This window comes from Candoia aspera, chromosome 16, assembly GCF_035149785.1.
Source record: "Candoia aspera isolate rCanAsp1 chromosome 16, rCanAsp1.hap2, whole genome shotgun sequence".
In the NCBI taxonomy this organism is placed as follows: domain Eukaryota; kingdom Metazoa; phylum Chordata; class Lepidosauria; order Squamata; family Boidae; genus Candoia; species Candoia aspera.
Window position 1 is genome coordinate 1,509,034 of NC_086168.1, and position 139,174 is coordinate 1,648,207.

At 49.5% G+C, this 139,174-nt stretch overlaps 5 protein-coding genes, 2 long non-coding RNA genes and 2 other non-coding genes across 15 annotated transcripts; 6 read left to right on the forward strand and 3 right to left on the reverse strand.

The window, feature by feature from the left end:
* Window positions 1–1,527: 1,527 nt before the first annotated feature.
* Window positions 1,528–4,124, reverse strand: PIERCE1 (piercer of microtubule wall 1). Its single transcript, XM_063316429.1, has 3 exons — window positions 3,973–4,124; window positions 3,246–3,324; window positions 1,528–2,019 (listed from the first exon to the last, which is right to left on the reverse strand). Exons 1-3 carry the CDS (start codon window positions 4,122–4,124, stop codon window positions 1,831–1,833), a joined length of 420 nt encoding a protein of 139 aa, XP_063172499.1. The 3' UTR covers window positions 1,528–1,830.
* Window positions 4,125–14,022: 9,898 nt separating this feature from the next.
* Window positions 14,023–18,603, forward strand: MRPS2 (mitochondrial ribosomal protein S2). 2 transcript variants are annotated; one of them, XM_063316242.1, is made up of 4 exons: window positions 14,023–14,079; window positions 14,723–14,827; window positions 15,048–15,177; window positions 16,822–18,603. In XM_063316242.1, exons 1-4 carry the CDS (start codon window positions 14,049–14,051, stop codon window positions 17,414–17,416), a joined length of 861 nt encoding a protein of 286 aa, XP_063172312.1. In that variant the 5' UTR covers window positions 14,023–14,048; the 3' UTR covers window positions 17,417–18,603. The 2 variants fall into 2 exon arrangements, with proteins under 2 accessions (XP_063172312.1, XP_063172311.1); XM_063316241.1 differs by having other exon boundaries at window positions 14,028–14,079; window positions 14,720–14,827.
* Window positions 18,604–21,844: 3,241 nt separating this feature from the next.
* On the forward strand, window positions 21,845–23,338 carry LOC134506196 (uncharacterized). The gene is made up of 3 exons (XR_010068780.1): window positions 21,845–21,945; window positions 22,386–22,533; window positions 22,739–23,338. It is a non-coding gene; the product is annotated as an uncharacterized LOC134506196 (long non-coding RNA).
* Window positions 21,970–22,094, forward strand: LOC134506379 (small nucleolar RNA SNORA17). The gene has a single exon (XR_010068800.1). It is a non-coding gene; the product is annotated as a small nucleolar RNA SNORA17 (small nucleolar RNA).
* LOC134506378 (small nucleolar RNA SNORA17) lies at window positions 22,837–22,968 on the forward strand. Its single transcript, XR_010068799.1, has one exon. It is a non-coding gene; the product is annotated as a small nucleolar RNA SNORA17 (small nucleolar RNA).
* LOC134506198 (uncharacterized) lies at window positions 23,336–26,922 on the forward strand. 2 transcript variants are annotated; one of them, XR_010068782.1, is made up of 2 exons: window positions 23,336–23,345; window positions 26,477–26,922. It is a non-coding gene; the product is annotated as an uncharacterized LOC134506198 (long non-coding RNA). The 2 variants fall into 2 exon arrangements; XR_010068783.1 differs by lacking the exon at window positions 23,336–23,345 and adding an exon at window positions 24,929–25,030.
* Window positions 26,923–27,992: 1,070 nt separating this feature from the next.
* DIPK1B (divergent protein kinase domain 1B) lies at window positions 27,993–47,655 on the reverse strand. Of its 2 annotated transcripts, XM_063316230.1 has the most exons (5): window positions 47,184–47,655; window positions 40,248–40,382; window positions 32,325–32,432; window positions 31,599–31,775; window positions 27,993–28,912 (listed from the first exon to the last, which is right to left on the reverse strand). In XM_063316230.1, the coding sequence occupies exons 1-5, from the start codon at window positions 47,244–47,246 to the stop codon at window positions 28,100–28,102; spliced, it is 1,296 nt and encodes a 431-aa protein (XP_063172300.1). In that variant the 5' UTR covers window positions 47,247–47,655; the 3' UTR covers window positions 27,993–28,099. The 2 variants fall into 2 exon arrangements, with proteins under 2 accessions (XP_063172300.1, XP_063172301.1); XM_063316231.1 differs by lacking the exon at window positions 32,325–32,432 and having other exon boundaries at window positions 27,994–28,912; window positions 47,184–47,654.
* A 14,314-nt stretch (window positions 47,656–61,969) lies between these two features.
* AGPAT2 (1-acylglycerol-3-phosphate O-acyltransferase 2) lies at window positions 61,970–83,795 on the forward strand. The gene is made up of 6 exons (XM_063316259.1): window positions 61,970–62,293; window positions 71,767–71,900; window positions 73,293–73,468; window positions 78,777–78,872; window positions 81,765–81,837; window positions 82,489–83,795. The coding sequence occupies exons 1-6, from the start codon at window positions 62,097–62,099 to the stop codon at window positions 82,653–82,655; spliced, it is 843 nt and encodes a 280-aa protein (XP_063172329.1). The 5' UTR covers window positions 61,970–62,096; the 3' UTR covers window positions 82,656–83,795.
* A 5,650-nt stretch (window positions 83,796–89,445) lies between these two features.
* On the reverse strand, window positions 89,446–99,336 carry EGFL7 (EGF like domain multiple 7). 4 transcript variants are annotated; one of them, XM_063316239.1, is made up of 7 exons: window positions 99,076–99,336; window positions 98,136–98,258; window positions 97,070–97,185; window positions 96,467–96,565; window positions 94,641–94,796; window positions 90,942–91,009; window positions 89,446–89,688 (listed from the first exon to the last, which is right to left on the reverse strand). In XM_063316239.1, the coding sequence occupies exons 1-7, from the start codon at window positions 99,153–99,155 to the stop codon at window positions 89,461–89,463; spliced, it is 870 nt and encodes a 289-aa protein (XP_063172309.1). In that variant the 5' UTR covers window positions 99,156–99,336; the 3' UTR covers window positions 89,446–89,460. The 4 variants fall into 4 exon arrangements, with proteins under 4 accessions (XP_063172309.1, XP_063172308.1, XP_063172306.1 ...); XM_063316238.1 differs by having other exon boundaries at window positions 90,942–91,012; window positions 96,467–96,562; window positions 99,076–99,333; XM_063316236.1 differs by having other exon boundaries at window positions 90,942–91,012; window positions 99,076–99,332.
* Between the last annotated feature and the right edge of the window lie 39,838 nt (window positions 99,337–139,174).

Consider the following 139,174-nt stretch of genomic DNA (forward strand, 5'->3'; position numbering starts at 1 on the left):
AAACATTGCACAGAAATTAGTTTCGCTGGGCCAAGAGCAACCAGGAGATTTCTCGTACAGGGGATGCTTTGGCACCTAAATATAACCTCAGCTCTCATCTATATATCAGAGGGCCCAGGGGACTTTGGGGTTCAGCACATGTGGGAAAATTAGCAGCTTGTTGTGCAAATCAGGCCATCCCATTGAGACATCCAGCTTTTTCCCATGTAATTTAACACAGCAATTTTGCCTCAACTCAGAATTAGAGTTTCACACATTGTTTGATCCCTCCCTCCCTCCCTCCACAGGAAAGCAGCTAATTCCTCACTCACCCAAGACCTGCTTTCGGTCCTGACTGTTGCAATCACAAAACCCTAAGTGAGTCCAAGTCCTGGGGGATGAGCACAATCCCTGTTTAGAGCACACCCAGCTGTGTGTACAGACAGACCATCATCCTTGCACCCACTTCAGTGAGCATGGCAGCAAGCAGAGTTCCTCCCTTTTAGAATATAATGAGTCCCACATCCCGTGATGAGCCTCAGAGGGACCCTGGAAGGACTCTGCCCTCAGCTTCCGTGTTGTGCTCTGTAAATCTTTTTGAAAAGCGGAGCAGAGACTCACTATCACCTTAGCATGCTGATGCGCCCCTGCAAAAGAGATGGCCAGAAAGCCAGAGGTGCCTCATGAAACCTCCAGAAGTTGTTAGGAAAAAAATTAATATTTAAAGAGGAAATTACTAAAAGAAGAAGAATTAAAAGTGTATGTTTAATTCAATTTAAACGTAAATATTGAGGTTGTAGAGCCCTTCAGATGAAAAGGCAAAAAAAGCACTTTGGAGTACATGAGGTGCACACTAAGGATGTGCAACTATTCTGACCCAAAGCAGGAAAGATACTTTGGAGGGGGTGTGGGTGAGGTCTCTGCCTTTTCTTGGGCTCATACAGTAGAAACGTGTATTTGAGTTCTGGGGTGCCAACAGGACGCAACAAGGTGTTCACACCGTGTCACTGCCTCCTAGAGGTAGTGAGTGCCCCCCTGCCCCCCCAAGGAACATTTTCCATTTCAGATCCAAAAGCTGCCCACTGTTCCTTAAAGCAGCTGCCTCTTTTCCTGGGGCCGGGCTGTTGCTGTTGCTGCGCAGGTCATCCACGTGATCCTGGGAGAAGATGCACTTGGCTTAACAAATTGCAGGCAGGGGCCATATGTGCACCCAACAACTCCCAGCATACCCGTCTGGCTTCACATCTGAAGCACTGCACATCCCTAGTAAATGTATTACAGTGTCAAATTCAGATTTTCTCCTTCCCCCGCTCACTTCTTTTTGGACTGCAGGCCCCAGCAGATCACTCAAAGACCAGCACAGCTCTCTGCCCAGTGAAAGCTTCTGCCCTTGCCACAGAATTAGGAAACTGGACATTGTTACAGCCCTGGTTGATCCAGCTCAGCCTTTCTCCCTTGACTAACAGAGCCTGCCTGGACACTTTCAGAGCAGTAGGATCTTTGACAGGCAAAGTAGGTCTTCCCCTAATTTCGAAAACAGGCACCATGGACACGGCAATTCCCAACATTTTTATGGCAGGTAACGTTGCTCTAACGTGGTCATCGTATTAAGAAAGATGCTAAAACCGTTTGCAACCTACAAGCCAGTGTGACCTTATGGAATCCTGTAGGAGCGTTTTGGAGTCTCTCTGGTGCAAGTCCTGTACAGTAGGCACGGCACATACTTGAAAGGAAATTTCCAAGGGAGGGGAACATTGTAAACATTTCTTCATACTGGGGAATCGTTTTTGATCTTCTCATTAGAGCAGTAGAAAGCTAAAGGAGAGAGGGTTGTCTTCTGGTGCCTGCCTCTTACTCGCAAAGGGAGGGTCCTCCAATTCGGTAACTGGGGTGGAAGTTGTGGGTGTCCAAGTAAGTGATGAAGTTGTCAGGGCCAGTCACGTAGCTCTTCTCCATGGCAGTGTTGATCCCAGTGTTCCTGTACATGCCAAACTTGATGAAATGATTGGAGAAGGTGTGTGGACTGACATGGAAGCTGGTCTGCAAAGAGCCAAAAAGAGGAAGACGGCCTTTAGTCATCTGGAAAGAGGCCTGGTTGGAGGATCTGGAGAATCATGAAGCCAGGGATCAGTTCCAGGAGCCATGTGAGGACCAAGTCTACCTCACTGCTGGTGCAAGAGTTCCCAAAGGGGTACAAGAACCAGGAGCGTCTGTCCACATATAATGACCTTGTGTTTGGAGGCTGCTCAGGTGCCAACCTAAGAGAACCTCGATGGGGCAGTGAAGGGCTTGGCCTCAGACCAGGAGACCCAGGCGCAAATCCCCCCTCAGCCACATGAGCTCCCTGGGGGACTTTGGGCCAGCCATCCTCTCTCAGTCCAACTTACCTCACTGGAGACAAAGTGGAGACCACCCTGTAAGAGGACCTACCCCCTTGCAGATGCTTAGAAACAGATGTCAAGGCCTGAACAGGGGATGCAGCCACTTTCAGAGAGTGTCCAGTCAGCCCAGTCAGACAACGTTGTGTCAGAGCCACTCTGAGTTAGTCAAGCGCCATCAAGTTCCTCCTCCTTCTCAAGGCCAAAGCTGAATTCCTCCACACAATGAGGCTAAAAAACAGGCTTCCCAAATCTGGAGCCCTCAAACATGCGGACCCAAACATTCTCAGCCAGCCTGTTTACCGGAGCCTGTTTTGATCCTTTTATGTGTTGGCCCCCAAAATCATGATTGAGACACCCCAATGCATATATGGCTAGCTGGTTCAGATGCTTCTTCAAGGCCATACTGAAGTCCCTTGATATACATTGGTTTCCAAGGTTGGGGAAACTGTCATTCTGAACCCAGGCAAAGCACTTCGCTCTCCCTCCCCTGCCCAATTGCATTAGTAGATTTCTTGCAAAGATCCTAGCGTGTGAAGCCAGACTCCCATCTATAATTTCTATAATATTATATTCTACCTTTCCTATATTCGGAGGGATTGGGTGGGGTGTTCTCCTGACCTTTCCCCCCACAATATAAGAATGTAGGTTCAGCTGAGAGATAATAGCTGAGTTCACAGAAAACACTAGATTAAGCTAAAATAAGACTAAGAAATTTGAGGCGTGCCAAATTGTAGGAACCTGGCCCTAGAACACAACTGCTTGCATTCACATAACATGCCATGCCCAACCAAATACATCAGAAGCTAGTTTATTTCCTCACTGAACGAGTTCATTTACTTCCTGATCGGGAACCAACCACCATAATATTAAGATCTCATTACTGACCGGCATCTCATGAACTGTTGGTGGTTTTCCTCCATAATCCATGTTGGTTGTCCTGAACAATGGATTGCGCTCTTTCACTCTGAAATGACAACAACCAGTCATCCTCAGCCAGATGGTTGATCATGTTAGTGTTTTCCCTCCTTCCCCCTGCTGCTCCTTTTTATTTTGGAACTAAATCATTAACATCCACTTTTTTTTCTTCTTCAGAAAAAGCTTTTCTCACTTGAAGGAACCAGTTTCACAATCAGGTTTGTATTCACACATTACATAAGCCTTCAACAGGCAAACCATGTTAGTGCTATGTCTGAACCTGTGTTCTGTAAGCAGTTTGCAAGCCATTTCCTGTACATCTTGCCCCCCCAACAAAAAAGGTCCAACTTTTCCAGCCTCACTTACTCAAGGAAGACTCAGGTGGCTGCAAGTAGGCTGTCCCCCCCTGCCATAAACTATGGTTTACTAACCACAGTGCCTGGGTTTCCAAATCAGGCTTAGCCAACACCCATCAAGCCCCTCTCTGCTCACGGCAAGGACACTATTCCGTGGCCCATCAGGGCGGCAGCTTTGCGCGCATCAGGGGCTGAACCGGAGCAAAGAATGGCCTCCGCCAGGGAGAGGCATCCGAAAGCCTCACACGGATCTTGCCAGCTGCGCGCTCAACCTGCTTCTCCAAGCCGGTGCTCCAACGGGGCCCGGCGCTTCGTGAGGGCTGGCTGCCCCGCCCACTCACCTGTAACCTCGAAACCATCCCGGGTGGTTGAACCGGGCAGGTAAGTCCTCACTCACTCGGTAGTGGTCGCTGGTTCTCGGGGCCGCGCTCCCTTCGTCCGTCCCGCGCAAGGAGGCGGCTGCTGCCTCCGGCTCGGGCTCTTCCTGGGACATGGAGACGGGCGGGGGGGGGGGCTCCGGGCGCTGCCCCCCTGTGCAGGAGAAGAGAGGACCCCGCGGGAGAGGGCGCCTGGACCTCCCTGGGTGGCCGAGCCTGGCTTTGCCTGGAAACAAAGCCCGGGTTGCTAGGAAACCGCTCGAGGAACCGGGCACCCTTAAAGCAACAGCAACTTCCACGCAGCATCCTTGAACATCCGGGACTGCCCAACTCCCTCCGGAGCCGGGGAGGCAGGCCGAATCCACCCCTCCTCCGAGTTGGCAAAGGGCGCTGCGCCCCCACTCAGCGCATGCTGCAGAATGGCCCCTTTTTCCCCAGGATCCAAGGATACCTCAGATTCCAGGACTAGGTCAGTTCCTTTCTCTTCTTTCTCCTCCTCCTCCTTGCACAAATTGAGGCTCAGAGGCGTTTGCTGTCCCCCCATAGTCTTTCCACAGCCCCCAAGCCTCCCAAAGTTACCTGCAAATTGTAATGTTTAACACGACCAGCAATGATGACATGGAGAGGGAATAACTGCATTAACTGTATTTACTGAAAATAATTCAATTTAAATTGATCAGATTTAGCTCTTCTTGCTCTGCCCTGTTCTGTGTCCTTTGGGTCCCCCAGTGCACCCCTTGAACATGAAGCTTGCACAAGCCCATGTATCACCGAGACCTGGCTGGGCCCTGAAGGGGGGTGGGGTGTGCCACTTTCAGAAATGTGCCCGGCCGGGTTTACGGTATGGCACTAGCTGAGACACCAGGGCAGGGGAGGAGGGGTGGCTGTCGTCATCCAAGAGTCTCCAGTGGCTCCACAAGTAGCCGATTGTGAGCAACACTCCCAACTGTTCTTTGGGTTGGGTTCCCGAGAACAGTTGGGAGCGTTGCTGCTGTACCAGCCTCCCTGCTGGGTAGCAACCTCCCTGCCTGAGCTGCTGGAGACGGTCTCGGGGTTGCCGGCGGAGTTCTCCAGACTTATGGTGTTGGTGGACTTCAACCTGCCATCCCTGAGATGTGCCTCAGAGGCAGCTTGGGAGTTCATGGCTACCATGGCAGCCATGGACCTGTCCCAGATTATTCAGGACTCGACTTGAGACAGTGGCCTCACCCTGGACTTGGTTTTCTTGTCAGAGCAGTGGCAATCTGATCTGAGGGGAGAATTACAGCTGTCCCCTTTGTCATGGTCAGATATCCTGGTGGCCCTGAGTTTCTCTTATGCCGCCCCCTTCTGCAGGGAGGCAGGACCCATTCGATTATTCCACCCCCGGCGACTGATGGACCTGGTGGAGTTTCAGAGGGAGTTGAGGGTTAAACCTGAGGATCTGCTGCATGGTCCAGCAGAGGCCCTGGCTGCAGCCTGGAATAGGGAGGTGGCTGGGGCCTTGGACGGGATCACGCCCATGCAACCTCTCTTGCCCCATCAAACCCGATACTCCCCATGGTTTACGGAGGAGCTGAGGGTTCTGAAGAGAGTTAAGAGACGCCTAGAGCACCACTGGAGGAAGACAAAGACCGAACCTCTCCAAACACTGGTTAGAGCTGCTATTAAGGCCTACCTATTAAGAGCAGCGAAGCATCAACACTTCTCCGCTCTTATTGCATCTGCAGAATGCCACCCAACAGCCCTGCTTAAAATTGCTTGATCCCTTTTGGGAAAGTGACCCACCTACAGGGCTGTGCAGAGTTTTCTGAGCATCTGCAGGATAAAATTACCCAGATCCATTCCAAGTTAGACTCCAAGCGTGAGGCAGGGTCTGTGGAGATACAGGAGGGAGTGTACTTACCTAGTTCTCTGGGAACAGCTTGATCCTGTTGGACCTGAGGAAGTGGACAGGATCCTCTGGACAGTAAATGCCACCACTTGTCATCTAGACCCATGACCCTCCTGGCTGGTGAAAGCAGCTCGGGTGGTGACGTGTGGTTGGGTCCAGGTGATGGTATACATCCTTGGGTGAGGGGGTTTCCTGGCTGCCTTTAAGGAGGCACTGGTGCACCCCCTCCTCAAGAAACCATCGCTGGACCCTACTGTCCTGGACAATTTTCGTCCAGTCTCCCACCACTTTTTGGGGAAAGTGGTTGAGAAAGTGGTGGCACTGGAGCTCCAGAGAGTTCTGGATGAAACGGATTATCTAGACCCCTTCTAGTTAGGTTTCAGGCCCAGATATGGGACAGAAACAGCATTGGTTGCACTTATGGATGATCTCTGGCAGGAGCGGGATGGGGGCAGTGCATCCATCCTGGCTCTTCTTGACCTCTTAGCGGCTTTCGATACCATCGACCATGGTATCCTCTTGGGCCAGCTGAGGGAGTTGGGGGTGGGTGCCGTGGTTCTGCACTGGTTCACCTCCTTCCTCCAGGGCCGGTCCCAATCCGTGGTGATAGGGGGTGAGAGATCTGACCCTTGACCCCTCCATTGTGGGGTGCCGCAGGGTTCGGTTCTCTCTCCACTCCGCTTCAACATCTACACGAAATCACTGGGTGAGATCATCCATCACCACGGGATGAGGTATCATCAATTTGTTGAGGATACTTAATTATACATCTCCATCCCGGGGGAAGTAAGTGATGCTGTGGCTGCCCTTTCCAGGTGCCTGGGGGCTGTGAGTGTCTGGATGGGGAACAACAGGCTTCAGCTGAACCCTGGTAAGACGGAGTGGCTGTGGGTTAATGGCTCCTCTGTATCCAGGAATTTACCATCTTTAGTTCTGGATGGGGTTGCACTGCCACAGACAGACCTGATGTGGAATCTGGGGGTCCTTCTGGACTCATGGCTCCTGCTCAAAGAGGTGGCAGCCGTGGCCAGGAGGGCCTTTGTGCAGCTTCATGTTGTGCACCAGTTACGCCCTTTCCTGGATCGGGAAGCCCTTCGAATGGTCACTCATGCCCTTATTTCCCATATAGACTATTGTAATGAGCTCTACATGGGGCTACCCTTGAAGAGTATCCGGAAGCTACAGCTGGTCCAGAATGCAGCCACACGGGCTATCTTTGGTGCCCCTAGAAGTGTGCATATAACACCTTTGCTCCGTGAGCTGCACTGGATACATTTGCTTCTGGGTCCAATTCAAGGTGTTGGTTGTTACCTTTAAAGCCCTACATGGCATGGGACAAGGCTACCTGAGGGACTGCCTCTTCCCCGTTACATCAACCCATCCCACCCAATCATGCAGAGAGGGCATGTTGTGGACTCCGTAAGAGAATTCCATTTGGTGGGGTCCAGGAGGTGGGCCTTCTCTGGAACATCCTACCCCCAAAGGTGAGGTTAGCCCCATTGCTCCTGGCCTTCCAGAAGAATCTGAAGACCTGGCTCTGCCACCTGGTTTGGGATGGGTAGGGGAGTCATATGGGGATCGTTACCTTGTCGTGGTGCTGGAGCTTGAGCACCTCAATGATGCCATGAGCTAAACCGTGAAGGGCCACCCAAGATGGGAAGGTCATGACAGAGAGGTCAGACTAAATGCGATCCCTGGGGAAGGTAATGGCAACCCACCCCAGTATTCTTGCCGTGAAAACTAAATGGATCAGTACAACCAGAGATATGTCGGTATACCATCGGAAGATGAGACCCCCAGGTCGGAAGATGGTCAAAATGCTACTGGGGAGGAACAGAGGATGAGTTCAACTAGTCCCAGACGTGATGACGCCGCTAGCTCAAAGCTGAAAGGACGGCTACAGCCGACGGTGCCGGTGGTGAACGGCGAATCCGATGTTCTAAGGATCAACACACCGTTGGAACCTGGAATGTAAGATCTATGAGCCAGGGCAAATTGGATGTGGTGATCGGTGAGATGTCAAGATTAAAGATAGACATTCTGGGCGTCAGTGAACTGAACTGGACTGGAATGGGCCACTTCACATCAAATGACCACCAGATCTACTACTGTGGACAAGAGGACCACAGAAGAAATGGAGTAGCCTTCATAATTAATAGTCAAGTGGCTAAAGCAGTGCTTCGATACAATCCAAAAAATGATAGAATGATCTCAATTCGAATCCAGGGCAAGCCATCTAACATCACAGTGATCCAAATATACGCCCCAACCACAGATGCTGAAGAAGCTGAAGTAGAGCAGTTCTATCAGGATCTGCAGCACCTACTGGACAACATGCCTAAAAGAGATGTTATTTTCATCACGGGAGACTGGAATGCTAAGGTGGGCAGTCAAATGACACCTGGAATTACAGGTAAGCATGGCCTGGGAGAACAAAATGAAGCAGGACATAGGCTGATAGAATTTTGCCAAGACAAATCACTCTGCATAACAAACACTTTCTTCTGACAACCTAAGAGATGGCTTTATACATGGACTTCACCAGATGGACAACACCGAAATCAGATTGACTACATCCTTTGCAGCCAAAGGTGGCAGACATCTATACAGTTGGTAAAAACAAGACCTGGAGCTGACTGTAGTTCTGATCACGAACTTCTTATTGCACAATTTAGGATCAGACTCAAGAGATTAGGGAAGACCCACAGATCAGCTAGATATGAGCTCACTAATATTCCTAAGGAATATGCAGTGGAGGTAAAGAACAGATTTAAGGGACTGGACTTGATAGATAGGGTCCCGGAACAACTATGGACAGACGTTCGCAACATTGTTCAGGAGGCGGCAACAAAATACATCCCAAAGAAAGAGAAAACCAAGAAGGCAAAATGGCTGTCTGCTGAGACACTAGAAGTAGCCCAAGAAAGAAGGAAAGCAAAAGGCAACAGTGATAGGGGGAGATATGCCCAATTAAATGCAAAATTCCAGAGGTTAGCCAGAAAAGATAAGGAATTATTTTTAAACAAACAATGCGTGGAAGTGGAAGAAGACAATAGAATAGGAAGGACAAGAGACCTCTTCCAGAAAATTAGAAACATCGGAGGTAAATTCCAGGCAAAAATGGGTATGATCAAAAACAAAGATGGCAAGGACCTAACAGAAGAAGAAGAGATCAAGAAAAGGTGGCAAGAATATACGGAAGACCTGTATAGGAAGGATAACAATATCGGGGATAGCTTTGACGGTGTGGTCAGTGAGCTAGAGCCAGACATCCTGAAGAATGAGGTTGAATGGGCCTTAAGAAGCATTGCTAATAACAAGGCAGCAGGAGACGACAGCATCCCAGCTGAACTGTTCAAAATCTTGCAAGGTAATGCATGCTATATGCCAGCAAATTTGGAAAACACAAGAATGGCCATCAGACTGGAAAAAATCAACTTATATCCCCATACCAAAAAAGGGAAACACTAAAGAATGTTCAAACTATCGAACAGTGGCACTCATTTCACATGCCAGTAAGGTAATGCTCAAGATCCTGCAAGGTAGACTTCAGCAATTCATGGAGCGAGAATTGCCAGATGTACAAGCTGGGTTTAGAAAAGACAGAGGAACTAGGGACCAAATTGCCAATATCCGCTGGATAATGGAAAAGGCCAGGGAGTTTCAGAAAAACATCTATTTCTTATTGACTATTCTGAAGCTTTTGACTGTGTGGACCATAACAAATTGTGGCAGGTTCTTAGCGGTATGGGGATACCAAGTCATCTTGTCTGCCTCCTGAAGAATCTGTATAACGACCAAGCAGCAACAGTAAGAACAGACAGGAACAACGGACTGGTTTAAGATTGGGAAAGGAGTACGGCAGGGCTGTATACTCTCACCCTACCTATTCAACTTGTATGCAGAACACATCATGCGACATGCTGGGCTTGAGGAATCCAAGGCTGGAGTTAAAATCGCTGGAAGAAACATTAACAATCTCAGATATGCAGATGATACCACTTTGATGGCTGAAAGCAAAGAGGAACTGAGGAGCCTTATGATGAAGGTGAAAGAAGAAAGTGCAAAAGCTGGCTTGCAGCTAAACCTCAAAAAAACCAAGATTATGGCAACCAGCTTGATTGATAACTGGCAAATAGAGGGAGAAAATGTAGAAGCAGTGAAAGACTCTGTATTTCTAGGTGCGAAGATTACTACAGATGCTGACTGCAGTCAGGAAATCAGAAGACGCTTAATCCTTGGGAGAAGAGCAATGACCAATCTCAATAAAATAGTTAAGAGCAGAGACATCACTCTGACAACAAAGGTCCGCATAGCTAAAGCAATGGTGTTCCCCGTAGTAACGTATGGCTGCCAGAGCTGGACCATAAGGAAGGCTGAGCGAAGGAAGATCGATGCTTTTGAACTGTGGTGTTGGAGGAAAATTCTGAGAGTGCCTTGGACTGCAAGAAGATCAAACCAGTCCATACTCCAGGAAATAAAGCCAGACTGCTCACTTGAGGGAATGATATTAAAGGCAAAACTGAAGTACTTTGGCCACATAATGAGAAGACACGACACCCTGGAGAAGATGCTGATGCTAGGGAGGGTGGAGGGCAAAAAGAGGGGCCGACCGAGGGCAAGGTGGATGGATGATATTCTAGAGGTGACAGACTCGTCCCTGGGGGAGCTGGGGGTGTTGACGACCGACAGGAAGCTCTGGCGTGGGCTGGTCCCTGAAGTCACGAAGAGTTGGAAGCGACTAAACGAATAAACAACAAAACACTGTAGAGTGTTTGTCACACACAGGGGCTGAGTTAGATCATCTGCCATTTGGATTTTATTTTTATGTATTGCCTACTTGTAATTGTATTTTTATATCGTATTTTTATATATTATTTATTTTGTATGTTTATTTATTGATTACTTTGTTGTAAGCCGCCCAGAGTCCCTCTGGTGGGAGGAGATGGGCGGTGACAAATTTGATAAATAAATAAATAAAAATAAAAAAAACCAGAATTCAAGACTGTGCATCATGTCTCTCCTTTTGGTGGTGGGGAACCCCTTTAAGCTAGCAATCTGAGAGAAAAAAAGAGGCAGCCCATTCTCGCCGATGGTTACCGATGAATGAATCCAGGTCTTTAAAGGCCGAAATATCTCACTTTTCCGAGTCTGCAGCAGGTTTGTGCTCCACGTAGCCCATTCCTGCAGCCATCACCCAGGTTGCCCTAGAAAACAGGCAAGTTCAAAATAAGCTTTTCTTCTGTTAACTAGGACACTAGAGGGTTGGAATCAAGACTGGTTTTACATGTTTTGATTTAACCATATTTGTTGAATAAACTACAATAGGCGAGGTCCACACACAACACTTTACACAGCCCCCCCACCCAAAAAATCCTATGATGTTTCAAGGCAACAATATATTGTATTTTGTTTTTGGCTCAGGGTGTTGCATCATCCTAATAGCTGTGATCTGCAATTATGATCCGTTCTATAGCTCATAGTCAGAACCCCCAAACTGTCATTTATTCAACCATTGCTAACAAACCAGTTCACATGATATATAAATTTAATTTATTTATATTAAATACGTTAATTATATTAAATAATATATTTAATGTATAAATTTTAAAATAATTAATTTATTAAATTTAGGCATCACCTGACTCCAAATGACTCTGGGCAATTCACAGGTATAACAAAGAAAATAAAATATGAAACGTAATTAGCAAAAAACCAAATAAGTAAAAGCAGATAAAAAACAAAATGGTGAATCTGGCCAACAATGGAACTCCAGGTACTGTACTTTTTAAGTTTTTTTTTAATTTAACATTCTTAACATGCACAAGTATCAAAACAATCTTTAAACTTAAAGAAAAAATAATAATAGAAACAAACACATACAAAAATGGAACAACCCCAAATACAAACTAAGAAAGAAAAGAAAAAGAGAAAAAAATCTATATTTTATACTTATACTATACTATATTTTATATTTAGGTTTACTGTAGTAATAAATACATGACTATAATGTAATTAATACAAAATATTATTGTAAAATATCACAGACTGTACCAGAGTAACACACACTGTTCCATCCTTTGATTATGTAGTAGAAAATACGTTCTTTTCCACAAATTAGATCACACATTTCCAACAGCCATTCCTTAACATCTGAAATAATATCACATTTTCATTTCTCAATATGGATCTTTTAGTCACCCCCCATCTAACCATAATTCCTGATAAACAGTCAGATTCCAAAGCTTTGGTATGATGTTCCACATCACACTAACATCTTTCACATTTAAAAAGTTTCCCATAAATCTGCTTACAGTATATACATTAATGCACTATCCCAAAAAGATACCAAATGATCACATGACCATATCATATGGGTCAATGAATCCTGAAATCTTTTACACTTCCAACATAGAAAAGCTGATGTCCCTCCTTAGCACAAGGCCTGGGAGAACAACCTGGTCCCAGTCCCTCAGGAATGTTGTCAGGGTGGAACCTCCCAGATTCTGGAGGGTGGGTGCCACAACAGAAAGGGCATGCCCCCTGCGTCCCTAAAGATGACACTGTTTAATCGAAGGGATCCAAAATGTGCCAACCCTTTGGCTTGTATCAGACACCATGGGAGATTGGTGACCCCTCAAATAACCAGGCCCTATGTCCTGTAGGGATTTATAGGGAATAACCAGCATCTTGAATCGCACCCTGAAGCAAACGGTGCAGCCCGCAGGGCAGTGGTATCACATGGGCATACCAAGCCAAGCCCATCACTGCCCACACTGCTGTGTTCTGGACCACCTGAGACTTCCATGTGAAGGGCAGCCCCACGTAGTGTGTGTTGCCATAAGGGAGCCATGAGGTGAGGGTGCAAGTGGCTGTCTGAAGGGCCAATCCAGGAAGGGGCACAACTGGCACACCAGGTAGAGCTGTGCAAAGGCCTTCTTGGCCATCACTGCCACCTGCTCACCAGGCAGGCGCTGTGAGTCCAGGAAGACCACCCAGGTTGTGCACCGCCCTTGATAGGGCAAGAGTAACCCCACCCAAGGCCAAAGTTGGAATCTCCCCAGAGCTGAGCAGCCCCAACAGCCACAGCCAGCCAGTGTTGGCATGATGGAGTTGGCAAATGGAGTCCTTCCCCATCCAAACTTGCACAGCCACCAGGCACTGGGACAGAACTTTGACAACCTTACTCAGTTGGCTAGGGCTCAAAATATATAATTGGGTATCAAAATAACCCCAAACCTGCAGATGATATCACCCAGCATAGATGTTAAATGTTTAACATATAGATATTAAGTAAGAGAGTGCTGAACTCTTGAGGCATCCCACAAAGGAGGATCCTAGGGAGTGACAACGAAGGCAGGCAAGCAGGCAGGCAACCACTGCAGAGTGGTACCCCCAGTTCCCAGCCCCTGGAACTGATCCAGAAGGCTACTGGGGTCAATAGTATTGAACGCTGCCTAGAGATGAAGATGTGCCACCTCCATCCTGGCTTCACCACAGATCGTCAAGGGAGACCAAGGCTGCCCTCTCCTGAATCCCCGCCTGAAACAGGCTGAGATGATCTGCTTCCTCCAGGGCCCTCAACAGATGCAGTCTGACCACCTTCTTAACGACCTTCCCTAAAAAAAGGGGAAGGTTCGAGATGGGACCATCTGTGGGTCCAAGGCAGCCTCTTGAGAAGGAGGCCGACTGCTGCCCCTTCCAAGGACAGAGGCGCCCCCTCCCGCAAAGAGGCTTCTGCCCCACAGGGAACTCAACCCCCCTCAGCCACACCTGCCTGAGCCCTGGCGGTCTCCCAGGGCTCCCCAGCGAGGAAAGGGGCCAAGACGGGGACAGCCCCCAATCCCAAAGAGAGCCCGCCAGGGAGCCCCCACAGCACACCTGGGCAAAACTGACGCGGCGCCCCCCGGCCCTGCCTCCCAGAAGACCCCAGGGCGGGGGGCAGGGCAGCACGCCTGGGGGGCAACCAGTCCGGGGCTCGAAGACTGCCCGTGCGAGCAGCCTCCGCCTCGGCCGAGCGGCGCCAGGCGAGCTCCGCGGAGGGGCCGCAGCTCGGGGACGCGCGGGCGGAACCAACCCGGCGGGCGCGCCCCCGCCCCGCCCCGCCCCGCCCCGCCCCGCCGGGATCCTGGGGCGCGAAGGAGAGCGAGCTGCGCCTGCGCTCGGCATGGCGGCCTCCAGGCTCCTCTGGCGGACAGGTGGGGCGTGCACCGTCCGGGATACAGCCCCGGCGCGCTCGGTGGAGGCTGCGCCGCGAACCGGGGTGCCGCGTTGGGAACGGGGCTTCGGCCCTTGGCCCGCGGAAGGGGGCTTTCGGCGGCGCGTGCGGGGTGAGCGGCCCCGGCGAGCGGGGGGCGCGCTTTGCACCGCCTGCGCCGCGGCGTGCGCATTGCCCGGCGTGATGGGCGCTGCCGGGTCCGGCCCTCGTCTCTGCTGCTTCGGGGCCGGCTCTTCTTGCGCCCGTTCGCCCGGCCCGCGGGTCCCCTCCTGGCCGCTTTAAGACGCTGGGAACTCCCAGAATTCCCCAGCCAGCACGAAGTCCAGCGTCTTAAGGCGGCCAGGTGGGGACCCGCGGGCCGAGCGTTGTAGTGGGCTGCGGTTTGGCAGACCTCGAGAACCCCTGAGGTTGTGGGGCCTGGAAACCGCGCCATCCCACCCCCACCCCTGCGGATTGCATGTGCCCGCTCTCGCGGCCTTCCCCGCTCTATGCCCTCCAGGTCTGTTGGACTACAGATCCCATCCCCTGTAGCCTGCTTGCTAGGAGTCAAGGCAGGCAGCAGGCAGGCAGGCGCTTTTCTTCGCCCCCTTCACCCCTCACCCTCTTCCTCTCCCCCCCAGCAGCTGTTCTTCGGACCAGCAGGTGTGGGACTGTCATAAGACCTGCTTCTGGCCTTCTGAGATGGCATGGTACCCTCTCTGTCGCAGCAGCGAGCCCACCAGAGGATGGTAAGGCTCTTTGGGGCTGGGGGCTGCAAAAACGTGAGGCTCAGCCCCTTTCAACCTTCCAGAAGAAAAGGAGCAGAGGACCCTGGAGCAAGACGTGGGAGAAGGAAGCTGGAGTGGGGCTGGCATCTGCGTGCTTGTCCATGGGAAAACCGAGGCCTGATTCTCGCGGGCTGCTTCTCTGAGGCCCACCTTGAAGCTGTTGCTTGGTTTTCTCTTCCAGACATCAAGGAGAGACTTCTGTGCGAGCCGTTGAAGCACGCAGACTTTTTCAATCTGCAGGAGCTCTTTTCTGTGCGGGATCTCTTTGACGCTCGAGTCCACCTTGGCCACAAGAAGAGCAGCCGTCACAGGTCAGTTACTCCCCAGGCTCGCAAACTGCTTTGGATAGGACGGAGCAAACTCCCTGGCTAGGTTTACACAAAACGCTCAACCCTCGGCCCGGATTGCCAAAACACAGTTGTCATGTTTAGGTTAGGCCCAAAGAAATAATCTCTATGATGGGCTAATGCAGAGCATGCAAATTTAGTACCTGCATTCCCACAACCGTGGCCCAACCCCATTGTAGCCTAGACTGGCATGTTGTTTGAATCCAGCCTCTGAGTCAGAACTTTAGAACTAAGCATTGCTCACACTGTTTTCTGGCAGCTTTCCTGTGTTTCTAACTAGGATTGTCCTCAGATTTTCCTGAGATTCGGTTTAGGACTTTCAAGATGCAGCAGATGGGCAGATTAGTTTTTCATCCTACCCCCCACCTCTCACTAAGATAAGGTGTAGTTGGATATTTGGGGGTGGGGTCTGAGAAGTTAGTCATCTCATTTAGAGATATTAGTCATCACGGTTAGATGTTAACAAGGTTAGTCTGAAGTTTAGTTATAATTGTGTGAACCTGAGCAACTGGTTAATTCAGTGAAGCACAGTTTGGTTAACTGGGGATTCCTATGCTGAGAGAAACCCTCCCACTGTAGCACAATATGATCTCGTTCGAGGGTGAGATTTGCCAGCTCTTGGGGAAGCATCTTGCCCCCACCCTTTTAGCTCTGCTGACACTCATTTTAAGCTTTATTTTTTTAACTTGAAACAAATAATTTTCTCCCCTGCTCAGACCAAAAACTGCCCAAAGACACTGTTAAAGCCCCAAACCTAGATCTCATCACTCAATATTGCTCTGCCTGTTTGAGTTAAGAGCAGGAAGAATACCTGTGAATGCAACGAAGTTTACCACAAGATGTGGGGCTGGCTACCAGCTGGGCTGCCTTTCAGACAGTCGTGGATGTCCTGGGGATGAAGGGCTTGTAGCCTCGATGGCGGTGGGACTCCCTCTGCGGTCCATCCGCTGGAGACCCGTGGGCTGCCTTGCGCAGATGGCTGGCCACTCACTGTGAGAAGAGGCTGCTGGACCAGATGGGCCAGGGGTCCGATCCAGCATGGCATTGCTTAGGTTCTTGTGTCTGGCTGGTTGACCTGGCCCCTCTGCAAAGGCTGAGCGTTTCTGCTGTGTAAAATAGGAATATGAGATGGTTGTCCTTAATCAGGCTTTGTATTCTGCAGCTGGAGGTGGACTTTGAGGATCTAATAAAACAACCAAAAGTCCTTCCCCCCCTGGGTTACTGTCAGCCCTTTCAGGTTGACCAGACTAGGAAACCAAAGTCATGCATGCTAAGACTACTTTTTATTATAAGGTTACCATAACAGAATCACACAAGTCTGAATCCACTTCCCCCTCCCTCCTTTTGTCTTTGCCAGAACTAGGGCGGGTCTTGCCTGAGATGTTTTTTCAGATTGCATTCCTGCCTCAGACTCAGACTTCTTTTGTCTGACCGTTGTCTTGGTAGCAGCTCTTCCTCCTGTCCCTCGAGGCCAACCCCTTGTCCCACTACATCCCACCTCCTCTTTCACAGGGGAGCATCCCCAAATTGGCCTGCAGCCCTTCTTGCCTAGTTATCTGGCTTGGGGACAGCTTCAGACCCGGGGTTGCTTGCCTGTTTCCTGTACAGATTCATGGTACCGTATCTCTTTGGCTGCCGCCTGGAGCAAGACATCATTGACCTGGACCAGACAGCGAGGCATCTCCAGCTGGCCCTCAATTTCACGGCCCACGTCGCCTTCCGCAAAGGCATCATCCTCTTTGTCAGTCGCCATCGCCAAACTTCCCACCGTGTGGAGACTGTGGCCAAGGAATGCGGGGAGTTTGCCCACACACGCTACTGGCAGGGCGGCTTGCTGACAAATGCCCCCATCCAGTACCAGGCCGGGGTCCGCCTGCCAGACCTCCTCATCTTTCTCAACACTTTCAACAATGTATTTGAGCCTCACGTGGCCATCCGGGATGCAGCCAAGATGAATGTCCCCACAGCGGCCGTGGTGGATACCAACTGCAACCCCTCCCTCATCACCTACCCAATTCCGGGGAATGACGACAGCCCCTTGGCCATTGACCTCTACCTATGGCTCTTCAAGACCACCATCCTGAGAGCCAAGGAGAAGAGGAAGCACCTTGAGGCTTTATTCCAGCTGCAGAAGAAGTCTGCCAGCCCTGCTTCCCCGCCCCAAACCCCAGTAGCTGGGGTGGATGAGGAGAGTGACTCCTAGTGCTAGGACTGGGAATGCTTTCTCAACACTTGAGAATGTGGGGATTTGTAGTCTCTACACACCTGGAGGACTGGACTTCCCAATTCCTAGCCTCTGCTGCAAGGCTGGGGAGCAGAGGTTGCAGAACCCTAATCCCCAGCCTCCCTTCCCATTAATTACACTTTTGGGGGATGCTGGGACTTGTAGTTAATCATCTGGAAGACTAGAGGCTTCCACTCCCTTCTGTTCTATGTTGACACCACTTGTTCATTATTTCCACTTCAGCCTTCCCTACACCTTTGGGTTGCCATTTTTTAATTATAAATGTCGTTGGACGCCGAACTGTACGCGGTGCACAAGAATTGGCAGCTGAAGTGCTGGGGAGAAACCGTCTGGATAGGTATTTTATTTTTCTGGTCTATTGGCTTCCATATCACAACTTGGTAAAAGGAAACTGTCAAAATGCCTGGAACTTCTTTACAGCATGTCAGACTTGGGATTGGAGGAGTCAGTAGGCGCATTGCGACAACTCCTTTTCTGCTAATTCCCTGGAGGGCAATTTTCACCTTAATTTGTTTGTTGAAGCCATGTTTTTCCCAAATTACACGTGTAACTCCAACTGGAGGGATCAGTGCATGTGTTGTGAGCATTTATCCAGCTGCGCTGCACACTTCCGGCTAGCTTGCTCACCTTCTGCAGGAGGGGGGGAGCAGTTGGATTTTTAAGTGTGAAAATGTTACCCCACCTGGAAACTCCTGGTTTGCATCTCTAATGAATCTCATTTATGGCAAGAAATCAATTCCCTGAAATAATCTGATTTCCTAGGAAAGTATTTCTGCTTGTGAGGGATCTCTTTCACTCTGAAGGCAGGAACTGCCATTTTGTCTGTGTGTGTGTCCTGCATTTCTTTATTTTTTTAAAAAAGCTTTACTTTTTAAAGATGTGCACAGCTTCTCTGATGGCAAGAAAAAAAATATGGGTGGTCCTATGACCACTTTTCCTCACCTACAATTTTTTCTTTCCATCTGAGAAGCTGTACATCTTTAAAAAAATAATCATGGAGCAAATTCTGACTGCATTGTGCAGGACATCCAGAGTGTACAAAGGGAGGATGTCAGCGAGTAGCCAAGTCAGACCAGTTTGCATTTCTAAGTTGCCTGTGTTGTACTGTTTTTCAATTCCAAATTAGTAATAAAGTCGAATTTCTACCCAGTACTATGTCTTCATTAATTAGGAGGTGGTTGTTTCTGAGCCCCACACTCCTGGGAAGCTTTTGCCTCATAGTTTCTCTTCCTCCACCAGAGACAAGAGTCATTTTAGCCACGGGGAGACTCAGATTCCAAACCGATGCATGTCCTGGTCTCTGACCTGCGCCAGAGGACTCTGCTCTTCCCAAACAAAGGCCGGAGATGGGGAGGCCAAGCTGCTTTGGGAAACAGCCCCTGGATCTCCATAATAGGGCAGTGCTCTTGTAGGTGCTCGCCCAGTTTCGGGGGGGGGGGGCAGAAGAACGGTGCTCTGCAGCCAGAAAACTGGAAGGGGCCCTTGAGGCCACCAAGCCCAACCAGCTGTTCAGTGTAGGAACCCTTACTAAAGCACCACAGACAGGTGGCTGTTCATCTCCTTGAACACCTGCATGAAAGGGAGCCCCCCACCTTGGGGTCACTAACCTCCTGTTTGGGGTGGGGTGGGGTGCTTAACATTTAACCAGAAGTTGCATTCTTGTAACCAGCTGCCTCTTCTGTGGCCAGAGGATAAGAGAATTGGTCCTGTCTGCCTGCTGCATGACTCCCTTTCTGGAATTTGAACTGGTCTAGTGTATCCATCCTCTGCCATCTTCCCTCACCAAGAAACCTACTCTGTCTCTCCTGCTAAGGCAGAATTCCATGTCACCTTCGCTGCTACCGCCTCCCCCCCCCCCGCACTCATTTCAGTTTCTCTGAATCCTTTTAAACTTGTGCTCAGAACACATCGTAGATAGAAGCTTGAGTCTGAGCTTTGCAGTTGCTAGAGAGAAGTTTCCAGCTGCATTCACACAACACACTTAAGTCAAAATGTGTGCTTCCTTGTGGCTTGGGTTCAGTTTAAACTTGTAAACCATGATTCATGGCTTGGTACTTGGCTTGATCTTCCCAGCCTTCTGCCAGCTGTTACCTTATGCCTTTGCAATCCAGGCATCTGTTCCAAACTCCTTGTTTGGCAAGGCACTAGCTCTGTAGTTTTGCAGCCCACCATGGCAGGAGAATGCCTTGATCAATGTTCTTGGACATAAAGAAGGGGAGAACAGCCCTATGCCTGGCTCTCCACAGCTCCACCACCAGGAAAATGCAGAGTCTTTGATTCTAGAATGGAAGGTACCCTGAAGAGCATCTACCTCAACCCCTGCTCAGAGCTGGAAGCTACTAAGGTACTAAGTACCTTTCATTATCTCAAGGCTGTGTCAGGGGACAAGGGGGGATGCTGGCTGTATCAGGACACGATTGCATTGTGCTTAAGTGCGAGGACAGGGCCATAAAATGTATGTAAGTGGAAAGGACCTAGGTCATCTAATCCACCCCCTGTTCAGAGCATAAGTGCTAAACTAAGAGGTGGCCACCCACCTGTTTCTCTGATCAAGCGCTCTTGCCATCAGGAAATTCCTACATACTCAGCTGGAATCTCCTTTTTGAAAAGGTTGGGCCTTGTCCTGCCCTGAGTTTCAAGAACAACCAACCCAACCTCCTTTCTCCAGTGACTCTTGTAAAGCCTTGTATGCCACTTCCCTTTTTCCCCTTACTCATCCTGAAGCCCTCCAGCTTCTCTGCATCCCTTTCAAAAAGCAACACCACTTCAGCACCTGGTGGGAACCTTTCTAGTGCATACAGCCTTTCTCTGCTGCTTTCTAGGACAGCACCTTGTCCAAGCTGTGTCAAGCATGCAATGCCCCAGATGTTGCAGAACTATAGCCCCCAGCAGCCCCACCTAAGAGGGCCAATAAGGAGTGGTGCTGGGAGTTGTAGTTCAGCAAAGCCTGAGTTTTCCAGCCCAGAACTGGTGTCTGTCCAAGATACCTAGGATGACAATTCCCAAGATATGCTGGATTTTAGTCTCAACACAGATCAGGAATGAAGCCGGGGAAGAACTCCCAGAATTCCTCAGCCAGCATGCTTTATACAGTATTTCTTTCCCTCTGTGATTTCCCCAACATGGTAAGTTAAAAAAAAAAAAGGGGCCGGCGAAAGAGGAGGCTTTTTGCTCCTCGAGCCTTTCCGTCGAGCCTCCGCGCCCACTCCCAGTGGCTCCTCCCACTTCCCCTCTCTATATAAGCCGGCGGCAGCGCGTGAGTTCGGCCATTTGTAGCTGGGTCGTGGTTTTTCATTGCTGCTTCCCCTCCTGGTCGTGGAAAGAGTTGCCGGCGAGGGCGCCTTTGGTCTTATTAATTCCTTCCCCTCTCGCTGCGAAGTATGTCGGAGGTGCCTTTAATGCGCCTCGTCGCTTGGGGGGCGGTCGTCCTCAGCCGGCTGGGGATGATGGGGCGCCAACACGGGCTGAAGCGACGGGCGCAGCTGCCGGTCTCGGCCTCCTCCCTCTCAAGCAGGCACCCGTGCGGGAGGGGCCTTCCCGCCGCCGCCCCCCAGCGGGGTCTTGCCGAGCGGGGCTCGCACGGGGCCCTCCCCGGTCCAAGCTCAGCCTCCGGCGTGAGCGTCCATCCGGGGGAGCAGAGAGCGGGGCGGGGGTCTTCCCTCCCCCGGGGCGGCGCGTTCGCGGCCGCTCGCCCCTCTCGTTTCCTCTGCCAGCAGCGCAGGGTCCTGCGGGCGGCCGTTTCGGGGGAGCCGTCCTTTGAGTGCCGCAATCCTGCGTGCACCTGAGAGGGGCGAGAAGGGAAATCCTTCCCTGCCAGCAGCGCGCTGGGAATGGCGGGGCTCGCAACCGGGGCTTGTGGGCTGCCCGCCTGGAGGTGGGCCTCGCTACAGCCCTTTTCTGCAAGGGAGGCAGGCTTTGGAGATGGCCTGGCCTGCGTTCGAAAGGAGGCTTCTCTGACGGTGGGCCAGAGCTATGGGAAAAGCGTCCTGTGCCCGCCTGCAGCCCGTTGCATAATTCAGCTCAAGGGTGTGCCGCCGAAGCCTCCTTTGTTCCCTGGTCTCTTCGTTTCCATCCTGTTTCTGCTTTGCTTCTGTCAAACTTCCTGATGAAGTCCTCCTTCCTGGTGCAGTTAAGCTTCAGAGTTAGAACCCATCAGACAGACATGGAAGTTTTTATGTGGGGATCAGTTAGTTGGACTTGCCATGCAGTGCCTTTGCTCTTGCAAGTAAATCCTTAAATACTTCAGTCTCCACCCACTGCACATACAGATTCAGAAGATCTCCTAGGAGAAGGAGACCATTTTACCATATATTACGATGGTTTAATCCTGTGTTTGAGCCATCACCACAATTGTAGGTATGGTGGGTGTGAGTAGCTGGTTTGGACTCTTCCTCACCATTGGTTTTTTTTTTTTTCCTGGTTCTTTTGTCAAATTGGAACTAAGTTGCCGCCATGGGTCCAGGAGGAGGTTCCCCCCTTGAGCTGAGGTGAGTCTGACTTTCTGGGAGACCCTTGCCCCAGCAGGTGCAGCTGTTGTGCTGTGTTTGTGTCATCAGGTGGCAAAGAGAAGCTGGCTGTGTCTAAGCTCAGTCTTCTGTGGCCTGTGAGCACCCAGAATGAATTGTTGCCCAACAAGCAACCATCTGGTCCCTTCTCTTTTTCCTGGTTGGCTGGCACATAGCATTACAATTCTTACAAACTAAAGCATTAAGCAAATGAAGCGGGAACTAGAGAGAATGGTCATGTCCATTTGGATCAGCTGCCCTCCAAAGCCATCAAGGGAATGGACTGGTGCTTGTTAACTTGGAAAGGGTAGTCTGGAGGGTGGGGGGCAGGGATGGTTTAGGAACAGCATTGCGTGCCATGCCTTGGGTTTGGGGTGCTTTGGAGTGCATGGAGTGCATTCAGCTAGATCTTTGGATTGCAGAAATTACCAGCAAGGGAAGAGACCACCACAGCAAAGCCTCGCCAGTGCTTGGTTAGGCTGACCCACAGGATGGGACTTCTGGAGCTTCGTGACAACATGAGAGCCTTAAAAGAGGAGAGGCAGTGTCACAGCAACCTGTGAATGTAAAGTGAGTATCCAGGGGCCTGTCCTGTGCCTCTGCACTGCTGGCTCAGGATGCCTGTCCTGGACCCATTCTCTGGCATGCAGATGGAGCTTAAGACTGTGGGCAGGGATCCTGAAGGGCACCGAGGGAGGTGTCTGGGATGTTTTAAACACAAACACCTCTTTACTGCACAGCAAACGGATGATGCCACTCTTTGCTCACTTCCCAGTTTTCAGGCAGATGGAACAAGGAGACAGCAAGGGGGGCACTGGTAGGTGTCCCTGTTCTCAAAAGCATCCCTGTGGGAGGGAGGCCAGGAGGAGGAGTGCTGCCCCTACAGGCGTTGCAGGCACAGCTACAGTGCTGTGTTTGTGTCAGTAGGTGGCACAGAGAAGCAGGCTAGGTCTACGCTCAGTGCTCTGGTGGGTGGGCACTCAGAATGATTACTAGCCTGACAAAGCTACATGCTTTCTTTCAGTCTCTTTTTGGAGGGGTGTAGGAGCCGATCTCAGATTATGTGATTAAGTCTGGATTGTATGGTGAGAAAGGAGGCAATCATCTTGTCAACTGTGTTTCCAAGGATACCAAGTTCACCATTTTATCAGATGGTCAGGAACATTGCCATTTATGGTATCTTATGGCTCTTGTAACTTTAGAAAAGGCAAGTCAGTCTTAAAGAATATTCATCAAGTTTCTGTTGATCTATATTAGGAACTTTCAAAATTCATATTTTTGTTTTTACTGAATAATTGGAACGATCTTTAGAACCCAAATGAGCTAAACCATTTCATATTTGCAGGAACATGTTGCTGGCCCTTCAACATGTGCTCTGAAAGGTAAGATTGTATTGTCATATTGTAAGAAATTGTTCAAATAAATACTGAAACTACAATAGCTTCACAAAGTTTGTGCAGATAATGCATCCTGGTCTTTCCTTTAATAGAGGGAAGTTTGGGTTAAGCACTTTCCCAAAAGAAACTTTTCAACGTCTTCGTCTGTTGACCTGAAGCCTTTATTCCCTGACTTTCGGTCAGAAATGCTTTCTGGAGGCCATAATGGGTGTTCATGAAATAGAATTTTTTTTAAATTTTGAATCTGGAATTCACTTCCATTAGTTTTCCTGAGCTGTTTTGGGTCAACCTCAGTTCAGCAGATCCAAAACTTGGGACGTTTTGGCTCTTCTGGGTTTTGGGTGAAACAAAATCTGGATGGGGCGAATACAGCAAGAATGGTGTGTGTTGCAAGAGCCTCCTCTCTTCAGCAGCTGCAGTGTTTGTGCCTGCCTGCCCGCTTGATCAATGTATCTTGTGCCTTCTGGCCCTCTTCACAGCTGTGCACACGCACACCCATGCACCCATTCCTCCTGCCTGTCTCCCCACCTGAAGCACCGCTGAGCATTTTGGTCTGCCTAGAAGTATGAGAGGGCCGGTGGGGTGGTTAATTGTTGAACTGGGAGCAGGGATGTTAGTTTCTGGTCCAGCCAGCCAGCCAGGGGCTGACTTGGGGCCATGCACTCACCGCCCAACATATCATGCAGTTGTTATATAAAGGAATTGGAGGGGATGTTATGTCGGCCATGTTGAACTCCCAAAGGAAAGGTAGTATTGACTTAAACAGCCTCGTTTTGTTGCATGCACAGAACAAAACAGTTGGAACGTGCCTGTATCAGTCTGGGCACCAGATGCACAGAAGCAGCTGCTTGTGCGTGGAACAGTTTGCATCCCCCTGGTATGAACCCATTTCCTGCATTCCACACAGCAGAGAGTGCCTGTTAAAACAAAAGAGTGTTGTTGGGGGGAGAAGGGGGCAAAGAAGGCCTTCTGGCCCTTGCCGTGGTCAGCTGTAATGTGGCTGGATATTGTTGGTTATCTTATGATCAGAAAGAATGGAAGCCTTCCAAAGAAGCGGGAAGCAAGTTGTGCCAGTGTCAGGGTAGCCTTACTTCGAATAAGACACGGACTCACTTAAAGGGTCTAAGGATTTCCGAGTTTATTGAAGCAGAATGCATACGGAGAAAAAGACGGGAATGCGGATGTGGTATCCCGTTTATACCCCGGTGGTGGACCTTGTCCTCCACCCCCTATTGTCCCCCAAGCCAGGTCCGGATGGGTGATTAGAGTTGGTATGGGTCTGACGACGGGTGATTCGGGCGATCTCCGATGTTTCCCTTTGTCTCCTTGCCTTCGTCCGGTGCAGGTGCGTCCCCCTGGGTAATGGGTGGGAGTTCCCCCAATCTGTTAATGGTTTCCAGGTCCTGTCCGAGGTGCGCTTCTATTGTCCTGGTGATTTATTTACGGGTTTGGGTGCTTAAGGGATGATGTGTGTGTTTAAAGGATAATGGTTATCCCTTCCTCTTTCCTGATGTGCATGTTCCCCGTTGTGATGCACTTATGCCTTGCAACAGGGAACATGACAGCCAGTCTGTTTTGCCCTGCTTGGCTGCACCTCTTCCCCCCCAAATGTCTTGTGCTCAGGTACAGGTGGCAAATTCTGGGTGGCTTTTTTCAAACTGGGAAGCCAGGTAGGGTTGGGCCTCACTTCGGTTTGGGTGGAAAGACCTGGGAATGTAGGGTTGGCTGAGAAATTGAGGACCCATCCAGAAAGAAGGCACAAGAGTAATCAAGAAATGAGCACACCTGAGTCAGAGGGGCTTTGCAACCCCCAAGAAGAGCACTAACCTGAATCTTGCAAGGGAGAGAAGAGAGCCCGGAAGGCAATGGGCCATCTCGTTCAAGGATTGGGAGCGATACCTAGGACAAGGAGGCGGCCAGTAATGAGCAAGCAAATAGAGGATAGGCCAGGTTGGGAGGTCCCAGAGGTGGAATGGTGTTCTTCCCCTACCATATTCCTTGGAAAGTTTAACTGAGGCTTGCATGGAAATCGTGCTTACCTGTTACATAGGGATTGCTAGCCTGTGGTTTTGTAGCCCCTGAGCCTGGTTCTGAGTCTCAGTGGTATCAGCTATGGGTATTTCCTGTTCTGAGTTGGGAAACGCCACAGGGTTTAAATATGACCCCTGAACTTGCAGTCGAAGAACAATGTGGAGGAAGATGTAGAAAAGCCCAGCACTGCCTATAGGATGGTAACCCCACTGATTTTGCATTGTGGCCTCTCCCTACTGTCTGTGTTAAAAAAAAATTTACAGTAAAGAAACTCTGGAGCATGTTGAACTGAGTCTTTGTGCACAGCTGAGTTTGCATATCACCGAGAGATTGGTTTTGAAGAACAGGGTCATTTAAAATCTTGGTAAAAGCAGGCAAGCTGGATGAGTGTGTTTAAAAAAAAACCAACCCAAATTTAACCTTGACTTTTCAAGAAACTGGTGAATCTTCTAGAGAGCATGCTCAATTTTATTGCGTAAATCGTCTCCTTAATAGCATACCTGCAGTGTTACTTCTAAACTACAAGGGTCTGGTCTTGCAAGTGGGCAAAGATGCAGAAGGGCAATGGGAGATCTACAAGCTGTTTCAGAGCCTCCCTCCCTGCAGGGAATCTGAACCCCGGAATTTCCAGTCCAAAAGCTGAGCAGGACTAGGCTGGAAAAAAAACACCCCAGAGCTTGGCAAGCTTGGCAAACACTGCACTCTTCTGTAATGCCAAGAAAATAATGCAGCACAGTACAGTAAATAGATATCACCAGCAGTCATGCTTAAGCGAAAGGAGATACTGCCTGTACGGTTCGTTTCTACTTCTATATCTCAACATTTGGTCAAATCAAAAATTGCTTATCTCCAGGATCTTTGGCCAACTTTGGGCCAGCCTAGAGAATGTGGGGCTGAAACACAGCTGGTTATGTCAGACTTTTGCCGAGGCCTCGCCACCTTCCAAAATAAGTGATTTTCTCATTCATTAAATGATTTTGAATTGATGAGGGTCAGTTTCCCTAGGCTCTGTTATGGTAAGACCCTCAGGAAGGTTATTGGACAAGCGGTGCTGTGCTTGCAAAAATGCATTAATTTTTTTTTAGATGGAACAGGATTTGAATATGGTAATTAGTTTCAAGATGTGAAACCTACCATTTTCTAGGAAGGATGCTAAAGCTGCACCTTAGGGATGGTCTTTGCATTCCAGCTGGACGCTGCCAGGAACCAATCAGGAAGGGTTGTTCGGTCTCAAGGTTAAGAGCTTGGCCTGGTTCAGACTCTGATCTCGGCCTGTGTCCATCCTTCCCCCTTGTGGAACCAGGACAAGGGCAACCTACTTGAGATTGCATTACAAAAACATTTGCTGCAATTTAAGCTGCCAGGGATTGATAGCTCACATCCTTGAAAGGTGAACCTGCTGTTAATTCCAAACATTGAAAGAAATGTGCCCTGGTTTTCTTGAGGCTAGCGGGAGAGTGAAATAATGCCACAAAGAGCTGCCTTAAAAGTCGAAGCTGCCAATAAAAGCTGAGTGTTCCTATCCCTTCCAGGTCTGCTTTCATTTTTTTTGTCTGTCGTCTTCATATTCTGACAGCAGTTTGAGAGTTGGATTCAGATGCCATTTCAGAAGCCTGGAGAAGTGGCCTTAGGGCTTCTCATGGTTGCAAGTGGCAAAGATGGTAGAATTCCTCCCTCGAAAAAGCAACTTGTACAGCTTCTGGGTTTGGGGAGGGGGACTAGCGCAGACTCAGGTATTGCCCTGTTAGTAGGAGGTCTGCCTGCTTAAGCGTGGGATCTGTCCCAAGTGTTTTTTGAAGAGGGGTGGTTGACTTTTATCTTGGCCAAGCGCGCAGAGCCAGTTATGCTCCCTCACACTTCCTTGGAGGAAACCTGACCACAGGAAAGGAGGTCAGCATGGTCATCTTTAAAAAAAACAAAAAAACTTGTGAAGTCTACCACTATATGCCATTGAGATTTGAAAGCATGGGTCTGCAGTGAGCCTGGAAGCAAAGCCACCAGTTTCCTATTTCCAGTGCAAACGTTGGCTGTTGCTTTGAGCAAGTAGACCCTGTCAGAGAAATGGACGCAGGGACATTTCAGATGATCTCTGTTTGGAGCATGGTGGCAAAGGTGAATGTGCTGGACTGGTACCAATCTCCTGACGCCTATGCCATCGCTAAGGAATCAATGTTTCATTTCATGGCTGGGGAATGATGCGAAGTCAGAACTGCCTGCCCTTGGGCTTCATCAGACATGCTTAACCTGGTTGTTGAATTAATGTTATTTCTGGGCTCATACAATGCATGGAATTTTAGTTTACTAAGGGAACTGAGTTCACAATACTGAGTTCTGCATATTATAAAAATATAGCTGTTGGCACCCAGCCCGGGACTTGGCAGCATATATCTCACAAAATAGTCCAAATCTTTTTTTTTTTTAATTGTCTCCCCCAGCAAAAGAACTGTACCAGCAGCCATGTCATTTAAGCAGAGGACAAAGAGAAACTTTATTTACATCGGAGGGACATTTCTCCCCTCCTTGCCCGAGCAGTTCAACAAAACAAAAAGTCTTTGCTTTTCTTTCTCATCCCTCCCCCTCCCCCTCCCCAAGTTCTCTCCTTACAAAGTTTGCAGAGGCTGCTGCTCACCCAAAGGCCTGGCCCGAGATGAGGTGAAGGGGAGCCACTGTGGCTGGCCTTTGTCCCCTCTCAGGCACCCCAGGTGCCTCTAGGAATATTTGGTATTTGAAATTTTCTTCCACAAGAGGGTCTTGAGGCTGTTCAGTACCAGCGAGTGATGCACTTCCATTTGGCTTGCAAGGCCGCTGAGAGTGGTACATGTTTTCAGCTGTTTCTGCAGCTGCTCCTTCAAGTCGCTTGGGGCCCCGTGCAACAGGTACTCCTGCAGAAGGCCACAGACCTTTGCCAGGTTGGGCTGGACCACGTCGCTCTTGCACTGTTTCATGAGCTTATCGCACGGCGCCACACAGTCCTTCCCATAGGTGCAGTCCATGTTCTGCTCACAGTGACGGCCCTTAAGGAACCCCTGGATGGTCGTCTCCGTGGCCACTGTCCTGAGATCCACCATTTTGAAGTCATATTTGTTGTTGTAGCCCATGTTTGTGAAGCCAGTCTCACAGATGTAGAAGTTGCCGTAGGTCCCGTGGAAGATCTCTTCCACAAATTCCAGAAGTCCAATGGCAATTTTGGCTCGCCGCGGCCAGGCAGGGGAGAACCACTGGCGGATGACTCTGAGGACAACAGAAGGCAACAGTGGCTGCAAAAACGGAGGAACGTCCATGGTGTAGAGGGACGTGTGGTGGATCTTCTCTGTGAGATAGAGATCTCCGCAGTGCCCCAGCAGCCTGGGGGCATGCTCCTTCTTCTGCAGAGAGAAGGTCAGTAGGAAGTCATTCAGCTGGAGAAGGGCCCAGATGGATTTCGCTTCAGCCAGAGAAAGCTTCCCGTCCCGACTGACGTCAGCCATGGCAATAATTTGGTTCACTAAGTTTGTGAGGGACACCTGATCCCCAAGACCAGCCTGTGAAAACAAAGAACAGGCTGCGTCCAACCCAATACATCCTATGCGGACTTAACATACAATGCGACATACAACATGGCAAAGCAGGGATGAACAATGTGGTGGTGGGTACTTTGAACGTGGAGAGCAAGCATCGAGCAGATTCACAACTTGGCCACCACGGGCAACCCTTCTATTTACAAAATGGTTGTAATTGTGAAATGAAGGTGAACTCTCCCCCTGGGTATTCTCGTGCACCACTGTGGGATTTTTGTAGGATCCAGATGATGGCTTTCTTTGCAACAGACAAACTTCCTGTTTCATTCTTTCCATTAAGAATTTCTTTTAAAAACCACATACAGCAAAAACCAGGTGCCCCCCATCTGGACAATTGCAATGCCCTTGAAAAGCATTCAGAAGCTGCAACTGGTCCAGAGTGCAGCAGCACAGGCAGTAGTGGGCACACCTTGGTCTGCCTGTGCCGTGGTGCTGCCGCATGAGCTATGCTGGCTCCCAGTAGGTTTCCAAGTGCAATTCAAGGTGCCAGTTGTCACCTTGAAAGCCCATGGGGCCAGGTTACTTGCAGGGCCTCATCGCAGATGGGTTCTGCCCATCCTACAAAATGCTGGGTGGGCATCCTCCGGGTACCCTTGGTGAAAACTCTTGCCTGGTGGACCTCGGAAGTGTGCCTTCTCTTTCATGGTGCCTGTCTTAAGGAACAGCCTCCCCATGGGATACAGATGGCTCCAGCCCTGTTGGCTTTTCCCCCAGGCACTGGGGCCAGGATGCCAACAGAGCTGGCATGGGTAAGTTTTTATTGGGGTGTCCACCCAGTTTATTGTTTTAGATTGTTGTTTTTAATGTGTTGTGGTTTTACTTTGTTCGCTGCCCAGAGTTCCTTTTGACGGGTGGCTATATAAATTTGTTCAATCAAAAAGAGAAATGTCTGAGGTGCATCAGCCCGAGCCAACACAGCCACCATCAGCTGTGTGGGCTGGCTAGGTGGCTGATGAAGGCGGGAAGTTGGGTCCTGCCTATGATTCCCAGAAGGCCAACAGCTCCTCCATTTTAGGGCAATCTCTGGGTTCAGATGGCAGGCGAGAATCCCAGCCCTGGCCCATCTCTCAGTGCTCCAGATTCTCTCTCCAAACTAATCAGCGGTTCAGAAGCCCGAGAAAATGTGAGGACAGGGTGCCTGTCAGCACCAACCAATGGGCCATGTTTATGCTTACCCCTAAATTCATGTTGAGAAAAGACCATTCCTGTGTTCACCCACATAGCCCCTATTCTGGCTTAACACGTTGCCCTGATTGATAAAATCAGTACTCTCAGAAGTAATTCCACCCTATTTGAGTTTAGTTGGGCATTTTGTGTGAACCTGGCCGGAGGACCACTTTCTCCACCACTGAAGCAGGAAGAGCTGCAGGCGGTATGAGAATGGGACGGGTGACCCAAAGAGGTGGGGTTCCCCCTTGTTGGGTGTGTTCTCACAGAGGTTAGACAGACATCTGTGTCATGTAGGTTCCTGCTTTGGGCAGGGGGTGGGCTGGATGGCCTCAAGGATCTTTTCCAACTTTTTATGATTCTGTAAATACTTCCCACACATGCAAGACATGTTCGCTATTTAGATTAGTTAGAGGTCTCATGTCATCAGAGCTTTTAAATGCTTTGTTAAAGAATAAAATAGACATTTGCAACATACATGCGCACACAGTCTGGTTTTATACAACATGCTTAATCAGGTCAGCTTAAAAACCTAGTAGCTGCATTTTCAAATAAATACTTGCTTAGTTTTAATGTAGGCTACATTTTTAAGCCTTAAGAGCATTGTTAAACTAGCCCTTTTTAAGTTATTTTCTTCAGTTAATTGAACCACAAACTGGGCTAATTCAGTAATCAAGGTAAGTACAGTGTGACATGATCCAAACTATTTTATTCTCTCTATCTCATTTTTTTCAGCTGAAGTCAATGGCACATAAAATTTGAATTTATTTAAGAAACTTATATGGCTGCCCATCCTTTGTACCATAAATTTTGGAGACTCCTAATAACTCTCCCTGACATCCACAATCACTGTGCTCCAGCCTCACCAGATCCCACCCGATCCCTGGGAAAAAGCCAGCTTTGTAAGGACTTCCAGAAGGGTGGGGGCTGATGGACCTCAGGGGGAGGGTGCTCCACAGGACAGGGGCCACTCCTGTGAAGGCAGGCCGCCTAGGTCCCTCTAGATGGCAACCCTTGAGAGGAGGGAGCAGGACTTTGCCCACCTTATCCAGCTGGGTGGAGCAGGCAGAAATCCTCAGGGAGAGATTGTCCCATAGATAACCTGCCCTGTGCCACACAGGGCTTTAAAGGTGACAACCAGCACCTTGAACTGCATAATAAAGTGGCCCCTGGGATTGTTTTTAACTGTTGTCCTGCAGCCTAGGATGAAGGACATGATTCGTTTCATCATTTCAAAGACAGGCATTTAATCTGGAGGTGCCTCCTCCTATGGGGGCCTGGGGCAGTTGCGTTCCCCCTAAAACAGGCCCTCTTTTCAACCCAACACGCTTTTCTGCAGCATCTGTTCACACATTCTGTAGCAAGGTCAGCCTGCCAGATCCAATGCCACAAATGCATGTGCGAATCAGCCCTTGAGAAGTTGTTTGAATGTTTAGGTCTTCTCTTAGGAATGGAGAGAATGCGCTGCTGTAAATGCACTCACTTTCAAGAAATTGAGAAGCATCTCCCGGAATTCATCCATCGATGTTCCCCTTGTTGGTTTGCTGAAGAGAACCATGTCTCTCCTGGGGTCTGCATCTGGGTTGCTGTCGGCCTTCAGGGCTTCTTCAATGCCGCATTTGATCACCACCTCTTTCTCCTTCCAGAGGCCGCTGTAGACCTGCAAGGTGCGACAAAATGGTGGCTGGCCTGAAGTGTGCTGGCTGCCATAACTTGGTAGCCAAAGACTTACTGAAATTCCAGTCTCCTGGCTTCTTCCCACTTGGAGACCAGAGTTGCTTCTGCCCCTCCTAATCCCCACCCTGTCCCACTTCATGTGTAACCTAAGCCAGGGTTAGGCTACACATTCTGACCACGATACCCCTAGGCAACAGCTGCAAACCCTCAATTTTTTTTTTAATGAATGGAATGGCAGTCTTTTTAAGGGCAAGATTTCAGATGAAAGCTTGGAGAAGAGATCATAAAACCTCACAAGATTTTACAGATGGGCCAGGATCCAGTGAATCGCCAGTGGGTTCTCTTACAAATCAAAGACAATAGTATCTTGGTGTAGTGTTCCAAGCCAAACAGGCTATATTTTCTTTGGTTCTCTGAAGTTACTTTTTCTGAAAATCAGGGTTTTTCACTTCCTTCCAGGAGCGGCCCTGCCCATTCTGAAAAAGGAACTTGTCCCTAGCATAAAGCATTCGTGTGGCTCCTCAGGACCTACCTGCTGGGTGGGGGAAGGTGACAAGCAGTGCTCAAACACCAGCGTGTGGTCCTCACAAAGGTCCTTGCATGCTGATCCCGAAATGATCCCTTTGTTATACTGATCGCACTGAAAGAGGAAGAGAAGCATCTCTGCTGTGTGACTGGGATCCATTGTTACTTCCTGTCTTACAAACTTGCTCAGGTTTCAAATATTTTATCTATTTAATGATACTGAGAAACTGCCCCAATCAAAAAAGGATTCTGGACAGTTTTTCACTTGTTAAATAGAGGGCTGGGAGAGATGACAAGCTAAGATAAACCCCAACCTGACCTTTTCTGGCCCTTCCTGTGGATGCCCCTGTAAATAGACAAAAGGGCCACATATCAGGAGAAGCCTGGTAGCCCTTTTCCAGCAGACACAATCTTATTAAAGGGCGTCAGCTTTTGTGAGCTGCAGTTGATCAGATGCATAGAGTGGCTAGCCCAATTTTTCTCAATCATGGCAACTTGAAGAGGTGTGGACTTCCAGAATTCCCTAGCCAATTTTTTAGTACATTTAATTACGGTCTCCAGTCACCCTAAAAAAAAAAAAAATGAGTTCTGGGCGAAAGGTGCTTGTGGTCCAAGGGCTGCCAGTTGAGCACCTCAGCAGTGCCAGGATCTGCCTTACATAGGTGGCCTACACACCGCTTGACTGCAACTCAAGTGGGGCTATTGGTTGGTGGTTCAAGAGGTGGTTAACAAAACTTAAAAGCATTAACTCAGAGTCTTTTTCCTGCTTGAACTGCCCAGCACCACTAGCTCTGATACACATCTTGCAAACTGCCATTATGAATGATGGTAACTTTCCCCCTTCCAGCTGTTATTTTCAGTGGTGTGTATCTCTCTAGAGCCAGTTTGGCGTAGTGGTGAAGGTAGGCTGGAAACCGGCAGGCCGTGAGTTCTAGTCCCACCTCAGGCACAAAGCCAGCTGGGTGACCTTGGGCCAGTCACACACTCAGCCCTAGGAAGGAGGCAATGGCTAACCTCTTCCAAAAAACCTTGCCAAGAAAACTGCAGGGATTGTCCAGGCAGTTTCCGAGAATTGGATATGACTGAACAGATTAAAAAAAAAAATCTCTCTAGCAGATCTCCAGCAGCCAAACCTAAGTTGCTAGCAATTTTTGTTAGCTAAACCAATGTCAGAGTTAATTATTTCAGGCATCTGAAGCCCCTGGAGAGTTGTTATCCACGGTCCTTCTGTATGACCAGCAGTGGGGTCAGAAATGGCCGTCGGTGGCTCAGTGAGCAAACTTGGAAACAGAGCCCGGCCCTGTTTTTGCTGGCAAGGCTCTGGCACAAATTGTTGGCATGAAGTTGCAGGTGGTGCAACCAAAACACATTCAGAAAGAGGATCTGTGGCCTGAATATTGAGGGTAGAAATGACCCCTGCCTGTCAAAACCCGTTCAAAAGTTGTTACTGAACAAAAAGCAAATGAAGTGTGACAATAAAGGAAAAGGATTAAATACACGGGGAGTTAATTGAGTTGACTGTATTTAATGTTAATGCAAGGTCAGTTTAATTTAGATTTACATCAAATTGTTTTTGATGTGGTCTCAACTCCCTTTTTGGCATGTGATCTCCAACAGAGCTGCCACAGCCTGAATAATTGTGGGGCCCAGTTTTGGGGGTGGGCAGGTCATGGCTGGCAGCACCTGAGCCTATGGCTCATCTCCACATGGCAGTGCAGGATTAGACTTGGCCATGTGTGGGGATGGGAGATCACCAGGAATCCCACAGCCCCAGGCTAAAGCAGGGAGTCACAAAAGACCCTCGGAGGTTGATGGTGAACCATCAATGTTTCGTTGCCAAGTACTTCCGGTACCCAGATGCCAGGCGGATTGGGTGGCACGTAGGTCATTATTTGCAGGGGAGACTCGGAGATCCGTCCTCCTGAGCAATATCTTATGGAGGAACCGGCTTAATGCTGGCAGAGGAGCGTCTGCCCAGACAGCACCAGGCCACTTCTCAGCCTTGAGCACGCTTGGGTTGCAGCAGGGCCAGGGGAGAGCCCCACACCAGTCATCAGGAAAAGCCACAAGATTGTTTAACAGTAGCGCCAAGAAAGGGGCACTTTGCTCTAGGCAAGCTTGAGCTGTAGTGAATGCGTGAGTCCCAAAGATGGCATGGAATTCTTTGTTGCAAGGGGCATACATGACACTCTCCTTGGCAACTCTTACCCGAATTTCTCTGCTAGAATCTGCACTGCACATATTGTTCCAGTTTACAAGTCATGGATGCAGAGAGCAAGAGATCCCACCCACCGCCCTCAACCTCCTTTTTGCTCAGGGATTCCAATAAAAAAGCCAGAAAACAAAATATTCCACATGCCGGCAGTCTGCTCAAGCCCACGCTCCAGTATGGGCTCAATGAAGCTTGTTGGGGTTACACAGCAATGGAGCTTTGGGGACTGACATGGGGGATACAGTTGGCATGCTATGTATTCATCATCTCACTCCCTGAAACAGGAAGCATCTTGTGAGGAAGGCATGTCTTGCAGAGGGAACTCCTGCTAAGGTCATAGCTGGAAATCACTCAACGAAAAAGCTTCACAGAGCCAAGGATGAATCAGCTGAGCTTCCTTGCAAATAAGAATGAACGGCTGCATTATCCAGAGGGCACACTCAGAGGAAGGCGAGAGAGGCAAAAGACAGGCAAGCCAGCATTGGCCTACAAGTCCACCTTTGCTGTTCCTCAATTTTTTCCCCTCGCAAAGGGGCTTCTGGTGTTCTCTGTGTTCTCTGAGTGTCTTAAGAATTCAAATGTCGGGGGGGGGGGCGTGTTTGGAGCCAGACATGTTTGCTGGAGGGGCTGCTGCTGTTGCAAATGCTTCTACCCCACTGGTGCCCATACTTCCCAATCTGAAGCTGCTCTCCTGGCATCTTAGTCACTTAGTGGCGTATACATTCAATCAATCTTCCCGTGGGAGCAAGTAGAAAGAGAAAGCTGGGGAGGCTACAATGAAAGGAGAGGGTCCACACATCCACCCTTGGCCCCCTTGCAACTGAGTAAGAGCAAATATACCACCCTCCACCCACTGAAAACCTCTTCTGCTTTAACATAGTCTTTGAAAGCAAATTCACTTTCATTAAGTTGAACAAGAATTAGCAGGGGGAAAAAACCACAGAATTTATCTGCCTGACTTTGGAATACACTGCCACAACAGGAGCTGGATGCCCACCTGTCAGGGATGGCTTATTGGATCTCTGCACTGAGCAGGAGTGTGTGGACTAGATGACCTCTAAGGTCCCTTCCAAACTCTTGAGATGCTACAAATAAGAATGAAAGGTCATTGACCATCTGTGGGAAGAGAAACAAAGGATCAGGGCAAATTGGGATGTTCTTTGGTTAAAATGTTCTTCGGTCATGAGATCAACATCGTTGGAGAAACGTTATGGTTGGAATGGCCAATGGCAAAAGACAACGCCAAAGAACACGCTGGCTGGATGTAATCAAAGCAGACACAGGCTGTCAAAACTCCCCACTCAGATGTTCCCAGAACACCTTATCGGATCACATCCATCTTCATTGAATCCACGTCAGCAGACTGCGAGTTGCCAGCAGAGAGGGGGAGCTGGACTGGAGTGTGAATCATTTTGTTCGGGCTAAATCTTTATTGCCCAAGGTCATCCGGCCACATACCATCCAGGCCATCTGCTGGTGCAAGGTGGAGCACATGCTTTTGCAGGTGGAAAGGGGGGAATTAGAGGCTTTTTGGTTTAAACTAGAACACGCAGGAAAGAGCCCATTCGCAACTTTGAATGTGTATCAGACGCTTCGCTTCATTAAAACAGTTAAAAGAGTGCAAGCCTCTAGACTGTCATTGAGTGAACGCTCAAGCACCTCAGTCATTACACAGGCCAAAATATAAAGCAACTGAAAGAAGCTGTACAAGATTGGAAATCATGGAGAGAGCTGGCTTATGGAATCGCCAAGGGTCGGATATGACTGAATGGATGATTCGATTTGATTCTTTGGTTAAAAGGGGGCAGCTGACGGAAAACCACTTTTCTTTCCTGGAAAGAGATGCAACCAGGCTACGAAAAGGACATAGAGTGGCCTGGCAGGAGGTGGCTCCCTCTGTCTCCTTTGGGCCAGAGGGATGCTTGAATCCAGGCCAGGATGGCAGGATGTTTCTGGGGAGGAAGAGGGACGAGGGGGTTCCAGTGCAAGGACACCCAGCACTCACATTTCCCCCGGTGGACCCTTGGCTGCCTGCCCACCATTCTCCTTCCAGCCTGTTGCAGGAGCACATCACAGTCTTGGCAGGTGGTGGGAACATCCAGCTGTGGCCTTAGAATCTGGTCTGTTTCGGTATTGCATTTGTGTGGCACAGAGCAGGGGTGTTTCATTAAGAGAATAATAAGGGTTGAGTGTGAACTACCCCTTGGCAATTTGGGGACCCTCTTGTAGCTCGGCCTCCACACAGCCTCCTCGGGCTATGCAGAGGGTGGGAAGTCCCCTGGGGCAAAGGTGGGGCTGGCGCACAAGTGTGAGAGGGGCAGCCTCTTCTGTCGTGAGCAGAGGTACGCTTGGCCCCCTCCTTGCATTTCTCAAAGCAGTTGGCTCCAGTCACTTACAAGATGTTGTTCTTCTGTGGATTGTCTTGTTTTTGCTTGGTTGCTGCCCAGGGTCATTAAGGAGGGGGTGGCTTATAAATGTCAATAAATAAATAAACGTTTCCTCCTGTTGCAGCGCCAAGTGATACAAGGCATTTCACAATCAGGAGAGGAAAACAAATCTTGGTTGCTTTTCCAAACCTTGGCAGGTGTTTCTGCTGCTGTGTGAAACTCTCCAAGTTGGGTGCACCCTTATTTAACCATAATTAGATCGGAGCACAGAGAGCTCCGTGTGAGTCACTGGGGATGGGCACCACGAAGGGAGCAGTGTCAGAAATAGGAATGTTCGCTTTAATCTTCAAAAGCACAAAGTGCTCTTTTTGATTGCCTCCCCCCACCACCAGACTTTACCAGGAAAGACACGGAGTTGTCAGAAGAAGCCACAAAAAGGAACTTGATACTTAAAAGCCAGCTAAAGCAGGAATGGCAGGCTGAACAGCAACTGTCATGAAGAACAAGAAGCAGAACCCAAATGCCCACCAAGAGACATGTGCAGCGGCTGGCCAAGCTGGAAAGAGGGCAAGGGAGGAACATCAGGCATTCCCATGTGGGAAGCAGAAGGCAGGCTGAAGGGGGCGGGGGGCCCACAGCCTAAAGGTTGAAAGGGGAGAGGCAGAGCAGAGCAAAGCAGCTGACCCCCCACCCCGGAGGAATCCGCCCCGGAGGAATCCGCCCCCTCGTTTCCGGCTGCTCCCAGCAGCCGGACCAGAGGAGGGACCGGAGGGACACAAGTGATGGGGAGATCCCGGAACGCAGGCCGGAGGCAGCCTTTTCTTAGATTAGGATGATGAGCTTTGCAATGAATCGCCAAACTTTAGATGCTCAATTTTATAACCATTTATTAAACTTTAATTATGGAAAAACTAAAAAAGCCAAGCCTGGTCTGATTTGCGTACTCACGCTTACTCGGAGAACCTGAAGGGGTGGCTTGGAAGGTGCAACCTGGCTCTGCTGAGAAGGGGTGGCATGCAGGGTTGGTAGGACTTTGCATGGCACCTCGGGCCCAAACTAGCCAGGATATGGTGAATATCCTGAGGCTAGAACTGGTAGAGACATCCAGACAATACAATGTGGAGATCAGTTTTCCTGGAGAAGTTAATTCAGCATATATTTAATTTAACTTATTATTTAAATTTTATTTAAAAAATTAAAAGTTTATACTATTAAAAAAAATTAAATATTTCATTCAGCATATATAATTCAGAGTCCCTCTGGTGGGTGAAGATGGGCAGTGACAAATTTGATAGATAAATATGTGAAACCACGGGGTGGGATCATCCACTGGTTTGGGGTTTGGTATCAAGAGTGCACTGATGATGCCCCATTACATCTTTGGACCCCAGGCCAGCTGAGCGAGGCCATGAAAGGCCTGTCCCAGCACCTGGTAGCTGTGCAAGTTTGGATGGGGAGAAACCTCATCTGCCACCTCCATCGTGCCAACACTGGCTGGCTGTGGCTGTTGCAGTGGGGTCCCCTGAGCTGGGTTTTGGGGTTGTAACGGCTTCTCTCTCATGCTAGGTGGCATCATCAGTAGAGGAGATGTGGGCAAGTGGCGCTGACTGGTTGGCAAGGGTAGTATCCTGGCGAGAGAAGGGCTGAGATCTCCCTGCTTTGCGGGGGGGGGGGGATGTGGGGGTGTTAATGTCTTCAGCTCAGTTCCAGGTAGGATTTGTGATCATCCCAGCACAAACCCACAGGGGCAGCTGCACCTGCACCTTGCTTCAGGTCCCTGACCCACCCACCTTTAGTTATCCAGGTTTGCTCACCAAGCAACCATGGCTGGTACTTCCCTCCAGCCACTGCCGCTCTGTTTATAAGCATTCCCCACCAGAATTTTGGCCAAGGCTGCCCCAGATGACACCATGGGTCTGGAGCTCCTTATTTCCCCCCAGTTTGGAATGTACGTTAAGACAGCCAGCAGATTACCGACTTGCCTTCGGCAGAAAAGCAAGCAGAATCACGCCCTGTAGGATTGGGGGATCTGCCACTGAATTTTAGTCGCTGCCAACAGGCACTTAAGAGCCGCCCTGCACTCCTGCCCCAATGCAGCCATGGGACGGCCAACCTCACCTGCTGGGCAGGAACCGGGCCCACTTCAGAGCAGGTGCCTGTGCCTGTGGCCAAGGCCGCTCTGGGAGACGGGGCCTCTTGGGGGGGGGGGGGCGTTATGGGACAAAATGGGTGACTCTTTCCACCCCTTAACCCCCACCCCACATTTCTAACAAATCAGGCCAAATTTTCCCATGCAAAAGGGATGCCCCATTTTACTTCCCCACCACCTCCCCAGCTTAGCCCAGTGAGTCTTGGGCTCTCTATCCATGCTCCCCAGGCCTCAAGGGGGCAAAAACATGAAAGCGCCACCTCCCCCTGGCAGACTTCCATCGGGCATCCCTGACACACCCAGTCGCCTCTCTTGGCTTGTAATCACCCCCAGCAAGCCCTTATTATCTACCTGGAAATACCTGGGTTTGTAAGAAAAGGCACAAAAACGTGGGAAATATTGAGTTCTCCAGAAATCTTAAGTGAGAGGGAAGAAAAGGGGGTGGCAGAGATATCTCTTTCAGGCCCCCAGCGTAACCAGGCCAGGAAGCCTGCAGCCCAGACACTGGGAGCAGGGATCCATTCTGGGAGGCTCCAAGGAGTCACATTTGAGAAATTCTGGAAAATTGAGTGATGAAGTTGGAGCAATCTTTGCTTTCTCTCCCCAACTGTACACAAATGAAAAATGGATAGAGAAGAGAGAGCTTTTTCTTTTCTGCCTGCACAACTGCTAGATCAGGAGGAGGGAACAGGTTGGGCATCAATCACAGACTGAGGAGAAATCACATCCGGTCACCTACCTGGCCAGGCCTGCCTGGGGAGCGAGTGCCCAGCCCAGGACCCCTGCAGCCTGTCTGTGTAATCCCCAAAGAATGGCTATCACCTGGGGGGTCCAGGTGAGCAGAAAAACGTTTTGTAAAACTTTGTGGCAAAAAGTTTCTGAGCTCTTTGGGTTCCCCGCCTTGTGGCCGTATTTGCACAAACATTAACACCTTTTGCTCATAACAGCAGAGGTTCAGAGCCCCAGCCATCACCCCAGCTCCCCTCTGAGCCCCCCCCCCCACAGCACAGTCTCCCTGTCCCCTCCCCTCCCCGCAGGCCAGGGGCCAGGGCAGCCTCTCTCCAGAGTGCCAGACCACGGCTCCCGTTCCTCGCGGCTGATGGATGGGTTGTGCCCATCTGGAAGCTGCCCAGCCCCAGCCCTCCGCCTTTGGGACAAGCCCTTCCAAAGAGAAACACTCACAATGACCATCTGGCAGACGTGTCCCCTGCAGAGCTCAGAGTACGACGAATAATGCATGTAGACCATCCAGCTGCCCACAAAAACGCCCAGCCAGGCAAAGAAGAGGTACTTCACCTTGATGCCAGGAAGACGGCTCTGGGAGGGGGAGGAACAAAGCAAAGGGAGGGGGGGTCAGCACATTCCAGCCACTCCAAGGCACCATCCAGAAGCCACTGGGGGCACACTGGCTGCGAGGGAGGTGGAAGGACCTCAGAGGCTAAGCAGGAGGGGGCCTTGGTCCCTTGGATGGAAGACCACTAAGAAGGCTAAGAAGCACAGTTGAAAAAAGGGAATCACAGCTCGTGAGTTCAGCTTGAGAGCATCTTTGCCTTTGGGTTGCAATGGGATTCCCTGGCTGGATTCACTCAACTTACTAAACCCATGCCAACAACAACACACAACTGCTGCATTCTTTGAATGTGCTGCAGTATTTTGATTCGAAGGGGTGGCTGTTCACACAATAGGCCACATCCATGCTAGTTTCCCATGGCACAAAATGAATCACAAAAAGCCCCCTCTCTTTGCCTAGTCTAGTGTGTTGTGTGAACCCAGCCTTCGCGCCAAACAATTCAGGAATCACAGTGGTTTAATGCCTACCTTTTAACAAATTCATGGTTGATTAAACCATTTTAAATGTAATGTGCATACAAAGCAGGAGCCCCCCCCCCGACAGATATTAACTAAAGAGCAGACAGCGAGTTCCCTCAATAGATCGATACATAAACCAGCCCTCCTGCCCAGCTGTCCATCTGGTGTCTGCCACATCTCCCTCCCCCAAATCACTGGTCCACGGGTCACCAGGATAACCTCTGCAGAGCAGGAGCCACCATCTGCCACAATGAAGATGACACCACGTGGTCTAGTAGTTGAGGCAACGGGCTAGAAACCAGGGGGCTGTGAGTTCCAGTTCTGCCTTGGGCACGAAAGCCAGCTGGGTGACCTTGGCCAGTCCCTCTCTCTCAGCCCAGCCCACCTCACAGGGTAGTGGTTGTGGGGAAAAGAGGAGGAGGAGGGAGTATTAGGGATGTTCCCCACCTTGAATTATTTATAAAATTAATAACGGCAGGATCATACATACATACATATGTAAACCCACTGCAGATTCCATTTGTTGAGGCACTGCAGGTTCCGTGAGGGCAGAAACGGTGTTTTCTTAACCTGCCAGTTGTGACCCCAAACCACTCCATGTTCCTTCACACACCCAGGGGCTGGGTTTACCTAAGCCAGAACAGGGTTTGCTTGTTTATGGCTTCATATGGAAAACAAAGCAGGGCTAGAACTAGCAAATTCAACAATGGGAGACCACCAAGGAACCCCCACAACTGTTGGCTAGACTAGAACTTTAAAAAAATGCAAATTCCACATTCTTGCCAAAGAAAAAATGCACAGAGGTTTTTTTTTTTACCATACCTGTCCATTGGGTCAGCAGGAATCAAGCTTGATTCAAATCAGACTTCAACAAAGTTTGGGTAGCTCCAACTAATCATGGCTTATTCAACAATCCATGATTATGCAAGTCATGGTTTAATAACCTCAACCCAATTCTATTGAAACTCCCTAATCTGTACAACCACTTTACCACACTACTTCTACACTACGCAGTCTCTGGGTCTATGGCCAATAAAAGGGGTTTGCACAATGCAGGGCTAGGCTAGGTTAAAATGGGGTCAGGGAGCATGTGGTCAGGGGAACACAGCCATTGCAACAATTTCATTTGGCTGGTTGAGCAATGCATGTTCTGGGCACATGTCTCTGTAACTTATAAACACAGGCTTAGATACTGAGGAAATGGTTTCAATTTTTGGCAGAATTGGGACTTCCGGTGAGGACATGGCAATCTAGGTGTCCTTGAAGGAGCAGGGACAAGATTACAGCGGATCAGCAGCCAGGGATGGATCCTGGCTGGCGAAATCTCTCTGGAGGTAGGAGAAAGCATGGGATAGCTTACATGTACTCTGTACAGCTGCTCCTTGTGAGTAAACTGCAGGAACTTTTTTTTGGTGGTCAGCTGGTGAATGGAGTGGCTGGGAGTCAAGGGATTCCATCTATCCCCACAGCCATAATGCATTCTATATGGACATAAAGCTCGGCCAAGCCGTATTTCTTAAACCCTTTTGGGATTACTTTTTTACTGCTTCTTAAGTATTAAGAGCCTTTGGAATGGCAAGTTGATGGCATTTATTGGGTGAGTCTCCTTCAATCCTTAAGAAATTTTAAGTGCAACTTTAAAGACTTTAAATTTTGGGGAATAAACATCAAGAGTGTTGTTTTTGGAAAGTGATAAATGGACTAAGGGTACAGATGGACTTGAAATGGGATTTTAAAATTAATTGAATGATTCCCTCCCATGAGAATATGGCCCCTGTTTTGAATTTCTGGAGAAAAAAACATGATAGGATGGACTTTGAAGGTTGGACACTAGAGGGAGCTAAAAGGAAGTAAAGGTTACAATTAAAGGAGAAAAATCTCTCTTTGATTTGCTAACACAGAACAGAGCAAAATACCCTAACATTGAATGTACTGAAGAATATATGTGAACAACGAGCTCAGAAGTTAATTTTAAGAATGGCTGCCATCATAGATAGAAACTGTGTGAATAACATTATGGAAGAGGAGCACACTCTACCAGATAAGATTGAATTAGATCTGAACATGGAGTTAAAAATGACAGGCTGCAAGAATGATCTGGAAAAAGATGGAGTACTTGATGTACAAATGAAACCAGCTGATGTTTTAATAATTAAAAGGGACAACCAACCAACCAGGAGAGTGCCTTGGATAATTTTCCTATATTGGATTTACAAAGGAGACCTGTTAAAAGTTTTGAAAGACTTGATGAGAAGAGACAAAGAAAAAAAGTAAAGGAATCAAGTTCTAGGACATTATTTGAAGATAAAGATTGTTAAAAGGGGAGGAATATAAAGTTGGTTTATTTGATCAAAGTTAAAACAGCTGTTGGTATTTCCTTAATGGATTTTTCCTGACCAGGATTGAACAATGAGGTTTTAAGGATCTGTTTATAGATAAGAGATGGGATATGGGATGAAGAAATTGTTGTATTTTAAGAGAAAGTGATAACTTGTTAAAATTGTTTATATTTCTTGAGATGAAGGGGGAAGTTACTTCTTTATATTTCTTTTTTCTTTTTGTTATATTCCAATTTTTTTCTTTTCTAATCTTCTATATTTTTCTTTTTTGCACTATTTCTTTTTTCTTTGTACTCTTTTATTTTGCAGTTTGTATTAGTTTTTATCTGTTTAATTGTAATTCTTAATAAAAATTATTTGAAAAAAATTCTTGGCAGGAATTGAATCTTTAATATCCTGTGGGTGAAGTTGGATCTCTAACATCCTGTGGGAACTGCCAATTCTCCAGCAAATGACCCTTGAAGGCAGAAGAGGCCAGGTTGTGTCAGCTGAAGAGCCCTCCCAGCAGGCAACAGGCTGATCTGCAGGCTGGGATCGTGAGAACTGCCGTGGACCAAGCACCAAGCGGAGGAAAGCTGGATGGTGTTGGGGGGAGGCATTATTGCCCTCGCTGTGAAATTTTTAAAATTGTTTTGTAATTGCTTAGGGAAAAGCAGAATTAGAAATGTATTAAAATTTAATAGGTAAATATCCTGGAATTCTAGAGGTGGAAGGGGCTGTCAAAGCATAACATTCCTGTCTGGTGCAGGAATCGCCATGAAGGCACGTCTGCGGGGCAGCCCCTTGCGGCTCAGCTGAACACATCCAGGAAAGGGGAGCTGATTTCCCCCTGGGTCACTGGCACCATCATCAGACTGCTCTTACTGTTTGAGGGAAGTTTCTTCTAATGTCCACTTGGAATCTGCCTTTAAATCCAAGTTCTGCATGCTGGATTGTGAGGGACAATGGAACACTTCAGGTAGTTTAAATAGGGTGCCACATGCCTCCTGCAGCCACCTTTTCCAGGACTAAATATACCCATTTCAGAGAACTTTTCACTGCCTTCTCTGAACCTGCTCCAGTCTCTCTGAATCCTCCACAGTGCAGTGCCCAGAACTGTAATATTCAAGATGGGATCTGATTAAAGCAGAATAAGGAGGAACTATTAATTCCCATGACTTGGAAATTATATCTCTGCTGTTGCAGCCTAAAACTGCATTTGATTTTCTCAGAGCCAAACAGCATAGCTGACTCAACAGAGATTTCCCACCATCAAGCCAGAAGGATATTCCCCCTGTGAACACCTGGGCATCTGGGGTTGGTTTTTTAAGCAAAGAATTTTGGATCTGCCTTTCTTGAATTTCATTCTGTTACTTCCAAGCCATTTCTCTAGACCTCTGAAGATTGCTCTGAGCATTATTTCTGTCTACTAGAATATTAATGTGCTCTCTCAATTTTCAGACCATTTTGATGCACATTCCCTCTACCCTGTTGTTCATAAAGGTGCTGGATGTAGTTCAGGAAAAGAAAGCGCCTGTCCCAGCCAAGCTGCATTTTAGGGAAAAGTCCCAGGGTCATTTAAGTGGGCTGCTCGAGATGGCAAGTCGGTTCTTTATTTGCTCACACCGTAGACAGAATCTTGCCAGACTGAAGCCGCTCCACCCAACCTAAGGGGGAATAACCTGGGAATGCTCCAGGGTGGGGCTGTTCTGAACCTCTTCGTCTTCCCACGTTCCATCTCTGGACTGTGTTTTCTCTTATCTTGTTCCCCTCCTTGGAATGTGCTCCCTCCTTCCTGAGAACCGGCAGCGTGACTGAAGCCCATTGCACCAAGGGCCGCCCTCTTGGCCAGCCAGGAAGGCCACCAATGGAAGGAGCAGAACCAGTAGACCTCTTTTGGCAAGGCAGGTCACTCACCATTTCGGTCTCTGCCAGCCGGCCAGAGCACACCCAGCACCCCGGCTGGGCCTTTCCATCACCCTCTTTCACTGCAGCGCTACCCTCCAGCAGGAGCAGGAGAATCCCAGCAAGAGCGCTGGAAGACCAGTTTCCCTCAGGGGTCCCCCAGAGGCGGCCTAGGGGGTTGCGACAGAAGACGTGGGCGGAGAAGGAAAAGCAACAGGGCCCGGCGATCCTCTTGCGCCCCCCAAGATAATTGCTCTGAGCCCCTCTGAAGCCCCCACAGCATTTTGGTCCCGTTCCACTTTGATGCCCACAGAGGGGAAAATAAAATTGGGGCTCTCCAAAAATGCTACAGCTGTCCCAGCCTCTCTCTTGGTAACAGCCATGCACATTCGGTTTCCTTTCTTTCAACAACTGGAGGGGAGCTTTGTGTTTATTAACATTTCCCCACGTCTTCTGGATCCAGGGCAGGTGCCTTGCCCCAAAAGGCTTGGCTTGGACCAGGGCCTCAACTGGGGTCTGTGTCACCAGGGGCAAACATGGATTCCACGCCCATTTTGGCAGCCCCCAGTGCTCGTTTTGGCGCCCCCCCCCCCAGTTGCGGCCCTGGCTTGGGCAGCTGGTTGCGCACCATTAGGCCAAAGATCAAAAAGGAGAGACGACCTCAGAGAAGAGGCAAGACCAGCATTTTAAAAGTGGAGGAGGGTTCCCCCCAAAGAGAGTCTGTGTGGAGGCTTTCAACAGCAGAAACACACAAACAGTGAAAATGACCCTGAGTGTATGTGGAGTGCTTTTCACTCACCAATGAACTACCAGTGTGATTCTTCTCTGAAGGTGGCGATCTAGGTTTCATAAAAACAACAGGGAGGAAAGCAGGGGCAATTTCCAGACAAGCCTGGCAGTTCTTGGTAGGAAGTGCTAAAATTTTCTAGAATTTGTGGGAGGAAAGGATTGCAAAGAATCCAGCTTCCTCCACATTTTGACCCCTGCAAAAAGGAAGCATCAAGGTGTTCCCAGGAACAAATTGCCCTTCTTTGCCAAGCTAAATGCTGAGGGGCTGGACCAAGGCTTGGCTTCTAAACGGTCTCCTGGAAAATCCATTGTGCTGCATGTGGTTTTCCTCTAGAACTTCCTTTCTAGGCTAGTCCTGACACTCATTTCAGAGGATGGACTTTTACAACTCCCTTGTCAGAGTATCTACAACTTCCCCTTCCTGGACACCCAAGAAACAAAATGAAAGTAACAATTAGTTTCATTTGCAACTGATTTATTTTCCACCTAGGCCTGCAAAAATTTATTTGCTTGTTTAATGCAATCTCAACTTTTGGGCCAACTTCAGGCAGCTCTAGAAAAGTACCAAGTGCAAGAAAATGATAAAAATCCATTTGGGAACAATAAATGTTAAAGCTTTTTGCTATCTGCTAGATATATAGCTGCAAAAGGCAAGGCAAGCAGCCTTCACCAGCCCCCTTATGAAGGGGGCGCAGAGGCAGGTTAGAGTCTGTATCAGTTTCGATGGATCAGGAGCAGCTTAGCTCCTAAGGACAAAGATCTGCCTTTGGGGACAGTGGGCTGGATTCACACAACCTACTAAACCCGGGTTACCAGCCCACAATATAATTCATACTCCTACAATCAGCGACGCTCCGACAAATCGTAACGCACGCCCCGATTTCACGGGATGGCCCGGTTCACACCAAGCGCCCAAACGCCTTTGAGCCCAGCCTGGCGGGTCGTGCAAAACCAACCGCGGCGGGGCGGCGACCATCCAGGAGGGCTTAGCGGGCGAGGTGGGTGAAGCAGGCCCCTCCGGCCGGCTCGGGCAAACCGGGCAAGGGCTGGGCGGCTTCGTCCCAGGTGCGACCCGACTCCGGGGGCAGAGAAGCCGCTGCGGTTGGCCCCGCTTCCGAAACCGGCCTGATTCCCCCACCAGGAAGCCGGGGCTGGGAGAGGGCCGGAGGAAGCCCGGCGGCCCCTCCGCCGCGTTTCAAGCGAAGCCCGCCCGCGCGACCCTTCTCCCGCCGCCGCTGCCGGGCAGGGCCCTGCCTGCCCACCCGCCCGCTCACCCGCGGCCGCCGCTGCCGCTCACCTGCAGGCCCTTGGAGAGCGGGCAGAACACCACCAGCTGCACGAGCCTCCGGAGCCGCCGCATGCTGGGCCGGGCCGGGCCGGGCCGGGCCGGCGGGGGTCCTTCCTGGCTCGCTGGCCCAGGCGCTCCGGGGACAGGCTTTCCGCGAGCCCCCCGGTGGAGGGGCGGCGGGGCGGTTGCTCCGGGCGCCCCGGAAGGGAGGCGGCGCCGCGCTCAGGCAAGGATGGAGCCGGCGAGGCGGAGGGAGGCGGGCGAGGGGCGAGGCAGCCCAGGCCTCCCTCCGCCGCCGGCTCCTCGGCGCATCTGCCGCAGCTGCTGCTGCTGCGTGGTCCGCCTTCCTGCTGCTGCTGCTGCTCCTCGCGGCGCGGGTGTCGCAGCGACCGGTTCGGCTGCAAGCTCCCCGGCGGGGCTTCTGCACTCAACCCGGCGACGGCGACCCTTAAAGGGGAGGGACGCCCCCTGCAAGCCGCTTTCTGCCTGACGATGGAAAAGAGGCGGGTGCTGCCCTGCCTCCCTTCCCCGAAAGGAGACCGACCAGCCGCGTGTCCCGAAGCGCCTCGGAGCAGCGACGGTTGCCGGTGAAAATGAAGGCTCGGCGCCTCCGCCGTCCCCGAAGGCCGCCTTCCCCCGCGAAGGACGCCTTTCCTCAACAGGCCGAGCCCCTCCTCTCATCGCCGACCATCTGCCTTTGCGCTTAACCGGGTGGCCCTTCACACGACCTGCTAACACCGTGGGCTGGCTTCTCACCCCGAGTACAAGCGCTCCAACCCCTTTTAACGCGGCTAGTACTGTAGGTTGTGAGAACCTAGCCTTTGCGTGCAGAGAGCCGAGACCGAAATCCAGCATCTCCAGGAAGAAAGCTTTCCACAGCTCTTCCCCCCAACTTCTTACCCATTATTATGGGTTTGTGGGTTCACCATCACACTAATATGTCATTTTGGCTTCACTTTAGAACACTATATGAGTCATGGAGGGCTGTAAGTCATGGTTTATGCTTGGGTGTAATGTGTGAACCCCTCCACGCTGGCTTATTCAATGAATCTTCAACTGAATTCAATTCAAGATTCAATTAAATCTTGGCATACTGATTGGACAATGCATCAAGTTATGGTTAATCATGTTGAAGAAGCAATGGTTACCTGGCACACACCTAATTCTTTTTCTGTATCTCTTCAATGGAGAAGAACGATAGCTCAGCAGCAAAGACCAGCCTGGCAACAGAAAGGCCCTGACCACTAGACCTGCAGACTGGAGCTCACGGGAGTTAATTGTAGGAATCTGAAATACCTAGGACCCCTGGCATAGATAAGGATGAGCATAAGGCACTCTCTGAAATTAACAGGAGGCTTTCGCTACTGATAATCTGCTGCATGAGTCAAGATGAGAAAGCAGAGGCTGCAAGCCAGAGCAGCCCATGAAGGGAACCTCATCCTTCCTTTGAGCTGCCTGAAGAGGGTCCCCACCCCACTAGGAAGATGAGGCCCTCCAAGCTCCAGAGATTGGAAATGGCCATTGAATGGAGGAATTTCATTTACTTGAGTTTTTCTGGCCAGAAAAGGGGGAGCAACTCTTTGGATCCCTTCTTTTTGCAAAGAACGCACATGTGATTTTAAGCTGCAACAATCAAAGCCTAGAATCACAGAAAGTAACGGTGCTTCCCTTTTGTTCCACACTGGTCAGACCCCACTTCAAATCCGGCATCCAGTTCTGCGCAGAGCATTTTGTGAACCTGGAATAGGTTCCAGGAATGCAATGAAGGTGATTAGGAGACTGAAAACTAAGATCTGTGAGCAGATATTGAAGAAGTTGAGTATTTTTAACCTTGAGAAAGATTTCCTGCTTGCCCCAGTGTGACAGGCCTGCAACTAGGGTCTGTGTCACCTGGGGCAAACATGGATTCCGCGCCCATTTTGGCACCTCCCCAGTGCAGCGCCCGGGGCACACGCCCCGCTTGCCCCCCCCCCCCGTTGCTGCCCTGGTGACAATGCCCCATTAACCTTCTTTCAAGGACAGGAATGCACAAAGTTGGGCTCAACCCACCCCCAGCCAACCTCAAAAGCAACCTCCAGTCGTATTTTCTGCTCTGATGGGTTTTCTACCTTCTACTGGCCCCAGCGGTGGTACACAGCCTAGCTGCTGCAGTTTATTTCATTGTGGCAAGGCCTTGGCTCCAACTGGCCTCTAGTCACTGGCTATGCCCCTCCAGGGCTGTTTCATCCTAGCTGCTGGGATGCCCGTTCCCTGCTGAAGGACCATCCCACATAAAGTCTGCATACCTTTCACTCTGGGAGCCGCATTTCAGGCCTTTTGTGAGTTCTTATCTACCTGAAAATACAGGTGGTCCGGAGAACCATTTCAACACTCCCTGCATATCTAGGAGGCCTGTGTCCTGCTGAAAAATTGAGCAGCAGCTAGTTTGAGTTTGGTATGCACCACAGATGTCTATTACAGTTCACTGGAGGACAGAGGAACTGCCAGACCTTACTTCCTTTCCTGGTCCACTGGCGAACCAGTGAAATACTGGATTTTCTTTTCCAGTGCTCCACCACTGCATGGGCAAAGAACGTCAAATGGTCTTGGGAGTCTGCATTAGGCAGAGGGATGAGGAAGTTCTTCCAGTGGGGACATGGTAGACTGAACAGCTGTGTCCATGGGCTCAGCGGGCAGAACTGACAACGTAGGTTTTTTGGGCTCAGGAAGGTTTTTCCTGAAGCCCAGCAGTGTTTTTCCAGAAAAAGGAAAACACCTGGAATCACCCCATCTGTCCTCCAGACAGCTGCTTGCAGCCAGAAGTTCGCAAACGGCATTTGCGCTCGACTGGTAAGAGCTAGCTGGGAGGCTGGGACATCACAATTTTCAAGCTGCACTGTAGCCTTAAAGGGATATAAAGACCGGCCACCCCATTTCTAAATGACCCAATTTATATTTCTTTTAAGTACACATACCCTAAGAGACTTCAGCAAAGGATTGTTACCTTGTCGTGGTGCTGGAGCTTGAGCACCTCAATGATGCCATGAGCTAAACCGTGAAGGGCCACCCAAGACAGGAAGGTCATGACAGAGAGGTCAGACTAAATGCGATCCCTGGGGAAGGTAATGGCAACCCACCCCAGTATCCTTGCCGTGAAAACTAAATGGATCAGTACAACCAGAGATATGTCGGTATACCATCGGAAGATGAGACCCCCAGGTCGGAAGATGGTCAAAATGCTACTGGGGAGGAACAGAGGATGAGCTCAACTAGCCCCAGACGTGATGTACAAGCTGGGTTTAGAAAAGGCAGAGGAACTAGGGACCAAATTGCCAATATCTGATGGATAATGGAAAAAGCCAGGGAGTTTCAGAAAAACATCTATTTCTGTTTTATCGACTATTCTAAAGCCTTTGACTGTGTGGACCATAACAAATTGTGGCAAGTTCTTAGCGGTATGGGGATACCAAGTCATCTTGTCTGCCTCCTGAAGAATCTGTATAACGACCAAGTAGCAACAGTAAGAACAGACCACGGAACAACGGACTGGTTTAAGATTGGGAAAGGAGTACGGCAGGGCTGTATACTCTCACCCTACCTGTTCAACTTGTATGCAGAACACATCATGCGACATGCTGGGCTTGAGGAATCCAAGGCTGGAGTTAAAATCGCTGGAAGAAACATTAACAATCTCAGATATGCAGATGATACCACTTTGATGGCTGAAAGCGAAGAGGAACTGAGGAGCCTTATGATGAAGGTGAAAGAAGAAAGTGCAAAAGCTGGCTTGCAACTAAACCTCAAAAAAACCAAGATTATGGCAACCAGCTTGATTGATAACTGGCAAATAGAGGGAGAAAATGTAGAAGCAGTGAAAGACTTTGTATTCCTAGGTGCAAAGATTACTGCAGATGCTGACTGCAGTCAGGAAATCAGAAGACGCTTAATCCTTGGGAGAAGAGCAATGACAAATCTCAATAAAATAGTTAAGAGCAGAGACAACACACTGACAACAAAGGTCTGCATAGTTAAAGCAATGGTGTTCCCCGTAGTAACATATGCCTGCGAGAGCTGGACCATAAGGAAGGCTGAGAGAAGGAAGGTAGATGCTTTGGAACTGTGGTGTTGGAGGAAAATTCTGAGGGTGCCTTGGACTGCAAGATCCAACCAGTCCATCCTCCAGGAAATAAAGCCAGACTGCTCACTTGAGGGAATGATATTAAAGGCAAAACTGAAATACTTTGGGCACATAATGAGAAGACACGACACCCTGGAGAAGATGCTGATGCTAGGGAGAGTGGAAGGCAAAAGGAAGAGGGGCCGACCAAGGGCAAGGTGGATGGATGATATTCTAGAGGTGACGGACTCGTCCCTGGGGGAGCTGGGGGTGTTGACGACCGAGAGGAAGCTCTGGCGTGGGCTGGCCCATGAAGTCACGAAGAGTCGGAAGCGACTGAACGAATAAACAACAACTAAGAGAGGCTTTCTACAGCAAGGAGAAGCAGGTTCTCTTGGTGTTTATTGTTATTTTTGGGATCAATTTTTTAAAAAAATCTTTTTAAGTTTTGGACTTTATTTTTCATCCAAATGTTTAGGAGGATTGAGAGTAAATAATTGTCTCCCTGTTATTATTTTTGAACTAAATTTGTAGATATTAGCATGTTCCTACATGTTGAATCGGCTGTTTTGAACAGTTTTTATGCAAGGCATTCAGGACATTGTGGAAAATATGAGGTCTAAAATGTGTCATCTGTTTGGGGATGTCATGGATGAAACTGAGGAATTTAACAGTGACAGAAACGTCTCTTCTAAGAGCAAGATCGGGACTTCAGTTGAAATGCTGGATGAAGATCGGAGAGTTGCACTGAGGAAATTAAAGGGAGAGATCAAGTTGCAAGCCAGAAGCGAAACTGATCTTCTGATGGAACGCCATGGAAAAGAAGGGGCTATTATGTATGGGAGGTCTGCTGAAGAGAAGTTGGAGTTTTTGAGGGGGGCAGTTGGGATGTTCAATTTTTTTTCAAGAAAAAAGCTCTGTGCGCATTGTGGGAATATGTAAATGCTCTGGTTTATTTTGAAGTGGGATAAGGGTTTAAGAATGTTTATCCGGATTGCTTTTAGGGTTTGGCTGATTTCGTTTATCTTTAATGATTTGGATTAAGATTAAGGTATAATAAAAAATAACACATGTCTGGTTTTGGGTTTAATATGATTAAGATTATTAAAATTGTTGTATTATCAAGTACAATGGCAGACAATTTATATGTTTTTTAGTTTGATCTTTATTATAGTAGACAGGAATGTATAGAATAGTAGGAAGGAAATAATTAAATAAATGTTATTGGGGGGAAGTTGATTAGGAGGTTTATATATATTTTTTTCTTTTAATATAAGGGGAGGGAGCAACTGTATTTAGTGATTTTTATAATGTGCCAATGGAATGAGTTATAGAAATAATGTGATTTTGGTTTAATATAGAGTAAGGGATTGATTATGTAAAATTGTTGTATATCCTTGCTGTTAAAAGTCAGAAGTCACCTATTTTTGTAATTTTGAAAAAATTTCTCTTGTGTTTTTACACTTTTTTAGTTTTTTTCTTTGTAGTTTTTTGTTTTTCTGTAGCTTTTATCTTTGCTTGAAACTTAATAAAATTCTTATTTAAAAAAATGTCTTGCAGAAGGGAGTCATCAGCAGGGGGTTCCTCCAAAGCCACATACTGTATTCACGTGGAAAGGCAATTGGCGCTTGCTTCCCCAGCATGGGTGGGAGAGGGAGGAGCAGGGGAATCCTCCAGTTGGGGACCATCTGCCATCCAGACAGATCCCCGTCAAGCCAAAGCAGTGGAACAGGTGGTAATCCAGACAGCGATTGCTCACACCACCTTCACTTCTAGGCGCTTTAGCCATGGCAGAGGAGCAGCGTAAGGCTGCCATGCGGAAGATCCCTGAAGGGGGATATGCTATTCTCTTCAATCCCCCAAAAGGAAGGTCCACAGAAGAAGACAAGACCTATTTTCTCTTTATTCCACAGCATCAGTTGGTATCATATTCCAACTGAACGTTAGAAAAATCTTTTTAAGAGCAGTTGGACAGTTGAATTAGTAACCCAGAGAGAGGGCAGCAGAGAGATACAGACCTCAATTTTGCTACCCTCTAGTGGTCACCCAAAGAACTGCAGCCCACAAGTGTAGAAGGAGGCTGGAGCCCATCAAGGTAGGACAGTGCAGGCACTAGGAGTTTTTATTGTGTTATTTGGGGGGCGGGGTGAGAGGGAGAGACAGAAAGAGCCACCCAGGGTTGTAGTTCATAATATGGGCAGCTAAATAAACCTTAAAATAAGTAAATTAAATAACATCCGGTAGCCTACTCTTACTCATCCTGCCTGACATTATTATTTTGGAGCATAAAATTGGGGGAAATTCACATATATTCCTTTAAGCTGTCTGAGAAAAGGCACAATATCAATACAATCTACAGTGCATTCGGAAAGTATTCAGACCCCCTTCACTTTTTTCAATTTTGTTATGTTCCAGCCTGATACTACAATCGTTCAAATTCATTTTTTTTTCTCATTAATCTATACTCAGTACCCCATAATGACAAAGTGAAAACAGAATTTTAGAAATGTCTGTAAATCTATTAAAAAGGAAAAACTGAAATATCACATGTACGTAAGTATTCAGATCCTTTGCAACAACACTTGAAATTTAGCTCGGGTGCCTCCCACTTCTCTTGATCGTTGCTGAGCGGTTTCTATAGCTTGATTGGAGTCCACCTGTGGTAAATTAAATTGACTGGACATGATTTGGAAAGGCACAGACCTCTCTATAGAAGGCCTCACAGCTGACAATGACTGTACCAGAGCAAAAGCCGTGAGGTCAGAGGAGCTGCCTGCAGAGCTCAGAGACAGGATTATTGCAAGGCACAGATCTGGGGAAGGCTACAAAAAAATTTCTGCTGCACTGAAGGTTCCCAAGAGCACAGTGGCCTCCATAATTCTCAGATGGAAGAAGTTTGGCACAACCAGGACTCTTCCAAGAGCTGGTCACCTGGCCAAACTGAGCAATCGGGGGAGAAGAGCCTTAGTAAGAGAGGTGACCAAGAACCTGATGGTCACTCTGACTGAACTCCAGAGATCCTGTGTGGAGATGGGACAAAGTTCCAGAAGGACAACCATCACTGCAGCCCTCCACCGATCTGGGCTTCATGGCAGAGTGGCTAGACGGAAGCCTCTCCTCAGTCACATGAAAGCCTGCTTGGAGTTTGCAAAAAAGCACCTGAAGGGCTCTCGGACTGTGAGGAACAAGATTCTCTGGTCTGATGAAACCAAGATTGAACTGGTTGGCCTCAATTCTAAACATTATGTCTGGAGGACACCAGGCACCACTCATCACCTGCCCAATACCATCCCAACAGTGAAGCGTGGGGGTGTTTTTCAGCAGCAGGGACTGGGAGACCGGTCAGGGTTGAGGGAAAGCTGAATGGAGCAAAGTACAGAGATATCCTCAATGAAAACCTCTTCCACAGCGCTCAGGACCTCAGACTGGGCCAAAGGTTCACCTCCCAACATGACAACGATCCTAAGCACACAGCCAAGACAACACAGAGACAACACAGTTGGCTTAGAGACAACTCTGTGAATGTCCTAGAGTGGCCCAGCCAGAGCTCTGACTTGAACCCTATTGAACATCTCTGGAGGGACCTGAAAATGGCTGTCCACCAACGGTCCCCATCCAATCTGATTGAGCTTGAGAGGATTTGCAAAGAAGAATGGCAGGAAATCCCCCAATCCAGGTGTGCAAAGCTTGTCACGTCATACTGAAAAAGACTCGAGGCTGTAATTGCTGCCAAAGGTGCTTCAACAAAGTTGAAAGTAAAGGGTCTGAATACTTACGTACATGTGATATTTCAGTTTTTCCTTTTTAATAGATTTACAGACATTTCTAAAATTCTGTTTTCACTTTGTCATTATGGGGTACTGAGTGTAGATTAATGAGAAAAAAATGAATTTGAACGATTGTAGTATCAGGCTGCAACATAACAAAATTGAAAAAAGTGAAGGGGGTCTGAATACTTTCCGAATGCACTGTATGTATTTGTTTTATTGTTTACGGTGGGGTTCATGGGAAAGGCATAAAAATGTTAAAACTAGGTAAACAAAAGCTTTTGGGGAGGAAGAGAGTTTCTGATCCCAAGGGTGCTACTTTGTTTTCACCCAAAACACAGCCATGACTTTGCTTTTGCTAAAAATTAAGCACCGCTAAAAATGGAGAACAGGAGCAGCTCCTGTCGGTCTGGGGATAGGCGTGCGTTTGTTTGCACACACCTTGGTTTCCCAGCATTTTCCCATCTACCCGTAGGTGCGAATGGTGCCACAAACTGTTTCACACCTTTTATGGGAAACTTCTGATAGATAATTGCCTATTATTGACTGACGTCAGTATTAAGTTGGTACAGTATTAAGCCTTGTGGGCTTGAGAGAACTGCCTGCAGCACCATTGGGAAAAAAATGTCCAGAAACCTTGCTGTTCAATTTTCTGATTTGGCCAGTAGATGGCAATAGAGGCAGAGGAAATTTCAGCCAGAAACCCTGCTTGAAACTTCAGCCATCGCTCTGGCCAATGCTGAGCTCAGTGGATCAAAGGCTGATTCCTCTGTTTCTTGAGTACTAACAGGAGTTTTACATCCTCTTATTTCCAGGTTATTGCAGCACTGGGCCAACGTTGTCCTCCAAAGCCTTCTACTGTAGGTCAAGCTTCACATCAGGCTCTGCAGTCAATTGCAGGTCCCAGCCTTGAAGCCTTCTCAGCTCGGCCAGTTGGCGTCTGCCTAAATCGAGAGGACAAGAATGGAGCTGCACACTCAGCCCTGTAGCGCAAAAAAACCCCTAGAGACTCTCCGTCTCCGTTCCAGGATTCAGCCCAGGGGTTCTTCTCCCACACTTCCGACGTGAAGGGATACTTGGCAGGTGGCTTGGTGGCCATGACTGCCCCCTCTTGCTTGGGAAGGGAGGGTATCCAGCTCACCAGCCTCAGCCTGGCATCCTGTACAGCTCCAGGTGATTGTGTGCTGCCCCTGGCAGGATGGAGAAGTGCTTGGGCTGTGGCCTTCTTCTGGGAGATTTTCTCAGTGGTCTCCCATCCAGACACTAACTAGGTCCCAGCTTCATTGGCCTTTGAGATCAGGTTGGTTAACCACTGCCCCTATGAAAGGGGCTTGTTTTCCCCCATTATCCTCAAGGTGCTTTAGAATTTCTCTTGGAGAATCCAACTTTCCAATTCTCTGCAGCCTTCCTGGCTGCCACCTCCCTCCCCAACCTGGAAAGCCCCATGGTGGGAGGAATCCTCTCCTGAGGGTGGAGAGAGGACTGAGCAATGAAGGGCAGGCATTCCCAAGCACCTACTAACTAGTCAACTCTCCATTCCAGCCGGGAGAACTGCACCAAAAGTTATCAGAGGCGGGATGGTCCTTGGTCAGAGTTGCTGTTGTGGATCCTGCACTGAGCAGAGGGTTGGACTAGATACTTCCAACTCTAGGATTCTGGAAATGATTCTAGAAAGAGGACCACACAATGAAAGATAAAACACCTCTGACACCCCATTGCTAAGTAAGTGCAAGAAATGCTGGCCTGCTAGTGAGAATTCCACAGAAACTCCATTCTTTTTGGCAGTACCTTTGATTCTGTCGTCCCTCCACCTGATAGAGAAAGGTCACATTTTTGCCATGGCGCTATTAAGGGCATTGCCCCAGGGTGGCTTCCCTCCCTCTGCTTTAGTGCACAGCGTTTCCTTTCAGGAGCGCCCTGCCTCGGCACAGACTGGCCACAGAAACTCTGGCCTCAGGTCTGGAAGACCTTGCCATTCAACAATAAAAACCCTGCTAAAGTGGCAGCGTTGTCTCTCCTGATTCAGAGGAGGGAGGGCTGAACTTAGACCCAGAACGATTCAGCAGTTGCGTCACGGCAGTGAAGAAATCTTGCCCTCCTCAGATAAGGGCAAAAAGGCTCCATCTTGCTCCTCCACCCCTATTTCCACCACTTCCCTCTGAGGACACAGGAAGTATTTCTGAATTCTTTCCACACATCAGCAGCAGCCACTAGGTCAAGGGTTGAAGAACAGAGGGGAGAAGCATTGCTCTGGGCCTCTGGCTTCCTTCTTTTGCGATAAGTAGATTGGTTAAAAAACTGGTTCCCCTCCTGGTTTTCACTCAGCTGCTCAGCCTCTTTTGGTGACATTCCGGTGGGCAGAGGGGCTGGTCCTGCGCCAAGACAAAGTCCCCTTTTGCCTCCAAAGTCCCTCCTCCCAGGTCTCTCTTCGCGCTCCGCAGGGAGAGATGGATGCGCCACAAGCAAGCTGCCGAGGCCTCCCTTCCCGAGGGGCATCTCCATCAATGAGACTCAAATCCCAGCCTGAGAAATGTGAAGCTTCGCTCTCCACCACCCAAAAACGAAGGTGACGAAACAGAAGCTTCTTGTGTAGGGAAAGAACACGCCTGAAAAACTGCAGTAAGATGTTGGCGTCAGCAATACTTGTACCTGTCAGAGCCCGGTTTCCAAACCCAACCACCAACCCAAGACTCTCATGCAGCCGCGGCCTGACTGGAAGGACGGTGCGCTTGGGGACAGAGGCGGAGTTCCCATGTTGCCACAGCAGAGTTTGGGTGGTGGGTTTGACACTATGTGAACTCAGCCCTTGTGGCTGGGAAACCATTCTTTGTGGTTAGCAGGGTGTGCAAAAGAGCTCATTTAAAGGTGAGCAGGGTCGGGTTCAGGGCTGAACTACACCTCCCAGCACGCCTCACTCTTAACCATGCTGCCAGAATTGCTGGAAATAGTAGCTCAGCTATGTCTGGTGTAAGTCTGGCCAACTGGGTTAATTTGGTAAACCGTGATTAAGTAAGCCATGGGTTAGAGGGTTGTGTGAACACAGGCTACCACTAGTACCAGACCCTGCTGTGAAGAGTGAACCTGCTTGTGGCCTTTGGGCAGATCTGCCTTCCTCCTTCCCCACGGAGATGGGTGCCCTGAATTGGGGGGGGTGCTGGGGGCTCTCTGTGGGTCATGTTGTCTTAGCAGGTGGACCTGGCCAGCTCACAAACCTGGGCTGGCAAGATGGGGAGCGTGCCCTGTCTGGGATATGCCCAGCTGGATTCCAGGTGCTGCAAAGTTTCTCTGTTAATAAAGGAGGTGCTGAGCCACGCAGAATAAACCCTGTGGTCTGCCCAGTGCCTTCTTCGGGCCCAGCCTCACGTCTCCCACCCTGCAGCTCTAAGGCAGCTGTTTCTTCTGCCTCATTTGCAGCCTGCAAGGGAGGCAGCTCAGGGCTGTCCTTCTGGAGCGAAAGCACCTGTGGTGGCTACACTCTCATGGGCCACACCACCAGGGCGGCTGTCAGCGGCTATTGGCTCCCTCAGGCCTGACCCCTTCCCCAGGCCCTCCATGGTCATTTAGGCCTGGACTACAAGAGGGCCTGGACTGGTCTGGACCGGCTTCCACAGAGGGATCTGCCCCTCTGAAGCATGTCTGTAGCAGTTGCCAGGTTACTGCTACAAATGGGTCCATCCCAGCCATGCAGTCTGAAGTCTGCTCCACCGTGCATGTTCTCCAGGCCTGCCCAGGAGCTACTATTCTGTTATTGGAGATGGACACTGCCCCCCTCACCCCCCGTATCAGTTGTTCCTCCCACTTCATCCTGTATGTTCCCTGTCAGCCGGTCTGACTCTGAACACAGGCTTAGCCCTCCTTCAGAAGAGCATTGCTGTCTGCCTGACAGTGCACAGACAGGAAGGAGGGGTTATCCTGAGCGAGAGCCTCGGAACGGTCCCTCCCCTTCCAGGGACAGTGACCCTTGAGGGGCAGCTTGAGGGGCAGCTGGACCCTCCATTTGAGTCTCCACCTCTAGCCAGTCCCTGTCCTACCACACACTTGCAAGAGTGATCGGTGGTCGGTTTTCCTGCCAGCTGGCGATGTTTGGTCAGAAGGCAAAGAAGCTGGGCATCCGCCCATGGTTCTCTTTAACTTGCCTGGCATTTTATTTTGTATGTCATAGCAGAATGCAGCACTGTTGCATAAAAATCACAAAAACAATATATAAAAGTGTATAAAATTTAGGACATTGGGACAATAAATTTTAAAAACACGCAATACAAATGATGAATAGAATTATGAATCAATTAAGTTATGTATGAGCTTTGCTAAAGTAACTAAGCCTGTGGCCGGCTATCTAGATCGTTTAGCCACTGGACAGCAGTGCCCTCGAGGTGACGGAGTTCTTGCAGGGAGCCAGGAAACCCCTTCTGCGGGGACAGTCCATCGCGGTGCGGTGTCAGGTTTGCGGGACGTTCCACAGTCACAGTTCAGATTATCAAGCAGCCCCCACTTATGCTTCCATTCCACTTGCCTGGCATTAAAAGTGCCAAGACCCCATCACTCCCCAACCTTATCGCTGCTGCGAGAGAGAGCTTGGCTCTCGGGGCAGCACGTTTAATGCCAGTCAAGGGCTGGTAGACTGCAACTTGCCATGAGAAAGAGCTCTCGGTCCACGTTTGCTGGTGTGTGAATTAGGATCAATGAAAGACGAGAGCCTGGGGATCCCTGGAAGTGTAGCTGTGGGTCTGTGTCTGTGTGAGGGATTTGTTACTGTGGTTGCTCATGTGCAGCTGAATTTATTTTACACCTGGGAATCTAATACAATGTAGGGACTGGGGACTCTTAGGAGGACAAGTGGGCTGTAATTTAACACTTAAATAGTTACATGAATTTATTTTTTGCTCTGTTCCTTCTTTTTTAAAGTGACCCTATCCTTTCTGTAGCATGGCTCCTAGCATGCTATTCACATCATTTGAGGGGCCTCGCAACTGCACAAGGATCCCTTGGAGAGCCATGGCAGAATGTGGACAGGCCTTGTTTGCACAGCTCAGCTCTTGTTTTGGAACCCCAGAATCATGCATTAGCACACTGGAAGGGACCCCCAAGGATCATCTAGTCCAACCCCTGCAATGTGCAGGAAAACCAATTAAGCTATCCTTGAGCTCCGGCTGCTTCTTAGAAACCTCCACTGACAGAGAACCTACCACCTCCATAGGTAGATTGTCTATTAAGCATTATCTACTGGAACAGCTCCTGAGAAAGAGGCGTTAACTGGAGTGGGCTGCAATTCCATGCTATCAGCCAACTTCTCTGCTTTTAACAGCTGTTGGTACAGTTAGCCCCAGCCAGGAAAAAATTTCCTCTGCCAATTTCTTTGATTCAAACACTTTTTGAAGGCACAAGAGCTGCCCTCCACCCAGGAGGAAGAGCAACTGGAAAATAACATTTATTTTATAACAAATCCTATTTATTTCCTATTTCTGTCAGCCCACTGCTCAAGCCTGATGAGATCATTTTGAATGATTTGACAGAGAAAAATGTCAACTTCTGCAACTGGGTAGGATCCCACCCCTTGCCCTTGTGTGTTGCATGAACCAGGCCTCCACATTAAACCCTAAGGTAGTTTATTGGTTGGGCATGGCAGGTCAATCTTGGCTTATGTGCTATAGCCACAGTTTATGCTCTGGCCTATTATTTGGCAAGCCATAGATTCATACAATGGGCAAATCCTGGCTATAAAACAGCTCTCCCCAGCTGCTACCTTCTGTGGGTCTTGGACTGCAACTCCCATATTCCCCAGCCAGTGGAGCCACGCACATCCACCTCCTCCCTCAGCCTGGGAGGAATTCTGCTTGTTCCTTCCTTGTCCTTTGGTTAAGGCACAGCTTGCAGCACTTCCAAGTTCCCATCCCAGGCAAGGCCCAGGCCGCCACTTGCTCATGCCTCCCCGCACAAGGTGCCCAGAGACCCTGTGCAGTTTCAGGAGGCAACACGATTAAAGAGGGGATTGCATTTCACGCCATTTGTTTCTGCATCCAGGGGACCCCTTTGGGACCCCTCGGGGTGCTCCGAAGGCTGCAGCAGATCGGAGTAGTACGGCGGGCGGGCGTCTCGCCAAAGCCGTTCTGAGCAACCTGTTTGGACGGGAGGCTCCTTAGAGCAAAACCAGCAATACTTAGTAACGGGTTTGCTCGCTTGTTTCCACACACACACAGTAACAACCCGAACAGCTACATTTCATGACCCTCCAAAACGGGAGGGGGCCTGAACTCATCCACCGGAAAACCCGCAGCCGTTTGCCTAAGAAGAACGTGCGGGTTCGGAGGAGGGAGCCGGCTCTTTCCCTGGGCGGCCGCGCTCGGCAGACCAGGGGCGGCCAGGAGACGCGGGGACCTTCTGCCACCTCGCGGGGGGGGGGGGAACTCCCCCACCTTCTTCCTTCCTATCCACCCCACCCGAGACAAACGGGAAGGCCCTCTCCGTGGCATTTTCTTTCCTGCTATACTAACGCCATAAAATACCTAATTGCTCCCCGTGACTAACAGACGAAGCTCATCTGGATGCCACGGAGGATCATGGCTTGTGGTTTCAGCCCTCCTTACCCAACTTTGCACCGTCTCGACGGGTCTCGGGGACCAAGCCCGCTGAGAGAGAGAGGCCCTCCCCAGAGAGGGCTGCAGAGAGGCAGCGGAGGGCGAAGTCCGCGCCCCGGGAGCCCTTCTGCTCTGCTGCTGCTGCTGCTGCTCGGGGCCTCAGCCGAGGGACGCCGCGGAGCGCCCGACGAGCGGAGGCCGCGGGGCGGCCGGGAAGAGCCGAGGGCAGCGGCAGCGGCGGGCGGAGCGCCGAAAGGCCGGGAAGGCGGCCGCCTACAGCCAGCCACCACCCGCCGCGCGCCTCTGGGCGGAGGGGCGGGTCTGCGAGGCAGCCAGCCCTTAAGAGCGCGGGCGCGACGAGGTAGCGCCGGGCGCCTCCGCCGACTGCTGCGCTCGCCTCCGTCCGCGGCTCCGGCGCTTCGCCTCGTGCCTGCGCGCCCGGCCGGCGCTTCCGAAGCCGCGCCTCTTGGACGCCTCCGCCGGGATGGCCTCGGAGGGGCCGCCGGGGGCCGCCGCCCTCCTGCTGCTGCTGGCGCTGCTGGCGCTGCTGGCGGCGCTGAGCCCGCGGGCCCGGTTCCGGGCGAAGATCGGCAGCTACTGCGTGCTCTGCGTGCTCTGCTCCGCCTTCACCAGCCTCGCTTGCCTGCTCTGGAACGGCGGGCGCACCGTCCGGAACATGACGTGAGCCCCTTCTTGCTTCTGGGGTTGCTGGCGCGGGCGCGGCTTGCCCGCTTCCGCCTCCCTGCCCTTCGCTGCTCGGCCGGGCTCTCCTCCGCCAAGGGCAGCCGCCCCGCCTCGCCCGGAAAGTCCGCCCGTCCACGTGTTGCCGCTTCGCCCCGAGTCCCGACTGCCAGCCGCCTCGCCCCGAGACCTCGGCGCCGGCTCTGGCGCGGCCCTCTGCGGCCTCGGAGGCTCCCTTTCTGCCTAGACCCCGGATCCCAGGGCCGGGCTCGCTCTCCAGGAGGGCGGCCCTTCCGACCTTCTCCCCGCGAGGCTTCAGCCGGCCGCCTCCCGCCCCCGCTCCGCCCGCCGGCCGGCCGGCCGGCCGGCCGCAGCCTTTGCGAAGGGCTGTTGTTTAGCTTGCCGCGCTGGGTGGGATTGCCTGGTGGTGTTCCGTCCCAGGGGTCATCTGGTCCCCTCCGCTTCGCTGCTGAGACGAGCCGAGGTGGGAGTGTGTGAACCAGTGCTACGAAAGAAGCCCACTTCTCAGGGTGGCAAGACAGCCTGGAGTAAGGCTGAGACCCGGGAAGGACGGTTGCCTTTACACCTGCCCTAAGGTGGAGATGCTCCTTCACTGGGCCCAGGCGGTTCTGCTTAACCTCTGAGCCGCCCCCCCCCCCGGAAGAATTTGAAACAATTCTTCCAATGTACACCTGGGGAAAAACTGGCCTCACATCTCTCTAAGCCAATCCGGGCTCCCAGTGTTTCAGCTTAAGATGAGCAAGACTGGATTCCTTCTGCTTGTTGGGAGAACCTGTTGTGTTTTCCCATGGAAGCTGCAGGGTATTTTCTCACTTCATTTCCCCAGGTTCTCAGTAAACCCATTTTATTGCTTCATCTTCCAAACCATGTGAAGACTTTTCTGGTTGGGGTGTTGTGATTGATTTGATGTTTTCACTCACTGCCTTGGGAAAAGTGGGCAATTTTAATTGAAGCTGGGCCTTGGGAAAGTCTATTGAGAAGTTGGGTGGATGATTTCTCCAGAATATGGAGAAATTGCCCGGTGTTTCTCAGAGGAGGGATTCTAAAGCAGACAAACTTCTTGATGGTAAGATCTGTTCAATAGTGGAACTATCTCTGGAACATCTCTGGAGGTTTTAAGAAGATGCTGGTCAGCCACCTCTTGAGGATGGTTTTCCTGCAAATTGCAGAAGGTTGAACTAGATAACTGTTGTTTGAAAGACATGTCTGCCTTGGCCACCATGTTACAGGTAGTCCTCGTTTAGCGACCACAATTGGGATCAGCAGCTCTGGCATTAAGCAAAGTGGTGGCTAAGTGGGAAACCGTGTGACTGTGACCGTGCTTCCCCACTCCCCCGCCCTTTGCAATGCTCACCCCAGCTGGGATAATTAGCAAGAAGGGAATTAATGTTTGTATTTACATTTGTTGGAGAGGAAGGGATTACAAGAGAGTAAGCCTGCAGCAAACAGCTGCCGTACTCCCCACTGTGTGCCTGCTTACTCCCTTGTAACCCCTTCCTCTCCAATCTCTCCACTCTGTACAAGGTGGGGGCGGGAACAGCAGGTCAGGCACAGGAGAATGCACGCTGGCTGTGATGGTAATCATGTGACACTGCAAAGGTCATAAATGCAGGCATTGCTGGTAAAGTTGTTTTTTCAGCACAGTCCTAACTTCAAATGGCTGCTGAATGAGGCAATTGGTAAAAATAAGTGCAAGGACCTCTAGCCATGATAATTTCCCTGAAATTCCTTTCCTTGAAAGACCTTTCAAAGCAAATTCTCTTTCCTCAGCCTAAATGCAAACTGGTAGGGAAAAAAGCAAGTGAATCCCTCTGCCCATTACTCACTTTAATAAAACATTCCCAATATTTGCACCTTTTTTTCAAGCCCAAGGCCATGGCTAACCCTGGGCCAAAGGCCCCACTTTTAAAAAGTAGATGGACCAAGATGGAAAGTCTAGGGACTGAACCAGGCTGTACACTTACAGGAAATCTTCACTTAATGACCACAACTGAGACCAGAATTTTGGTTGCTAAGCAAAGCGGTCATTAAGCAAATCTGACCTGATTTTATGACCTTTTTGTGGTGGCCATTAAGCGAATCACAGCAGGCATTAAGTGAACCAAGCAGTTGTTAACTGAATCACGTGGTTCCCCGGTGATTTTGCTTGCCAGAAGCTGGCCAGGAAGGTTGAAAATGATCACAGGACACTGCAACGGTCATAAATCTGAACTGGTTGCCAAGCGCCCAAATCATGATCACATGACTATTGGAATGCTGTGATGGTTGTGTGAAGATTGGTCTAAGTCGGTTTTTTCAGCACCGCTGTAAGTCCAAACTGTCACTAAAGAAATGGTTGTTAAGTGAGGACTACCTGTATTTAGGCTAGGGAAAGTGATGATGTGTTTGTCTTTGAAAATCAGAAGGAGTCTTTCAATGAAATTAGTTGGAAAAAGTGCTACCAGACTCCTCCTGATTTTTGGCTATTGTATGGCTCTCCTATTACAATGCTTCATCTTCAGTGAAAGTGACATTTCCTTCCAGCCCAGCTTCTTGGAAGGTGTGGCATCATCCAGGGACAGGAATCCTGTATGGCTTCCTTGTCCCAGTCCACACCCACTTTCCCCCTCCCCCCCCCGCCACCTTCCTGTCTGCTTGAGGGCTGGGTGTGCAAGTCTTTAACAGGTGTGCAATTCCTGGAATGCCTTTCATTCAAGGCAGCAAGTAGAGACAGGACACATCCAACTGCCCTTTAAAAAAAGGATTGGCCAACTGCCTTTTGGGTTGTAAAAGGGCCCTGGGCTCCTTCTGTTTCATGGGATCCAGTAAGAGCAGCTGAAGATGACCTTCTTTTCCTAAGTGACTTCCTGTTTTGCCTTGAATGCTTGTCTCCACAGTCCTGGGGGCAAGTTCAACCCACCAGCCTCTGTTTTCTGCTCTTCCCAGAGTCCATTGGAGTTGATGTGATTAAAAAATGGACTTTTGTTTTGTTTTGCAGTGTAGGGAGATTTAAGAGGGGAAATGGGTGCCTTAAGCTTTGGAGAGGCATGCTTGAGATCCTTATTTCTCCCTCTCGGCTCCTGAACTTCCCAAGAGCCCAATCCTCTGTGGGAGGGGCTGGCCTTTGGGATCGCATGCTGATCCTGATGTGAACGGAGCCAGCCCAGAGTGTGTCTCCCACCCTCAGAGAGGCTGGGGTTTGATTTTGGAGCTGTAAAAGCTGCTCTGTCTGGCTCTGAAACTTGCTGGAAGAGAACCAAGCAGGCAAGGAGTATGAACAGCAAACAGTGTGTTGCCCAATTCAGGTTGAAACACCATGTAGAGTGTACTCTGTGTCAAAAGAATTGTGTATGTCCACAGTGAGGAAAAACAGCTCCATCCTGCTGGATGTGAAATTCAGTGAGCAGAAGTCTTTCTGCTTCACTCTGGGCATACTGAGGGAGGAATCTGAGAAGTGTGGGATTGCTGATGTAAAATGTATCCATATATTTTAAAAATGTAGTTCCAATGCTGTTCTAAAAACCATGCATTTTGAAAGTCACCAAAGGTTGGGTGTCCTATACTTTAATGTGGTTTGCTGAGTTTGGGTTTAATGCTTTGCATGGCCCCAGTGACTGAGATTTGTAAACCATAGTTTGTGGTTTACTGCAATGTGTGAATTTAACCTTTGTGGGAAGCTCAGATTACAGCATGATGCAGTTGTTTATGAGCTCAGCCAGAGAAAAGGCCCTGGAACTCAGCCTCTCGCTTCCCCCAAGGACTGTGCAGACAGCTTTGGGAAAGCTGGACAGGAGATGCCAGCCGTTGCTAGCCAGGTGCAGGAGAGCGTCCGCAGTTCTGGGCCATACGGCAACCTTGCAGACAAGATTGATGTTGGCGGTTCCATTCCGCAGGCCTTTTGCAGAGGCTGAGTGAAAGCCAGCTGGCTGCTGTCAGAGGCAAGCCCCAACTCTCCAGCAGCTCTGGGGATGTGGTTGGCCTCTTGGCCTTTTAAGAAAGCTTGTGCTGCCTCCAGGCTTAGTTAGTTAGTTAGTTAGTTAGCTATTTAGTCAGTTAGTCACCGCCCAACTCCCTCAAAAGAGGGACTCTTCCTGGATCTCTCCAGGAAGGCAGCCCAGCTTGGTGAAAGGGTTGCTCTGGAGTGGCCCTGCAGGGAAGTACCTCCTTCGCTGGAGGGTGGCAGGATGCACCCTCAAAGGCTTGTGATGTGGGTCTCTTTCAGGGCATGGTGATCTAGTTAGTTTTGGGTGCTGAGAGCTGGTGGCAATGGAGTGGACCTCAAAGGGTCCAATGGACCACCTGTTTGAGTTGATGTTACGAATACATGTATTCTGTAATGTAAATATGAAGATTGCATGCAGGGTTTATTATTCCTCCTGGTTATTCAAGATGGCCTGCTCAGGTTCTCCTTCTCTGCAACCTGAGTCTCACAACAGGCCAGTGAGGTAGGCTAAGTGAAGGTCTTACTGGCAGGACCACCTCTCCCCCATGGTTCTGCCCTTCCCATCAGATTGGGCAGAGTGGGCATGCTCTGAGTCCCTTCTGCGGAGTGGCATCACTTGGCGGGTCCTCAGAAGCAGGCCTTCTCTCTCGTGGCAGTTGCGGAACAGCCTCCCCACAAGATATAGGCGGCCCCAGCCCGGCCCTCCCCGATTATGACATCAGCACGTCTTGCCGTGCCCTGCAGGGTGGGCCTGTGCCCTGCGGGGAATACAATGACCTGGATAGATGGTCCAGTGGATTCAGTGGCATGGCTGGGCAAATTGCATCCCCCTGATCTGCCTGAGAACCACAGAGAGGCTGTGCCACACTTGAAATTCAGGCTCTCTCTCATAAAACTGCCAGTGCTTTGTTCTTCGGGTGCTTTAATAACATCTTTTTCCTACTGAGGAAGAGAAGTCTAAATGTGGCACCTTCATCCTGGCAGGAATGTGTGCCAGTTTCCCTCAGGAATGAAGATTAATTGTCCTTGTTTTGTTCCAGCCTGGTGTCAAACTTGCATCCCTTACTTTTTTGTGCAGGATTTGTCCTGTTTGTCCTACGCAGAATCCAGAGGGGCATTGCTGGCAGATGATGGTGGGGATTCCTTCGCATTGAAGGAAGAGCATGTGAAGGTGCCTGCAATCTTGTGTCTGTACTTGTTGGCACCTGGCAGTTGATGTAGATGTGGAACAGTGTAGACACTGGGGTTTGCTGCATAGTCTGGTTCCCACATTAACCTCATTATTCCTTGTGAGAATCTGCATCTGGTTGCATGGCTGTTGGGGTGCAGGTATGAACTTGCCACCCAATGCCTGAGAAGCTGCAGTGTCATTCTTCGGGATGGGCTGTAGCTTAAGAATGATGCGTTTGCGTGGCTTAAGCCCTGAGCTGCAGGTGATGATCAGAGGTGTTCTGTTTTGTGGTTGGTCTTTTAACAGGTCCTCCCTAGAAATCAGCCTGGCTCTGTTGCTTTATCTCCTGATCTTGTTGGGTGGATAGTTCAGTCTCCTGAATGCCTGGCTAAATTCCACCAGTTGGGCATCTCTGTCAAGCGGGTCAGAACAAATGCAGTGATAGTGTAGAGCCTGGTTACAAAGGATAAGTTTGATGTGTGTTCTGGGTGGAAGCTGGGAGTGTGGAGATCTGCATGGCGACCTGTAGATTTCCACTGTGTAGTTGTACTGTGACATCAGTTAAGTGGACTTGTTCTAGGTCTAGGTGGAGGTTAATGGTGGGGTGGAAGGTGGAGTCATGATGGAATTAATTTCCCTGGGTCCAGCAAAAATGCCATCAATAAATCTCAAGTAAAGCAAGGGCTTCAGAGGGCAAGAGCTGAGGAAGCATTGTTCTAGGTCAGCCATGAAGATGCTTGCAGATTGAGGAGCCGTGCATGTGCCCGCGGTCACGCCACAGATTTGCAGATACATGTTATTTCCAAAAGAGAAGCAGTCCTGGGTCCATACCTCACACAGTCTGGTGCCGATGTGTGCTGTGTTTTTATTTTTATTGGTTGGTTTGATTTCTATAGCCGACCATCTCAACAAGTGACTCCGGGTGGCATACAGTGATGGTGTTCTTGATGGCTTGAAGTCTGTGCTTGTGTGGGATGTTGGTGTATAGTGCCTCAACATCTGTGGAAGCTAAAATGAGCTGTTAGGAAGATTGCCTGTGGAGTTCAGTTTTCTTAGGAACTTTCTGGAATGTTGTACAAAGCTGGGAGTGCCGATGGCCTAAGGCTGTCTGTTCAGTGTCTCAAGCGCTGGAACCTGATATTCCGGTTCTTGAGACAATGCGACAGTCGAGTTGTCTCGTTTGTGTATTTTGGGATGTAGGAAGAAGATGCCTGGTCAGGGCTCCTAGGATGTCTCCGTGCATATACCATCGTTTATGTTCTCTGGAAATTATTTCATCAATTGCATAGTTCTTTCTGATACGTTGCTGTGGGATCTGAGGATACGAGTTGGTAGCATGTGGGTCTGAGCGTTGCTTCTAAGCTTCCTTGACATAATCCACTTTATTCACGGTGACAACTGCCCCTCCTTTCTTTGTTGATGTTCTTCTTGAGGCTTTGAATGGTATTTCGTTCTGGCCTGCTGAAATTAGAAGGTGCAAATGCGCACACACCCAGGATCCTGATGGACTGGTTTTCTTCTTTTTCTTGGCTGTACAGGCACCAGAAACTTCTTGAGTGGTTTCTTTTTGTGGTGAAAGCGGGAAGGCTAGATATAATCCAGTTGCATTGCTATGTGGCAGCCTGACACCACTGTGCCTCTTGTGTGGATGCGTGCAGGCACCCATCCATATATTTCCAAAAGCATCCTTCACCGTTGCTTGGCAAAAATGGCCATGTAATTTGTCTGGATTTGGGGGGGGGGCAGGCAAGGCAGTGGCCTCCCTGTCTCATCACTCTAACATGGAGCAGGTTTTGCTCCTGCAACGTCCCCTTGGTTTGCTCTTTTGTAAAAGGGCTCAGTAAGCCTTATCGCGAAAAAATCTCCAGGCAGTTGCTGATATTGTCTAGCATTTAGAGGTCTGGAATTCTTTCTTGGCATTGGCGGGTGGCTGTTCCTCCTGCTTTTGAGAGGAGGGGCCCTGAAGATGTCCCACAGAGAAGGGAATTGGGGTCCAAGGAGCAGTGATCCGGAGCTGGCCAGGTGCAGACTGCTTCCCAAAGACTGGGAAACAAGTGAACTGCATGCTCAGCCATCCTGACCAACAGGATTCAATAGACCTCCGTGAATCTAAAATGGGTCCAAACGTGGACTAGGGTTCCCTTGCCAGGGCTGTTCTGGGCTGGGTGAACTTGACTGTTGTGGCTTGGCAGCATGTTTTGTGATCCCAGGAAATTGAGAGCAAAATGGCCTTGAAAGAACAGCTTAGTGCAAAGTCCTACAAGCAGGCTGCGTCACTCTGGAGAAGTTTCTGCAAAATGCTTTTTGCTCACAGGCAGAGAAGCAAGCTGTTGCATTCAGGCTCTTGAACCGAAGAGATTTGCAAAGCTGTTTTTGTCCTTCTTCTGAACAAAGAGTAATTTTGCCAGCTGCCCTAATCTGGCCTAATTTCCCATGTAGGTTTGGCCATCTGCTGGGACTCGCTAACTGGGGTTGCAAAGGGCTGCCCCCCCACCACATCCCCCAGTCCAGGGGAGCAAAGGTGGGGCAGCCCTTTATCCAGGGTGGTCTGAGGATTCCTGCCCTGCGCAGGGGGTGGACTAGAGGACCTCCAACACCCCTTCCTTCCAACCTGCAGTCCTGCCGTCCTAGGCTGGGGAAAAGATGAAGGTGATGCCATTTGGCCACAGCAGAGCAAAAGGTTTTCAGGGCACATTGGGATCGGGCCAAGGGGAAAAAGGCTCCAAGTTGCCAAGGTGCGGCCATTCCTCCCTGCCAACGCCTGAGAGGTCTTTGCAGGCTGCGTTTGGGGGAGGCCCTTTGTGCGGCCCCCCTTGGAGACGCGGCATGAACCAGAGTGTGGCATTTGTGGCCCGGGTTCCTCCCAGGGAGCTCCCCAAATCTCTGCCAAAACATGGTTTGCAATATGACAAAAAAAGGAAGGTGTGACTGAGGTGTAATCGTGTCATAAATGGTGACATAAAGGAAATGATGGTTGGTTTACTCTATCTTCACCTGCCGCGCCCCACCCCCCCAGCACTCAGGGGCCTCTTTGGGTTGGCAGACCTTTCCACAAACTACCATTTTAAGAACCTTAACAAGGCAGGGGAATTTGGCTGAAGGGCTGCGGCATTTCTCGCCCTAGAATACTTTGCCAAGCCATATAGGGAAATGTGCATCTGGGTTTAACGTCTGTGCTTTAAAAATGCATGGTTTTCTGCTTTTCTTTCTTTTTTCCTTTTTGCCAGAAGTTAGCTTTTGATTCCTTTCTTCCACTGTGGACCTCCTGCTAAGAAAAGAAGGGAGCGCTGGTAGCCATTGGCTGCATGATGGGCCTGGCAGTGCCTAGGTGAAAGTTTTCCAGGGGCTGAGTCCTGCCTACCCCCCTGCTGATTTGTAGCCTGCCACCTCTTCCTTCTGTGAGGACGTGGGAAGGAGGGCTCCCTCCAGAAAGTGAGGGTCAGGGGAGAAGGCCGGGGAGTTGTGAGGTCAGAGGGGGGCTGACCTGTCTCCTTCGCCCCGAGGGTGGCCGGGCACTGGGGTATGTGCCCGGCCACAGGTCTTCGTTTAAATCCACGATCCCCAGTTGTTCCAAGGGATAATTACCTGCTTGCCTCATCCAGAAGGTTGTTGGTGGAGATGACTGAAGGGGAGGAAGGGAGACAAACTTGTTTTCCAGTTGGGAGGCTGAAAACAGGAACATTGGTTCCTGGTCCTCCCAATATTTTTTTATTTTATTTTTATTTTATTTTTATCCCACCTTTATTATTTTTATAAATAACTCAAGGCAGCGAACATACCTCATGCTCCTTCCTCCTCCTTTTTTCCCCACAACAACCACCCTGTGAGGTGGGTTGGGCTGAGAGAGAGTGACTGGCCCAAGGTCGCCCAGCCGGCTTTCGTGCCTAAGGCGGGACTAGAACTCTCCTACCACGCCTGATTGGCCCTTGGGCTGAGAGAGAGCGACTGGCCCACAGTCACCCAGCCGGCTTTCGTTCCTAAGGCGGGACTAGAACTCTCCTACCACGCCTGATTGGCCCTTGGGCTGAGAGAGAGCGACTGGCCCACAGTCACCCAGCTGGCTTTCAAGCCCAAGGCAGGACTAGAACTCTCTGTTGCCTGGTTTCTGGCCCGGTGCCGTCACCACTAGACCAAACGGGCTCTCATCAATATGTCACAACAAGAGGTTTACCCTTTTAAGAAACCGGTGTTTTGGATAGTAAAGCAGTGAATAAAACACCTGCTGCCTTCCAGCTAGTGGGAAGAGAGTGAGGAAGACTGGCACGGCCGAGGAAGGGCTGAAGGGCCTTTTCACGCAGAGTTTTGCCCCTGTGAAGGCTCCCCGTGTCTTGATTCCTCGCCTTTGCCCGTCTGTTTTAGGATCATCAAAAATGTGGTCCGCAGCTTCAAGTACTTATACGGCCTGAGGCTCGAGGTGAAGGGTCTGGAGCACTTTGACATCGAGGGTCCGTGTGTCATCGTTTCCAACCACCAGAGCATCCTGGACATGATCGGTAGAGGTTTGGGGCTCCCCCTGGACATGGAGGGAGGGGGCGCTCTGGCTCCTGGCTTGGGTGGCCACGGAAAAGGTCCCATGGAAGCGGGGGAGCCAGAAAGAAGACAAGCCCTTCACACACAGTCCGTGGTCTTCTTAAGCAAAACAGCTGTGTTCACTGAAACCTAAGAGATATATTTGCAGAATGTACCAAGTTTGGTTAGGGTTGAATCTGTCCGTCTGTCTGTCTGCCTCCCTTTCATTCATTCCTTATGCAAACCATGGATGTTTGAAATTATTATTATTAACAAATACAAAGAAGAGAAAGAAAAATAAAAAACATAGGACATTTACCAGCATCATAACATTTGCTATAAAAATTCCAAATAACAAGGATTTAAATCTACATATTAAAATACCTTATATCAATTTTAAGGTTTAAGTCAGTACTGAAGTAAGTCAATGTTAAAATTAGGTAATTATACTTAATAACTATGACCAATAGGATTCAAATTATAAACTATGAGCCAAGATAGAAGAGTCGCAACAGTGTCTGCCTGATCTAAAAAATTAGGATATTACGATCATATGTTAGAAAGATTCCAAACTTTGGATGCGGTATGAACCTGTTTATAAGATTATAATCCAAAACTGGTTTCTGGATTAATTCCTGTGTCAGATTTTTTTTCTTCAGATATGAAGTTAATTTTGACATAGACGTATACTCCCCAAATTTGCCATTCTTCTACAGAAGAGACTTAGTAATTTCCCATGAGAAACACAAAGAATCCTTTGTGTTTCTCTATCCTTTGTAGTACTGTTCAGTAATGTTCAGTTAATAAGTTTGTTAAATTATATTATTTATAAATGATTAATTTAGATTCCAATATATTGATTACTTAATAATTTTATTATAATATATATATTATATATATAGGCAAGCTGAAAGGATGTTTGGTTGGGTTAGGGTTCAGCGTAGGCTATGACCCATGTGAACAGGTTGTTAACCAGGTTCGGGGTGGGAGATGAGTGGCTGGGAATCTGCTTCCTGAAAAGTGGGGCCTCCTGGTCGGTCCTGCCTGCTGTTCCACAACCTCCTGGCCTCACTGCTGGGCCCCAGTCCCGGCCCCGAGCCGTGAAATGCAGCGGGGAGGAGACTCCGGGGTCCTGGGGACTGTGAAATCTTGGCTGGGGCTTCAAAGCTATCCAGGTGGGCATGTGGGTTTATTCCACGTCCCCCTGCCCAACCACCCTGAGAGGCAGCCTGGAGACTAAGTGGAGGATCCCCAGTCCGGGATGCCCCTCTGGGCCTTGGCCACTCGCAGAGGGAGGAAGGAGGATGCTGGCAGGGTCTTCTGGTCTCGGAGGCAACTTCCACACGTGTCCCTCCTGCCCGCTCTTCCTTTCGCAGGGCTGATGGAAATCCTTCCAGAGCGCTGCGTCCAGATTGCCAAGAAGGAGCTGCTGTACACGGGGCCCGTGGGGATGGTCATGTACCTTGGCGGGGTGATCTTCATCAACCGGAAGAGCACCAGCACCGCCAAGTCCGTGATGTCTGGAGTCAGCCAGGCCATGGTCAGCGAGAACGTGAGTGTGTGTTGCTGGGAGGGCTGTTTGTAAAGCCTGCCCTGTGGCCCCCTTGCCTGAGACCGTGGCCACTGTGCTGGCATGCTGGATTCACACCACGGGCTAGACTAGGCTAAAACGGGGCTGGGTAGTTTGGGTTTAGTTATCGTGAGAACCAAGCTTTTGGGGTGTTAAGCCACCAGATGCTTTATTTGCTGGATGTTTGTAAACTTCTTGGTGGGTGGCGGGATTGCACCAATCTTGGCTGCTTTCAAAAGGCTCAGCAGGTTTGGGCCTGTTGGAAGGGAGACCACCAGGAAATCTCAGGACCAGGAAAATGAAACCATTTTGGAAGAAGGCAGGGCAAACTATTTCCATAATGCTACAAGAGTTAGGCTGTTCTGTTAACCTGGGTTTAGGGATGGCTTGTGTGAATGCAACCACCTTCTACTTGACCTGTTGAAATGGCCGTCCTTCACTTGGGGCAAGGGAGAAGAGACGGGCTTGATATTGTGAAGGCATCTGAAAGGGACACCCCCCCCCCGTTTTCACCAAGAACCTCAGGAATCCGATGAATGCCTTGTCTAGGCTGCAGATTCTAAGCAGAAGAAGCAAACAAGTCTCCTTGTCAGCAGAAGCAGCCGGATGTGGCACCTTTTCTGGATAGGACTGGTTGGGTGTATTGTAGCCTTCTATTGTAGCACTCTAAAAGCGTGGCTGGATGTGCCCCCCCCCCCCAAGTTAAGCAAGAAAGTTAAAAGACAGGGACCAGGCAAGATCCATGGGCAAGCTGTTTTAAACACCAGAGCAGCAACAGAAGAAATAGATGAAATAATCAAAGTAAATAATGTACTGCTCTTTGCAGGGATGTGTTTTTTACTTCTCACTTATTTGCACTTATTTGCAAAACAAGCAGCGCTTCTATTGCACCATTGTGGCTACTGCCTTGATTTTTTTAATCGTACTCTGCGGCCACCCCCAGTTCTTTGAATACTGAAACAGGCAACATTTGAAGCCGCAAAGACCAGCAGATCAGACTTTTAGGATGCACCAATCAGCTTGCCCATAAGGGTGCATTTACACACACATTTACACACACACACACACCTCTCCTTGCACATAAAGGCGACCTCCCCTGCTGACGGACAGCTGCCTCCCCACGCCAAGGTGGACTGCGACCACCCATCCACTCCTGCAGAACGATCTTCTCTAGAAGGCAAAGAGCCTTGCGTCTTTCTTGCTAGGGAGCTTCTGGACCTCCTAACGATGCCTGGAGTTGTTTTCAGCTGCTACTTGCAGCAGAGGAAATCAGGCACTAATACCTCTGCTCAGCTGGCAGAAGACCAGCTAGGAGGAAGCTGGTCGACAACTTCTAGGTGCCTTCCCAGCACTTGAAAAGTCTGATCTGTGCCAGGGCACCAGCTGCCCCTGTGTTGAGTGCCCTAAAATATTTGGAAATGGTCCAGTCAAAATAACTTCCAAGAAAAAGTTGATATTTGAATGCCGCTTTTCAAACTCCTTAAGAGTGCTTCAGCGAATTCCTTTCCTAATCAGCTCAAACACATCTGGCTACTTGAAAAAGAACAGCCTGTTAGATATAAAAGGTCCCATTAAATACCTCAATTTTGCTGGCCAAATATAAAAGTAACACTTGCTGAATTGGATCCACTATTTAAAGCCCTGGAGGTTTTTCCAGAAGAGGTTCAGATTTTCTTCCTGTTCTCAATTATTTGAGAACCCGAAGTGGTTTCTCTGCTTTCAGTGGTGCCATCTGGAAATAAAAGTGGCCCAGGTATGCCAGCCAGTGGAACCCCCTGCGCTGTCCTAGGGTCTTCTCAGAAGCCAAGCAGAAGCCTTTGGCACAGCCAGGGACCCTGGCCAGGAGGGCAGGAGACGTATCCAGCCGTTCTCCTCCAGTCCCTTTCTAATAATGTACTCCGAGCCAGAGGACAGGATTCCAGCGTGCAGCAGCTATGCATGGATGAATTCCTCCAAGGGTACCTGAGTGGCCCTATTTCAATTTCAGATGGCTCCATCCTGCTCTGAAAGCCACCCCCAGGAGGCACTGGGCTCCCAGTATTACTGTTAACACCCAAATCCCTTGCAGGAAGCAGCCTTCCTGAGCTCTTATCAGTGAGTTAAACCTTAACTCCTTCTATACATTGCTCCAGATTGGCCAGCTTGCAGATCTCTCCTGCTTGCTTTTGTGTGTGTTCATCGTCCCCCTTCAGCATCTCATAGGTGAAGCTAGGATCGTATCTTTGAAATGCATTGCACTTGGCAATGCAGAGAAAGGTCATAAAAACGGGAGGAAGTTTGGAGGAAATGGGCATTAAGGTAACAAGTGGGAATGTCCGTTGTGTATTCCACAAGACAGTGTCACACTAATGAGACGCAATGAATGCCCTTGGAGAGGGCATGAATGCTACTTGGTGTCCTTTCTTTCAAAAATAATTGGAAAGAACCACATATATGGCAGGTGTCCCCTCTGCACTGCTGAAAGGCAGTTCTCCTGTATTCTACCTCCATAAGCATTACATTTGCATTTAACCGTTACTGCTTTGCGTAGAAATGCATGCTGGAATTTTCAGCCTCTGTCCAGCTATCCCTGGGGCTCCAAGATCCAGCTCACAATTTTACCTGCGTGTTTTAGCGCTCTTCTTTTTAAATCAAACTGAGACAGCATGCCTGTGTATCCCTACAGGTTTAAAACTACACAGTGCAATTTCTTTTCATAATTTTACTATAACAAATAAAGCCACAAGGTAGGTATGTTTTTTATCACCTTATTAATGTACTATTAACATTTAAAGAAAAAAAGTCTAGAAAGTTATATCATAAATGAAACATCTCCAGGAAATGTGACCCAAATTACCCTCTTGAACTGAAGTCGTGGCAGCAAAATAAGATGTAGTTTTATTGCAAAGCATTTTAAAAAGTTTTGTAATCATGGATTGAACTTGTGCCAGCTACCTAGATGCAACTCCTTTTACCACATCACCTAAATGTGCAAGGTTAATCTCTTGCAACAAAAACTGGGTCAGGTCATCTTGAAGAATTTATTGTATGTCCTTCTCAGAGGCTTTATTATCAGTTCTATGCTACATATTTGTATAAAAAGAGGAACTATAATTGCTTAAAAATAAAGCCAGAATATTTGGAGTTAAATTTTTCTGGGCCATCTAAATGAAATTGGGAGAAGTTTGAAAGTACCTTCCTCTATAGCAGTGTTTTTCATACCTGGCAATTCTAAAATGTGTAGATGCTGGCTGGGGAATTCTGGGAGCTGAAGTCCACACATCTTAAAGTTGCCAAGTTTGAAAAACACTGCCCTGTAAGAGGGTTGGTCCTGCTTAAGGTAATTCTGAGCATTCTTATTGGTCCTATTTGCCGGTCCTAAATGGAAGCAGCCTAATTCAGTAAATGCATCTGAGTGATTTTACACCCTTTAAAACAGCTGTATGGTATGCTGCTGCAATATCTTTGTACATTTTTCTCTGATAGCTGGTTGAATACTTCCCCATGAAGACTTTCTGGCTCCACCTTGCAGATCAAATGAGGGGAGCTTAATTTTGCTTCAGCTTGAACCAGTTTCACATCTGTTGATCTAGTTTTTTGTGAGTATGCAGGTGTCCCATTGAGTCAATCTGGACTCCTGGTGACCACCTGGGCGAGTCCCTGCAGTTCTCTTGGCAAGGTTTTTCAGAAGTGTTTTGCCCTTGCCCGCTTCTTCCTGGGGCTGAGAGAGGAGGACTGGCCCAAGGTCACCCCGCTGGCTTCAGGCCTAAGGCAGAACTAGAACTCATGGCCTCCCGGTTTCTAGCCTGGTGCGATAACCACTGCACCAAATGGGCTTGCCAATCCTAATGCCAATGCATCTCTGCTGTTGTGGTTCTTCAGGGTTAGGCCTCACCTCATTAGACGTCTGCTAAATATAAGAAGCTGCCAGGCTGGATTGGATTGAAGGCTTGCTCACCTACACCTGCCAGCCCAACCCATTTCTCTGAGGCTGCCCTCTCTGAAAGTGCCCCAGCGGAGCACCTGGGCGCCATCTTCTGGCGGCATGATGTGATGTACACAGCCAGGGCTGGGTAGAAAGGAACCCCTTGCATTTTCTCGCTGACTCAGTTCAGTGAAGGAGACATTCCTCTAAAGCAGGGTTTCTCAAACTCGTCAACTTTAAGACATGTGGATTTCAACCCCAGAATTCCTAGCCGGGACGCTAACCAAATCCGACCTTGCTCGGCTTTTTTTCAAGATTAGCCAGGGCCAGCTAGAGGCTGCCACCAGCCGTAGATATTGTGAGTTATTGACGAACAAAAATTGACTGTTTGCCCCTGTCCCAGAGGTGGCAGGATTAGTTCTTAAAGTTTAAACAGCCTCAGAAGGTATTTGAGTTCACGCTTCAGCTGATAATCAACAAAAGGTCTGCAAAATTGTTTTAAAATGTCTCATTTTAACGTCCTCAGGCAAAATAATTTTACTTTTGAAAAATCTGAACGTTCAGACACAACTTTCCATAAGTAGTAAGTGTGCTTTTAAAACGCTATACTTGTATGTTGTAGCATCCATACTATCTTAAGAAGGATTTGTCTCTCTTTTCTACATTTTGTTCTGTGTGAGGATGGAGGCAGATGGCATCTCTAAGGAACGCTTCTCAATTTGTTCAGGAGGCAGAAGCCAGTGCCACCCCAACAGAGATGTGGGTGTTCTGCACCCAGAGCAACTGAGTTTTCAGTTGTTTTCTGCAGTTTTGAAAGAAGCAGAATTTTGTTTTGGTATTTCCTGGTACCAATATTCAGGAACAGGGCTGCCACTGGGGGGGGGGGGCAAGCAGGGCATGCGTGCTGGGGGGGCACCAAAATGGGTGCGGAATCCGTGCTTGCCCCGGGTGACACAGACCCTAGTTGCGGGCCTGTTCAGGGATGCTATTCCTGGGGGCTGTTTTAAAAAAAGAGCTTCAGATGGCTGCAAGCTACCCACTCCCATTCTGTGACCACACTCGCCTTTTGTTGCGGTGGGGGGTTTGATGTTTTCAATTCAATTCAATAACTTTCCCCTTCAGAAGCACAAATCTTGGTGGCCGTATGGCCTCCTCGCCAAATTTAGATTTCTTTATAGAGGCCCTTGGGTATTTTTTTTTTAGGGGACTTCTGAAATCTTGACAAGGTGATGGTCAAAGCTGCTCAGATTTCAAATGCTGTTTTTTGTTCGGAAGGCTTAGGATCCTCCCCGCAAGGGGAACCGGTCAAAACTGTTAATAGGGCCTGATTCCAGGGCCCCCCGTGCCACAGTCGGTCAGCTGGTGTGTCTTTCCTTCTGCTTGCAGGTCAAGGTGTGGATCTACCCAGAGGGAACAAGGAATATGAACGGGGATCTTTTGCCATTCAAGAAGGGCGCTTTTCATCTTGCAATCCAGACACAGGTGATGGAGGATGACTTGGCTCCGATTGATTTATCTTTCAGTTCAGTTCATACATTTTATTTGCAACCATTGGTTTTAGCAAAAATCATTTAAAATTACAGCAATCCATATCAATTCAGCCCTTCCCCTCTGATATTTGCAGGACTATTTATCAACACTTTCTTCCGTATCTTTCTTGCGGCCATTGCAAACAATGTGACTTGATTCGTTAGATATTCATTCTCATCAGACAACAAGAAACATTTTTTTTCCAAATTTGTCTGATTCAGTTGGTTTAACAAAGGTATGATAAATCTAGCTCTTGGATTGATTTATTGATTGCCCGCCTTTCCTTCAGGAGCTCGAGGCAATGTTCATAGCATCCCTTCCTTCACTTTTTTCTCAGCAACAACTCTGTGAGGTAGATTGGGTGGAAAGAGAGTGTCTGGCCCGAAGTCACCCAGGGGCCTTCCAGGGCCTGGCCTGGATCTGAACCTGGGTCTTCCCCGCCCTGGTCCAGCACTGGCGCCACTGCACTATGCTATACTGCGTGGTATCAGTCTCCATGGTTCAAGCTGTAGCCCGTCACACCCCAAAGCAACAGACCGTATTTTCTTCAGTAGATGCACAAAACAGACTATCAGGTCTGAAGATGATGCACAATTGGGTTGGATAATTAATACTCTAGAACTCAGCCTTCAAAACACTTAAGATAGAATAGGTAACAGGACACAATTTGACAAATGCAAAGTTCTCCATTTAAGAAAAAGAAATGAAACCAAAGAAGAAGACATCAAATGCACGTAATACATGTGAAAAGAGTCATGGAGTGTTAATTGTTTGCAAGCTGAACGTGAGCCAGCAGTGTGATACAACTGCTGAAAAGGCAAACGCAGTTTTAGACTGCATCAACAACTTAATCGTTTCCAAATTCTTTGAAGAATGGTTCCACTGCATTGGTCAGATCTGTCCTGAATCCTCTTTCCAGTTCTGGGCATCACACTTCTAGAAAGGTAGAAGCACAATTGTCACATACTGACAAGCTCAGTAAGGATGCTTAGGGGAAAATCGAACAAGCAGCAGCAACCAGAACTGGGTGGGTTTAGCCTGGAGACGTCAGAAGGTTCCAGAATTGATAAAGATGGTGGGTGTGCAAAAGAGGTTCATAGAATAACAGCAATGGGCAAACAGTCTTGGGGGGCCTAGATGAACTCATAAAAGGTTGAGACATTTTTAATTAAGCTAAAAATTAGAATGGTCGGTTTGACGGTCCTCTCTGTTATGATGTATGGATGTGAGGAAAGAACTCTGCACACGAGCTAGACAGAAAGATTAACTCCTGTGAATTGTGGTGTAGGGGAAACTGGTTTGCATCAACAGCCGAGAGGATCACCTTTCAACACTACAGGAGAGCATCCTGAATGTCCATTGCGGCAAAGAGCACAAAGCGAGAACCATTGTATTTTGGGGAGAACGTGAGGGCTGAGGCGGTGGTGGAAAAGGTGATAGTGCTAGGCAGGCTGGGCGGAAAGAGAAGTGGCCGCAGTTTAAGAGGTGGCTAAATGGAGTGCTGGACACCAAAGGATGCCCCCGCGAGAAGTGTGTGATGCGGCAAGAGACAGGGTGACTCCATCCATCCAGGAATCGGCTGCCACTTGGTGGAGCTTGACAGCTACAGCCCTTGAGAAGTGAGGTGGTTGCTCTTTTCCTGATCCTGAAAGGAAGGCGTACAGAAGAACCTCAAGGCCCAACTTTTAGCCCAAAGCTGAGAATTGCCAAGAGTCACTTGACTGCAGCAGGCTACCACCGTAAGAACGATGGACCCGGCCTTCCATTGCAGGAGGACGGGTCCTGACGGAGCGTGAGGAAGAGGAATTTGACAGCAGAACCCGTGACCCATGGAAGGGTGGCCTCCCCTTTGTTCGAGGCGCTTGGACAGAGACCGGGCAGCACTCTGGCGTGGATTCATGCACTGAGCAGCGGGCTGGCCTCAGTGCCCCTTTCGCTTACAGCCGAGTCCTGCGTGTGTATTGTGGCCAGCCGAAAGTGACACATTTTGGAGTCACATTTTCTTTGCCAAGTTTGGTCCTTGGTGGCTGTGAGTCCCACGCCTGGCTTGGCCCCACGTTCTTTCCTGCAGGCCCTGAGAAAACGGCCCATCCCTGGGCCAAGGAGAACAAAGGTTTCCTACGCCTGGTACCCCTGGATGAGTTGGACTTCAGCTCCCATAAGTCTCAGCTGTTGGGGATTCTGGAGCGCGTCTTGCAAGCCACTGGCTGAGGAAGGCTGCCAGCTGTTGTCTTTGGAACAGGCGCTGTCAAGCCCTTTGAGGCAGTCCAGAGGAGAAGCACAAGCCCCGAGTGCTAACGCTACCTTCGTTGTGAGGTTAGGGTAACAGAGGTCTCAGAGTTAATGTGTGTTAATTACTTCTTCCCAGAACATAGCTTTAGGACATTGCAGAAAACACGATTGAATGAAGAGTTGTTTTAACTGCACCCCCAACATTATGATTAACTCATTCCTTTTCTATGCCCATGCAGTGAGATTCAAACTGTTCAACACTTTTAATAACTTTCCAGTGCCCCCTCCCGTGCTGCTCCTTTTCTGAACTCCTGATTCCAGTCCCATGCCCCTTTTGGTTGACTTCCTTTTACAGTCCCCCAAGTTTCTGTTGTGTGCTGAATTTCTCCTTTTTTGAAGTGAATGAAGAGCCATTGTAAGAAAAGTGTGCATGTGCTACTGTAACTCCAGTCCTGGTAGAATTAGGTTCTCATTATTTTCTTTGATATTATGTAGTCTGAAAAATGAAGTATAAGTCACCCTGGGGGTCAAAAGATGGGGATCATTGTAAATAGAGTGGGATACAACAAGCTCCAGATTTTTGCTAACTTTTTTTGTATCTCTCCTTTGAAGGTTCCAGTCATTCCTGTGGTCTATTCCTCCTTTTCTTCCTTTTACAACCCGGAAAAGAATATGTTTACATCAGGTAGGATAATGCATAGTTTGGAATGTTGTTCTATTTCTCTTAGCTGTCCTTGAAGGTCCAATTCTCTTGCAGGCTAAAAGGAATCCAGGTTTCCGGCTTTGTGAGTGTGCTTGGTTTTACTCTTGATTTTCTGCCTGTGGATATGCGTAGGTTCAAAGCAGCATCCTTCTTTCCTGCTTACTTGATAGAGCTTTTCAAGAAACAAATCAGATTTCCTGACTAGCAGGAAAGTCCCTTGAGAGAAGATTGATTGGGAGGCCCTCTTCCCCACAGTTCTTGGCAAACTGCTTGCTCTTTAGTCAGTATGCAATTCTCAGCCCTTCCCAAGTACATTTCTCTGCAAGGTCCCCCCAGTCATAGCGATAAAGTGTGGCTCTGAAGCACCTTGCAGGCAAGCAGTTCATCGACACTGCAAGCGCCTAAAAGAACAGTAGGGGAAACTGAGTCAGGAGAAACACAGGGCCAGGAGGATGGGCTGAGGGCTGTGCCGTGCATTGGGTGAGTGAGGCGGCTAAGACAGTGGGTCCCTCTTCCCAAATACTCAGAGTTGGGTTGACCAACCAGAAGAGGTTTTTGCTCTGAATGTGTGGGTTGGGGCAGGTGGAGCAGCGGCTGTAGAGATGAATTTTGCATTGCCTTTTCTGTCTCCAGGCAGAATCCAGGTGGAAATCCTGCCGCCCATCTCAACTATGGGCCTGACAGCTCAGGACATTGATGAGCTCACCAACCAGTGCTACACCACCATGAAGGAAACCTTCTTCAGGTTGTCAGGAAGGACCAGGGAAGCCAATGGAGAGGCCTCCATCTGTGGGCAGTAAGGTCTCTTCCCAAAATGCAGTGTTGGAAGGATCTCTCTGTTGCCAAAAACTGTTGTAATGGCCCCCTTGCTTGATGTTGTGGGGAAAACTTTTAGGTTGTTCCTAAAGAACTGAGTGAGGGGAGGAGGAAATTCCACTGGTGGATATGCTCAAACCTCTCACGTGGCCTCTCTCCCCCCACCTTCTTTTCCACAGACTGACCAGTACCAAAGATTTCTGCTTTGGAAGGGCCCTCTCCAGTGCCCACAACCAGCGGTTTAAACCCAAGTGCCTTTTCTCTCTCGGGTATTCCAGGGATTGGGGACCACGGCTTCCTCCTTGCCCTCAGCACATCTGGGGGTGATGGTGTGGGGGCACGGGGTTATCTCTTAGGAGAAAAGTCATTTTGGTGGAAAGGCCCAGCAGCTCTGCCTTTTGGCTCTTTTTCCCTAGGGAAGATGAGTCAGGTCCCGCTATTTTATGCAGCTACTCGTTGAGAGAGGAATGTGCCCGAACCAGTAATGATCCTCGTTCAGAACAGGAGATGCTGGGTTTTTGCTTTAATGAGGCTGCATCTATTACTGTTGGTGGCAGGATATGTGGACACCCCGCCCAAGCTCCCCACAAGTAGGCTGGGAAGTGTGTGAAGGACCCCTGACGGTGACCCAGCAAATTCTCTCCTCTGCTTGGCTCAACCCTGGAGTTGCTCCAGGCAGTGAGATGCTCTACATTGGCAGGAGAGTGCGTAGCACTAATACGAGTATCAGAATGGCCAGTGTGGAGGTCTTATAGGTATGCTGAAGAGTCAGAGGCTGTTTGTATGAAACAACCGCTGCTCTCTGAACCCACTTTAAAAATTGCCTAAGAATAAGGGAGCTTTCTTAGTTATTTCTCCCTGTTCTTTTCTTTGAGGATACTATAGCTATGTTGCAAGAGCAAGTATTTCAAGGATTTTATTTCATTGGAAGGTCACCAAAAGTTATCTCACATGTTTTGGGTGCTGGAGTGCAAAGCAGACATATTAACTGGGAAATTTTGGGATTCTTGTGACAGGGGAGAGAAGAGAGCTGGCCAGGGTGATGGTAAAAATACAGTTGGGGGAGGGAATTTCCAAAGAGTTGTGGATGTGCAAAGAGATTTGATTAAACTTACCTGCATTAATGTTTGGACTTGCCCACCAGCTCAGCAAAGCATGTCCATTTTATTTTTTGTGAGAGCAGAGGGCGCAGTGCTGCTAGCAACTCTTCACTAACTCTGTTGCCCTTAGCACTTGTCAGTCCAGCTGCTTCTGCGTTAGGGGAAAGATTTCCAGGACCCGGTCCGAGTAAACCCTGTGGGAACCCAAAGTACATTGACGGCCGTTGCATTTGCTTGGTGTTGTGATGAAGAACCTGCCATTTTGTCCAGTGTTCCCTGCAAGTCGGGCTTCTGCCTTGCTAAAATGTAGTTGCTCCTCCCAAGCTTGATGCTGATCCGTCTTTGTGGCCAAAGCGGCCCAACAAAACCACCTCCCTGCTTTGAGAGTCAGGCATGCGCTTCCTTCAGTGTCCAATTGAGGAAAGGTGAGCTGTGTCTGCCCCCGGTCTGCAGAAGGGTAGCCTCCGCCATCTTCCTGCCAAAGCTTCAGCGAGGCCCTCCAGCCCCAGGGAGAGGCTAGAGTGGTTTTTTTGCTTGAATGCTGTGACTTTGTGCCAGAAATCTTCAGCCATCCTGCTCCTGCCAACTGTCTGTCTTTGCACTGTCTCTGAACCGATTTGGGCAGGATGGTGGGCTAGATATCTTCAGGGTCCTGCCAGGCCTTCCATTCTGTGCTTTCGGCAGCCATTGACTCAAGCAAGTGACGTTCCCTCAGCTTCTTCCAACTCACGGTGGCCCTGGAGCAGCTCCCACGGATTGTCCTTCCACGCAGAAAGGGGGCTGGGAACGGGGCTGGGTGCAGCTCAGCTCCAGAGTCTCTACCGCATCTCTTGAGATAGTTGGGCTTGGTGATCAGCCACCCTCACGTGGACAGGGCAATGTCCAACTGTCCAGGATCGCCCTCCTCCATTCTGGTAGGGGCCTCCTGCACTTGCAGCGTGGATTTAGAAACCACATGCACAGCAGGATGCTGTTTCTGCAGCAGTTCCCCCCCCCCCCCGATGTGGAATAAAGCCCCGTTTCCCACTTAGCTGGGACGTCGCTATCCTGGGGGCAGCTCAGCCTCTGAAACGCCCACAGGGTGCTGCATTGGGCATTCAGTCCTCTGGACTTGCCATCTTTTAAGCCAGCTTCGGCTCCATCTTCAGGGGATGGAGACAAATGTGTGGCTGTGGGAGTTACTTTCCAACAGCTGAAGAGCGTTTCCCCATCCCTTCAAAGCCATGTCAAAATGTGTGTGCAAAGTGCCTTATTGCAAAATCTCTGCTTTTCGGTGTTTTCAAATGTACTATTTTTATAAAGCAGTTTTATTTAATGAGAGGCAACTCTGATGCAATTTATTCCTCCAGAAACTTAACTTTGGGGAATTGGGGGAGGGGATGCAGAGGCCCACATATTCACACCTGTGTTGATCTACTGTGTTACATGTGTGTCATGTCGGGTTTAGTGAATGGTGTTAGTATTCACCTTGATACTGGTTTTGCCCACCAGTAGTGTGTCTGGATGAGCCCCGTGTGGTGTATTTTCTGATACATTTTTGCATACAGAATTCTGGCACAATTAGCTCTCTCTCCAAATGAAAAATTTGGAGATGGTGAACCAAACCAGGTTCTTTGTGTTGAAAGCAACCACACCCTCCCACACAGTTTCCAAGGGTTGAGGAGGGAAGTCCAGCACAGTTCAGAATGATGCCCCCCCACAAGTTTCATTCTTGACATTTCTAAGGCCCTCCAAGCTAAGGATCCCCCTCCGACTTTACTCCAAAGTTATTTCCACAGAGGGGCAGTTAAATGTCATTTTTCCCCAGTAAGCCCCCTTTAGCACCTCTCCAGTTTTGAAACTTAAAAATTCGAAGACCCTACAGCAGTAGCGCTGCAGTAGAGTTAAATAAGTGGTGCCATTTTAAGCAAATAAAAGTCCACATCTTTGTGTCTTACCAAAGAATAGTTTTTATTGGAAAGCAGTGGCAAGCAGGGGAAGGGAACATACCAGGTCTCCAGCAGTATTCATACCCTATCAGTTCAAATTTCTGCAGACTTCAGCAAACGCGAAACAGTCTTTTACTCTAGTTGTTTCCTTCCTTATCAACATTCAGCCTCATTCCCACCACCCGCAATCGCTTCCTTTTGCTTCCATCTGACCTCCAACCGGAGGGATTGTCACAGACCGCCACGTTCTTGCTTAGATATAAAAAGGGAGGTCAAAAGGTCCCAAGCACCCATCCATTTCCTAGAGAGATTACATGCAGGCTAAAATACAAGATGGCTCTGGTTCATTCACAAATCACCAACCCACAGTTCCCCTGTTGAGCTCTTCATAGCACAATATTCCAGTGACTCCCATGATAACTCTCAGACTACATTGCGTGGTATGTGCAGAGAAACACCGTATATGCAAGCACACAACCAGAAACACACATGCTCCAAAGGCAAGGAGAAGAGAGCGAAACATCTCCACTGCTGCAAAAAAAAAAAAAAGGTTGAAGAAGCAAAGGAATTGGGCTTGTGTGCCTTCTTCACTGCCTCTGTACCTTCGCAAAGGCCGAGTCGGTTTCATCTAGTAGCTGCGCAAATTCCTCCTCTGGCTGCTAGTACCTGGTCCACGCAGAGCAATTTTGGCGTCCTTGCCACGTTAAGTACCTGGCTAGGCCATCCAACTTCTTTGCGGGAGCTACTCTGCAGCTGCGAAGTACCACGGGGTTTGGGTAATCTCCCGCTGGGAACGGTGCCACAAAGGCAGATATTTCTGCAGCTGGATAGCCAAATCCAGATCAGTGAACGGGCAGATATTTGCAGGCACAGCTGCTTCACGTGAAATGATGTCCCACTGAGGCATATATCCATCTGCACAGGAATGCTCGCAACAGCCTGTGGAGAACAGCACAGCCACGACGTTCCTCTCGGAGGCAGATGTACCTTTGCCGCCGCCAACTTGATCGTAAGGGCGCAAACACAGGGAGACCGTCACGTGCCAAGAGGGGGTGATCAACCCAAACATACTCAGCCACATGGTGCCCCAGTCCGCTAGGTGTCGCCGGGCATACCGGAAGGTGTGTGCAAATTCAACAGCTGATTATATTAACACTAGGAACAAAGTTTTTAGAAATATTTAAGCATGGAAGCTACTTAGCACGGACACAAACACGCACGCCAGAGGTGTCCATGGGAGGGAGGGGAGGGGAGGGGAGGGAAAAAGAAAAGTCAAGATGGCGGCCCCAATCCTGCAAGCAGAGTCCCATCCCTTTTCTGTGTGCCGAACACGGGAAAGAGGCAAGACTCGTGTTGCCATCCTGACTTTTCTTAACCCCCCCCCCCCGTTTCAGGTTGAGGGATACAAAGCCGCGATGAAAAGTGTTCCAGCTACGGAGACAGACGAACTTGACTAGGGGCTAACGAAGGGTCGATGAGGCTGCAGCCATGCTGGCAAAGCAGAGATGGGAACCCTTCTTGGCTAGTTGTCTCAACGTATTTCTACAGGCAGATCTTGGGTCTCCAGTTCATGGCATAAGAGTGAAATTGATACAAGCATTAGTAATTTCAAAGAGGATTAAGTCAGTGGTCCACGGGGCAAAGCCAACTGAAAGTCTCTTTCCTAGCTTGCAAGTTGGCAGAAAGGAGCATCTGCAGGCCAGGGCAGAGCCTCTTTCAATAAGGAAGAGGTTCCTGGCACATGACCTTTCCTCACCTGAGGAAATGCAACAGGTAACAACGGAAGGATCTCTTGGAAGGGACGGAGGCAGGACTGAAATCACACAACAGACTGACACGTCTGCTAACTCCGACAGTCCCTTCTGAACATTTCTGAAGAGCCCGCGGCCTAGCGGCGCAAGGTGGATCCTGGGAGAATGCCCAGCAACAGCCCCCTCGTGATACCACCATGCTTGTCGTCAGCCACTGAGTTCACCTGAAGATGTGGGCTGTGACTTCGCTGGGAGCAAGACAGGGATTGCCAGCATTTCACCTTGACCCCCTTTCCTCATCAACGTGTGATACCAGAACTGCCCCTGAAGTCAAGTTAATGCTGCAACAGGCCCTGAGGAGAGTTCTCCAAGGTGGAGCTTCGGGGCCACTCAAGGGAGGCAACAGGGCCAAACTTCATGAGGTGCCAGTCATGTTTGCTCAAGCAGCCGAGCGGTTACCAATTCTGGAACCAGCTAATTGTATGATGTGTGGATCCACCATGTTGGCTGCCCTCAACATTTAACATTGTAGCAGTCAAGACCTCCATCCAAACGCAGCTTCCATCTCCAGCCTCCACAGACCTTTTTTTTTTAACAACAGGAGCCCCTTAGAAAGCTGGTTTGGCTGAAGCCTGCCTCAAAAAAGTTGGCCTTGTTTTTCTTCTGTGAAGCACGCAAGGATCTCAGCTGAATCCTTTCACAACAACCCCACTGGTTGAGCTGGATTTGTATTTGCAGACATGTAGATGGCACAGCTGGGTACACATAACATGCTAAACTGGGACTGGACATGCAGTTGTGTTCACAGAACACACCATGCCCAACCAATCAGATTAGAGCATAAGACAGAACACGGGCAGACAAAGTCTGGGCTCCCACAATACTGATTGACAAACTACCTAGGTTAGCTGTTTTAGAAGGGGATGTACCTGCTAGTGAATCCCAACCAGCCTTACTAGAATGAGGATTGTGCTCAGAAGGGACATGGGAGAAAAGGTAGAGATCTTCCCTTTCTTAAAAGCTAAGGACATGGGAAACACCATGGGACTTTTTCTACAATTGGAAAACATTGCAAGCAAGTCACTAATGGTGCCTTTACATGGGGGCTGGTTTAGTGTCACCCTCCCTGCAGGAATAACCCTGCCCCTGCCTTGCCAAGCTATTTTGGGTGACAGCCTGGAAAAGAACAGCTTCTGAGCTTTGCCCAACTGCTGTTCTTGTACCTCATGGGGGAAGTGAGACCTGCCCACCTCACCAGTATTATTAGAAATTGTTCACTCAGCAGCAAGATGCTTCCTATTTCTAGGGGTGTTTTGCTACGAGGCTGCCTGTTCCCCGCAAAACCCCCAGCCAGCAAGGTTTGGCTGGTGACACATCCTGGAAGACAGCCAACTCGAGGGGGGCTTGCCGACGTATTTCCAGCCTCCTAACCCTCCCTGTTGCCTCTGCTTGACTTTGTTGCTAGGACAGGGCTCAGTTGCTACTCAACAGAGAGACACACCAGAAAAACAGCAGGACGAGGGGACACCAAGGACTTCTATCCTTCTCCACCCTTAAAGCTGGTTCTTGCAGGAACCTGCAGGGGCAAAATGGCAAAGTCAACCCCAGGGGTGTCTTGCTCATTCTTTCCAGTGTGTGGGCAGGACAGTGAGGGCAAAGGAAGGGGAAGAACACATGGCTGGAGTGTGAGAGTTGGCATCAATGGGATAAAGGTCCCCAGCTAGTTTGGAGCAAAACAGCAGCTCTGACTCCCCATTGCCCTAGTTACATTGAAGTGATATAGGGCGTATCTCCTGCCTCCAAGTGGGGGGAAGGAATCCCTGGTGCTGGTCTGGGGCAACTGCATCCCTGAACTGGGGTCAGGGGGGTGGGAAGCCCTTGGGGGGCTGGAGAAAGTGTAGGGCTCTACAGATCAGCCCCCCCCACCCCCGTGCCTTAGATTCCTCTTGTGCTTCACATCCTGCTGCTTCTGTCAGATGGCAGCCATGCGATGGGTCTGTGCACAGGCAGTCAATCTGGAAAGTGAGTGGAGGGGGGAAGGGGGAGGGAGGAGGGTCCGTCCGGCCACCTACAGGTTTCCAGCTGTTCCTCCAGGAAAGAGATCTGCTCACTGAGCGAGTCTATTCGGTCCAGCTGCTGCATCACGTGGACAAACAGGCTAAGGGGTTCTGCCCCGGGGCCTTCTTCGGTGCCCGGCAGGCCCAGCTTGAGCAGCGGTGCCAAAGTGTGCTGAAACTTCTGTTGAGAAAGGGAGAATCACGGTTGCAGACAGGTCCCAGGGTCTCCACAGTGGCCTGGCTTTGGTGCACTTGTGCCAGCAAAGGAGCACCAGCTGTTACTTGAGCAGAAAACAGCAGGGCAATGTTGCAAGTTACTGGGCTAAGAACATCCAGATGGCCTTGCAGGACCAGGATCCTGATGTCAACAGCCAGGCCGGACACTCCTTTGGCTCAGCCCTCAGGGCAGAGAAGAGAAAAGCTGCAAAGGGGGCAGCCCCGCTCACCTGGCCTCGTCCTCCCCACTGCAGCTTTCAAGTCTTCCTGTGGCCACTGGGCTGCCCCCCATCACCTTGAGGACAATGAGCCTCAGAAGAAAAGCACCCCGGAAAGACAGGCAGGTAAATCAAAGCACCGTCCCTGCCTCTGAACTAGGCGGCTGGGGAACCCTGAGTCCTTCCTCCTTCCAGTGTGCTAAGCCAGGAAAACCAGGTTCCTGGTCTGTGTTCAGGGCAAGCCTAGCTACTGTGGTTTGTGAACCATGGCTTATGCCCTGCTTTGGGAGCCCAGCTGACCATGTGCATTCATGAAGCCATAAACCCAGGTTCTGAGAAGCATTCAGACTGCAAGAGGCATGGCAGAACCCACTCTATGAGAAGCAGGTCGCAGCAGGTGGCAGGAAAGAACTGACCTTTCTGCATTTGGATGGGGGACCATCAGGGAATCCCCAGGCTGTAGACCAGACCAGGCCAGGCAGCTGAACAGATTCCCCAAAGGCAAGCCATTTCCATATTATTGCCAAGAAAACAGGCGTGTGTTAAATCATGAGTTGAGTTTGAATGAAAGAGACTTTGCCTCTGTGCAGCAGTTATGTGGCAGCGCTGAACTGATCTAGACTAATTTGTAAAAGAGCCAAGTGAGGTCAGATCCGGCTGGTACTTGGATGGGAGACCATCAGGACATCCCAGGACAACCAGCTAGGCTGGGGTCAAACAAGGATCTCAAAAGAAGGCAACAACAAACCATATACACACCGTTGGCAACCGAACTCCACAAGCATGTTCGTGAAGTCACCAAAAGTTAAGCTCAACTTAGGGGTTTCTTTTCTAAGTAAAGCCCATAATCTTAATTGCTAACCAAATTTTCCTCCCTGAACTCTGTCTCGCCCCGTGGATTTATGATGCTCAGCACTTAACGCTGTGAATGCCACTGTTCAGACAGCACTCGGACAGCTACTTCCATTCCTAACCTTATTGGGGTTACTAGGAGACTCACTTCTTCCAAAGCTGCCAATCTGCTTCTCAGCTCTCCCACTTCATCTTGAACTGCAAGGATGTCACTTCCTGCTGCACAAATTCACAAAAAAAAAACCAAAACAAAACAGAAAAGCATCTGTAAGAGTTTGTGCAGTGTTGATTCCCAGGACAACATTAAGAGCTAGTTAGCAGCTCCCAGGGGAAGGGTGGGGTGGGGGTTTTGTGTGTGTGTGTGTGTTTTAAAAGCCTGTCTCTTGCCCTCTACTTTGTGTTGAATGTGCACAGCCAAATCTGGCCCAGAGCTTGGTGCAGGATCAGGGCCGAGCAGTGAGATTTTGCCCCAAGTTTGACCATCTAAGCAAGTCAATTTAATTCTATTTCGCAAATGCCAAACTGTTTAAAGCAGGGTTTCTCAGCTAGGGTTTTGTGATGCCCTACAGTTCTGTAAGAGGTCACTAGGGGTTCCCTGGGAGATCATGATTTATTTAAAAATTTATTTCAAATTCGGGCAACTTCACATTAAAGAGGTAAGCTTCATTCTTTATTCTTAGTTGAAGAGCACTGTTAGTGCATCTATACAGGCCTACCCATGAAATGAATACAAGAATTTTGTAACTTCTGGCCTCTATTTGAGCCTGAATGTTCAGGGGTTCCCCAAGGCCTGGAAATTATTTCAAGGGTTCCTTCAGGGTCAAAAGGTTGAGAAAGGCTGGTATCTATGGATGGGATGGGATACTACGTGCTTCCTTTTGTTAAACTGAATTAAATTGGATTGCTCTGCCATGGATGATTCCCAGGAACCAGTGAGATGAAGCTGCCCTGCAAATCATTTTCGCTGCCTTATCTTGCAGCATCACAAGGGAGTAAGCACAGAATTCCAGAAGAAGGGGGGGTGAAGGGGGGATGGATCGTTTCTCCCCCAGCAATGGTTGTATCTTGAGATAAACACAGGTTGGAGAAGGAATGTCCCCAAACAGGAGCATCCCAGAAAGCGATCAACATCTAAAGCTAAAGCAAGAAAAACCAACAGGATACTGTTGCCTGTTGCAGCATTCACTTGTCTTCAGGGGCAGCTCTGGTATTGCGAGCATCGCACGGATGGGTTATATAGACCGTGCCAAAAGCCAGGCTGGATCAGACTGGAAGACTTCTCTGCCAGCTCCCTCTCCCTCCACTCCAGCATGCCCAACCTGTCTCTTTGAGGCCCCTTCCCTGGCAGCCCCCTAAAGCCTGAGATGGGGAGCGGCTCTGCCAACAGCCAGTGTCGGAAAGGGCAAACGCTGGCGTTTTTCTGCCCATTTGTCATTCAAGTCAATGAAGAAGATAGGCTTCCCCCATGCTTTTCCCAGAAGAAACCTTGGGTGGGCTGCTCCTGGGCAGCGCATGGTGCCCTTGTCCTCCTGGAGCAAGGAGGGGCCAGGAAAGCTCTTCTGTTGCACTGCACAATCTTTTTTCCAGGGGTGGCAACCCCTGACCGTAAAGGGGCTCGAGAGCTGAACTTAGGGAAGGTACGCGCATGCCGTTAAGGGGAGACGCGGAGGAGAGATTGCACAGCCCAGAGAGAGAGAGAGAAGGGTGAGAAAGAAACTCACAGCAACTCCACCTTGCATTTCTTTAGTCTAAGATGGGACAGACAGAAACAGGCTTTCAAAACTTATGTCAGCCCTTTGAGGTAGGCCTGGTTAAGGAAGAGACACTGCAGGGATTCCAAGAACGTTGAATCTATTGTTGTGGGGTATAGAGAGACTCTCCAGAGCCTGCCCGAGTTTCCCTCCATCCCTTCTTATCTTGAGCGCATCAAGGCGGGTTCTCCCGAGTTTCTTTCTTGCGCTTCCTTCTCTCTGTCCAAGTCCCCCTTAGGGCCTCCCTCCCTCCCTCCACCACAGATCCAAGTTCCTTTGCAGCAGCATCCAAAACATCCTGGAAGACAAAGGCAAATTGTTCCCCAATTATGGCTAAGAAGCTACACAGATGCATCCAGGAGGTCACCGGGGCTCCAGCTTGACTCGAGGGGAGTCCACCATTATCAAAATCACTTTCTGACTTTAATCTTTGGAGCTCTCCGACCTTTGCTGTTCACTTGCAGACGTTTCATTCCCCAACCAGGTAACGTCCTCCGGGCGGGGGAGGGTGGGGCTTGTTCCCTGTTGATTTTGACCTTTGCAGTGGGCAAAGACTGTTCGGGGAGCATGTTAGCAACAGCACAGCCGTCCGTGCAGAAGCAAGAAGATCCTCTTGCTTGCTGGCTAGTGGGATTCCGAGAGCAGGCATTTGGCATGGTGACTATCAGCAACGTTGGCCAGGACAGCGTAACCCAGGCAGGACCATGAATACCTCCAAGCATGCAGAGCCCCTCTGCTGCAGGGGTTAAGGTGTTGGACTGGGAGCAGGGAGGCCCGGGTTCAAGTCCACCCTCAGCCACAGAAGCTCACCAGGTGACTTGGACACTGGCTCTCTCTCCACCTGGCCTACCTTGCAGGCTTATTTTTGGGTGGAGCGCTGTATCTTGAGTTCCCAGAGGAAAAGTGACACAAAGCAACCAAACACGTACCCCAGCCCCAGGAAATCCCTCTTCCCTTGCTCTGCCCAAGCAAGCAACTCGCGAGTGCAGGAAGGCAGCCCCAGGCCCAGCCGTGGGTCGAGCAAGTCTTCCCTTTCCACAGATCGAAGGCTGACGATGACACATGGCTCCGGCCTTCCTCTCCGGTGTAACGGCTGTCCCCCGCGCATTATTACTCACGGTACGAGTTTGAAGTGGCACAGCGCGTACCAAAAGTAATAATGAGCCGCAGTCAGCCTGGGCTGATCTCCTCTTCCAGCTTCGGGTGCTACGTAGAGAAGGCAGGCAGGAGGGCTGACTACCCAAAGCCGCCGAGAAGGGCCTGGTCATGCCACAGGGAGGTTCAAGGCCTGTGTTTGCTGAACTAAGGACGACGTCTAAGGCTCCAGGTCAGCCATGCAGAGTCAGGACGGGGACCAGGCAATCTTCGGTGTTCTGCACAGGCTGGGCTCAACCATTAACCCAGGAGTAGCCATGAAAAAGATGAGTTTTCCTCCAAGCCCGTGCATGGCGTCTGAGGATATTCCTCCCCCTGCCTACGGCCTGCCCTGGTCAAGGACTGGATGGGTCCGCACAACGCCCTGGGGGCGAAAGCTCTGTTTCCATCAGAGAACAGGCTAAAGTTGATGGATTAAAGTTTAATCAAGGCTGGAAAAAGCTGTCTGCGAGCCCAGCTGCTGATCAGTTTGTCACACTCGGGAAACCCTGAAAAACGGGTCAGCTCTTGTTGTGCCTCCCAAGCATTTAGACAACGAGGAAATTCTCTTCCTGCCCTGCCTGTAAGGCAGCTCCTCCTGAGGCCTCTGATCCAAGGAACCCACCACCCACTCGCCCTCCCACAGGAGCAGCGAGGAACAGCACCATTCCTGCATATGAAACTCAATTGTCATTCCGAAGCGGATTCCCCTGCCTGTTTCTGGACCGCTGGCTCTGCTCAGGGAAAACAAGCCAGCCTAATCGCAGGACACGAAGGGGGCCAGAATGAGGGTCCGAAGCCAACCGGAAGGAGGGAGGGACAGAGGGGGAAGGAGGAAATCCATGCAACTGCCCAAGGCCACCTTTCAGCCTCCGCTGGTTGTCACGAACGAGTGTGCAAAGCCCAAGTCCTTTCACCAGCATCCTGCAGCACAAGGATTAAGCTGGCGGGCCTGACCTCACCTGGGGGAGCAGGGGTGGGGGGCACTTCCAGAGCCCGGCAAGCTCTTCCATCCGCCTGGAGCTCGTACCCTGGATGGCAGGCGCAGCTGTAACTCCCAGCCACGTTGATGCAGAGCTGGCTGCACCCGTGTCTCCCGGCCACACACTCGTCCATGTCTGAAGCCAGAGGAGGAAGAGGAAGCTCTGAGCAAGGAGGGCCACCTGTGGCAGAAGCGGCCCCCTTCCCGGCCCTAGCTAGTTAGTTATTTTTTAAAAGATTTTTTTTATCCTGCCTTTATTATTTTCATAAACAACTCAAGGGAGGTAACATACCTAATGCTCCTTCCTCCTCCCATTTCCCCCACAACCACCACCCTGTGAGGTGAGTTGGGCTGAGAGCGCACAACCGGCCCAAGGTCACCCAGCCGGCTTTTGTGCCCACGGCGGGACTAGAACTGACCGTCTCCTGGATTCTAGCCTGCTGCCTTAACCACATCAATTTGTAATAATAAATTTCAATAATAATAGAAATATTATTTTTGCATTGATGATGATGGAGAAGAGGAGGAGGAGGAACAGACGTACAATCTGACTGTCAAATCACATCACATTATCTCCTGAGATGGGCATATCAACATGCCAGCCCAAATGCCCAGTGAAAAACCTGGCTTTTAATACCTTATGAAACACTAGCAGCCAGCCTTAGCTCTTGCATGAACCGAGTTTATACAGGCCAGAGTGCAGCACTACGGTGGGTCCACGTGGTACTTGGCCAGTCTCTAAAGACCAAACAGGAGGGGATATAAAGGCAGCAGAGGGGATGCGGAGGGTGCAGTAGAGGAGAACTTCAGCAGATGGTTCCTCCCCCCCACCCCAAGACAAGCCAGCTGCAAAACCCAGTCCTGCCTCCTCCTCCTCTGCCTGCCAGCCAAACCAATGGCTGCTCTGCGTTCCCCCCCACCCTCTCTCCCAAGAAGAGAGACTTTTGTTGGGGATCAAGAACAACTTCCTGGGACTAAGAGCTGCTTGGGGGGGCACACTCTCAGGAGGGGCTTCTGTCAGAGGTGCAGTAGGCGTGGATTCTGGATAGGTATGTCCCGTCATGGAGATGGACTAGATGATCTCTAAAGCTTCCTACAGCCCATGTGGGATTCTAGATAGGCATGTCCCAGAAGGGCCCTACTTCAAAAAATGCAGCTCTCTCCAGACTGGTAGGAAAGTTAGTTCTCACCAAGTCGGAGAGAAGCCAGAGAGTTGCTGGGAGTCAGGTGACATCTACATTTAATATATTATTATTATTATTATCATCATCATCATCATCATCATCATCATCATCATCTTGATAGCAGATCTGACCATTGCATGGCAGAGATGGAAAAGAAGAACTGGATGCCCAGGGTGGGCCAGAGGGTCTAATATAATATAATTATAACAATATAAAAATTATATAAATAAATAAATGAAAAGGTGGGATAAAACTCTAATAATAATACAATAAAACAGTGTTTGAGCAACAAAACAGCACTTGCTGGAGCTCTTGCCTTACAGCTTCCCAACTTCCCTTCAATAAACAAATTACTTTTTGGAGTCCTGTGATGTGGGCTTGCCTACCTGGTCCCAGTCCCGCCCATCATCAGGCCAGTCCACCTGACAACTGAGAACTGAGTGGGAGAAGAAGCCTCCCCCTTGCCCACTTTCTTGCTGCTCCAAGTTGTACACTTCCATTTATGTTTAATCTGTTTCCGATCACAACTCCTTCAAAAATGCCAACAGCTTCCTGCAAACATCGGGCTGCTCTACAGCTTCTCCAGAAGAGGAAACATCTGGTAGCACCAGAAGACTTTTACCTGTCTGGCAACACCTTCCCACCCATCCAGGAGGACAGGCACAGTTGTTCAGGAGCAAACATTTCCTGCTGGGTTGGCACAGTGGGCGGCAAAGGGCTGCTGCGAGACAAACACGCCAGTTATGTTTTGCATCCTGCCTCCCTCTCTCTCCTGCAAATGAGCTGGTTCGTAAATCAATCAACATGTGGGCTGGTTTCATATCACTCAACCGGGTGAGCAGCGGGCTGACCACGAAGGGAAGGCGGGGGCGCCCCACTTCCATCCGTACAGGTGGAGATGGGGTGAACCAGGCCCTGCCACTCTGCCATTATCTGCTTCTCTCTCAGGGCACAGCACGTTAGGAGAGCCCAGCCACTGGGCTTTACTGCTCCAGGGTTAGCTCAGCTGCCTGTCAAGATATGATGGCTGAAAAGTTGTAATTAGCTTTTCAAAGATTCTGGTGCCTAAGATGCAGCTCTGAGAGGGGAAAAGAGCTCCAGTTTGCGCCAAGTGAATGTACTTTTGTTCGGTATCAGCCTCACTTTGATACACACAATCCTCACCATGCAACCAGAGTCCTTCTTAATGGCATTTTTGTCAATGCTTCGTGGAAACAAGACGTACCTGTGGGACATCCGAGCCTAGAGAAAGTGCTTCCCCACTTCCGCTCGAGGGGGCAAACGTATTCCGGCTGGGAAATCTTCCGGTAAACCTGGCGATGGCTGACTTTATAGGTGGTCCTGCAAACCACAGAGCCTGAAATGTGAACTGGCCGGACAGTTTGAGCTTTTGAGGGGAGAAAAGGAGTCCGGAAGGCCTGCTGCCCAGCCCCACAGCTGCCCACGTTTATTCATTCGTGCAAAATACAGGCCGCCCAACTCCCAGCCACTCGGGGGTGGGGTGGGGGCTTGTATATTAAGAATAAAACACAGAGCAGGAATCACGAAGGCCCCAAAAAATGTGTACAAGCAGAGAAGGAACTCTCTGACAGTCTCAGCCGTCTGCCCGCCAGGGCTCCAGCAGCTTTCTGAGCGCCATCAGGGTGGGGGCACCCTCCCCCCGGGCAGCCCGGCCCCCGCCCAACTGGCTTTTTGGAAGGCTCTGAGGACGTGGTTTTGCCATCGTGGGGGGACCTGGCGGTGGCAGTGCACAGCCCAGAAGGTGGTCGTACTGACTGCAGCACATGGACTGCACTCCCTGTGGATTCTGTTTTATGGTTTTAATTGTCTCAATTGGTTTCTAATGGTTTTATTTGGTTGGGTTGTTTATTTGTATTTCTTTGCTGTTATTTTAATTGTGTGAATCCCCCAGAGTCACATGTGTGAGATGGCCAGCTCTATAAACTGAATAAATAGACCTCCTAAAATCCCACCCCTGGGGGACCTGACTCCAGAGGAGGGTCGCCCCTGGGAACCGAGAGGCCCATGGCCCCCTTGGCCAGACCCAGGGTGTGCCTGCTCACCTCCCCCTCAGCACATAGCAGAGAATAAATCCGGAGGAAAAGGAGAACGGAGTATGGAACGGGCACTTGCTCTTCTCCCCGGACCCTCCCCACATCCCGCAGCAGGGAGTTCCAGAAGTTCGTTGCAGGCCGGTCGAAGGATGCGGCAGCTTCTGGTCACGAGCTTCCAACAGCCGCAGAGCCCAGAAAGTCCCCTGTTTCTCTGGAGTGCAGGCCCTGGGGCCTTACCTGTATCTGCTGCAGAGTCTGTTTCCAGGACACCAGGTGAGGTAGGGCTGGTAGACCGGCTGGACACGGGAGGCGAGATGGGACACGGTGTGGATCCTCACCTCCACAGAGCACCCGCTGCACCTACGAGGAACACAAGAGGACACCGCAGCGTCAGCTGCAACAAGGGTGTAGGGTGAAAACTGGAAATCTGATGCTGGCCTCTTAGAGCATTGGTTGGAAAGAGAATAATCTCTTAATGCCATGGACCAGGTGTCTGGAGGTCAAAAAAGTCAAGAGAGCGGCCATGATGGTGCAGCTGAAGTGCCACCTGTTTTTTATATGTGTCACATGTGTGACACGCATATGAAACAGACAGAGCTTTGATCACACCATTGACTGCCACTTTTGACTTATTTTTTTCCTAAGTTAGTTTTTTATTGTATTATAAAATGCAAATAATATATTGTAGAATACAGATATTAGCCAGGTATGGCACTGTTTATACAGTATAAACTTGAAAGTGCATTAAATTATTTTGTAATATAACACAGGTTTCTATCTTGAAATTAGTAATACTAAAGGTCTCCAGTGTATTGTTATTTATTGTTTATAAATGTTAAAAAGAAAAAAAGAAAAACAAAACAAAAAGGGAAATGTTAGATGGTACTATGTATGCCTTTCCAGTACATCTTGATTTTTTTGACCACAGCCTGAAGAATTTTTTTAAAACAAATTAGTTGTTAAACTGAAGAACATGTAACCTTCTTTCAACTGCTTGAAAGTTGAAATGGCATTCTCCAGAGCAGCAGAAGACATGTCCCCTTGCCATCGCCCATCCACTGGGGCGGGTGGGGTGCCAACTTTGGGGCCAAAAAAGCTTGTGCCCTGCTAGTTTTGCAGAAAACCATGGAAGTATGTGTTGCAACTCAACCAGTAGCGCCTGGAAACTGGGACTCACCCTGGGCTTGAGAAGCTCTCAGTGCCAGTCGCTGCCAGGACCATGGCAAGCCCAGTCCAAAGCCAGCCCTCTCTTCCCATTCTTTCTCCTTCGCTGGGCCTTTTTGCTACCCCAGCACTGTCACATGAAGGATGGACACGAGATTCCCACCAGCCACTGCAAGGAAGGTCTGTTCAGCAAGCAAGGCTAAAAGCAGAAAGAACAAAATGCACTGACTTTAAAAAAAAGAAAAAGAGGAGCTTTAGCAATTTTAATTAAAGTTAACTGATTATCAAAAAGAAAATTAAAAAAAGCAATTAATTGCACTGTTTTGGGAACTAGCAGCAGAATCTCTCAATTTCTGACTTAAGAGTATTGCACTTTGCAAGTATTTATGGTTCGGAGATCTTAAGGGTTGTGTAATTCCCAGGCATTTACATGGTAATAACCTTGCCAGAAAGCAGTTTTATTTGTTGCACAATTGTTTTCATTGCCTTGCTTTGAGACAGATGTTTTATTCTTGAGTGAAAGAGGAGCAAAAAATAAAATAATTATTAAATGAAGAAAAATGGTTACTTGAAATGTTTATTAGCATTCAGAACAGATTGCTGATACAAATAGCTTGTCGGTATCCTAAGATTTAGATCATGTACAGTATCTAAATTTTGTGATCACAGAAAATAGTGTATAAAAAAGGATTTAAGTGATGAGCAAAGATAGGCATCGTTCTGTAGCAATCCAAACAGCAGCCCCATCCAGCAATGACTCCCGTTTTCACAGCAATTCTCCCAGCTTTTTTTCTTTCCACTGAAAATTGAAGACTGAAAGGATGTGCCTTTGGATTGCCGGCCCCTGGACCCCCAAATATTTGCAGACAGATTCTCAAGTAACAGCCGCATGTTTAAAGCACTGAATCAATACATTCTAACAAAGGGCTTATAACCCACACACGTACAGTTTTTATGAAACAATGCTGTTCCCAACATCTGCAAGCTATTAGTAGCTATAGCCAACAATAGTGAAGCAAAAGATATGAAAGAATTTGAATCTTTTCTTCTTGGGTTTTGCTTGGAAACCTCAGCAATAATTCAACTCACCACACATTTTATTTAGAATTAGATTAAACACAGGCCCACGGACCCTGAAGAGGAAAAATGAGCTTTTTAAGAATGAGATTCCGCAGAATCAGCCACCGTTGCAAAATGAACAAGAAAGGAAAGGGGTTTTGCACCCCAGCAATGCCTGCCCTCTTCAGGGTCACAAGCAGTGCAGCTCTCTGTTGGTCTACTCAGAAGTAAATTCCACCAAGATCAATGAACCTGGCTTCTAACGTTGTCCCGGAATGCACCCAAGGCTGAATTCCTACATGTCCATCCTTGGCAATATTGCATCCTCCAGGCACATACATTTATTCCAGCCTTTTAAATATGCTGGACTTCAGTTCCCAGAAGCCATGCAGAGTGGAGGATCTCACTCTGGAGAAGCCTTATGTCACTCGAAGTCAGGTTGTTAATCATGGTTTGGTAAAAGAGCCACCTTTGGCTAGGTTCGTGCATCACGTCAAGCGACATACCAGGGTCCTACAGGAGAACAGCCAACTTCAGGACATCGGCCGCCTTGGCTTAGGTCAGGTATTGCTGATTTCCTGAAATATTTGCAGAGCAGAGGCTTTTCTACTACCACTTTCCCTCAGGTGGCCTTGACAGGATATTTGCGCTGAGAAAGATCCTTGAGGGCAAAGATGCTTTCTCTCCAAAGGAGAATGAGGGTTGCTTGAGAGCCACCCATTTCGATGAGCTGAAACTACGAAGTCTTTCCCCTTCCGAAATCAAAATTCACGTCACCGCTTTGAGTGATTCTATTCACCTCTGCAAAAAGATTTTAACTAATTCTGAAAGAGGGAAAAAAACCTTGTCCAGAGTTAGCTGTGAAATTAAAAACAAGCTTGTTGACCCATCAAAAAGGAGAACCCATATTTCCCTTTCTCCTACAGTCACCTTCTCTCTCTGCTAATCTGAAGGAGGGAAACTAGAATACATTTTTTAAAAGTCAGGGGCTTTTTTTGGTTGATACCATTTCCAAACAGTCTCCCAAAGCTAAAATCTAAATAATTTAAGACTAAAGCACAACCAAAGATCAAACCAGGCTGAAGCCAAGCCCATATTCTCACAATCTGGACTAAAATGGGGCTGCATTGTTTGTGGATTGTTGGGTATGAGCAGGAGTGTGCGTGGTTGGGAAAAGCAGGTGAAGTTTTGTCTTGTGAATCTGGATTGAAGGTTTAGCAAGCTGTATGAACCCCAAGAGAAATCAGTTTCCTATAAAAGGCAAACTGGGTTTGCAGCGCCATGCCAGAGAATGCACAATGCCGAACAAGCCTCACTGTGGCTTAGCATGACCTACACTGGTCATATTCAGCTAAGAGACCGACTTTAGACGGGGAAGGGCCACAGAGCTCCTGCCTGGTAGCCGTGTTGGCTGAGATCAACATCCAGCGGTCCCAGCCCCAATACCTGGGCTACAGGGAGCGAAGCAAAGAACCCAAAGGAAAATTCCTGGCTGGACCGGATCAAGGGAGCCAGCTCCGACGCCTGTTGTGGCCAGCCTGCAATTCCCGTCGGCCGCCGGCTCTTTGCAAGCCGCCTCGGGGTGCCTCAATCCCCTCCCAACTTTTGCAAACAGCCCCGTTCCAGGCGCCAAAGCAATTCCTTGGCCGGGCTGAGCAGGAGCTGCTGGGAGGCAAAACGCACCAGCCGGCCGAGAGGGCTGCGATCCCGAAAGAGTAGCTGAAGCCCGTCTCCCGAGCCCGTGCCCCAGACTCTGCAAGCATGAAATCCGTAGCGGGGAAGGCGCTGTCACCAGTGGCTGCACTGCCAGCAGCCGGGCCACTTTTGATCCAAACTCGCCTTCGACATTCCTTGCAACGTTGTCGACTAATATGAGATGCTTCCAAGCAGAGTAAGAAGGAAGGGGGCTTCTTTGGAGCTTTGCAATCACCGCCGATTAAGCATCAGAGCTAAAACTTCAGAGTTCTGCGCCGTCCTAGGGCTTTCCAACCCCGGACAGAATTAACAGGGACGCAGGACTCGATTAACTGCTACCAGGATCTCCGAGCAGCGAATCCTACGAGGACGCTGCCACGGGCTGAGTTTGCACACATTACATCACAAAAGCAATTCTTTCTTTTAAGGGGGTTGCACAAATTCAACCACTGCGGTGAACAAAGCGGAGTTTGTGGCTGCATGTTTGCATGAGTCCAGCCCACTACCGTTTGTTCAACAAGCCAAACCATATTTTAGCTAATGGAGGACATCGGTCAGGACGGGTCCAGTTAGGCAGCTGGGCTCACACAGTGGGCTAAGCCACAGATTTTTTGACTGCGAGTTATTTCATTTTTTAGAACTTTTTATTGCAGATGTTTTGAATTGTATTCTATGTAAGCTGCTGAAAAACGTTTTGATTGTGCATAGAAACATGCTTAATAAATAAAATAAACTGAGTTTACACATTGCACCGCGTTAAGGTTTGTTTGAATACACCGGAGCGGCTGGACACCCTGCTAAGTCATAAACCATGATTCACAGATTGCAGACGGATTCACACAAAATGCTAAGCCAGAAGCGCCACGCTGTGGCCTAGTGCGATGACCAACACGTTACCTGCACGTAAACAAACCTGAGATATATGGAAGTATAAAATACATACATTAAAAAAAATCCACCCGACTCTCGACCGCTTTTCTCCCTTATTAGAAACCGCCACCGAATTATCAGCTTCCCATTAGCCAACTAAGGTCCTTCTTGCATGGCCTTTGCGCAAATTTTCGCCCTCCGCCAGTCGAGACGCAGAGGGCCACCTCCCACCGCCAGCGGAATTGCAAAGCCCGACTGCCCCAGCAGCTCGAAAATCGCGTTTGCAAAACAAATCAGAACTTTTCTCTCCCACGCTCGGCTCGCGTGCACTTTCCCCTCTCCGCCACTAGAGGGCGACCCTCCTCGAGATCATTTTTACACCTTGAGTTGCGAACTCGTGCGTGCGTGCGTGCGTGCGTGCGTGCTTAGTCCTGCGCAAAGGGGGAAAAAGTTTTGGTTTTTCTCCTCCGAGCCACAGGTAAAGACACCGAGACGGCCCCCCCCGTGACATCCGTCTTCCCCGATGCCCCCCCGCCGCCCCATTGTCTCAGCCCTGCCAGCTGGGCATCCCGCCCCCCCCGCGCAGCCGGAGTCCTTCGCCAGCAGCCGGGCTGCTTTCCCCCGGCGCGACCGGAGAGCGCTCGGCGCCTCCCCCGCAAACCTGGCTGGCTGTTTCCTCTGCGCCTTGCTCGCCCCAAGGACACGGGGCAGGGGCGGTAGGAGGCGCCGCCCGTCTCACCTCCAGCGGCGGCGGGTCCCGCTTTGCCCGAAGTGCCCCGGCAAAGCCCCGCTCTGACCTCCGGCGCGGAGTCGCGCTGCAAACGGCGGGGCTCGCGGGAGGGGACCGGCTCCTTCCCCGGGAGAACCCGCCCCCCTCCCCGCCGCTCAAAGCACCACAGCGGTCTCTGCTCTCGTCTCCCCCCAGCCCAGCCCAGCCCACCCCAGCCCCTGACCTCCAAGGGTGCGCCCGCAGGAAGGACCGGCAACTTTTGTGCTGCTAAATTGCAAGAAGGAAGCGAGTCTTCCTGGCCAACCCCCGCCGCCTTTCCGTCCAGCTGGAAGCATGGAGACAAGGAAGTAACCCCCCCCCCCCAGCTTTGCAGCCTTTGGTGGGGGGCAGGCAAAATAGCAGCGGGTCTGTTCAGAATGCACCAGGGCCAGAAACCTGGGTTAGGAAGGTAGTCGAGAGATGCTAAAGCAGCTCCTGAACAGTTACTTTCAGCCTAGCCTATCCAGAAGGGTCAGGCTTTAAAAGTAAAGTCCCACTTAGTGGAATTTGGTTCCAGCTGGTACCCCGGGCTCCTCCAGGAAGGTTTCTGTAAGTTTCCTGGTGGTCTCCCATCCTAGGACTGACCAGACCCCTTAGCTTTCCCAAATCAGCCAGGAAGGCCCACTAGGTGCTGCTACCTGCCAGGGAGATGTGAAGCCTCCCTCAGCTGAGCTCAACTCCTGGGGACAGAGACTCAGATATGTCCAGGGGTTTTTCGTGGCAACCATACAGACGTGATTCACTTTACTTTTGCTAAGGCAAGAGCTGCTGTATCTTGGGGGGGAGTTTATTTCCCATACTAGCATACAGCTGTGGGGTTTCCTGGTGGTCTCCCATCCAGATTCTAACCTGGTCCAACTGTGCTTAATTTAGTGAGGTCACAAAGGAGTGGGCTCAGTGGCTGGATTCCCTTTCAAACTGCATTCTGAGCCCAGAATCTGGCCAACCATACTTTGAGGAAATCCATCCCATGATTCCAGACTGCATAGCCAGTTGGTGGGTCATATGAAGCCAGAGAGTGGGATTCATCGAGAGGAAACCATAATTAACATGGATAAATGTGTTGTGTGAATCTGGTTGCTGAGCTTTGTTCAGCTTGTGGGGTAAACCCAGCTATTTTAGTTGCTAAGAAGTCCTTTGGGGGCTTAGTTTATTTGCAGCCCCCACTGGGGTGGCTTTTCAATAAATGGCACTTCAACAACTACCCTGCTATGCGAATCCCGTCACTCCCAAGTCAAGCCTGGCTCTCCGCTGGAATAAGTTGGGTCCAGAAACTTCAGTAACTTTCACGGCTGGGTTTACCCCCCACCTTCAACCAGACAGACCTAAATGGAGTTAAATAGTTTGCAGCCTGGGGGTCCCCAGCCCCGGCCGTGTGCGTTACAGCCATCAGTTTGCCTTGCTCTGCAAACACAACCGTTGGGTTTGCAACATTTTGAGGGTTTGGTTGTATTGCACCCAACATAGGAACCAGGGGTAGCCAGCATGGTGCAAGTTCATCTTATGATGCCCTTGCTATACTTTAGTAGTTTCTCATGCTGCCAGACAAAACTTGGTAAAACACAGTAACTACAAAGATTCTTCCTCCTCCTCCCAGATAGATTTGTAATCTTAATCCAGTGCCTTTAGCACAATTGAAAGGGGAATAATTGCACAAAAGAGCAACAAGGCGTGCGTGTGTGCATGTGTGTTTGTATGTATATGTGTGTATATATAATTTCTGTTTTGTGTTCTGCCTTTTAATTCTCGTGAGCTGTACCAGAGTACTTGATTGAGGAGGAAAGCAGGATACAAATCAAATTAAAAAGCCTAATTAAGTTGCTTCCTAGTCCCAGGCACACTGAGCTTTCAGACAGAAAAGATTTCATCAAGAAATCAGCAAGAGACATCCCGGCTTTGGTCAGTGCTGCAGCTTGGTGAAGAAACCCAACTGACATGGGTTCGCACAATTGCAGCCACATCTTCAGTGCTGCTTCCCCAGGCCTGAAAATCTGTGTTTTCAGCCACCACCCACCCAAAGGAGACAATCTCCAGGTGTGCAGGAAGCAGCAAAGGTGTTTCAACCGTCATGTGAGGGCCAACAGAAGGAATAATATTCTCAGAACGGCAGAGCTCACATTAACCTTTTTCGGGGCACCAGACAGTCCCCCCCTTCCTGCTTCTACTGGTAGAGTCAATGAACAATTAGTTTGTGGTAAAGCCCCCCCCAACTCTCATGCACCCTAGTTTGTGCATTAAAAACGGCAGCACAACTGCATTTCCAGGAAGTTAATTTTCAGAGAGTTTCTAAGTGCACGGGGCACAAGCTTAACCTTGCTTCCTCAGGCTGTGTCCAGACCTTATGCTAAGCCAGGTGTGCTTAACTATGGTTTGTTGAATGAACCACCAGTGGTTGCATTCACATAATGCTCACAAGGCGCCTGCCCCCTCTTCTGCCAGACTCAGGCAGAACATGGCAAATGTCGCTCCCGCAGTGGGTTCACCCTGCCAAAAGTTCCTATCAAAATATAATTTTTAATGGAACAGAACACTCCTTTAAACGTACAGGGAGTATTCTTCATCTAATTCACACATGAATTAAATGCAGTGCAATTAATTAAACGCAGTTAACGTAATTGTGCTACCTGCATTTAATCAACTGCATTTATTTTATTCAAGTGTAAGTTAAATGAAATCTATTTTTTTCCTAGCATACCCCCCAAGCCCAGGTGTAGCCTTCGGTCTCCACCTAGAACGTGTAACTATAGCTACTGTTCAGTGGGGATTATAAATCTGTTTATGCTTGCAGCTTAAGAGTGGTTTATAGCACTTAGCCAGGATAGGACCATAAAGGTCAGCTGGCAAACTGAGCACAAGGTGTGATTTGGAAGCAGGGGAAGGCTGCCTCAGAGGTTTCTTTTTCGTGGTTTTAAGGACTCCGAGGGTCTCCGTTAAATTTTTGATTCAAGAAACCTGAGGATAGTTACTTACTGGCCTCTTCCTCTACTTTTTGCCCATGTTGGGTGGGGATGATGGGAGATGAAGTCTAGCAGTTGCAGGTAGGGTGGGTTAGAAATATAGAAAAAGCAGCTCCCGAAAACTATGAGGTCTTTTAAATGGACCTCACTGGATATCAGCTAATTTCAGGACTTACCTGGTCCTTGTTTGGTCATTCATCACTGAACAGGATTTGCTCCTTTTGAGAGGTTTTGATTTTTATTGCTAGACCAAAAAAAAAAGGCAAAAACCCCGCAGATATTATAGCGTCCATTCAGGAAATTATGTCATCCTCGGAGGCCAACGTTTGACTGCTCCCACCTTTAGCACCTCAGACGCCGGCTGACTTTTTCGGGTTGCTAAAGGCACAGAGGAAGTCAGCTGTTTTTTATCTTTCCTGGTCCTGCTTTACCCCAAGCATCTGGTAATGCAGCAGCACCTTAATAATCTGTGGGAGAGTGATTCGGTTTTTTGGTGTTTGGGGGCCTTTAGGAAAAAAAATCAATAGCATAATTCCTGTCACTTTCTTTGGTCCTAATAAAGGTGTTATTTTATATCAGTGTTGAAACTGGGGGCTTTCCCTGAGTAAAATAAGCTGAAGATGGCATATTCTACCAGAAACAAAAGCATAATAATAATAATAATAATAATCACATTGTTCTTACTAGAATTTTATTAGGCCAAAAACTAACACAATGTTCTCAGGAAAAATAGGGGGCAAAGAATTTGGGAAAAAAGTGGCTGACGTTCTTTCACACGGTCACCACGTTACGTTTCTTGTTTTTGATGTCGGGCACTGCCCAGAGTCCTTTGGGATTGGGGTGGCTTTTATGTACTGTAAATAAAATAAATATGGAGATGGGAAAGGGCAGGGAGGTGAGTTTGGCACGGTTAGGATTTGCTAAGTTTTAGGCTGCTGTGGGAGAAAAATGAGATGCCCAGAAAGAGGTGTGTAATTTCCTCCACCACCTCGTGCTCAAAGGGCAGTTTCCGACAAAGGACAGGCAACACGCACCAAATTCATTCCTCCCCCCCCCCACACCCAAGCAGTATCTAAGAGAGTAGATTATACAGCAGGGTTCCTCAACCGTGGCAACTCTAAGCTGTGCAGGCTTCAACTCCCAGAATCCCCCAGCCAGAGCTGAAGTCCGCACAGCTTAGAGTCGCCAAGGTTGAGGAACCCTGTTATGCAGTACAAACAGACAGCGCTACAAAGAGGTCTGGCTACTCCCTCCAGCTCGTAACAGGGACCCGTGTACAGGGCAGTGCAAGGAGAGGAACACTGACTCTCCGGTAAACACGCAGAGGCGGGCAGACTGGCCAGCCAAGCCAGCAGGCTCCCTTTCAAGCCCTGCAGCTGAGAGGAAACCGGCAGGAAGGACTGGGGTGGAAGGCTGGGAGAGGCTGTCTTCCCGCCAAGTCCCCTCGATCACCAGAAACAAAGCCTTTTCTTGGATTAGGAGCCTGGACAGTTTTGGGGGCTGGAGAAGAGAGAAATGGGCTCAAATCGCCCCACTGCTTCTCCCCCCAAACTGGCCTCTTCCCTCCGAGTTGCCGAAGCACCAGCCAGCCTCTGGTTCCCCGCAAGGCCCAAGCAGGAGATTGGGACCCTTTGGGACCCAGGGAGCTCTGCCAAAGGCCCTGCCTGCTGTTCTTGAGTGGGGGATCAAAGATACAGGAGGACAGCTCTTTGGTTTTCACACTTTGATTACATGCAGAAAGATTCCTTATTAAAGGCAGAAAAGTAATCAAATTGCCTGTCTCTCTCTCTTTTTTTACAAAGCAAAAAAATCACTCTATTTAGGACTTCCAGGAATAATGGTCTTTTCAGAACTGAGGGGGAAGCATGTTGAATCGAAAATACCCCTTCTATTCCTTTCTGATCTTAGCAAATAAAGGTGAATTTCAAATACATCTGATGGAGAAATGGGAGTTGCTCCTAAAGAACAAAGAGACTCCATTTGTTCTCTCTCATTCGGGTGCTTTGCATGGTTATGATCTTGCAGTTAGTGGCTGGGCTTACACATAGTCTTAAACCACGGCTTGTTATTCGTGGCTTATTGAGTAAATCACGGTTGGCTGGGTTCATGCCACTCATTAAAGCATGGACTGTGCTTTTGCGCTGAGATATTAGGGCAAAACTTCACACACTGTTGGGAGCCCAGGCTCTGTCTAAATTAGGCTGGGGAATAATTCCAGAATCCTTGGAGACAAACAGACATCCCAGCAAATTCTACCCAGAGAACCAGGACCAACTGAGAGCGTACGTGGAAGCACATTTCCTAAGGCATAGGGTTGGGTGCTGCCCTCCAAGCCTCCATATTTTCAGAATATCCGATAGTGTCTCCAAGTCCCCGAAGGGTGAGTTCCACATTTCCCGGCCATGTTGGGACACGGAGGGCTGATCCTAGCTCACTGCACAGAAAAATATCTCCCAGCTGTTGCACAGCACACAGTTTCTTCTGCAAGTGCGGCCGTGCCCCGGAAAACGTCGAGATGAGCCCGCAGCGCCAGCTGCCATGCCATCTGAAGCACCCCTTGATGGATCAATGGGGAGATCTTGGGGGTCTCACCAGCCCGTTTGGCCCCAGAATCTGGAGCGACTGGAAAGTGGAGCCCAGTCTCCCCCAGGCCAGGGCACAGAGCCCACCTGCTTCATAGATGGTGGGCCAGCTTAGCCTGCTGTGTTCCTTTAGGACTTGGGACATGGTGTGAACCTAGAAGATGGGCTCGCTTAGTAACCAGGATAAGCCTTTTGTGCCAGCCCAGCCCTAGTCTTTGCTCTGAGCCTGGGCCATTCCAGCTTCTTGGCTTCACACAAGCCTTGGATTCAAGGGTCTTGCTGCTGTCCCTCCAGCCCTCAACTTGTTGAACAAGAAGCTGAGCTGGATGAGCCGAAGTGGGCAAGGCAGCTACCACTGAAAAGCTCAGCCCCATCCTTGGGGAACCCGAGTTTCTCCCCCTCATTCTGGCTCTAGCTAGAACCCGTACACCAGATTCACACAATAGAGCAACCTGGTCAAAGATTTACAGCAAGACCCAACTGTAGGTGAATGGGATTGGTGTTGCAAAGGAAAGTTCATAAACATGATAGGCCCTCGATAGGTTCACACCACACTCATAATCCAGTCAGGTAAAGAACAAGTAGCTGCATTTACATAACATGCTGAACTCGGGGATTTTTTTTGTGGCTAACTGGGCTGTGTGAACCCAGCCTGTGCAGCATTGTGTGAATCCCAAAAATGGGTTCCTGCAGTAACCATATGAAATGTGGGGTGTGAGCCCAACCAAGATGTTCTGCAGGGCCTCTCCTCCATGAATTTGTTCTGCTAGATGGTCCTTTCCTGAAGACCCATCTCATATGTCCTGACTTGAGCACAGCAAGAAGAATTAACCAGCACTGGAGATCCACCACTACTTCGTACTTCATCCCTAGCTTTCCCCCAAAGCCCCATGCCTTAGGAAACTTGATCCATAACTCCCATACCTACCTGTGATCTTCTCGTCAGCTCACAGTTGTCCTCTGCGGTGGCTGTGGGACAGGGCTCCCTCCGCCCTGCCTTCCCGACCAACTCTCCTGGCGTCTTGCTGCCACCTGGCCAAGGTCTGCTGAACTCTGCTTCTTCATGGCTCAAGGCCTCCCACCCCAGCTGGGGCTGACTCTGGGTTTTTTGCGCTGCGTCTCCCGTCCAAGTAATGAACAATGATGGTCGGCGGCAGTGATGGTCCCTTTGGAAGTGGAAGGGTGGCTTTTTAAGTCCTCCTTCCTGTATAAATCAGGACTGGGATGGACAATCCAGACAGGAAGCTCTGTGAGTGTTGCTGCCTGATAAGGAGATGGGCGAGCAGAAGCAAACACACAACAGCCCAGCAGGGAATTTAGTATGAAACAAGCATCTTATGCCAAGAGGAAGAGAAGGATGGGGGATTGTGAGGGGAAGGGGCCAGACTGAATCGGGGAGGGGGTCCGCATATAGAAGCTCACTTGGGGAGTGCCTGGTCCCCCACTTGACTCAGGAGAAAGACACGAGAGGTGGCCTGCTCTCTCCCCTTGAGCTTCTAACCTGGGTTTTCCTAGCCAGCTTCTGAGAAATGGCAGGTCTCAACTCTCAGAATCCACAGCGGGAGGGGTCTCACTGGGGCCTACCTTAAATAGGTGTGCCTGCTTAACTGGGGAGACTCCATCAGCAGACCCCTTAGGTCACTCCTGCCTGGACTGGTCGAAGCTTAGCATGTCAGATGGTCCCAGCCCTAGCTGGGAGGTAACCTGGGCTTTACGCCTTAGGGCGACATGTGAACCCAACCTATTATTATTCCTTAGCAAACTATGGTTAAAACACGTCATGGCCTGGCACGGTATGTCATCCTGGGCAGAGGAAGCGTGGCTGCACTTCTGCTGTTCTGGATCTCTGTTGACGGCCCCTACTGGAGCACAGCACGTTTTGGGCACAGAGGGGTCCCCACCACCAATCTCTGAGAAAGGAGCTTTTGCTACCCGCAAGGCCAGAGTGACAAGGCTGTCTTTAGCTTCACTGTTTGGAAGGGGGGGCAAGAAGGCCATGGGTGGGACACGAAGCCCAGTGTGCTGCCCACCCGCCCGTCTCCCAGCGATCTCCCTCCCACAAATGTGACTTCCGCTTGTGTGCAGAAAGAGCCGCCTCTCTGTTGGGCACGGGGGGCACAGCCTCTGGACCAGGGTTTCTCACCTTTAGCAACTTTAAGATGGCTGGACTTCAACTCTCAGAATTCCCCAGCCAGTTGATCGCACAGTCAGTACTTGCAAAACCTCTAATTATATCTGATATATAAATCTAGCCAATCGCGGGAGAAAGTAAGAAGGAACTAACTAAGGTTTGCAGCTTAACTTTATGCCAGAAGCAAGCCACTAGGGCTTGGTTGCCACCTAGAGCGAAAATGAGCTCTGTGGGTTGGCTTCACCAGTGAATCTGCAGAATGAGCCTCTCTAATTCCTTATTTATTCCAGGGTGGGGCAAACCATTTGGGGCCCTGAGTTCTCACCTCACAATTGGGGGGGGGCATTAAACCATTGTCTACCTCTAGGACATCTTTCCTAAGGATAGGTGACATTCAAACAATCCCATCTTGTCAACAGTCACATTGACAGGAGACCATCAATGTTTTCCTCAAGCTAGCCAGGATAAGGAAGCCTAGCTTTAAACCATACTTTCATGTTCTAGATGCTCTGCGTAGTTTAGCCATTGTTTTCCAGTTTAGATGTAAGAAAGCAAAGCATGGATCCCTGGCTTGTTTTTCCACTTACAGAAAGAAGCAGGGGCATTCGCAGGGTATGGTAAAAAAGTGAAGATGTGGGCCATGATGATGCAATTGAAGCTCCCACTCCAGAACTTTGGGAAGGTTGCCAGTTCGGGGAAGACTATGAAAAATAATCTTCTTAAACGTGTGCAGAGCATAAGGATAAATGCATACCAACTGCATCTCAAAAAACCACTTCCTTCATTGTTGCACAATTTCAGAGAAGCCCAAAATAAAGAAAGAATTGCTTAGGTTAGGGAAACATCTTTCTTCCTTTCTCATGGTAGAAACTTCAGCGGAATATATATCTTTTCATCTGACACATAATTGGCATATACGGCATTAGCTGGTAGCTCAGATAGCTCTTAAAAAGAAACAGGCAAATATCCATGGTTATTAACCTGCGGTGGGTACATGGAGCCTCCACTTTCAGAAGCAGTATACCTCTGAATGCCCTATGGTGGAGTCAAAGCATTGGATACACCATGTTGCCCGCTGCTGCTAGCTGGACCAGATCACCTGGCACAAAGCACACCCTGCAATTCTGCTTCCAGGGGCGCCAAAGGGAGCGATACAAGATTGGAGTTTATCCAAATGACAGGGGTCGGCAACTGGATCGGGAAGGATGAGCTGCAGCAGCAGCAAGGACCGCTGCCGACGGTCTCTTTGGTCCAGCAGATTTGGCCCATTGCTCATGGCCTTCCCCAAAGCGGACTCGGGCGTCACGGTCAGGCAAGGGAGACTTGGCCCCGCTCATCTGGTGCCTGCCAGACCAGTTTGGCCCTCCTTCTAACCAGTGCTGCCCTGAGGTTCGTTTCAAGCCAGGGAGACTCACACGGGCTCAGTGTCTGGGCAGCCCGACTGCTTCTCCTCTTGCCTCCCTTGGCGCGGTCCAGCGCTCGATGCTGTGGACCACGCGCCCTTTCAGGCACAGTGGAGGGTGTCTCTGGTACCAACGCCAAGCCACTCCTGCAAACAGCTGCCCGTCTTTCCCCGGAGCGACAAGCCCAACTGCACAACTGCAGAAGTTCTGCATTCAGGAGGGCCCTGCTCTCGCTCCCTAACAGGTCTTCAATGTCCACCAGCACCCCACCCCACCGCTGGCCAGCTGGGTCCCCACAATGCTCAGGAGGTTTGGACTTCCAGTGGGACTCGGGATGGGGGTGGAGGAGAGGATCTGGACCGGCAGGCCTCCCCACAGGCCCATCCGGGGTCGGCTCACAGCCTGCAAATGCCACTGGTGCTGCAAGAGAAGAGCCTCCGGGTGCTGCAGGGAGCTCTTCGCGCAGGACTGTGTTTAGCCGCAGCGGCAAAACAGCTTTCCTCCTTCCAGCCACCGCCCCCCCATCTCCTCTGGTGCTCACGAATCCAGCATTCGCATTCACACCAGCAGCAGCAATCTGTGTTTCCTCTCCCTCTCCGGAAACAGGAAGTGAGTGCAAGGGGGAGATTGGGAGACTGCTTGGGAGAACAATGAAAATCTCATCGCGGAGGAAACGGGAACTGCGTCAGGAAAGCAAAATCACTTTGTTGGGAAGGGAAGAGGCGGTGACCTTTGCATCGAAGGAGCTGGGAGGCTGGAGGAGCCTGACAAATATAGCCCCTGAAGGCCTTTCCTGGAACGGGGCGCCCAACAGCCAGGCCCTCCTATTGGGAAGAGGGACGGTGGTCGTGGCTGCAGCGGGGGCTGTGTTGAGGTGCTCAGGCTGGGGGGACCCGAGAAAAAGATCTGGCCTCTCACTAGAAAATCAAACATTCTCCCCTGTTCCAAGTTAGCACAACATCAGTGAACTGGTTTGTGCCCAAGGACCGCTGCGCTGCGCTGCGCTGAGCTGCTGGGACGAGGAGTCTCCCCCTCAGCCGGGCCTGGGACTGAGCTGCAGGGCCGTCCCGAGCCCTTCCTAAGCCAGCGTTCCTCAGCCTGCTGCCTCGAGATGTCCTGGGCCAGGTCCCCCGTTGCCCTTCCCAGCCAAGATACCAGCTAGTGACAAAAGGAGTCCACCAGCCGCTGCTGCGGGGGGGGGGGGGGCTCAGACAGCTCTGCACGACCCTTTCTTTGGGGACAACAGTTGCAGGAAATGGTACAGCTGGTCACAGAGAAAGTCAGTGGTTTTTGTCAACGGAGTCAGAGAAGCAGGAAGATCCACGAGGTCCCTAACTCACATTTCTGAGGGCTGGGATGGCGTGCGAAGTCTCGTCTTCCGAGCGCGTGGCATTGCTAAGCAGAAGCTGCTCAAAGGGCTGCACGTGTTGTTGACCCAAGGACCGCACCCAAGGGCATTTATTCTGCTCTGTTGTGGAAAGAAGAAAAAACAAGGTGGAGGAAAGAATGTGGAAATCTAGCAGGCCTGTTAGTCGAAAATCATAGGCGGTTAGTAGAAAAAAAGCCGTTGGTGGTGGTTTGGATTCTGTCTCGTACGGGGAAAGGGCAAAGACGCCCCTCCCTGCAACTTCTTAACGCAGCCGGCCGTGAGGTGGTGGAAAAAATGGGGCAGAAAACCAGAAGCCTCTTTCATTGGGGGGGGGGGAGAGGGGGAACTTGGAAGAGGCATAGCGCTGATTTGGGGGCTGCTCCCCATGACTTGCAGTAACCCATCTCCAGGAGTGGGCGAGGGTCCCTGTAAGGTCTCCTATAGAAGCGCTGGGCCCCCATGTCTAGAGGTCTTCAAGGGGAGGCTGTACAGCCTCTTCTCATGGATGGGTTCATTGGGTTTCTGAACAGTGCAGAGGGTTGGACTAGATGATCTTTGCGGTCCCTTCTAACTTCACCATCCTAGGGTGCTAGGAACGGCTGTGGAAAGTCTGCCGAAGAGGCGTTTTGCAATGGGGGGATGTGCAGCACCCCTCTAGAGCTGGCCCATCTTTGCTCAGGTCAAGCGCCAGTTCAATGGCTTTGTCATTAACCCAAAGAAGAAAAACCTTTGGCTCGGAATGCAGTTGTGGGCAAGAGAGCGAAAGAGGCACTAGGCAGCTGTCTACCCAGTTGTGGTGTTGAGGTGTGACCTTGGACAGTTTTTTCTGACATCAGATTAACCAGGCCCCTGTTCTTCTCTGTGAAGATCTGGAAGCCACCAAAGGATTGTCCAGAATCTGCTTTTGGGTCCTGATGTTTTGGCTGGCCTCTCTGGGAACCCGGATGGTTGGTTAGATAGGCCCTTGGCCTGCTCCAGCAAACAATCTTATTAAGCCTTCTTATCATGTTCTCCTGTGCCTTCAGAGCTGACCTAACTAAGGATAGGGAGAAATTCCCATCTATTTTTATGGGTTTAAACCATATGCAAATTAAACTGCAGCTGTTCAAAATTCAGATGCTGCTGGATTTTGCAGTGCAGGTTGCCATTTTTAAAAAAAGGTATATTAAAGTCTGTACAAAAAGTGACATGTTCATGAAAATGGTTGCTTGCGAATGGTATGTTAAGCAAACAAAAATGAGTATACTTGGAGAAATTTGCATCAAAATCATTTATTTTAGTTAGTTCTTTTACTTCTATAGCTGCTCATCTCACAATAGCAACTCTGGGAGGCTTATGAAAACAATAGAGCAATTTTATATGTAACATGTCAACAACAGCAGAGGAGCCAGAGCACGCTAAACAAGTGACAACAGGCTCTTACAAACACTCCCACGTGCCAATACATGCCAATATTAGTACGAACCTAATGAAAAATCTCAAGTGAGAAGAAGAATGAGAGGTTGATAGAAAGGCTAAATAGAGGAAAAAACAAACCAACTGGATAGATTCACAGAAACGAAAAGCCCAGGTAAACCAGTGTATGGATGGTGGTCCCTGAACGCAGCTTTACAGGTAACCCAAATGAGGGTGGAACAGGGTTGGCCACGGTGACCAGGGCCAAGGGGTCTGGCCTCTGGGCTTTGAAAGAAGGGCCCTGGTTTGGATGGCTTTTCAGGGCCACCTCTTTGCTTTCCGCATTACGCTTGTGTCATCGTTCGTTGGTTTACTTGGAAAGCTTTACAAGCCCTCTGGAAAGGTCTCCAGGGTCATTGCAGAGAGCAGAGGCCACTGGATTTATTGTCCCTGATGGTTTTACCCAAACTCTTTTTCTGAGCAATTCTCCTTCCTTCCAAGCAAAATATTAGTTCAGCTCTTAAGCCTGCTTTTTGGTAAGGTCAGGAGCAAATGTCAACAGAAACTGGGACCTGGAACCTGAGGCAAAAGCCTATGAGGATAGTGAGAGTTGAGTTGGTCTTATGCAAGTTTTTCAAACTTGGCAACTTGAAGATGTGTGGACTTCGACTCCCAGAATTCCATGGCTTGTTGGGGAATTCTGGGAGTTGAAGTCCATACATCTTCAGGTTGTCAAGTTAGAAAAACACCAATTTAATGCTTTGGCTCAAGCACCCCTCCCAGGTGGCATGGGACCTCAACTCCCAGAATCCTCAACCTGGGAACCCTGGGACACCCAGTCCCAATTCCTGTCAGATTAAATGTTTAGATTTTATCATCAAACCCACCACAGGGGCATCCACAGGGGTGGGTGGGTAAAAGACATCGAGATGGCAGATGCAATCACAGGACAGAGGCCCTGCCTCTTTTTCATGTGTATGGTGATACCCTGAGAAGGGGCAGGGCTTCAATGTGGTGGCCATTTTGACTTTTCTGAACTCTTAGAAAGGCATACCCCTGAAAACTAAGGGTCTGCCTCTGCATTGCCTTTTCTTTTTTCTTTAATGTAAGCTGCATCACCACAGGGAAAGAGAGACAAGGGGAACCCTTTTTCCTCACCTGAATCTCTGAAAATTTTTCAGAAATTACAGTATGGGCAGATCTACCGAAGCAGATTTGCTGCTGCCTTCTTCCAAGATGTTCTTTTCAACTTCCCGGTCTCGATCATCTCTGTAGGACTTCCTGGTGGTGTCCCATCCATGTATTAACCAGAACCAATCTTTAGTTTTTTTCATCCAGACAAGGGGGTAAGTTGGGGCTGCCACTGAAATGGGGCAATTCTGGGAAGTGTGGAAACAGTGAATGCTCCTCTCATGACATCATTCAGCTGCAGAAGGAGAGAGCGGGACATCTGCCCCAAAGTTTTACACTGGCGGGGGGCTGGCAGGCCACACACTGCCTCCAAGGCTGTTGCACCCCCCAGCCATGATGCTGAAAAGCGACAGCACCATTTCCTCCCATGAGCTGGGAGTCTGGTCCCTGCTGCAGCAATAACACCCCCCCTTCCGTTGTTCCTGCTTCACTTTGTCGGTGGAAAATGCTGGGTTTGTTTTCCTGCTAAAAAAGAGCAACCAGCATCTTTGGGGAAGAGGCAGTTTTGCAAAAGACTGATTGGGAGCGTTGGGTGGCATAATCAGAGGCTGCCTTTGCCCCCACCTAAATTCATTTATCTTTGTACTCAGCGCCGCTGCGATACTGTTAACTCGGCGTTTCTAGGGAGTCCTCCTTTTTTTAAGCAGGCCTCCCCGAAAAATAAATAAATAAACAAATAAAATAAGAAAAAAGATCGTTGTATGAAAATGAATTGTGTGGGGGGAGAGTGCTTTTTGGCACAGCTTTGGTGTCATGGAAATAGCCCTTCTGCTCACATTTTGCAGCAAAGTCCTGCTTATTATGCAACTTCTGCTGAGCAAAACAGAGGGGAGGGTGTGAGCAAGTTGGGGAAATTTCTTGAGATCTAGTCTACAGGACAGCCCTGGAGACATGCAGAGCGCCTTGAGTTCTCTTAAGCACAAGTTGTGCAGTCGTGTGTGACTTTCTCACGTTAGAAAGCAAACTGCATCTACTGCAAGCCGCAATCGTGGGGAGATGCGCTGGTTTCCCAAGCCTGAAGCTGCTGGCGTTGTGATGAAAGAGCGTATCAGTGGCATCCTCATGGGATGAAGTGAGATGTTCTCGCGCTTCTCTAGTGGTGAAGTGGCGAGAAGGTGTGCCTGCACCATCTATATTGCTCAACCCCCTCTCCAGCAGTCTGCAGCCCCTCTGGGATGCCACGTTGGCACATGGACCCCAGGCTGCTTTTCCTGTCCCCTCCCCGCAAAAGCTGCTAAAAAGTATTCCCAAGAATTCTTAAGCACCATGAGAATAAGGTAGAAAAAAGCCTCTTTTGCAGGAAAAAGACAAACTTTTAAGAAATTGCAAAGTAGTTTTCAGATCTGTGAACATTTGTAATTGTAATTTATAGTTAATTATTTTTTCCCGGTGGTTTTAGAACATTCTGGGAGTTCTAGACCAACCTAACTGGGGCAGGTGTAATTTCCACAAACACACTCCAACACCCCTCCCCACACGCACACACTCCCAGGAGGCTCTTCACATGCTCCCATCTCCCAGACTTCATTGCGCAATTCAGAAAGGTGGGAATCTGGGCATCCCAAGAGAGAAACGGCTCAGGCGATTATGGATCTAATGCAGCCGGAAGAGTGTCTCACGGGTGCCGCAAAACAGCCATTTACCCAGAGAGAAACGGGGGGGGGGGAGGCTTTCTGAAGCCCTCGGGCACTCTTGCATGGCAGATGGGCAAACAATTAAATTTATTTTATTTATTAAATAAAACAAATAAAATTGTTTCATTTCCTAGGCTGCCTAGGGAACATATATGGAAACCAGAACATTCCTAAAATAAAAGGGTGGAAACCTTGTTTCTTGCATGATTTAATTTTACAGCTAGGTCGCAATTAGTGCAAATTCTAATAATGTGATATTCAATTTAGTGCGAATTGTAAATGGATGCCAGGTTGCATTTAAGGCAGCCCAAAACTCAGTGGCTTCAGCAAAGGATTGTTACCTTGTCGTGGTGCTGGAGCTTGAGCACCTCAATGATGCCATGAGCTAAACCGTGAAGGGCCACCCAAGACGGGAAGGTCATGACAGAGAGGTCAGACTAAATGCGATCCCTGGGGAAGGTAATGGCAACCCACCCCAGTATTCTTGCCGTGAAAACTAAATGGATCAGTACAACCAGAGATATGTCGGTATACCATCAGAAGATGAGACCCCCAGGACGGAAGATGGTCAAAATGCTACTGGGGAGGAACAGAGGATGAGCTCAACTAGCCCCAGACGTGATGACGCAGCTAGCTCAAAGCCGAAAGGACGGCTAGCGGCCGGCGGTGCTGGTGGTGAACGGCGAATCCGACGTTCTAAGGATCAACACACCGTTGGAACCTGGAATGTAAGATCTATGAGCCAGGGCAAATTGGATGTGGTTATTGGTGAGATGTCAAGATTAAAGATAGACATTCTGGGCGTCAGTGAACTGAAATGGACTGGAATGGGCCACTTCACATCAAATGACCACCAGATCTACTACTGTGGACAAGAGGACCACAGAAGGAATGGAGTAGCCTTCATAATTAATAGTCAAGTGGCTAAAGCAGTGCTTGGATACAACCCCAAAAACGATAGAATGATCTCAATTTGAATTCAGGGCAAGCCATCTAACATCACAGTGATCCAAATATACGCCCCAACCACAGATGCTGAAGAACCTGAAGTAGAGCAGTTCTATGAGGATCTGCAGCACCTACTGGACAACACGCCTAAAAGAGATGTTATTTTCATCACGGGAGACTGGAATGCTAAGGTGGGCAGTCAAATGACACATGGAATTACAGGTAAGCATGGCCTGGGAGAACAAAACAAAGCAGGACATAGGCTGATAGAATTTTGCCAAGACAACTCACTCTGCATAACAAACACTCTCTTCTGACAACATAAGAGACGGCTTTATACATGGACTTCACCAAAGGGACAACACCGAAATCAGATTGATTACATCCTTTGCAGCCAAAGGTGGCGGACATCTGTACAGTCGGTAAAAACAAGGCCTGGAGCTGACTGTAGTTCAGATCATGAACTACTTCTTGCACAATTTAGGATCAGACTAAAGAGATTAGGGAAGACCCACAGATCAGCTAGATATGAACTCACTAACATTCCTAAGGAATATGCAGTGGAGGTGAAGAATAGATTTAAGGGACTGGACTTAGTAGATAGGGTCCCGGAAGAACTATGGACAGAGGTTTGCAACATTGTTCAGGAGGCGGCAACAAAATACATCCCAAAGAAAGAGAAAACCAAGAAGGCAAAATGGCTGTCTGCTGAGACACTAGAAGTAGCCCAAGAAAGAAGGAAAGCAAAAGGCAACAGTGATAGGGGGAGATATGCACAATTAAATGCAAAATTCCAGAGGTTAGCCAGAAGAGATAAGGAATTATTTTTAAACAAGCAATGCGTGGAAGTGGAAGAAGACAATAGAATAGGAAGGACAAGAGACCTCTTCCAGAAAATTAGAAACATCGGAGGTAAATTCCAGGCCAAAATGGGTATGATCAAAAACAAAGATGGCAAGGACCTAACAGAAGAAGAAGAGATCAAGAAAAGGTGGCAAGAATATACGGAAGACCTGTATAGGAAGGATAACAATATTGGGGATAGCTTTGACGGTGTGGTCAGTGAGCTAGAGCCAGACATCCTGAAGAGTGAGGTTGAGTGGGCCTTAAGAAGCATTGCTAATAACAAGGCAGCAGGAGATGACGGCATCCCAGCTGAACCGTTCAAAATCTTGCAAGATGATGCTGTCAAGGTAATGCATGCCATATGCCAGCAAATTTGGAAAACACAAGAACGGCCATCAGATTGGAAACAATCAACTTATATCCCCATACCAAAAAAGGGAAACACGAAAGAATGTTCAAACTATCGAACAGTGGCACTCATTTCACATGCCAGTAAGGTAATGCTCAAGATCCTGCAAGGTAGACTTCAGCAATTCGTGGAGCGAGAATTGCCAGATGTACAAGCTGGGTTTAGAAAAGGCAGAGGAACTAGGGACCAAATTGCCAATATCCGATGGATAATGGAAAAAGCCAGGGAGTTTCAGGAAAACATCTATTTCTGTTTTATTGACTATTCTAAAGCCAGACTGCTCACTTGAGGGAATGATATTAAAGGCAGAACTGAAATACTTTGGCCACATAATGAGAAGACAGGACACCCTGGAGAAGATGCTGATACTAGGGAAAGTGGAAGGCAAAAGAGGGGCTGACCAAGGGCAAGATGGATGGATGACATTCTAGAGGTGACGGACTTGTCCCTGGGGGAGCTGGGGGTGTCGACGACCGACAGGAAGCTCTGGCGTGGGCTGGTCCATGAAGTCACGAAGAGTCGGAAGCGACTGAACGAATAAATAAAATAAAAGTCAGTGGATGCGAGGCTCGCAGGTGCCCAGTTGGGGTGGGGTTTTAGACGCTGCCAGTCTGCGTGGCCGCAGATGGAGAAAAGGAAGGTTCCATCGGAGGAAAACAGTAATGTGCAAATGAAGGAGTTTGCTCTCAAGGAATCTGAAGAGCTGTAGAAATCGTGAAGCAAAAAATTATGAATGCTGAGCTTAACCTTGATGAAAGCATGCAAATTTACCGAGAGGTGGACAAAGGGCTCTGCATCTACCAGCATATGTATGAGCATTTAAAGAAAGAGAGAACAGATCAGTCTACGCTGCTGAAGTATTTTGAGAGACAGTAAAGATGCTTTTGTCAGTGTAAGCTTACCTTTAGGAATGGTATTTAGAATTGGTTTGCTCTTATTTTGCTTTCTCTAACTACTCTGTGACTTCGTTAACTGTAAATTTAAAGTATACGTATATTCTTTTTATCCTTTACTGTAATATTTCATTAATATACATAAAACATTAATGTTTAAACTTTTTCATTGCCTATTTGCATGGAACTGGAACCAGTTGCCCTGCTTTCCATAGAAACATCACTTCGAACAGCGCGAATTCGAATAAGGCGACCACTTCATGGGGTTCATTATCCACACTAATCGAGACCTATCTGTAATTAAAAAGAGAGAAAACCTGGTGGAACAGAGAGCTTGGAAGGGGCCAAGCAAGGTGTCTGCGCAGACACTTCCTCCCCTGAATCTCTGTTCACACCTCAAAAGCCAGGGAACTCCCTGGATGTGCTTGGATTGGCAGCCACCCTTGGATTGACCTTCCCCGCAAGGTTGTGTAGGTGAAACGGGACAAAGAGAAAAGGGGGGGGGGCTATCAGTGTGACAGGTTGTTTATCATCATCATCATCCTCATCATCGTCGTCGTCGTCATCAAATTTTATTAATCAACAGTGACTGTAATGGGGGATACCAGGAAAAGAAGCTGAGCAGCCACACAGTCCCCACAGTCGGATGCTGGGCGGGTGCAACGCCTTTCCTTCCTGTAGTTCATTTCACTCCAGCCAATTTCTGGGCGGCCAGAAGACGAAGGCAGTTGGCTTCAGGGCTGATTCGTGGAGGCACAGCCCGCCAGAAACCTTGCAGGACATTCCTGGTCTCTTGTGCCCAACGCTTGTGCCCTCTCCTTTGGGCCTCTCTAAATGTTTTTAAAGGTTTTTGTGAACTGCTCAGATGCAGGCTGCCAAATCCAGAGCTGTGGAATACTCTTAACTCTTCACTGCTGTCGTCGAGCGATTGTCCGGAGGTAGGCATCCCAGATCTGGGAAACTCAAAGGATGTCTGTGGGGCAGAGCGTGCTCTACTGTCCCTTTCGGCTCTCTTCTAGCAAAACAAACAAACAAAACACACTTCTGGAAGAGAAGCTGTGAAAACATCAAACAAGAAACATGCCGCAGGCAAAGGGGCATCATGTAGACTGCCCCTTTTGGGGAAAACACAGCAACTCCTGGCAAAAGTCGATAATCAAAGGAAAAGAGAGCCCGGCTCAGATCCAAGAGCGCATGAAGGCCGCTGTGCCACACCCCACGTGCTCTGGAGGTCTTTGTGGCTTTCTTGCCAGCGGCATCTCGGGCATCCCCGCGCCCCGTAAGAAGGCAGGCAGGTGTGGACGGGGCCCAGCTCTCGCTCTGGAAACCTCATGGTGAACGTTGAGCTGAGGCAGGAAGGGACGTGGGACAAGGGGGAGGTGAGGTTTCCGGCCCTTTGGAGCCAAGGGGGGGAAGGCCCCCTCCGTCAACAGCCGGGCCACTGCGGCCCTGAGATAACTCTCGGCTGCTTCCTCCCTTTGTGCTCGGCTTCTGTCAGGCTTCCTGTCCGGGAGTGTCCCGTGGCCTTTCCTAGAGCTGCCCCACTGGCCATCGTGCCGGCAGATCTGGCTTTTCTCCCTGGGGGCTTGTGAGGAAGAGGGCGGTCCGCCAGCTGGCCCACCAGCCAGCCCTTTGCCACCCAGAGCCCGGGCGACTCGTCCGCCCAGCCCATCTCCCTCCTGGAGGCTGACAAAACCGCTCCTTGGGTAGACCGGCTGGCTACTTAAAAGCCACGCCTGGGGCCACCATCCGGTCCTGGTGTGACGGTTGTTGTGGGGCAGGGAGGAGGAGGAGGAGGAGGAGGAGGAGGAGGAGGAGGAGGGCTAGAAGTTTCTCCAGCAGCCCAAGCGCCAGAACTACAAGGCTCCTCTTGGGACTTAGTGCTGGGTCCCCACCATTTCTTAGTGGATGGAGTTTTGCCTTCATAGGTGGCCCTCGTTGCCCCCCATTATGTGACTGTAATTTGAAAAGCAGCCCAGGCATCCATTTTGCAGACCAGGAAACTAAGGCTGTTTAAATTAATCGAAATATAAAGCCAGGGCTCTTTCAGGTCAAGCATGACCCTGGGGGATGCCCAGGAGCCCTCCCTGCAGCTTTCTTGGCAACTAAATACCTGGGGCTGAGACGACTGGCAGCCCGATGCTCAGTTTGGGAGGGAGGGGGCCCCTCAAAACGATGCCACTGGACCACTCTGCACAGCTGTTTCAGACGCTCTCCTAGCAAATGGCTCAATTTGGTGCTTTTCAGATGTGGCAGCTGCTATTCCAAGCCCGTGTGGTGGGGAATGAGGGGGGCTGTAGTGCCCCAGCTGGAGGAGACCTTCCAGAGCAGCCAACAGGAAATGTTTTTAAATAGGGACCGTTATTTACAGGGGAAAGTGACAAAGTTGTGTGTGGCACCTTCAAGACAACCGGACCAGTTTCTGGGCAGGGTGCAGTCCAAAAGTGCAGGAAGTGCCAGTGGGGTCTGCGTGTGGGGGAAAGACAATGCAAAAAGGCTTCAGTGTGCAAAAGCTTTTTCCAGTGCCCCTTCCTAACAGTGTGTATGGCAACCCCATAGCTGCTGATTATTAATAATGCAATTAACATCTGCAGGGAGCAAAAATCATGATTTACTGTAGTATACTGTAGGTTCTCTTGTTGAAGAATGGCCATTTTAAGGTCAGACTGGGTCTGAATTCTTTTTCTCACTAATTTCAGATTTCCTCTCTCACAGTAATCTGGATCACTAGTAATCACAGATGTTAATTCTGCTAATTAATTCGTTTTCACTTCTTTAGCAACATTTTTTCTTAGGATAATACTCCATCCCTCTGATAACTGGATTTTTGTCTGTCGTGGTTCTATCTTTAAAGTGCAACAGGACACTTCACTGTTTTAGTGCAACATGGCTAGAAGTAATATTAACATGGGTCAGATCTGTTTGCCTTTAGCTGCAGAATTTTATATTATAATTTTATATTTCTGAAAATGAGGCAATTAAAGAGATTTGCTTCCTTTTTCCTGGCCAGCCTTGGTGCCACCTCAGTGTTTGCTAGAACCCCACTTTCACACTCAACAGTCTCTTTAAAGGGGGGCTGAGAAGGCTCAACACCCCCTTTTCCACATAAGGTTCATAGAGAAATGACTTCAGTTCAGAATTTGGATAAAGGCCTTTCCTTTGGACTCCCAGACTAGAAGGTCATCCCCATCCCACCCAGGACGCAACCAGTTTCTGCCTTCAGCTTAGCGCCCAACAACGTGGAATAAAGGTGGGCACCACCATGGTCATTGGCACAGAGCCAGACGATAGAGGGAAACAGATAAGGGCGAAGAACCAGCCCGATTTTGCAAAATTGTGCAAGGTCTGTTCCTGGCCTGGGGGTAGGATTAAAAACAACCCCGCTTGGGATGATCCCACTTTCCCATCCTTCTGTACAAAAGAGCATCCGGGCCATCACATCTGTATGAGCCTTCCCTCACAGCTCCACCGGGGGTGGACAGGGTAGGAGGTTCGTCCCTGAGCGCTGCCACTGTTCGAAGGCTCCAGGAGAGCAGCCGATTCGGGAGCACTCCAATCTTTTGGCCCAGGCGTTTCCTCTCGGCCTCCCCCTTCCCTCAGCCCCATTCATAAATCACAGAGACTTCAAGGCCTCCAGCCTGCCTGCCGGGACTGGAGCCGGGGCAGAGGAAAGTGGGCACGGGGTCCTTGGTGTGGGTGGAGGGCTGGGCATAGGAGCCCCCTTCCCGGAGAGAAGCCCACAGATGGTCGAAGTTAACAATGGCCCCGTCACTGTTGTCTGCTGAGCAGTTGTGACTCAGCAGCCAGGCAATTTCACCCAGACACGCAACATGTAGACATGCTCGTCTGGTCAACAAGAAGAATCTGCTGTTAAAAAAAGGTGGAGTCCCCTGTGAGCTGAATCAAGCCCGCCGGGTCAGAAAAGCAAAACTGTGGTTGCATCTCCAAGGAAGGGCTCAGAAGGGGTGGGTGCAGAATGGGAAAACTCAGCCTTGCAAGCTTTTCTGGTGGAAATCGTTGCTATCTGGACCAGCATCTCACGGGGACGCTCGCAAAATGGCCACGGAGAAGCCTTCCTGGGCAGCTGAGCAGAAGGCCCCTCCCTCTAAGCCTCCCTTCTCCCAAGATGCTTCCTCTTTCCCCTGCTTACCTTTGCCAATTTTTCCGGGCACAGAAATCACAGCCTTGGGCTGTACCCACCCCCCACCCCACCCCCACCACCCCGCATGCCACCCAGTGTTTATTTTCTAAGAGGGGAGCTCTGGAAATCATGTCTGTCTGATGCTGGGTGCCTTTTTTTAGTGGCAAAAATGAAGGGAGGCACCAAGAGGGATGTCTGTGGGCTTATCAACCCCTCTGACATCCTGGCAGGGACCCCCTTTGCTTTTCCGCTTCCTGGATCTCATCTTGATTTCCAGTCACAGGAATTCCATGAGGTGGGCTTTTTTTAAAGCCACCAAGGAATCTTAGCACTTCTTCTTGACCCTACTTTTTTCCTGCTGCATCCCAAGCAGGAGCTTCCACAGGTGGTCAAAAAAATCAAGATGGCAGTCTCAACCATACAATCCCCCCCCTTTTTATCTGCATCTTGATGGACGCCTCTGCACGGGAATCCCACACCAACGCATCTTCCACTCTCTGTGTTGCAATCTGCAGCGTTTTAAACAGAAGCACGTTGGGAAGCCCAAGAGGCAGCAGAATTCTTGGGATGATGTTCAGATGAATTAATTTTCCCCCTTCGGAGCAATCCAGAGACCGGATCAATTGCTGAACCAGATGCTGGGTGGGGCCGCCAGGAGTTCTTGCCTTCCCCTATAAAAAGACTTGGAAAAACTCCAGCTAAGTAAATTGTAGCTCACCCCAATATCTTCTCATGAGCTTTGGAAAAGAAGGGAGTGGCAGAGGGTTTCTCTGTGTCTCTGCCCAGGGGCTGCAATGTGCTTGAACAGCACATGTTCAGCTGCAATATTCAGTGACTTACAAGAGTTCATCTCTAGTTCTTTCCAAGAACTTAACAAGGCTTGTCCTAGATTTCGAACATCGATAGAATTCAAGAAAAGCAAAGCACTCAGCAGGTTGATGGGCTGATTGTACCTTACGCCAGTGTTTCTCAACCTTAGCAACTTTAAGACGTGTGGACCTCAACTCCCATGTGGTCTACAGCGGACCCTAAATGGCTTATGTGACAATATGGAAGGCAGGATTGGAATGAACCTTGAGATCATCTAGTCCAACCCCTTGCCCAGTACAAGAAGCCATGCCACAGCATCCCTGGCAGGCGGCTATCCAGCCTCCGTTGAAAACCCTCCAGGCAAGAGAGCCCCCCATCTCTCAAGATGGAGCAGTCCATTGTTCACCCGCTGTTACCACTAGGAAACTCTTCCTGATGTCCAGCTGAAAACTACTGCATTTTAAACTCATTGCTAGTTCCTTCTCCTGTCTTCTGGAACAGCCAGGAACACTTCTGCCCCATTATCTACATTTATCTGAAGACAACCACGATGTGTCTCTTCTCCAAGCAAAGCCACCCGATGCCTCCCGGACCAGAAGTGGGCTCAGTGTGTTTGTGTTGCCACCTGACCCATGTAAGAGGGGCAGTATAGACAGACGGGGGTTGAAGAGTCTGCTTGCCCAGATCCACATCGGCAGTCGTGAACTTTCATTCGTATTTCCACAAACGACCTTCTTTCGCTGCTGGGGGCAGCACATCTAAATGGGCCAGTGAAATGTTCTGCTTAATTTCTGAGGCTCCAAAGAGCGAAGAGAGGAAGGACCCAGATTTTTAAGACACTCTAATAACTGATTGGTCGGCTCCAGAACACCCTGTCAACCCACATCCCAAATGTGTTGCTTTCTTGTCTCCATAGCACTGCTAAGCCCGGTGGCACTAGATTGCAGAAGGAGCCGTCCCTCACCAACCTTCCCTTAACTTCAGGATGGGATGGGGAAAGAGTTAAGCAAAGTAAGTGTGGGTAGGTTTGCTGATCAAATGTGTGACTTGAGCAGATAAAAAACACTGGATTCCATCCCCTGAACTTCGTAGTTCTCTGGCCTGCTTCTTTCTAAGGGCTGTGCAACCTGTTTGGCATGCTCAGAGAAATCTGTTCTGGGCAACCCTGATTTCTTCTATGAAGGGCAATGCAGGCCTGCAGCCCATAGAGCAGAGGAGGTTGAATGCTGGCCCTGAGAGAGTTTAATGCCAAAGGGAGATGGAAATGTCCCACTGGGCAGTGCACTTGGGAATTCACTGCTGGCATGGAGGAGACACCCGGCCACCTAGCTCTGAAAAATCACCACCAGATATTTATAATCTTCCACTTGTTTTTTGCCTCTCCATCTGCTATCTATGTTTTGTCAACTCTAGTGTGAGAACAGTTCGTGTTCAAACTGCCAAAGAGTTTCCAACCTCTGTTTGCGAGGTCACAACACCATCTGGATGCAATAAAGCAGTTTTACCAGCACGACTGGTGGGCGATGATCAATGATCGTGGGGTAGGGAGGCAAGATGCGTATTTAAGACTTGTTAGAGACATAAACAATCATGGGGTTAAGAGACAACCTTGCCTGACACCTTTTCAATTACAAAGCTGGTTTGGTAACTGGCCTTGATTAGTACATCTATTTGTCAAAGGGATCATCAGCACACCAACTGGGTGCATCAATGCAAGAACATTATCAATGCATTCGTGTGCTGTAGTTTCAGGCAGAGTCTTTCTGTTAAGATGAACAAGGGCCTTTCCAGTGGTGGGCTTCACTTTTGTTTACTATGGAACCTTTCCAGCATAAATGCTCCGCATAAAGTTATTCTGACTTCCCCATAAGCACTGTTCGTTTTTTCAGACTTTTTGCATTTTATTTTTGTTGAGTTTTTAATGTAAGCTCCTGAGTACACGGATATGGTGATAATTCAGTGGATCACGATCCCCCTTTTTGAAGAAAGAATCAGTCTCAGTCTTCTGATCCAGCGGTGGGGCAATCTGTTGGAAAAAGTGGGGCTGAACAAGGCTTTCAAGGACTGAGAGCGGTTTGTCTGATTTACGCTGTTTAATCAGGGGAAAGGCCTCCTCACGAGGAGCCAGGGCCAGCCTTTAATGGCTTCCAGGTCAAATGAAGGAACCTGGACAGAAGGAACGCGGGTGGCAAAATGAGCCCAAAATAACTTTCCCAGTTTTGGATCAAAATAGAACAATATGATTTAGTTCACTAATAGTCAGGTCACTTCCAATTACCTGCCAAAATAAGGCCATTTTTAAAAATGAATTGGGCTGTATAAATCAGAGCATATTTTAGAGCTTCTTAATTATTATTCTGTTGATAAATGTGGCATTCCTGCATCAAGGAGGAGTAGGGCCTTGGTGTGTATTGGTGTGCACTGGTTGCTTTGTTTGCCTTGGTGTGGTGTGATTTTCCTGGTTTCTTTCTGAATTTTCCCTGCGGATTGTGTTTTTTGCCTGTTTTTGTCATGGGGGGAAAAGTGTGAACGATGCCTGTCCTTTTCCCTTCGGTGAAATAGGCATTTTCAACAGTGGGGCTTTGCTGAAGCCAGCGGGCAGTCTGGCACTTGGGGCCGAGGTCTCGGTCCCTCCTCGAGCTGGCTTCTTGGCTGAGCCAATGGGGCGTGAGCTGCGTCTGTTGGCTTCCAAGCAATAGTTGCTGAGCAGAGAGGAAGGGAAACCCCGAGGGCTGGAAGAGCCCTGTGCTTTGGCACTCCGCTTTTCTTGCCTGGAATTAGGTCCGTGGGCTACTCCATGTCTGCTCCCCCAGGCGGCCCTTGTGTGAATTGGCAAGGTGCCCCCGTGGCAGCCGCATCAGTGCACCTTCAACACCAGTCCTTGAAATCTTTCCCAGCTTTTTAATTGGCTTTTACTTTGCATTATTTTCAGTTTTGAATACACCTTGCTGCTGCCTAGTCTGTGTGGTGTGTGCCTTTTGCATTTCATTCTATTGCACATGTTTATTCAGATTGCATCTTTGTTTTATCCTAAACCACCCAGAGAGCTTTGGCTATTGGATGGTTTCAATTTCTTAACAAAGAAAAAGAATTTAAAGCGATTAAAAAGGTGCCCCCTCTCCCCCAACAGATGCCCCTGAACAGCACATGCAGAGGATGACACATCAAACAGTGTTATCACATGCTATTTACCAGTGCCAAGGACCAGTGTATCTTAAACGTATTTTTAAAAATTGGGATCAAAAGCAAAATTTGACAAGATAAAGCCTGCTCAGCTTTCTGGTGTTTTCCGCGGCAATGCAGAAATGGTTTGCGGCTTCCCAAACTAGCCTACAGCACCCAGATTCCTTAGTGGTCACCCATCCAAATATTAACCCAGTCTGGTCCTGCTTAGCTTTTTTCCTGATTGGCCCAGACAGGTTAGGAGGTATTGGAAGGTGGTTATGGCCACATCAGTGCATAGGGGCAGGGCCTGTCCCCTGCTACAGAAACTGAACCACAGTGCTTTACACTGGGAGTCAGGAGGGAGCAGGTTCGTTTCCGCAATGATGGATAAAAATTGGGGGTGCAGGCAATGCCCCCGGGGCACACTCTCCAGATCATGGGATTAAAGGGCCTTGATCCAGGAGCAAGGTTTCTCTCTCCCCCAGCCTGCCTTCCTCTTGGTTGTGTTTCTCTGACAGCACAGACGTGGCTGATAGGTCTTGCTGCCCCCAGCACCACATGGAGCTAAAGGTAGATTCTTTCGATATTTCTGCCACCAAGATTAGGCAGAAAAGAGAAGCAATGGTTAACATTTGTAAAGAAAACCACGTGGCTCTATAATCAGGGCTGGGAATCATTTGTTATTTTGTCACAACACCAGGGAGGATTAGGTTGCCATCTTCAACCGACTTCCACAACCCACAAAAAGGAGGAGGTCCCGCTGGTCGTGGCCATCTGGCCTGTCTGGACTGAGACGCAAAGCAGGGTTGCCCACTGAGATCCAGGAGATCCGAGACCAGCTGGATATCCCGGGGTGTGGGCTAGACCGGGACTCTGAAGAACACCCTGCCAGGAAAACCACTTTGCTGTGTCTTTAAGCCCCACTGATGTTCACGAGAGACCCAACTCACAATGAAAGCTGAGTGTGTCAGTGACGTTTATTGTGAGCAGCTCCATCGTGTTGATTCCGTGAGAAAGCAAACAGGAAGATGCCCCTAAATTCGCCCTTGTGTGAATTTGTTTTGCACAGGTGTTTTATTTTTGTAAGCTATGTCTGAGTCAAATAAACATAGATGGAAAGCTACACACAGATAATAATCCACTAAGCCAACTTAATCATGGTTCATTCAAGGAACCCAACTGCCAGGGTCAGAACATTAGACCATTGGCTTCTGGGGGTGGGTGGGGGTGTCAGAAAAGTAAATATGCACTGAAGCCATCCAGTCTCGCTTTGAAAACCTCCAGGGAAGAGAACTGGCCACTTCACGTGGCAGCCTGTTCCACTGGCTGACAGCTTGGACAGTCAGGGAGGTCCTCCCGACGTCTAGCCTAAACTTCCTCTCCTGTAGTTGTAATCCCTCAGTTCCGGCCCTGCCCTTTGGGGCAGCAGAGTGGATCCAGTCTCTCCTGTCTGTGGCAGCCCTTCAGGTACCGGAAGGCTTCTGTCGTCTCTGCCCTCGGTTGCCTCTTCTATAGGCGAAACAGATCCGGCCCTTTGACCGCTCCTCCAAGGGCTTGGCATCCACCTCGGCGGTCCTCTTCTGAACTCGCTCCAGGGCCTCTCTGTGGTGCCCAGAACTGGACCCAGGACCGCAAAGGGGTCTCACCAGGGCAGAGGAGAGGAGAGCAATTCCTTCCCATGAACTGATAAACTTGTGGATGACGCCCAGATCCCTTTTACACGTCCTACTGCCAAGCCAGGCTGTCTGCCCGTTTCTTTGTCCTGCACAGATGCAGAACTGGACACACCTGCCTGCTCATTCCATCCAATCCTCTTTCTTTCATCTAACCTCAATTTAGCTGGCCCTCCCAGTTGTGTGGGCGCTCTGTAAAAATTGCTGAGAGCCAGGGCTCAGGAGACTTCCCAAAGACTTCCCTGCAAGCTGAGCCGTTAACAAGCACTCTCTGGGTGGGGTCATTCAGCCAACTAACCGAGGCGTGATCCACTCCATATTTCCTTAATTTATTAAGGAGAACCTCACAAGGCACCCGGTCAAAGGGCTGGATGGATCCAGATTCACCATGTCTATGGCATTCCCTGTGTTTTGCCATCACCTGCAAAGAAGGTGAGAAATGAGGGTGCAGCCAGACGGCCCTTACACTGGCAGAAAAGCACCCCCTAACTGCTGTGCCACATTCCGCTTCAGTAACAAGATCAGCAACTGGGGCTGTTCTTACACATTTCACGCGGGACTAACTGGGGTTTCCCTGGCAGCGGTCTCTCTCCATGCTTCATTTCTGCTTTCAGCCAAGCCGCAGCAGCCAGTGGGAAGGTGAATGGCCTGGGCAAGGGTGGAAGGGAGCCAGGGGCTCCATGTCAGTAACGGTTCCCTTGGGTGATCTCTGAACGTGGGTCTAATGCTCCTATGAAAGAGCACTAAACCCATGTCGCCAAACGGCCCGACTGAGAACTGGCAGGCACCGTGGAGGAGCATGGTGTAAAACAGGAGGGAGAGAGAAAGAGTTGCAGCAAGCAATCTCTCCCAGACTATGGCCTCTGCAGAGCTGGCTGCATCCTTGTGCCTGGGAGCATTTCAGAGCAGCCCATGGACTGCCATGGAGTCACAATGGAGTAGCGGAGGGTGCAAAGGACTCTTTTCTAGAGATTACATCTGGATTCTGGAAATCCTTTCCTCCAGAACAGTGTTTCTCAACCTCAGAAACTTTAAGATGTGTGGACTTCAACTCCCAGAATTCCTCAGCCAACATGGAGTTGAAGTCCACAAACCTTAAAAGTTCTTGAGGCTGAGAACTAGAACACTGCTCTAGAGATTAGCCACAGATCTTCAGTGAGGTTACTGGGGAAGGAGATAATTTTATATTGTTTGTAAATTCAATTAGAAGTGATTTTCATGCTATTTATTTCTTTGGTATGTGATTAAAAGAGCTTAGAGGTTTTAATTCACATTGTGGCCCTTTCTTTTCCTTGTGTATTGCTTTGAATAATTATCAATAATTGTACTGATGGAGATAAATGATATTTAAGAAGAAGTAAAATAATAAAAAACAACACCTGACTCCTTAAAAACAAACACACACACAACAAAAGATTCAGTAGTTAGATCTGATTCCAACCATAAATGCAACATACAGGCTCCTCCAAGTTTTCAGAAATTTGCAGAAAAGGGGTGTCCTCTGTCTTTCCATTCAAACTGGGAAGAAACATCTCCCAGCTTCCCTTGCCTGCAATTGTCTTCTGTTTTAGAAGCCATTGTGAAGCAAATCCTCTGTCTTCCACTGAATGAGCAAGAACGGGCAGAAAAAATACAGAGAAGGATTTCCCTGCCCAGATTGGGCAGAGTGGAGGGTGACCAGGAGGGGGCGGTGTTGGCCCACAAATGTCCCCGGGGCTGCTGCTTCAGGTGAGCGATGCCAGGCAGGCCCTGTTTGGCCTGACTTCTGAATTCTTGTCTCCACCCTTTTTGTGGCCCCTTCCCCCCCCCGCCCAGGAACTGGCAATGCCGCAGAGAAGGCCAGGCGCATAGGAAACGTACGTTTCCTGCACCTTTTGCACAGCTCTGCCAAAGAGAGGATTTGGGCACCGACTTTTTCAAAGAGGGGAAGCAACAGTGGAGCACTCCAGGTGCATTGCGGCTGTGTTGGGTGCACCTGCAGTGCCATTCTCCCCGCAACCCGCCAAGCAGGGAAAGAGAAGCCTGGCTCTTCCAAGAAGGGTTTGCAGGGGCTGAGAGGGAAGCCGTGAGAGAGGGACCTTCTCCCCTGGCCCCTGGCCCCAGCCCTCCGTTCCTCCCTCTTCCCCAGCACGGGTTCGCATTGCCTGGCGGGGTTCTCCAGTGGACTCCCCCAAGGCCCTCACTGGGCACAAGGGCTGGGCTCGCCTCCCTCTCAAATAGCAGTGCTACCGGCAGAAAGTGGCGGGACAAATAAACCGGATCCTGGCTGACTGCAATGAGCTCCACCATCGGCTCCCCACCCCCTCTGGCAGAGGGTTCTGCCAGTCAACAAAGCCATGATGCTTTGCTCACAGGGGGGTGATTGGAGCGCTGCCTGTTTGGGGGATAGTATTTGGGGGTGGTGGTTTTGACCGGGCCCTGCAGACCCCTTGCCCCCTGAAGCCTATCTAGCACGTGGGAAGTCAGCTAGACAGTTGAGAGACCAAGGGCAGGGATCCAGATGGATGGATGCTAGAGAAGAGAGGGTGTGGCTACCTGCAATGAATGGAGGTCCCCCCTTCCGTGCGTCCCTCATGGTTGGGGACTTTCTTCCTAAGGCTCTGTCGTTGCAATCAGTTCTGTGTCCCTTCAGGTGTCTGGTGAATCTCTTCTGAAGGCTTAAAACTGTCCCAGCTCCTTCCAGCCCCCTTCATCAGGGTCAAACCTGTCCCAGAGAAATGAGTGGAGACCCTTCTACTTGGAGAGTGGGATAGGGGGCTGTAATAGATCCAGAACCCCAGGGGTGTTGCTTTTGAGGAGTGCTTTGCTGAAAAACCATCACCGTTTGTACATCATAATCGACAACCCCATTGGAATAATAATAAATAATAATAATAATAATAATAATAATAATAGATTTTTATCCCACGTTTTAATTATATATTTTGGTCAATTCAAGGCAGTGAACATACCTATTACTCCTTCCTCCTCCTATTTTCCCCACAACAACCCTGTGAGGTGGGTTGGGCCGAGAGAGAGGGACTGGCCCAAAGTCACCCACTGGCTTTCATGCCTAAAGGAGGTCTATCTGGCCTCATGGCCGCAATAAACAATTTGATCTGATTTTGGGAACTCCCCATCTTCTGGTTCCTAGCCCAGCACCTTCACCACTATACCAAACTGGCTCTCAATCAATCAATGCCATTAGTGGTGGCTTCAAATTATAATGGAATAACTGTTTCCATGATCCTCAGCTACTAGTAGGACTCTTTCATCTCCCTCTCTTTCCAAACAGCCCCCGCAGGAACTGCACACAAACTGTGCACAAAAATTGTGCCGATGTCCCTTGTGGTCCTCTTTGCCACAAAAGGCACAGGGCGTTCCCACCCCTTGTGCACTGAAGGCTGTTTGCCAAGTACGGGAATGCTACACATGGTGTGTGTAGTGTGTCTGTGTGGGGGGGGGGGGAATGGAGAAGGAAGCTGTGTGGAGTTGCAACCAGTTGCCTGCTTCCCTGGACAGTCCCCTCCCCAACCTGCTGGCGTTGAGGCAGCGAGAATAATGAGGGATACTTATCCAGGGACCAGGTGGATTAATGTGGGAACGGCATTGATAAAGTTGGGGAGGGAGGAAGGGAGGGGGGAGGGAGGGGGGCAGATGCTTCTCCAATCAATGCAGGCCTCGGAGGAGGATGGAGGGCTTCAAAAGAAAAGCTACAGAGAACAATTGAATGCTTTTAGATCCCAGATGGCAGCTCGGCCTGAAGCGATTATAGAAACGGCAAGCAGTCAACGCTGCGCATGCAGATATTCCACCCCGTTGCTTTGAGATGTGGGTGATGGGGTGGGGGGGTGGGGGGGGTGGAGCCAGCAATAGCAAAGCAAGAGGCATGCAAACAGGTCTGCCTGGCAGGCAGCCCCCCCCCCCCCCGCAATCAAAGCCAGGAGAAAGGAAAACCCAAAAGCCCATCAGAAAGCAGGACAGACCAGCCCGCCAGAAGGCATCTAAAGAGCCTGAGTTTCTAACTGCCCTTTGCTGGCTTGGTGGGGGTGGGTGGTGGGGAATGGGAGAAACGCAAGGCAAAGACTGGACCTTCCTTAACAGGGTCCCGAGAGGCGGCAGAGCCCTGTTGGGCCAAGATTGCGATAAACAATGCGTCGCAGCGCATCCCAGTGGGCCTGCTGTGGCCTGAACGGAGCCCCAGGACTGCACTGCCAGATTCAGTGGCAAAATGGCACTGCACTAGCATCAGCGTGAGAGAAGACACACCCATTTCCCCACTGAAAATGCTCCAACAAGGGAAAAAAAGGAAAACCCCCAAGAAGATAATTGTGTCTCCAGACACATCCATTTGTGGTCAAAATATTTAAAAAAATTAATGGGCACAGCCTTAGATTAGAAAACCTTACCCACCCCCATCCCAAAGCTTTGCTAGCAAGAAGACCCAAACTCGTGTTTCTAATTCCCCCATTTTTTGGAAAGACAAATTCCAGCAGTTACAGTCCAAACTGTTTTGATTCTAGGTGTGTGACACACGCATGCACACGGACATGCCGTCGTCACACTGCTAGAACTGTTGTTCGATCCTTGGGGCAGGATTCAGGCCTTGAGTTGCAGATTGGCTGAGAGTGATGGGCCCTTTGCAAGCATCTTTTGGAAGGAATTTCAGGTTCTGACGGTAACCGGTTGAGGTCATCCGACTGCAGCCTGCCTGCCCCACAGGCGGGGACAGAAGCGTCCAATTCGCCAGCCGGCCCAGAACGGCCACGATGTTCGGGCAGTGGCCTCTTCCCCAGGAATCTGCCAGGATTCCCCAGGAATCTTTGAAGTCAGGAGCCACTCCTGAGACGTTTCCCAGCCACGTCCAGCAAGAATTCTTTCGCTGGGGATCTTGGCCACGCTCTCTCGCACGGGCCGCTTCCCTCTGGACTGGGCCGGCGGGCAGAAGCACCTTGCTTGTGGGCAGACCAATGAGGCGGATGCTTTTTCCCACTTCCTCCATGGGGAGGGGAAATTCCCAAGAACCGTAGATCCGTAATAGTGGTATTTTTGCTCTGATCTGAAGGATCGGTTTTCAAAATTTTTCATGTTAGGAAACTTGTTAGGTTTTCAAAAAATTCCTGGAGCCCTCGGTCAGGAGACCCAGCCCTGGTGGTAGAAAAGAGGCTGGGTTGGCGCAATTTTCGTCCTTCAGGGAACCCGTCATGTTCTCGCCGCAGGGCTCCCACAGAAGGCGGTTCGAAAACTCCCAATCTAAAGCACAGTATAAATCCTACAGGCAAATATTTGCTTAGCAAGCAAAACCCCATCGTTTAGGGCTCTAATGATTTGCGGGGGAGATGTCATGGGACTCTCTCTCCCCTCAGCTAACACAATATTTGGGATCCCTTTCGGATACACTCACCGGCTGTCTGCACATAATTCTCCCACGAGCATTAAACAAACAGAAGGACCGACAATCAGATATCAGAACCCAGCGGAGGGAGAGCGGCTGATCCCTCTCACCTAATGACTTTATGGAGGGGATGGTTCAATCCCATTTTATTGGCTACCCACATGGTGCGCACTCTCTCTCTCTCTCTGAGTCTGGTCCCTCTTGCTGCTGTTCTCATTGGAAACCCCCATAAAACCGGCAGGGACAGCCACTGAGGGTAAACAGGGCCTTGGGCCCATCAACCCGCCAGCTGTCGGGGCAGTGAGCGGCAAAGCGTCGGCCTTAATTGCTTCTTTGCAAATGAGAGGCTGCTTTTCTGCTGCTTTGTTTCCTCGGCTGATAATGCGGGAGGGCGCAGGCGGCACTGGGGCCTCGGCCGGGCTGTGCGGGACCTCTCGGCTGGGCCAGATTGGGAGGCACCGGGGCTGGCCTGGAAATGGCAGCTGGGCCTAAGCAGCTGCAGAGGAAGGGGGGAAGAAGGAGGGAGTGCTGCCTGCAGGTCAAAAAAGTCAAGATGGCAGCCATGAGGGAGGAAGGAAGGAAGGGTCGCAGTCCCACTTCATCTCTGGTCTTCCAAATGGCTGGTGGGCAATCTTGCAAACCAGTTTTCTTTTTCATGTCCCTGACATATCTTCGGAAGGAACGAAGCATGAGAAATCTGGCTGGGGAATTCTGGGAGATGAAGTCCAGACATCTTAAAGTTTGCCAAGGTTGAGAAATGCTGCTTTGGAGCAATCCACCCCTGCAGATGCTGCTTAGGGTGGCCTTGGGCACTCCCTGCTCACCAGGAACAGGGGAAGGGCATGGGGGTGGAAGAGGGTCCTGCCTATGGAATCTTGCTGACCTCCCGAAGCACAACCTGGTCTTGCAGCGGCCGCACGGACAGCTGTTGACAGTCCTTATCGGGTTCTGCAGCGGCTGAGCGGCCTTATTTTTGAGACAATGAAGGTCAAGGGAGAATGAGGGATTTGGTTTCATGCCATCCAAACAGCCCTCTTGCATTTTTTTCTTTGGTTCCTGCTTTGCTTCCTGCCGTCCCAATTCCTGGCAGGGAGGAATCCATTCCCTCCAAGAACGGACAACGCGGTGCCTGCCCATGGCTGGTGCAAGACGCCTGCATGGACTGTGCGGCCAGCTGCCCCAGAGGAAAAGAGGGTGAGCCCCTTCTTCAGGGAGCCCCAAATTTGGGGGAACAGCCCACGTTTATAGAGGAGCAGCAGTGACTCTGTAGGACTGCTTTATGTTCTCCCTTCCCTGGGCCAGTGACGCTCCCTAAGCCTACTTCACAGGGCTGTTGTGAAAAAAAATTGGAGAAGGGAAGGTGCTACTTAATGCTCCTGAATGGGTGTGTGTGTGTGAGTTACATGAATGAAAATGAAAGCTGCACCTGCGCAATTGAAGTCCATGTATCTTAAAGTTGCCCCTTTGTTTATGTGCAAAGTGACCATACAACAGAGGCGTCTGTGGGGGATGCCAAAAAAACAAGATTGTGGTTGCCACCCTGCTATTGAAGCCCCCCCCCTTTTCATGGGGATCACACATAGGAAAAGGCGTGGGGCCTCTATTGCACCGTTGCAGCTGACCTCATGCCTTTTTTGAACCCTTCCGGTCCCCCCCAGGGACCCCCCCCCCTTATCCTGAAAGGAAGTTGGGACAGAAATGTAACAAAGATTGTAGCTTTAGATTTTTTTTTCTTTTTCCTCTTTGAAATGCAGCGATGATCATTAACAACACGGTCAGCAAGGGTTGGTGCAGAGATATTGAGTTACTCTTTTTCCTTTATTTTTAACATTTGTGTGTGTGTGTAGGAGTCCATTGCAGCTGGGCAGCTAATAAAATAAATAAAATAAGTAAATATATAATTTCAGTTGCTTTTAAGACGTATATCAGCAGTAGTGATCAATGAGATCAGCGGTGGAGGGGGCTAAGCAGCAGCTGGAATGGGCATGATGTGGAGAAGGTGGCAGAGGCTGTGATGCACAGGAGTGGGGGGGGGTCCCTGCAAACCTCAAGCCAGTTCAAGCTCTGCAGCTTAAACCCTGGCATGGTTGCCAGGGCTCTCTGAGGCCATCATGCCTTTGGTGCCTTCAGTCCAGCTTTCCAACTATGCCCTTCAACCCAAACCCATCACCCTCAGCCAGGGGGCCTCCAGATGTGGAGGCTGCGAGTCTTCCCACTAGCAGGGCTGGCCTGGCTCTGGATGATGGGAACAGTAGCTTAAACCCATTGGGACAGGACCAGGTTGTAGACAGCTAAGGGCCCAGTTAGGGGGCAGGACCTGGCTGATCTTGAAAGGCTGATCTGGGTTGGAGGGGTTAGTGGTTGGGCGGGAAACTACCAGGGAATCCAGGACTGTAGGATAGACTGGGAAGTTGGAAAACTTCCCTGCAGAGTCAGCAGGAATTGAGCTTAACTGGAATTCAGATTTGTCTTTCCACTAGAATGCTGTTTTTCAAACTCAGCAACTTTATGATCGTGGACTTCAACTCCCAAAATTCCCCAACCACCATCTGTGGACTTCAACTCCCAGAATTCCCCAGGCACCATGCTGGCTAGGGAATTCTGGGAGTTGAAGTCCACACATCTTAAAGTTGCCGAGTTTGAAATACAGTGCACTAGAAAGCCCTTGCAAAATTTATCTAGTTATTAATGGAGGGGTTTTCTCATTTCTTTCTATTTGCATCTGCAGCCAAGCAAATTCCAAAGTCACCTTCAGTTGTCCACCAACGATAATTCATTTTGGGTCCAGTCTATTTTTC

What these genes read in the sequence shown, in the direction of transcription:
- PIERCE1 (XM_063316429.1), bottom strand. Translation starts at nt 4,124, where the DNA reads ATGTCCCAGGAAGAGCCCGAGCCGGAGGCAGCAGCCGCCTCCTTGCGC. An exon ending in GGATGGTTTCGAGGTTACAG is followed by an intron (nt 3,325 to 3,972) that starts GTGAGTGGGCGG and finishes TTGTCATTTCAG; the next exon opens with AGTGAAAGAGCGCAATCCAT. An exon ending in CAACAGTTCATGAGATGCCG is followed by an intron (nt 2,020 to 3,245) that starts GTCAGTAATGAG and finishes GGCTCTTTGCAG; the next exon opens with ACCAGCTTCCATGTCAGTCC.
- MRPS2 (XM_063316241.1), top strand. Translation starts at nt 14,049, where the DNA reads ATGGCGGCCTCCAGGCTCCTCTGGCGGACAG. An exon ending in CAGGCTCCTCTGGCGGACAG is followed by an intron (nt 14,080 to 14,719) that starts GTGGGGCGTGCA and finishes TCTCCCCCCCAG; the next exon opens with CAGCTGTTCTTCGGACCAGC. An exon ending in AAGAAGAGCAGCCGTCACAG is followed by an intron (nt 15,178 to 16,821) that starts GTCAGTTACTCC and finishes TTTCCTGTACAG; the next exon opens with ATTCATGGTACCGTATCTCT.
- DIPK1B (XM_063316230.1), bottom strand. Translation starts at nt 47,246, where the DNA reads ATGCGGCGGCTCCGGAGGCTCGTGCAGCTGGTGGTGTTCTGCCCGCTC. An exon ending in CGCTCTCCAAGGGCCTGCAG is followed by an intron (nt 40,383 to 47,183) that starts GTGAGCGGCAGC and finishes TCCCCCTCCCAG; the next exon opens with AGCCGTCTTCCTGGCATCAA. An exon ending in TGCTTCTCAATTTCTTGAAA is followed by an intron (nt 28,913 to 31,598) that starts GTGAGTGCATTT and finishes TTGTTTTCACAG; the next exon opens with GCTGGTCTTGGGGATCAGGT.
- AGPAT2 (XM_063316259.1), top strand. Translation starts at nt 62,097, where the DNA reads ATGGCCTCGGAGGGGCCGCCGGGGGCCGCCGCCCTCCTGCTGCTGCTG. An exon ending in GAGCATCCTGGACATGATCG is followed by an intron (nt 71,901 to 73,292) that starts GTAGAGGTTTGG and finishes TTCCTTTCGCAG; the next exon opens with GGCTGATGGAAATCCTTCCA. An exon ending in AAAGAATATGTTTACATCAG is followed by an intron (nt 81,838 to 82,488) that starts GTAGGATAATGC and finishes TTCTGTCTCCAG; the next exon opens with GCAGAATCCAGGTGGAAATC.
- EGFL7 (XM_063316236.1), bottom strand. Translation starts at nt 99,155, where the DNA reads ATGGGAAGAGAGGGCTGGCTTTGGACTGGGCTTGCCATGGTCCTGGCA. An exon ending in GAGAGCTTCTCAAGCCCAGG is followed by an intron (nt 98,259 to 99,075) that starts GTGAGTCCCAGT and finishes TGTTCCTCGTAG; the next exon opens with GTGCAGCGGGTGCTCTGTGG. An exon ending in TAGGCTCGGATGTCCCACAG is followed by an intron (nt 96,566 to 97,069) that starts GTACGTCTTGTT and finishes TTTGTCTCGCAG; the next exon opens with CAGCCCTTTGCCGCCCACTG.